This window comes from Aedes aegypti, chromosome 2 (assembly GCF_002204515.2).
Source record: "Aedes aegypti strain LVP_AGWG chromosome 2, AaegL5.0 Primary Assembly, whole genome shotgun sequence".
Taxonomy (NCBI): domain Eukaryota; kingdom Metazoa; phylum Arthropoda; class Insecta; order Diptera; family Culicidae; genus Aedes; species Aedes aegypti.
In genome coordinates, this window is record NC_035108.1 from 403,895,463 (window position 1) to 404,032,518 (window position 137,056).

General features: G+C 37.3%; 1 protein-coding gene across 9 annotated transcripts; it reads left to right on the forward strand.

Moving 5' to 3' along the window:
- Positions 1-403: 403 nt before the first annotated feature.
- LOC5573245 lies at positions 404-96,962 on the forward strand. 9 transcript variants are annotated; one of them, XR_002500872.1, is made up of 8 exons: positions 404-493; positions 840-1,386; positions 60,775-61,037; positions 61,219-61,345; positions 66,119-66,271; positions 70,237-70,410; positions 88,592-88,962; positions 96,261-96,377. XR_002500872.1 is itself a non-coding variant. In XM_021847221.1 (8 exons), the coding sequence occupies exons 4-8, from the start codon at positions 60,834-60,836 to the stop codon at positions 96,434-96,436; spliced, it is 834 nt and encodes a 277-aa protein (XP_021702913.1). In that variant the 5' UTR covers positions 404-493; positions 840-1,213; positions 1,274-1,386; positions 60,775-60,833; the 3' UTR covers positions 96,437-96,962. The 9 variants fall into 9 exon arrangements, 6 of the variants coding, with proteins under 6 accessions (XP_021702913.1, XP_001654454.1, XP_021702914.1 ...); XR_002500874.1 differs by lacking the exon at positions 88,592-88,962 and adding an exon at positions 80,511-80,602 and having other exon boundaries at positions 96,261-96,349; XR_002500873.1 differs by having other exon boundaries at positions 88,592-88,980; positions 96,261-96,341.
- The last annotated feature ends 40,094 nt before the right edge of the window (positions 96,963-137,056 follow it).

A 137,056-nucleotide genomic window follows, 5' to 3' on the forward strand; every position in this document is an offset into this window, starting at 1 on the left:
TGATAAGCTTCGGACAAAGATAGAGAGCAATACACTTGCCCCAAAATTCCGTTATATCAAAGAACAAGTTATCCATAATGCCCCTCAGGATCATTCTGTATTGTTCTCACCTAGAACCAATCGCGTGATTCTGAGTCAAAACCATCGCCAGACGCTTTTGCTTCGATGTTTACGAGCATGAAAAGCAGAGAGGAGAAACACTCTTTTTAGTATGATCCAGCTAGCGTGCCGGCCGCTCTCCCTCTCCGGAAGCTTTCCGACGCTTTTCCTCAGCCGCAAGTAAATGCAGCAGGACGATGAAAGCTCGCTCTCCCTTCGAGGGAAAGATGTTTTCCATCACACCGGTCGGCAAACGAAGCTGCTCTTGCGTAATTTGAACCCGAAGCTGCTTGCTATGGTACTCCCCTAGGCTGGAGCTTGCAGAGACTGTATACTGCGCTTCATTCGTTGTGTTTCGGTCCAGGAAGGAAAACGCGATTATGGGAAAATCTCCGTGAGTTCGACTTTGTTCAGTTTTAATCCAGTGATGTGGTTTGAGAAGTTTTGCTGTAAGACGAGAAAAAAGAAGCATTTTTCCACAGCAGTTGATTCAATGTCGGAAAATTGAAACAAAGAGTGTGACTTTTTACATGGAATGTGATTAAATTCAAAGGAAATCCTTCTGGGGAATTACTGTGAATGCTGTGCGACACAGCAGTAAGGAAAATCGATCCATTCGGATTGTGTATGTGCCTGCCGTAGGGAAGAAAAGTTGATTTTCCAACCGAATGCTTCTCGCGCAGCAAGTGCTGAGAAAATTAGGTTAGCGTGGAAAAAAGCATATTTTCGTTCTTTTTTAGGAAATTTTACAGCTGCTGAGCCTGTGAAACGCATCAAGGAATACACATGAGGCGTCACATGCCTTGAATTATGAGGGAATAGCAAAATGGGAAAAATTTCGCATCAGTAGTCAGTGTTGTGAAATTCGATGGTGAAAAATTCGGCCAAATAAAGAAATATGCTACGTGCGTTTTCAGTGAGCTTCTAGCGTGTTGTGGAAAAATGTGATAAAAAATCGCATATCTCGAGAGAAAAGTGATATTCGTTGTGCTGTTGCTATTAGAGTGAGAAAACCTTATTTCTCAGAAATATTGAAGAAAAAGAAGGGCGAAAAATAGAAGTTCTGAGGAATTCCCTTCGGGGCTTTGACTGCCAACGATAACAACAACAAAAAGTATACTCACAGTGGAACCATTGTTGTTTGCTGCTGATTCATCCATTCTCTCTGCCAAAGGTGATTCGTTTTCGGAGAAATCATTATTCGAAGAGGATACTACGAACGAAAAATACTGTTGATTCGGATTAACAAAACACGCATATAGGCAAACATCGTCTGTACCATTATAGGTAAGTAGACAATCTTTCAACTAAAGAAAACGACAATATGCAAATTCTACAATAGCCGAACGAATCAACGAGGTAATGTGGTCCTTTTTTGTTCATTGGTTGTCCACTTTAGTTTTCGCCAAATCTACCCCGAATGCCATCACCTCGAATATACAATTACCCCGAATTCCATCACCCCGAATGCTATTTCCCCGAATTTACAATTATCTTGACAAGATGGCATTGATGACATTTCCGAATGATATTAGAATTCGGGGTTACGGGTCATTCGGGGTAATGCTGCTTTGATAATCCGATTCTAGAACATTCCATACAGACACCATAGAACTACCAAAAACTTCTATCGGACTCAAAATCGGCTGTAAAAATACAATAATCAATCATAGTTCACTCTGTCTGTACTGGATTTGTTGTCATTTCTGACCACCCCACAAAGGTCGGGCTCCATTTAAAGGTTGCGGCGAAAACTACCAAAAACTTTTTTGAGATTTTTAAGTTTTTGTATAATTTTAAAATATACCTCATTTATTAGAGTTCTGTTTGATCTTTCGACCTTGACGCTTGCTTTTGCCGGAGCGAGCGACGAGGGCAGGATCAAACATATCGCGCGTCGATCTCGTAAGTGAAAAAGTGGCGTGATCGGGGAGTTCGGTTGGAGTAAGTTAAAAAGTGCCACGATCGGTTCGTTCTTTTTGATCTTTCGACGACCTTGACGCTTGCTCCTGGGCAGTGCGTCAAGAAAGCCCGAGCTGTCGTCCGTGTTTTTTTTTCGGGTCGCGCGCCCATTTTTTTTTTCTGAGTGCTAGCCGAGCAAACGAGTGAAGCTGAAAGTGGATTGTGGCTGCTCAGTCAAGGATAACGGATCAATTGGTGAGCTCGTTTCATGCTACTATTTCTAATCTATAAAATATGTATGACTGCACATTTAATCGTTACAATGGTGGGATGTAAATATGATGTTTCAACAAACTATGGATGGTTCGTCACTGTGAGTGTCGACACAAACTCTGATTCATGATTTATTTATGTTTAACATTTTTTTTCAGAACACCCCTTATATACCTTTATTTTTGTAATTAAAAAAAACTTTGAATGGTTCGACACTACAAGTGTAGACTTGCGAAAAGTTCACTTTATTCAACAAACTTTGGATGGTTCACCACTGTAAGTGTCGGCATAAGAATAAGAGTGTTCTATGATGTCCCAACCAATTGAGTCTTTTGTTTCTTTTAAAATGAGTAAAATATAATAACACATGCTTTCGTACTGACAGCTGTAGGAATGTTACATTTAGGTATTTGTTCAACAAACTTTGAATGGTTCGTCACCTCAAGTGTCGGCATAATTTTCCTCTACATAGAAATTATATGAACAATTATATTTACGTATAAGCATGTATATATCTCACAAATCATTGTTTATCATGGTCTAATCGCGTATCAAAGTGAATCCTTTGACCCAACGATCCTCCTCATTAACAAACATCCCTCCCAGTAACCTTTGTGGAGATGCAGAGGCAATAACGGTCTCCAAATAGCAAAGGTTACACACTAACATTCCTTCCCTCAATCCCACCTGACTGCAAGGACGTGGCCGGCGCCGTTATTGACCTTGTATAAATAGAGGTACTGAATTATGCACACTGAAGAAGATTATGGCCAATCCCAGTTGAACTTCTAGTTGATTCTTTGTGCATTTTCACTGACTCCGGTCAATCACGGAATAGCAACCATTGATATGTGTAGTCAGTCTAAGCTAAGCTAAGCTAAGCTAAATTTTAAAATATACCTCATTTATTATATTATATGATCCTTAATTGAAATTGAACTAAAATTCATTTTTTTTCTGACTTTTCTGATGTCAAATTGGCTGAAGTCAAAAAATTGAAAACTGTAACAATAAAATAAGTACAAAATTCATATTTAAGATATGCGATATTTCCCCAAAGTTATGCACAATTCGAAATCTTATGGTTCAACACTTTCATCGAGCATGAGGATAGTAAGAAATATATTTGGTTGAAGTTTTAATACTATTCAGTATTACACTTTAGTATTTTGATGATTTCGAACATGGAAAACATCTTTTGTCTCACCATGTCGCAGCCATTTCTATTATTGCACATCAAGAAGCATCCTGAGATCTTACAAAAAACGTTTATTTTTTTACAGAAATTTGCCGATTTTCAAGTTAGAGCTATTTGAATAATTCAATATTTTACATATATTTTGACGATGTTTGCCATACAAAGCTCAATTAGAATGTATTTAACCACTCTTCATACACATTTTGATCAAACTCGGTGAAATACAAACAAAATTTGTGCTTTCAGCCAAATATGATTGCATTTCTAAAAACATAAAGCTTACGTAATATGTGAATAACCCCTTCTGAAACAATAAAAGCGCCAAATAACATATTCAGATTACACATTTCATCAATTAAGGCGATTAAACTAGTTTAGGCCAAACGTCATTTTTTTTTCGTCCATTGTGCACCCATCTGAATATGTAAATGGTCAAAAATTAAAGTCAAATGCATAGAATAAAGTAATATTTTGGAATATCTATGAATGGATGAGTAAAAAAACATTCGATGTGAAAAAATCACTTGAAATTTTGTTCACAATGAATCCATCGCATTGCAATAATTTTCCAAAAAGTTCCAGAGGGTTGTTCAAGGACAAAAGTTAGTAATCGAGGGATGTTTAACTTGATTCGATAAGTTGTGGATAGTTGGTGTGTTGTGTTAAATTGCGTATTTTATTCTTGCAAAATCTACTTCTAGCTTCCCAACAACCCCGGGATTCCCGGCAAAAACTAAGTCGAGTATCTGTCAAAGGATACAAACTCTAGTGGAATTAAATGGTATAGTACTAAATTCGGTTTTTTCATCTACTTATTATTTGATGAGTTTATATGTAAAAAAAACAACAAATATTCTGAAAAGTGCATCCAAAAAGTAAAAAGGTACATATCCAGTTTTAGTGAAATCTGAAGTGTATGGCATTTCTTTTCAACACTATTGAGTAGAACAATCTTAGTATTAAAAAACACGTTCATGATATTCTTCATAGATTTTACTTGCAAAACTAGTATTTGAATTATTTGGAATATGAAAAAATCTCAAACAAAACAATCTTCAATTTATTATTAGAATGTGTTAATGTGTAAATGTGTGAGTATGGAATTTTTGTTTTGTGGATAGCTAAGTAGCCTGACTACTTAGAAAGATGGCGTCTTCGGCAAAGTTCAGTATCACGAAGGCTAACATTATTTCAGCCGAAAGTTTCAAAATGTTGTCACTAGGCGGCGCTAGTGAGTATGGATTTCTTTATTTTGCGCATTGCTCAGTAGCCTGACCACTTAGAAAGAAGGCGTCTTCGACAAAGTTGTTCAGTGTGGCAAGGGCTATCATTCCACAAACAAGCTCTTGTTGTGTTGTGTTGTGAATGCCGTACCCATTTCAATACAAGTCGTCTTTTGGCGTATTATGTAGATTTGTAAAGTTTAAATTTGCAATAAAATGATCAAATCCCCAAGTTGTAAAAAAGTTGACATCATTCTTAGATTCAGAAGACCCTAATTCAGTAGATAAGGGAATTTTTCATTCTAAAACCTGCTTTGGTACATGGTGATCTGTTTCGCCCTAGTGTGTGATTTTAATTTTTTTATATTAAAACTTATTTTATGCAATGCTCAATGTTATTTCATAAAAAATCAATTGCAAAAACTAAAAAAAAGGTCAATGGAGTACTGATTTTTACAAACATAGTTTGACACTCTTTGAATTCCTAAGGATAACATAACCAAAAGTAATAAAGTAGTGATCAATTTACCCCACGGATAACGGTATAATTGACGAAATTACAAGGAATCACTGTAAGCGTTTGACAAGATTTTTGCATCGAAATCCTTGGGGAAAAAATTCCATTGATAATCTCTTCCATGTTTCCAACGAAAATTTCTTGAGTACATTTATTTTTTTATTCTTCACAGGTTCCTCAAGAACTCTGAAGTTTCAGCAAAATACCTGTTTGCAAAGCAGTTAACTTTGACGATAGGAATTCAGCCAAGCGTCAAAATATAGAAGCCCCACCCAATCCAGACGAAGGCCACCTCCCTTAATGAGCCATTCATAAAACGAAACACAGTCAAATATTTATGCTCACCTTTAAGTTCCCCGTTCCGTGCTGGGTGGAATGGGAAATATTCCCACGATTTTGTTTTTGCCCTTTCCAGTGGTTAAATGCGACGTGCCGTCAGCGACTAAATTAGGTCAATAAACTTGTAGTAGGTAGCTATTACTTATTTATATAGGTTAGAAGCGATCGATTAACGGAGGTTAAATGATTTGAATTATTTCACCCACGTAAAATCTGTGTCAAATCGATTTTTTTCAATTCGTTTTTAAAATCTTTTCGAACATTAAATTTATTTCTGATTTCTAGGTGTTAAATCAATCTATTCTTAACATTTTGTTTACCGTTTTGTTTATTATACTTCATGTACCGCTGCAGCTAACAATTTCACTGATGAATTGGACTTTCATTAGCCAAGTGGTATCGTCAACGGCTACAAAGCTGAAGGCGTCTGGCTTCGATTCCCGATTGGATCAGAATCGTTTCGTAATGATTTTTTTTTACTTATCTGGGCATAGAGTATCATCGTACCTAACACATAATATACGAATGCGAAAATGGCAACTTTGCCAAAGAAAGCTCTCAGTTGATAGTTATGGAAGTGCTCATAAAAACACTAAATTAATAAGCAGGCTCTGTGCCATTGGGGACGTATTTCCAAGAAGTGCGAAGTAAGACTGGTCTTGAAGCTAGCTTGAAAACTAGAAGACGAAATACATCGAAAATCCAATAGAACATCTGTGTATAATTGTATTGAATGTTGGAGAAACTAATTTTCTTCGACGTAAATTGTGTTCTCTTTATCTTCTGTAGGTCAAACTAGTTAACTATAGCAGCAGCAAGAGATGAAAGATCAAAGACAACGGCTGCCTAAGGGTTAGTTTGGCTCCTGTTGCTCCATAGGCGATGGACTATTATCTTTCAAGTTGCCACTGTGGAGTAAAAAATAGTCATGTCGTCGTAACTATAGATGATTTTTCAAGCTGCGCTTCTTTTTTCTACGCGGTTCTCAAAGGTCAGCTGATCAAACTGGAACATAATGAAGTTCAAGTTCACTGAAAACGGTTTCCTTACAAACCATTTTTTATCCAGCGTTGTTGAGAAAATTGCTCTTTTCGTTCTAGTCACCTAAAGGAACACCGTAAAGCTCCGGACCATTCTTATAGTGCTTAGGGGAGAAATAAAGTAGCTGTATTTCTAATTTATTGCATCATTCGCTTTTATTTGACCGATCGTCCGGTCGGGAGTTTCCTATCGAAGAAGAAAATGTCGCTGGACAAAGTTTTCCGATTGCAGCTGTGAGACCACCTGCTTAGGCTATGAATGAAGAAAAATGGAAACAGACAATGACCCATTCCATGATGTACGACCCATATAGCGCCATCTACGGTGTACATTAATTTCACCATTAGTGCATTATTCTACAATGTCTGAAAAGTTAGCGCACAGCCAGCACCTTCCTATACCTGTAACCGAAGCTTGGAAAATTTCTCCACCTTTACGATCGGTCGACGCACAGTGATACCGCCCATAGGCCAAAACTTCGAAAAATGATTAGTCCTGTTTTTCAAATGCAGCTTAAAATGTGGGGTTGATTAAATTATTAGAATCTAAAAGGTAAACAAAACTAATGTTCGTTTGAAAGTGTATATTATTTGTTGCTCATCATTTTAGCAGCGAGTGACGGCAAGTTAAAAAGCCATGTATTGCCGTGGCTGTGGTCTCTGTTGAGTAGCGTCGTAGGTACCTGTTAACAAATTTCTAGACTCTCCGCCACATCCAATTTCCAAGGTAAAAAAAACATTTCGCAAAGTTTTAGTATCCGTCGTAGTAATTGAAAAGAACATGTTCTGCTACCTTAGATTTGAAATCGTGAGCATTGTCTATCGTCTTTTAAGCTTTTCTTATTTCCGCTAAATGTTCCTTGAATCTAACGTCGCGAGATCGCTTTGTTTGACCAACGTAGACCTTGTTGCAGTGAGGGCAACTGATTTTGTAAACCCTTGCCTTGTTCAGTGTGTTTACCGGATCCTTGGTAGAGTACTGCCTGTATGCCGTATTTTACACGCTTGATAATATTCGCATCTTTGTACAATTCTGGACAAACATTTCAAAAGGGCACATCAACATTGGTAAACATTGGCTTTGCAAGACGCTGTTGAGCCCAATTCAACTCAATCACGCTCACCAATACTACTATCAGGAAGAGCTAACACCAATCTTTCTGATAGTGGTGTTAGTTTGCGTGGGCGGGCTGAGAAGGGCTCAAAATCAACGTTTCTAAAAAAAGGCTCAAGACCTCTTGGGCCCTTTTCAAATGTTTGTCCAGAATTGATACAACTCGTGATTCATGCGTCTGCGCCACACACCATTTTCGAGTTTCGCATCGAGTATTGTCCGCAGCGCTTTACGCTCGAAAACACCGAAAGCTTTCCGGTCTGCCTCTTTCAACGTCCACGCTTCGTGCCCGTAGAGAGCCACCGGAAGAATCAATGCTTTATACAGGGCGAATTTTGTTTCCGTTTGCAAGCTACCTAAGTTGGGGACCTAAGTTGGTTACATAGTCCGTAAAAGGCTCTATTCGTAGCCGCAACATGTCTTTTCATTCCGCGGGAAACACATCCCCATCAAACACTACCTCAGCACCTACACCACCATGCCTGACTCTATCTCTACCAGCAACCATGTACTCCGTTTTGGTAGAATTAATGGTCAGGCCTATCCTTGCTGTCTCCCTCTTCAGAGGCATGAAGGCATCTTCAACTGACCTGCGATCGATACCAATGAGGTCTATATCGTCCGCAAAGCCAAGGAGCATTGTTTGCTATGAGAAATGTCACAACATTAGTTTTCTTTGCTGTGAGAGAGAAAATATAAACAGAATTGCTGCCGAGCATTCACTTCCTTGTTGGACTGACGTAGACAGAAAGCTCGTATGACGTCAAACAACCATCGACACGGTTCATTCTGAGGAAATCGATTTGTGTAAGATTGATTGTGTGTTGGTATTCGTGGCAGTTTGCTTGTAGACCTCGATGCGACCTTGTGATAATAGTGCCATTTCTCCGCACGCCAGATCTTCTAATAGCACCCTCGAGTGCAATGTTGAACAGTAAATTCGAAAATGCGTCTCCCTGCTTCAACCCGTCTAACGTCACGAACGAGGTTGACGCCTCGTCTGTGATTCGAACACTTGATTTTGAACCATTCAGCGTAGCACGTACCAGCCTAATTAGTTTCGCCGGAAAACCATGTTCATACATTATCTGCCACAGCTCATTTCTTTTCACTGAGTCGTACGCCGCATTGAAATAAAACAAAAGATGGTGAGTCTGCAAGTTATAGTTCCGGAATTTATCTAGGGTCATTCGTAAGTTAAACATCTTGCCCGTTGTCGAACGGCTCCTCATGAAAACCAGCTTGGTATTCGCCGACGAAGGACTCCTCCAGCGGTCTCAGTCTGTTAAACAGGATGCGTGACAGAATTTTTTACGCCGAATTCAGCAGGGTAATTTCTCTGTAAAGCTGCTCACTTCCGTGCTTCAGAAGCTCGACCAGGATCTCGTCCTTTCCAGCAGCCTTAAAGTTCTTCAGCTCGCTGATAGCCTTTTTAACCTCTCCCATGGTCGGTGGGTCCACAGCTTGATCGTCATCATCTATGTTCATCCTGTTCCTCGCTACATTTCCATTTTCACCGTTCAACAATTGCTGAAAGTGCTCCTTCCACCTGGCAGCCAACGCCGTCTTATCGATCAACAAATTCCCTTCTCGATCATTGCACATGGCGGGCACTGGTACAGTATTGTGCCGCGCACCATTGACCGGGCTGCAAAACGGTGAGTCGACAACTAGGAAGGAGCGTTTAACACAGCTCTGGTCCTCACAAGTTCCTACCTCACGCTTCCACGGGTCAAACGATGACGAAGACCGCCAGCTAAGGATTGCGTACTTAGCTGGTAGTGCAGCCTGGGCACTGTTGTCCTTCTGACATCAGCTAGATTGAGGAGGTACGTCTCGAGCGTCTGTTCACCAGGAGGTGCGGCTCAAACAGCGTCTGTTTTGGTATCCAGCGGTTGAGTAAGAAATGCTGAATCGCGCAGAGCTAAATCCAAGGTGGTATCAGCGCGATCGTCCTAGTGTTAGTTGGGACGTTAAACAGAGCTGGTACGATGGCGCTTCAGCGAGACAGAAGTGTTGACGTAGGCCCAATAAGCCACCCGTAAAAATCTTATTGCGAATAACATAGGAGATAATACGACCCGGAACAATCGGCAAAGACCCAGGCGACGAAATAAGGATTACGATTGGAAACTTGGAACATGGAACTGCAAGTCACTTGGTTTCGCAGGTTGCGACAGGATAATCTATGACGAACTATATCCCCGTAACTTCGATATCGTAGCGCTGCAGGAACTTTGTTGGACTGGACAGAAGGTGTGGAAAAGCGGGCATCGAGCAGCTACCTTCTACCAAAGCTGTGGCACCACAAATGAGCTAGGAACTGGCTTCATAGTATTGGGCAAGATGCAGCAACGCGTTATCTGGTGGCAGCCGATCAAAGCAAGGATATGCAAGATGAGATTAAAAGGCCGTTTCTTCAACTACAGCATCATCAACGTATACTGCCCACACGGAAGGAAACCCGACGACGAGAAGGAGATGTTTTACGCGTAACTGGGCAGATGTATGACGGATGCTCTCAGCGTGACGTGAAAATCGTTGTTGGCGACATGAACGCACAGATAGGACGAGAGGAAATGTACAGACCGGTGATCGGGTGGAATAGCCTGCACGCCGTATCTAACGACAACGGCCAACGATGCGTCAATTTTGCAGCCTCTCGTGGTATGGTAGTCCGAAGCACCTTCTTCCCCCGCAAAGATATCCATAAGGCCACCTGGAGATCCCCCGATAACACAGCGTAACAAAAATGACATTTTTGCGTGTCTCAAGGATCAAATGATGTGTCTCTAGTAGATTTGGGGTTGCTGAATCTGGTGCCATTCTCAGAAATATTCCAGCACGTCACAATTTGTAGCTACAGGTCGCCAAAGTTGTATAAAACACTGGTTTTATTAATGTTTACATGAAATTTAAAGTACAATTTATCATACTTTTTTGTAATCTAATCCACCAAACATGCAAAATAGAACTTGAACTTTCATTTCAGACATAATTTGATTGAAATTGCGCGATTAAATTTCGATTAAACCGATTTTTTCAACATGCTTGCAGTCTCCATATAAAATTTTTCGTTTCTTCTATATGGCAAAATACAACAATTCTCTAAACCATCAAAAAATAACTTTTCCGTATCGAAAGTAATACAAACTTTGATGATAAGTATTGTTATACACATAAAGTTTGAATTCTGTGGCAAATTAAGCCAATATATTACCTTACAAGTTGGCAAACTTGCATGCAAGTTGGCTGAAATAGTCATTTTTTGCATTTTCAACAGTCAATATCTTAAAAACTAGACGTGCTATGATATTTCTGAAAACGGCAATGGATTCAGCAACCCTTAATAGACCATTTCCGTCAAACCTTACCCCCAGTTTTTATATTTTTCTTCTAAAGATGATTGTTTTTAATGATTATTGACGCTTTTAGATTTTATTTATGTGCAGTCTTGATTCGATTACAATTTTTTAAAAACTTGAAAATTCACTACATTTTGAGCTTAAAATCGTCGTGCGGCACAGTTGTTTCAACCCTATGAGCATACAGAGTGGAGATTTTTCCACAATATTTTATAACACCCCTGCAATGAATGTTTGTAGACATAATGAAATGTCAAATTCCAGCACACAACAAAAGTGACTCTCGACATTGAAAAAAAAAAATGAGCAGCAATTATCCTTTTATATCCTCAAACCGTTAACGGAATGATAAGAATATCCCAAAACGGAATACGGACCGCTACCAGAATCATAAGAACATCCCAGTACGGATGGAATCCTATACATCGCCTTCATCCCTTGGCTGAAGCTGCTGTGGTGCTCCGCGAAAGTCCTCGACAAGGGTCCTGTTCTCTTACGGTTATGCGACCGATGGAAACTAGCCACGAAAATTTTACTGCGCTGCAGCATATTGTACTTATTCCTCGGTAATCGGTACCCATGGAAGCTGGACCTAATTCAAATAAAATGATATGACGATCAAGGAGCTCCTGCAACCTCGGTACAGGAAGTCTTCCGGTTTTCCAGTAGAGAGCAAACAGCAAACAATTTGCTCCCACGCAGTGGAATTTTCGTCGTCAGTTTTCCTCTGATAACAAAACCAGGGGAGAGCAGGACCCTTTTTGAGAACCATTCAACCGGAGTACCAGTAGCTTCATGCGAAGGATATGGAGGATCTATATGGTGGTCGTGGATGGTTCTCTTCCCCCTTCAAATTAGCTGGGGGAATATATGTATTCGCCATTCGCACGCAATTAAGGCTAAGTAGCCTGTCATTCGTTTTGACAACAATGATGATTTTTCAGCTTGCATTCCAAAGTGATAAAACTCAGTCTTGATAGTTTGAAAATGTACCACTGTACGCGCTAACATGCATAAAGTATGCTGATACTTTTTCAGCTGTGTCAGTGCAAAACCTACTGATTTTCTTTGATTCGAAATCGTGAGATGAATTGGCAACAATCATCAACGACACGTACAAATTTCAATGATGGCCTACTTCGCCTTAAACTACGGTTCCTAGGGGAACTGGGGGTAAAATGAACACCCTAAGCAATTTTCAAGTTTTCTTGCTTATGAAGCTGTCAGATTCTTTTTCAATTGCTCAGAATTGAAGAAGGATGTTTATGCAATGTAACAAGTTGAAATATTGTGATGGAAATAGAATTTTATCAACATTATTATAATTTTGAAAATTTCGTTCCACAGAGGCAATGTTCCAAACATGTGGATAAAATGAACATGTGACGGGGGTAATATGAACATATACTTGGGGGTAAAATGAACATACAATGGGGGTAATATGAAAATATACTGGGGGTAAAATGAACACATGCTGGGGGTAAAATGAACACCATTCAAATTAAACGGGTTGCGGCATGTTTCTCGGCATCTGGTACATGATCAATGCATATCTCAGAGACATTCCGGAATCGATGGAACGTTTAGCCGCGACTATTTGGATGGCTGTCCATGTCTGTTTTTGTATTTTCTGCGGAAAACTCTCGGCATCTGAAACAAAATCCGGTAGTATTCACCATGCCATGGTGTTCATATTACCCCCATCTCAAGTGGTTCATTTTACCCCCAAAGAATCAACATTTTAAAATAATTTGTTCTAAGAATTTATAAGATAAAAATACTTTCAATTTCCGTCTACTTATCATAAATACTTTAAAGATATGGTGTGCTACGCAGTTCAATAGATTTTTGATGATTTAAGTCATAAAAACCTTAAATTTCACGAGTGAAAATTTACATCATATAAGAAAACGGAGGGGCGTACTTTGTTTTTGTTTACTTATCCAGTTTTTGACAGTTCAAGATCGCTCTAGAGTTGTCAAAATAGGTCCTTAGTCTGAGGATTAGGGATGGTGCAATATTTTGCATAGATTTATTGCATAATTACCGTAAAACACAAACCAGTTCATTTTACCCCCCCTGTTCATTTTACCCACAGTTCCCCTATATGGTGAACCTGTAAATATATACATTTTCACGACCAGCACCAAGGTGGTTTCCTGGGATGAATGTGGGAATTCCTGCCACCGTTAAGACGTGGCATCAAAGGAGGAACCTCAAAATTTCGAATAAAGACAAAGTCAACGATTCCTCCATATAAAAATGTAAACAATTCTTGCAGGGAATGTCAAAGAGCAGGACAGTCAATCGGCCATGATGGAAGAGCAACAGAGATAGCAATTTTTACGTCACCATGCACCATGCCAAAACAGAACAAACACATCCGAATCTAAAGAACAACAAAGTGGAGACCGCGGAGGAACAGCTGATCAAAATTCACCACAACGTGGAGATAAATTCATAGGAGAAAAAGGGGTTCCCAAAAACGTGGGAGAGATATAAATTGTAAGGGACCGTGGGGCGAACTACTGTGCCGCCAGTTTTTCATTGTTTTTCAATAGTTAGAGGCTTCAAAACTTATGGGTTCCTTGGGAAAGTTTGTCAAGTAAATTAATAGAAAGCTCATGATCAAATAATATTTTTTCACGGAAATGGTCTATTAAGTGAATAGCGGTATTTTGGTGCTGGAGACAAAAACGTGTTCCGCAGTGTAATCTAACCGAAATTTTAATCGACGGAAAATTCTCCTCGGACATCACCAATGTTCTTACATACCGCAGTGCGAATATAGATTCCGATCACTACCTAGTTGCTGTATGTATGCGCTCAAAACATTCGACGGTGACCAACTCGCGTCAAAGCCGAACGCCACGGCTTAACATCGAGCGGCTACGGGACTCATAAGTAGCCCAAGAATACGCGCAGCAGTTGGAAGTGGTCCTTCCAACGGAAGAGCAGCTTGGCGCCGCCACTCTTGAAGATAGCTGGAGGCATATAAGATCCGCCAAAGGTAGCACCGCAACAGCAGCACTAGGTCCAGTGGTCCCGAATCGGAGAAACGACTGGTACGACGGCGAATGCGAGCAGTTGAAGAATGAGAAGAATGCAGCATTTGCGAGAATGCTGCAACACCGCACGAGAGCGAACGAGGCACGGTATAAACAGCCACGGAACAGACAAAACACGATCTTCCGAAGAAAGAAGTGCCATCGAGAAGAACGAGATCGCGAAGCGATGGAAGAGCTGTTCTGCGCTAAAGAGACACGGAAGTTCTACGAGAAGCTTAACCGTTCACGCAAAGGCTTTGTGCCACAAGCCGATATGTGGGAGCACGCGCGGATGACGAAAGACTTCCGCCACTGGGAAGAGCGCTGCACTGGGTTATTTCCAAGATTTGGGAGGAGGAAGTATTGCCGGAGGGAGTGGATGGAAGGTGTCGTGTGCCCATCTACAAAAAGGGCGACAAGTTGGATTGCGCCAATTATCGTGCGATCACAATTTTGAGCGCCGCCTACAAGGTACTCTCCCAAATTCTATGCCGCCGTCTATCACCAATTGCTAGAGAATTCGTTGGACAATATCAGGCAGGATTCATGGGCGAACGAGCAACAACGGACCAGATATTACACTGAGGCAAAAAAACTTAATGATCTCTTAAGAAATAATTATGATTTGGCGCCACAACGATTATTGTTGAAATTTTTAAGTTTTACTTATGATTTTGGTTAAGAATTTCATTACTAAATTTCATAAGTCAATCAATGAAAATCGAAAATAAACGCAATGGTAATTGCTCAAGTTAATTTATAAATTGTTGATAATGTTTGCCTTTCATTTCAGGCGTGTCCAAAAATTGACATGTTTTGATAACATGTGATCTGATCTTGATTAACTTGTACCCAACATCGGAAACGAAGCAGTTCTTTTAGCGATTGTTATGAAAATTATTTCAAATAGTGATTCTTAAATTATTCAAAGCTCTCACTTATGAAATTTATGATTCCATTTTCGAATTGGTTAAGCGTTCAATGAAACCATAAATTGGCTGGTTCATAAGTCCTGAATTATGGAAAACCTAAGTGTAGCCATCCGCCAGGTGTTGCAGAAATGCCGCGAATACAATTTACCCACACAACATTTATTCATCGATTTCATTGACCATTGCACGAATTTTTAGATTCTAATGATTGTTATATGCTAGATATTGCTGTTTGCATTTGACGTGCAAATCCAGGCTAACAGGGCTTCAAATGCGGTAACACAAGGTATCCAAAGGATACTTAGCAACGATGATCCATATCACCGCCAACCTAGCAAAGAAAATATGTTTTTGACTTCGCCTTCCTTGTTAAAAATCTTACCGCGTTTGGTGTTCCCGCATTTGATATTTGCATTTCAAACGCACACAGCAATACAATTTGCACACTCGCTAATATCAGCAGGTGTATGCTTTGAAAACTTTTTATGTTGTTTCAAAATAATCCAAGCAGTCAAATAGATTGCATCAAAACTTCTTTATTGTTATGTTTTTTTGAAACCAACCATTTTTGTTGAAAAAAAAAATACCCACCATATTGCCAGCAACACTCCACTAACAGACTTCTTCTCCCGGCAAATGGTTCTTGAAATCGCGAACGGCAACTAAAAGCCAGCAGCCGTAAAGCTCATCGGGAAGTTTTACCTTTGAGGAGATATTGTTTGCTGGATCCAAAATGTTAATGTAAATTTATTAAAAGCGTGTTCGGAATTACATCCTTTTTCAAATGCCAAATTCAAAACGTAATTGATAAGCGCTTCGGCATCTCTAATAGCGTAAAGTGACTAGATGTGATCCGGAAAAATCCGGGCGCTTTGTCAGATCTCAATTCCAATGAGCGCTTCGTTTGGGGCGCTCTTATTAGATGTGTAATTTCCATTCATAATCAATCAGAGATGCATGTCAAATAACAAATTGATTGAAATAATAAGTACTCAGGCTGTACTGTTAACTTAAAAAATGCTCTGACCCGGATAATCCAGGACGTCTGGTTAGTTTATACTAGCGGAACCACTCTCAGCAACTTGATCTTCGTCGTTGCTTATGAAGAGCTCCACGTTGAGGAACGAACTAGACTCGTCATCTATAGGCAGGCTTGATAGAAACTCCTCTGCGAGGCAAAGAGGAGGCGATTTTGCCGTTTTTCTGAGGAGAAAAATAAAACTCAAAATTTTCAACACAGATCCTCAAGCGATTCGAGTGAGAGTGCAGAAAAATGCGAGGATTTTTTCAGACACTCTCTCTCTCTCTCGTTGCGATGCTCACCATCACTCACACTTCAAACGAACTCTCGAGTCTGCCGCCCGAACAGACAGTCCTCGGGGAGTTGTGAGAGCACCCTTTTTTGATGGAATTTAACTCGGTTTTTTTTTGTGCTGCATCTTCCTCGCTCATTTTTCGTTGCCTCGCTGCTTAGCATTTTTTGGCTCCCTCGCAAAGAGGCACTGGCAGCACGCTGCTCTAGAGTATGTCACCGAACTCTGATGATGTTGAGGAGAATTATCAAGCCTGTCTATAGGTACAAATTCTGAACTGGGCATTTGAGCATTCCTCCGGTGACGTTTCTTCACCGGTGGATAAGTCAATTATGTTATGCAAATCGTTCGCTCAAAATCGAAAGAAAGACCGAAAATGTTCGTATCTAAGCATGCTGTTAAACTGTAATGCAAGCTTATGTGTGAGGTGTGCAAATGTTAACTGTGCAAAAATTTTCTGCACAGTTGTCTAATAAGGTGCAAAATGCTCAATAGATCGGCCCATGATACAATCGATCGAGAACAGCTATTGCGGATTATACACGAATACGGTTTCCCGGACAAACTGATAAGATTAATGAAGGCGACGATGGAGCGAGTGATGTGCGTAGTCCGAGTATTTATTATGAACACTCTCGAGTCCCTTCGAATCTCGCAGAGGGTTACGGCAAGGTGATGGCCTTTCGTGTTTACTATTCAACATTGCGTTAGATGATGTGATAAGAAGAGCGGGGATAGACACGAGTGACACGATCTTCATAAAGTCCGTTCGATTACTTGGTTTCGCCGACGACATTGATATTGTTGCACGCAACTTTGAGACGATGGCTGATACGCTGAAGCTAGGCGAATCGGACTGAACATCAATGTGTCGAAGACGAAGTACATGCTAGCGAAGGGCTCAAGAGAAGACACGGCATGCCCCCCACCTCGAGTTCATATTGACGGTGATGAAATCGAGGTTGTCGAAGAATTCGTGTACTTGGGCTCACTGGTGACCGCCGATAACGACACCAGCAGAGAAATCCAGAGACGCATCGTTGCTGGAAATCGTGCCTACTTTGACTCCGCAGAACGCTCCGATCGAGCAAAGTTCGCCGTTAACCATCTACAAGACGCTGATTAAAACGGTACTCCTCTATGGGCACGAAACATGGACCCTACGTGCAGAGGATCAACGCGCCCTTGTTGTTTTCGAACGGAAGGTGTTGCGGACCATCTACGGCGGAGTGCAGATGAAAGACGGAACGTGGAAGAAGGCTAAAAAATTGGGAGGCTGCGATGGACCGGGCATGTCACCAGAATGTCGGATAACAACCCGGTGAAAATGGTTCTTGAAAACAATCCGACTGGTATAAGACGACGTGGTGCGCAGCGAGCAAGATGGGTCGATCAAGTTGAGGACGAGCTGCGGACCTTTCGCAGAATGCGTGGCTGGCGACGGGCAGCCATGGACCGAGTCGAATGGAGACGTCTCCTACGTACAGCAGAGGCCACCCAGACCTTAGCCTGACTGGTAAGGTAAGTACCATTGACCGTTGCATAGAATCTTCGCAAATCATTCCGTTTCATGCTTTCTTGAGCTTCAGCTACTACACTTTCTTCGTGCTGCCTTTTCTTTCTGCGATGGATTCGCTTTTCTTCTCGTTGCCCTCGCTTTCTGTTCTGTCAGGTACTGGCTACAAGCATACGGCTTCTGGCGACATTCTTCATGTCTGTCACTCTTCATCGAACCAGTCGTTTCGTCTTCGTCATTGGCCAGTGCCAATTACTTCCCGCGCCGTTGTTGTCACAGCTTCGTGGATAGTGTTGGAGGCACCACCGCTTCCTCTATCCGAACAAATCGGTCACTTCTGGTTGAAAACCTCGTCGTTTGCTGGGATTCGGAATCCAAACTATCCGCAGAACACACCTTCTTGAGGGGGGTTTTAATTTTAGAATTTTCTCCTGAGCAGCCGGGTGCGAACATACTCACATGTCATGTTGGTTATGTGTTGGTTTACACTTACTTCTACTATTTTAAAGTTTCAAGAAGCTGATATATCGATAGGCAGGGGGGGGGGGCAGTTGTACGGAAAATTCAATGAAAACAACATAAACGGTACTACCGCACCTATAGAAACAACCACTACGATTGGATCATTTATCCTACTTCTAAAAATTAAAAAAAAATCGATCAGTCTAAAGTTAAAAATGTAGTCTTCCAAACGCGAATTTTCAACTAGGTGACTGGATTAGATGTAAGTGAAGGTTTCTCAACTTACATCTGTTTCATAAGACGTTGTAAAAGAACACACTTTTTTTTCAAACCCTAAGAAATTTTAGAATATTGTTCGAGGTATTCAACGCCTTATATGCATTAAGTCATTCGATTTTTTTTTCGAAATTCTTATACGCTTATTCTAGACTTCTAATGGTTTTCTAATTACACAGTTCGACAAAAAAGTCGATATGAATGCACAGAGACCGGACACCCCGGGCTTGAAAGTATAAAAATAAACAAAAATAATGGCGTTTTCAGAATGTTCGTGTCTGCCCCAGGTCATTTGTAAAATATACTTGAACTTTTTGCATTTTTTATTTAAAAATCTAATCTATAAACCCACACTATCCACTTAAGGTCTACAATAGCCCTATTTAGCACGAGACATGAAAAATGAACTGTCGCACGATATGTATTGGAGTTCAATATCAATTGTCCCTAATTACAGGTTCCCTCTGGAACATCCGGTGGTCCCGGAAGTAGTCACTGTAGTCAACTATCCATTTTAAGTCTACAGTTGCCCTATTTACGACAAGACATGAAGAATGAGCCGTCGCATGATATGCTTTGGTGTCAAAATCGAAATGTCCCCTATGCAAGGTTCCCCCGGGGCACTGGGCGGCGCCATGAGTGGCAAATCTGTACAAGACTCATTTTCAACTTATAATAGGGTATTTTATGATAAGCTAGGGAGAAAACAATATTGCGCGACATATTTTGAGTGAATAAATATTTTGATCCCAATTCGGATCCACTACCGGCACTGATTCCGGGGAAATGATCATATATTGGTTGTTTCTGGACCAATATTAATACTTGGCGCACCAATCGCTTCAGAATGAGATCTTCTATCTTCATGTGTAGTAAAATTTTGATTTTTTAGCCGAGACCTTTGCTAAAAACACGTCATAATTTTACTGCATAAGACATGCTTCCGGAAATCCGGATTATCACCGGTATCCGGTGGTCATAGTTCATCTCCGTGGATGCACCTCAAAACTAGATTAGTTGACCCGTCCATTACTTCTTAAAGAATTGAAATCGGTCAATTTTTGTCAAAGTTACAGCATTCCAAAGTTGGCCCAATTTTTGCCTGTCCCAGTTATTTTGACAACCCCCTGTATATCAAATATTCCATCATTTGCGATACTTTAAAAATGGGGAGGGTACAAAAAAGGGGGGAGGGCTCCCTGCAAATCTTATTACAACTCTTCATATTGTATTTAAAGTTGAAAACATTATATGGCACATGAATTACCCTGTCCTGAATATAAAACACTGTGTCGGTTTATTGATTAGATTAGATTTTTAAATAAAAAATGCAAAAAGTTCAAGTATATTTTAAAAATGACCTGGGGCAGACACGAACATTCTGAAAACGCCATTATTTTTGTTTATTTTTATACTTTCAAGCCCGGGGTATCCGGTCTCTGTGCATTCATATCGACTTTTTTTGTCGAACAGTGTTATTCAAATGAAAAATTACAGGTTCATTAAAAATAAATCGTTAGCATAGCATAGCATAGCATTAACGACTGCACAAATCGTGAGTGACTGAACAATGCTCAGCTCTTTCGGGTAAGAGAAATCTATATTAAGTGTAGCAAAAACAAAACTTTTGGGATAAGCATATTTTTCAACATAATAGAAATACACAAAACAAACATCACATCGTACACCTGGCACGTCCTCCAATCGCTATGGGAAGAGAAGGAATGTTAGTTCAGCGTCTACTTAAGAAGATATAGGGAACCCAAACTATTTTCACGTCACGGGATAGGGAGATTGTGTTAGTTGGGTGAGGTTCAATTCGACAATTTAGAGCATTCTTGGGAAAAAAATAGTAATACAATTGATTCTAAATTAAACAGATCACCTCTGAAAGAAAATTTGTTATTAGTACAATAGAAATAAAATACTAAAATCAGTGATGCTCGTCTCTTCAAGACTAAGCTTGCCCAAACAAAGACGCGTAATACAATAGGGTGATGCCTGTTTATTTTGTTCTCAAACGCTAACAGTTGGCGCCAGCGGCAAAAATTACAGACAACAACCTTTCGAACATTCAGTTTCTCTTACCGGCCGCCGAGCGGCGACACTGATGTCTGTATTCCACTCACTGATCGCGCTACGCTAGATTCTCAAATTTCTCAAACTTTCAACACAAGCGCATGGAAGAATGGTAGTCGGAGAACTGTCAAAACGTATGTGAAAATAATGAAAATCGTAAAATACTTGAAATTCGGAAAGTGGGTCAAAAAAGTAGAGATTAGGAATCAAGTGTAAAGTGAATACATAACTTTTTGTGTTTATTTCATCTTCCGTAATGCTTCAGGATTTCGTTTTTACTACCATTGAAAAAGAGCCATCTATTGCCTTTTCAGTTTTGAATATCGCCCTATTGATCATGCATCTTCTGCCCACCCCCGCAAGGGAAAACAACATTACAGAAGGATCATTCACTACTCAGGTTCATTAAAAATAAATCGTTATGCATTTTTCTGCTTCAATCAATTTCGATACCAGACACCAGTGTTTGTTTCAAAGTATAACATAAAAACATTTTGAACACGGAAAGACAAATTTTCGCAACATCACTTTTTGTCGTTATAATTGAAAGATTATGGCCTTTGCTTTATGTGAGCAATCCTTAATTATAATTTTAGATATCAAAGAATAAGTTCGAGTGTTTTTGGTAATCAAATCACAATTGATTTATGATTTATGATTTATAACCGCTTCATAGACCAAATGGAACACTGTGCGACGATGGGTGGTTGCGAGGGGGCCACCTAGTTTAATGGACCGTAAGGTAGAGAAACTACGCAGGGTAATATTTTGCTGACTGGAGCGATGATGATGATGAAATTCTTGGAATGCCCGGCGAGGACACCCATTGGCGTGAAATGTTGCACCTTAGCGAAAGAGGTGGCGAGCTTGGCGTTGAATGACTCTTCAATGGCTGCATCATCATGGCAAGGATTCGGTCAGCTATAGAACTTAGTATAGCAATAATTCAGTGAAGTAGAATTTATCGCATCACTGTGATAGACTCAAGGCCATGACTGGGCAGTTTATGTGGTATGAACATAAGCAGAAATAAATTAAATTATGCTGATCCAGGCTGGTTATTATGGCAAATTACCACGGGGGGGAGGGGGGTCACGTTTTATTTTCTCGGGAAACTAATAACAATGCGGAAGCAAACAAGTGGCACGAAACTCTAAGGAGCTCTGAATGAAGGGACATCGTGAAAGTTTTAGTGTTACTCGTCGATTTATGGAATGGTAAAACGCAGCACACCTGTTTGTCAGTTGTGGTTTGTAAGTACACTGGGCACGCAAAATTGTGCTATTTCACGTGGGCTATGAAGGATTTCTTCCCTAATATTCCACAGTTAGAGAAGTGGAGACCAAAACGCGTTTTAGTGTAGTATGTAGGTTGGGTAAAAATTCCATTTATCGACCTGGAAAACTGATTGCAGTCCCATTCATCAGTGATTTTGCCTTAATCAGAGTTATGCCGTAAGCGCCACTGTATTTCCATGACGTGGTCCTGGCTACGCCCCTGCATTTCATGTTACTAGTTTCCAACAACACATTCATCAAGCCAATAACATCGACGTTAACAAAAAAAAGTTTATTCAAACTGCCCTCTTTTAGAAGGAAGTAGGAATAAGCGCAGCAGAATATTGTACTCCTTCAAGAGCACTTCATACTTTACACATCCTTTGTACTTCGTAGAAAACGCGTTACTTGTCTACATATCAGTATATGTGTCAGCTATCCTTTCTTGAAGAAAGAATTTCTGTGCAGATACTGAATGTCTCATATATAATATCTGTATACATCTGTCCGCCAGCATACCGTGTGCTACTAGGTACCTCTCAGTTGTGGTGTTGATGGTGGTTTTGGCATTTGGTGAACTTCGGTTACTGTTTGCATGCACATCCCGTTATGTGCATCCGTGCACATACTGAAAATGTACAGCTGTCTGGAAGCGCTCGTTAGATTTCTTGTAGAAAAAAAAACGAACAAAAAATCTCGTGTGATAGCCATATTGATGCCTCGTGAAAAATGTATTCAATGCGGAAATGCAGTTTGTATGCGGATAACGAAAACAATCAGTTTGAATAATAGATAAAAATGAAGTGCATAGTACTATTCGCTTGTGGAATAATCATCTACATTTCAAAAAAAAAAGTCTTTACCTCGGAAGTTCTTTTTCTTTCTGGCGTAACGTCCCAACTGGGACAAAGCCTGCTTCTCAGATTAGTGTTCTTATGAGCACTTCCACAGTTATTACCTCGGAAGTATTGTATTTGTTTATCTTCTATCACGTATACCTCTGCACAACGGAGATTCGTGATTTTTGTTCATTTATTCAATGACTTTATCGATGTAGTGGAAGACTTAACAAACACTTCCTTGATAACAATAATAACTTGAACCATCGCAAATTCGACATCTTAGATGAGCTGTGATATAACAACGCGGAGCTGATCACCTGAGCAGCTCGCAAATATTTTTTTTTTTGCCTTTTTTCACCCGATTTTAATAGTTCATAGCTTTTTCAATCACAAATAATGGAGCGTACATGGTTGGTTAGAGATTTCACAGAATTTCCGCCAAAATTTCGCAAATTCTCTTCAAGGAATATAAGATTACGCTTCTAATGACACATTGAATTAAAATTTTAATCGATCCATTTCTGAGGAGATCAGCCGTTTTTTTCAGTGTGTTTTTTGAAAAATGTCTCAACTTTAAGTAAAGATACAAAATTCAAAACATGTTTTTGGAAAAATACCTACGAAGTAAGAATAACTCATTGTCTTTCAAATGCGCCATATGGAGTTTCAAGTGGACGTGTAAGCACAGAGATATGGATAAAACACTTTTGTATGTTTTTAGAGGGTGAACCCAAACTTATGCACGGGAGTGTATGATCAATCAATCTATCCCGCTTTTACGCTAGCATGCCATAACTTTTGAATCACCCCCTTTTGACATTTCTTGTCTACACTATATTTTTTTATAGTTCGATTGTTGTTGACGAAGTAATGTTAGACTTTTTAACCTTTGTTCGGGATTTCGAAATATCAAATATGTTTCTCATTTTTCTAGGGATTTATTAATCGTTTTCTAGGTGCAAGATGAAGTGACTTTATGCTGGGTGATTGATTGTCGTTTGAAGATGCTACATGCGATTTGGACGCTCCTATTCGCATTTTCACAGCTACATTATAATTTGGTAGTAGCTGACTTAGTATAAAGATTTGGAAAATAAAATGACAGAGGCGTTCGTAATCCTTTGAAAAATGCACCTTTTTTCTCAGAGCTAATTAATGTAATAGGGTAGATGTACCAATAGTGGAGGTACTAAGCACGATTAAACTTCATTTAACCGCCTAAATTCAAGAATCGCAATTCATGTACATGTTAATGTTGTAACGCGAAGTAACGACCATTGATTCATTGAGATAAAAAATATTTCATCGCAGTAACCCACGGCATGTCTGTGAAAAATAATACGTCCCCTATGGGGCTCTGCACAAACATCATCCTCTCTCTTTCACTCTGCAATGAAATTAGTAAACAACAAGGCCAGTAAACGTCAAAATTCCATACAAAATCAAAACAGTGCAGAGCCCCATAGGGGACTGCACGCCGCGGTTGCTAAGGTAAAAATTTCTAAGTGTTTGACGTTTCGTGGCCTTGTTGTTTACGGTTCGGACTTAGAAAATTTCTGTCCGCGTTGGTGAAGCAACTTAGCTATGCAACGCTTCCTGAGATGAGATGTTCAAGCGCGTGGGCACATCCACGTGTTCAATGATGTTGATCGGTCTCTATCAGGACAAATGAACATGACATTAATACGGGCAAAGTTCCGCTACTAAGCATTCGAACCACTGGTTGGAATTACCAAAATCTTGGAAGCATCCACGCATTGTGCGTGGATAATTATAGAGAAGTGAGGTGCAATTTACATGTTCACTATCGACAGGGTCAAACACGGTATAAACGGTAAACTATCCACTACGATATCTCAGTTGATAAGTGTTTTAAGAAGACCGATTGTAATTGTATGCAATCATGGCTGAGAACCATCCACAAAATTTGCCCATCTCCCGCTAATTCCGTGTAAGTTAGTTATTATTATTGAAGACGGATTTGACCATCAAGACGGGTAGTGTCTTCGGGAGAGTTGTACAAGACAATGCTCGCTTCCTTTCAGAATATATCGTGGTAAAATAAATCCTTAACTCGTGCACTAGTTTACAATATCATTTCCGGCGTGTTATCATTGAGGGATATTTCGTAATCTAAGCGAGATAGAAAATCTTTGAAAAGTTGTGCAGAGTTAGCAATGCTTTCTCGAAGGGCCCTGCAATGTTTCAAATTCATCCACACCGTAACGTTAGTAAACAAAAACACTTCCAATATAATGTCGTTAATAAATAGCTAGGAATCTAAACGAGATAGAAAATTTCTCACCTAGAGAAGTTTGTTCAAAGAAAGAAGAGCTTAATCAAGGGAATATGCAAAATTCCAAATTCATCCAATACATGGCACTAGTGCATGCTAGTATTTCTGATATGAAGCAACTGAAAAATATCTCAGAATCTCATTTAAATAGAAAATTTCTATCTTAGAGAAACTTGTTCAGAGTAAGAAGAGCTTTTTTGATTGTATTTGCAAAGTTTCAAATTTATCAAATCTTTTTTTTTTTTTTCTCTGTAGATGAGATTCTAGATGAGTCCCAGGACAATGTCGTAAAGGAATCCTTGGAAGTATTTGCAAAGCAATCCATAAAGAAATTCTCTAAGACTTCAAATTTCTAAAGCAATTCCCTAAACAAATTCCTGAAAGATTGCATTGAAGAATTGCTATATATCGCTGGAAGAATTTCTGAAGGTATTTCTTGTAAATTTTCTTAGTGAATACCAGTGAGAAAATCTGTGAAAAACCTTGAAGAAACTCTGTAAAAAATATTGTGAAGAATTTCTGAAGGGATCAATTGAAAACTTGGGCAATTCCTAAAGAAATTCCCAAAGGGGTTTTTTCATAAAATATTTTAGGGAATTCTGTATGAATCCTTCGGAGATGGAATCCTAGTGGGAAATCTTGAAGGAGTTTTAGATGGAATTCTTCCAGGAAACCCTGGGGAGAATTCCTCAAGTAATACCTGCGTAAATTCTTGAATGAATCACTGGAGAAATTCGTGAATTATTCTCTTTGGGATATTCCTGACTGAATCCCTAAGGGAATACGTGAAGGAATCCTTAAGCCAATGGTACTCATCTTGCGCCTCTGGAGCCAAATGTAGCCCTCGAAGCCCATCGATGCGGTCCGCGGAATAAATAAAACATCTAAAGCAGAATAAATTGAAAGTGAACAAAAGTATTGAGAAAACATGTTACGAGTAAGGTTTTATAACAACTATCTAAAAGCTAAACATTACATATAGTTTGCAATTAGATTTGATGGACAAATTGATGTGAAGTTTTGCGAAAAAGTTACACGTCTTTTCAGTGAACCGTCTTCTCAGTGAGAAGACGTGTAACTTTTTCGCAAAACTTCACATCAATTTGTCCATCTAATCCAATTGCAAACTATATGTAATGTTTAGCTTTTAGGTAGTTGTTAAACTTCCACTCGGCTGGTTAGCCGTAAACCACGATTCATAACTAAAAACAAGTAAGGTTATATAAGTCGATCACTTCTCACCACAATTTTCTAAGAAGTATTACAATTCCATTTGCATCTTGAAAAATTCTTAATCAATCAAAAATTTTATAATAGAATTTCCACCTTAAAAAGAAAGTTTATTTTAAATGTGTTATTTAACAATTATCGAAAGTTCTCAAAACAAAAAAAATCGTGTACTCTTCTGAATTCAAATCACTTAAAAAAAAACTCAAAATTTGAGCCAAAAATATTAAGGTTTAGAAGTGGAGCAAGTGGCTTGAAGGAGAATTTTCAAGTTATGATTTTTTTTCCTTTTACTAGAAATTATTTTTGTTTGACCATAACATCATTAATACTCAACCGATTTTACATCTTTTTTATGCCTTAGAAACTAATTAAGTTGCTGTCAAACTTTGTACACAACGCATCAATATATATATCATTTTGACTTAGTTATTCAACAAAAACTAACAATAAAAAATATTTTTTTTTTTTTTTAGAATTGTTCAAGTTTTTTACGGAGATACAATTTCAAATATCCAACTGTAATTTATAATGCATTTTGTTATAAGGACGAATTGAATAGTGGATATATATTTTTTAAAGGGCACTTATATTTATGCCATAAAATTAATAAAACATTATTGGTCAGTTCATTTGAGATGTTTGATAAATGAGAAAACCAAGTTTCAGCTTTAATTTTAACGTTTAACTGACAATATTTTGAAAAATATATCTTTTCATAATCCTTGTTTTTGAGCATTTTTGTTAAATTACTAAGTTAAAACAGATTTTTTGGATGTAAAAGCTTTTACTTTTGAAAAACAATCAAAGATTCTTGAAAAACATGTAAAAATATTGCTAATCGGTAGGGTATTCATGAAGATCATAGCGTTTCAAACAAAGTTGAATGTTTCAGTAAAACAAGAAAAAGATGGAGAAAATTACTTGTAAATCAAGTTTTGATTTAAGATGAAATTTGATGTTCTAAAAACTTTTTGTAAATTTAATAATGAAGAGAATGATGGTAAATTTTTCAAAATTCGTTAGAAAATAAAAATATTATGAAGATTCAATTAAAGGTCATATTCTATAACTTGAAAATTCACCTTCAATCAATTGCGCCATCTGTGCTCGAACTCGGAGCGTAATATCTTTCAAGCCACTCTCGCTCTTAAAGATCGAATAGCAAGCCTACGTCACCACCGGCGCGCCGGTAAGCTCATCAGCTTCGATCTTGAGAACGCTTTCGATCGGGTCCGTCACTCTTTTCTCTTCGAAACCATGCGCTTGCTCGGGTTTAACCAGGAACTCATCGCTCTGCTCTCTCGTATCGCCAGCCGGTCATCCTCTCGGCTGCTCATCAATGGGCATCTCTCTCGCCCGTTTGAGATACAACGTTCGGTCCGGCAAGGGGACCCCTTGTCAATGCACCTCTTCGTGCTGTACCTTCATCCACTGGTGTGTAGGCTCGAGCAAGTGTGTGGCGACGATCTCCTGGTGGCGTATGCGGACGACATCAGCGTCATCGTAACATCGACGGCGCAAATCGAAGCGATGAATGAATTATTCACTCGTTTCGAATTAGTCGCCGGGGCAAAATTAAACCTACGGAAAACGGTGGCCATAAATGTTGGGTTTTGCGGAGGCAACGAAATTGATGCCCATTGGCTGCAAACAGCCAACACTGTGAAAATTTTGGGTGTTGTTTTCGCAAACTCAATACGTCTAAGGGCGCTGCCATAGTAAACGCGTCGAGCGACGCGTCCGCGTGTGCGAGCCCGCAAAGCAGAATATCAACAACAGGAAATCCTTTGATCGCATCGCGTTCGCGGACGCAGACGCGTTACTATGGCCTCACCGTAATGACAACCCTTAACTGGACCGCGATGATGGGAAAATTTTCGCAGCAAATGTGGCTGCAATCCTTGCGCACGCTCACGTTACAGCAGAAGGTCATCATGCTGAACACCTTTGGTACCTCAAAGCTGTGGTACCTTTCGTCGGTGTATTAGGAGTGCACACGGCGAAAATTACCTCCACGATGGGTGCGTTCCTGTGGAGAGGAATAGTCGCCCGCGTCCCGATCATGCAGCTAGCTCGCAGCAAAGAGCACGGTGGACTGAATCTGCATTTGCCAGCCTTGAAGGCGAAATCTCTCGCCATCAACAGACACCATCAAGAGATCGATTCCCTTCCTTACTACAGATCCTTTCTTCTCCACGCTCATCCCCGCCCAGCAATTCCCATAGACCATCCCGACATTAAAATAATCCTTTCAAATTATTCCCAAATTCCACACCTCATTCAACAAAACCCCTCCGCCGATCTCATCCATCGGCATTTCATTCAGCAAACAGAATTGCCCAAGGTGGAACGCAACAATCCAGCATGCAACTGGCCACGCGTGTGGCGAAATATAGCAGACAAGAAGCTAACATCAACGCAGCGCACTCATCTCTATCTGCTAGTAAATGGCAAAACTGAACATCGCAAACTGTTATTCGCGATGCAGCGAGTGGCAGACGAAAATTGCACGCATTGTGGGAACCAGACGACTGAAACTCTCCAACACAAATTCAGTACCTGTGCTCGTGTCGGCCCGGCATGGACGAGTCTGCAGCAGAGGCTTGCGGGACTGATAAATGGATGGAGACGACTCACTTTTGAAGACCTGGCGAGACCTGCTCTGGCAGGATTAGGACGTCCAACGAGAGTGAAAATATTGCGCTCATTTATTAATTACATCTGCTTTGTTAATTCATGTAACGATAGAATTGATGTAAACGCTTTGAATTTTCACCTAGATTTAGAATTTTAAAACTGTATTCCCAATGAATTGACCACAATAAAACCAATTTTTAAACCAAAAAAAAAAAATCTGTAAATCTTAATTTTTTTGGCTTACATTTTGAGGTTTCTCTTTTAATGTGATTTCAATTCAGAAGAGCAAACAAATTTGAGAACCTTCGAAAAATAAGCCGCTCCGTAACGCATATGCATTTTGCAGAATCATTTAAATTTGTTATGGGAGCTTTGATGACGAATCGCAATTTGGCCCGCCGTATGCTGCAACTTGAGAACCACTTTCTATAAAATCCCTAGGAATATTCCTAAAAAACTACCTGGACAAATATTTGAAGGCATCTCAGCAAAATCCATGAAGGGATCCACAGGAGCGTTCTTGAGAGAAACCCTGGAATTATTCTTGATATATCAAAAAAATAACCCCTGAAGTTATACCAAAGACAAATTATACGTAAAAGCATCTCTATAAAACCCTAACATCCGATGGATCCAGAAATAATATCTAAACAAATTTATTGATGTATCCCTGTAGCAATAAAGGCAACTCTAGAGTAATTCCTAAAAAAATCGAGGTTAGGATTGCCTGGAAAAAAAATCCTTGAGCAATTCTGAAAGAGTCCCTGAAGCAACTCCCGATGAATTTCCTGCAGGAATTCCTTGAGAAACCAATGCACAGTGAGAAAATCGGGCTCCAAAACGCGACTAAATGCAATATCTCAGCTGGGTAACGGTTCCAGGAAATGATTTTGGCCATTCTAGATCGGAAAAAGGCTGCTGAATCGATTGGTGGCGGTCCCATTGACCGGAGACTTCGCCCTGGCCACCTAGAGCCCTGGAATCATCCTGAGTTCCTTACAGCAAATAGAATTAATGGAACTGAAATAAACTGTCATGATTACGTTTTGCTGCGAAGCCGCACACAAAAATATTCTTACATGGGGGATTTAGTGAAATGAATGATTGACCGTTATGGCCATTTTATGGTTCCGGAGCAAACCCGGAACATCCGTAAAATTGGCAATATTAAAAAAATATATTCTGATAGTTTCTTTGTCTCTTGTTTGTTAGAAATAGGTATTCCTACAATTTGTGTTTAATAATCTGAATGTTTGCCCATTACGGCCATTTTATGGTTCCGGAACTAACCTGGAACATCCGAAAAAATGGAAATACAGAAAAAAAAAATATTTTCTGATAGTTTCTTGTCTCTTGTTTGTTAAAAAGAAGTACTCTTACAATTCGTATTTAGTAATCTGAATGTTTGACCATTACGGTCATTTTATGGTTCCGGAACTAACCCGGAACATCTGTAAAATTTTCCATATTGAAAAAAAAAAAAAAGATCTGGATCCCTGTAGTAATACAGGGATCCCCTTAAAAATCCTCAGAAAGAATTTCAGTGTGAACATTTTGGCATTTCTGAAAGGATGCAAGAACAGAATCGCTTTTTAGTTTTAGAGATTCTGCAGAAATGCCTTCTGCAAATTATAACTGGAATGCATGATCTAATAACAATTTTTATTGCACTTGAAATTCAAAAATTATGGTTGGCCATAATTTTTATAAAAGTCTGAATCAGAAATTTCTTCCACGGCCACAAATACAAAGAAAGTTATAATCACGTATCGATTGGACATTGGGCGGTATGAATAAAATGTATTACAGTTGAGTTTACTACATTCTCGGTAGTAAACGCTACATGTGGAACACGAGTGGAACATGTTTGTGTCATTTTCCTTTTCGAACATCAATTTTAATAATTTTATGGGAGACCCTCATTGAATTTTTACGACTACCATCGGAGTCACTACAATTCCCAATAAAAATCTCTATATTCTATATTCTATAAATTCCAAGGAAACTATCAGGAACCCCACCGAAATAACGAGAGTATCACAGAAACACTTAGATTTTCCGGAATTCAACATGCTGTGAGAAAACACAAGGCGCCTCTAAATTCTACCGCAATTTTACCAGAATCCCAGTACCGTAATCCGGGGTATCATTGATCAGCGGGGTAACATTGATCGCAATGACTCATCTCGTAATAAGTTGGTATCATCATTAATTGATGAAACATTTCCAAAGCATGAATGTTGCTTCTCTTTCTTATATTTATGAGCTATTGAAAATTAGGAGTATTGCAAATATTGCGTTAACTTTATGCGTAAAATTGTCAAGTTTGCGAAACAATGATTTCAAAGGTTAAGCATGACACTACCGAAGATTCATGTCACACATAAGTTTTGCAAGCAATATGAGCAAGGAAAATGCGATTCTCACTAAAAATGGCATCGCCAAAAACGATTCCGCTGCCAAAACTATTATTAGTATGTTTACTTAGGCAACACTAACGAATTACTGTTAAGAATGTAGAATTCCCTTAGGAAATTTCCTACCTTTAGGCGTATACCGCTGTTGGAGGTGTTTTTAATTTTTAAATAACTCAAAAAGTAAATGAGATGTAAGCGTTTGGACATCATATTCGGCTTCAGGGGCCATCATTTAAGTAAGTAACGACATTTTCAATATTATCGAACGTTGTTTACATGGATGATCAATGTTACCCCATATCAGCTATACGAAAAAATCACATAAAATATTTTGGTAAATATGCTTAAATCTTTCAAAAACCAATATACAGTATATAGTCACGAGCTATGGGTGGCAGTACTTGTTTTAAAAATATAAAACTCAGAACATTTGCATTTTTGAATTAGATATTTATGAAATATCCTAAAAACTGATCAATGTTACCCCGGATTACGGTACTGGTGCAAGGAAATATGTGGTTCCTAGTTTGATACCTGTAATCTCAAGATCTCTTCACGTTAAATTTCGGACACCCAAATAATGGCAGCAAAAAAAAGTTACTCATAATTCAACAAAAACAATTGTTTATTTCAGAATAAAAGAGTTATATCTACAAAATAAACAGTTGACAAGGATGTTAATCCTTCTTTCTGTAAAATTCTCGAACTTTCTGTGGTACACCCGCCATCCGTGTCCGAAATTTATCGTGGACAGGCTTTATGTAGTCTACACATGATTGACGATAAATAAATTAATAAATACTTCTGTTCTTCCCACCTTTAAGATACGAAACATAAGTGTTTTCAAAGCATTTTGAAGCCATGACGCTTATGTACCAAATGATCAAGTTTATATGATTTTGGATAAGTTTTATTTCACTGAGGCCTTAATTGTCCCATGTTACCTTAACATGCAGACGTAGAGTGAAGTGGAGCAAAAGTTCGAAAGGGGCAAGAGATTCTTTTTGAGTTTTTCAGATCAATTCAAAATTAAACTTATAAATGTCATGGTGGTTCGAGTGCTATTGAAGTAAGGGAAGTCCCTACAAAATAAATGTATATTTTGGTCAAACTTTAAATGCATGAAATTAAATAAAGATTAAATCTTATTCGACTTTTTACGCTCGGGCGTTTTTAGGTGTAATAGTTTTTGCCCAAATGCTTGGAAATAATTTTTGGGTTAAAATTGGGCAAAAGTTCGACCCATATATAAACACGCTGAAAAATTTGTAAATTGCCTAAAATCTAAATATTATCAACGAATTTAACGAAATTTGTCTGTTCGTACGAAAAAAAATTACCAATTTCACATTTTCATTTATTTTTGCGAAAAATTGTTTTTATTTTTTGAATATATTTTAATTAACCCTGTTTTACACAATTTTTTTAATAAAAATTCAGTGTTTATTTTTCTGTAAAAATAAGATTACGGCTGGTTTAAACTATGTCTGTCATAAAAGTGTCGATATTTTGTGTTTCGACAAGCAAAATTTGACCCCACACTAGATTCGAACTCTTGCCCCCCGGTGCACTGTGCGTTGAATGTAAGGAGATGCGGGACAAATATCAAAACTGGAAGATCAAGACATTTGAGCACTTGGTATGGAAGGGAAAGTTGTTTCTGGTCAAAAGAGCTACAATTTGCATTAATGATATATGGTCGGTGTTCAGACAGACTGAACCAAAAGTTTTTAATGGTTTCAGTAAAACGTACCCCAGCCATTCGATATTTCAAAATATTCGCATTATTTCCTGTAATAATGGAACTTATCTATTTCACGATACATCTGTAACAAAACAGCATCGGAAAAATCAGAATTTTTAGACCTTGCGATACAATGACGATCGTAACAGAGGGGATGTTTTTCTTTGCTTGCTTTGATCGTTCTTCATACTCAAATGAGAGCGAATTCTGCTATGCCTGATCCTTACACTAAATTTTACCCTTTTCGCATAAACTGATACATAACTGATCAAACTATGATTACTATCCGTTGTCAATATTGCTTGAAATTTTAAGAGAAATCAAAATATTCTACTATTATTAAATTCAACATTTATGATACATCAATATAAATAGTAATTTATCTGTATTGCATACAATCTCGTACCTTAAAAGTGATATTGAAACCTTGAATGGTCTGGTGCATTTATATGCATTTCATGCTGAGACCGACTCAATGTATGTAGCATAATAAAAACAAAGATAAAACATGAAGAATTGAAATTATTTCAAGGCAATAAACTAGAAGAGATTTTCAAATGGTTTGATCGAATTAGCAACAATCTTCTTCTTCTTTCTGGCGTTACGTCCCTACTAGGACAAAGCCTGCTTCTCAGTGTTCTTATGAGCACTTCCACAGTTATTAACTGAGAGCTTACTATGCCAATGACCATTTTTCGCATGTGTATATCGTGTGGCAGGTACAAAGATACTCTATGCCCTGGGAAGTCGAGAAAATTTCCAACCCGAAAAGATCCTCGACCGGTGGGATTCGAACCCACGACCCTCAGCATGGTCTTGCTGAATAGCTGCGCGTTTACCGCTACGGCTATCTGGGCCCCTGCCCGCAACATTTTTTTGATTAAAAACATTTATCTTTTATGAATTGACTATTAACCGGTTAAACAATAAAAAATATCCAATACATTATAACAGCTCTAGAATTAATGTGCAAACAAGATAATTTATACTGAAGCAAATAGATACAAATATTTGAGAACTCTCCTACCAATATTATATAGCCCATTGTTTGACTTTTCACTACTTCATAAGGAAAATCGGGTTCTCATGTCAACATACCTCATGCAAATTTCCAAAAACTTTCAAAAACTTGAAGTGGTAAGATTCTAAAATCTATTCCTTCTGCCTCCATTTCGTCAAAGAAGAGATTTTCAAACAATCTTCACGTGTCATCCGGTATTTAAGATTGAAATCCTATCCACCCTCGATGGATTCCATACCATTGTAAGAAAAGTTGAATCACTGCAAAGCCTTTCCATTTAGCAGCTATTTCCGAGTCGCAAAGTTTGCAAATAAAGTTTCTCCTTCGCCTTGTTCCAATCTAACTACACGCAACGGATTCGGACAAACATATCCACCCATCAACTAACAAATCAACCGTCAGAATAATTTATTACCCTTTATTTGCGTAGAGCTTAACTTCGACCCAAATTTTCCGTTCCCAAGGAAGCTATGAATTAGGTTAGAATAAAATATTCCAAGAGCGTTTCAAGCTGTGACCTATATCAATCGGTAGGTCAATTTTCGCCGTAGAGTTAAAAATCACCTAAGAAATCAACTCACTATAAAAACGAAGAGACACCTAGACCAAGGTGTCTTTGTGGAGTAACTTTATTACAAAAAAATAGGTAAGTCTGAAATTTCGAACTAAAAACAATTAGACTTTGCTCTTTCGTTTGCGACCAAAATCGAAATAATCGGTCGGGGGGTCCAGAACATTTTTTTTTATTTTGTGTGAAGTATTCATGGATATGTGTTTTTGTACCGACAAACATTGCGTTGAACATAGATAACGGAATTTGGGGCAAGTGTGCCATAGGGGCAAGTGTGCCACCCGTTTTTTTTATAAAAACTACAAAATATTTTTTTTTTTTGAAGCTTAACTATATGTTCCCTAATAGTTTATAAAACGATGATCAAAATTTGACGAAAATTGCTCTATTTTTCATATTTTACATCGACTTTTGTAAGAACAATCAGATTTCAATGAATTTTTATAAGATTTCGTTGTTTCTAAATAGCATGGTGAGAGGTAAATTAATGACAGATTTTTCAAACGTATTGTACATCGTGAAGCTATACAAAAGTGTAAGTTATTCTAGCATTTGGACGAAAAAAATATTTAGTTTCACATACGAAATCCATTTTGGTTGAAATTTATACTTTTTGGGGCAAGTGTGCCACCTATTTGGTAAACAAAAATGGTTGGAGTGAAATTCATAAAAATGTAAACATCATCCACATAATCATAATAATGAACCAAAATGAGCCACCAGTAGTGGTTTCTGAAGTGTAGAACGGGAATAGCGAGCATTTTTGGGCCCAAAGTGATTTTTCTCCAAATATTCGATAATAACATTATTTTAGGCGTTTTAAGAACTGATTTACTTATATATATCAATATTTACCGTTTTTTATTGCTGATCTAGTGTAATATTATACAGATCCTCCGTAATAAAAGGTTAATTCATATACCGTATTGAATGAAGACAAAAATAACCATTTGAGTTATTCGAATTGACTAGTGGAGAGTTCCGCATGTAATGACCCTTGTTATAAAGCATCCCCTTATGACGGTAAACTTAAAAATATTTTTTAAATTATCTATAAGTCTCTGCTTTGTAAGTAATATCAATATGAAATAAAGACATTTTTATTACAAGTAGAATTACATTTGATGTTCATTCGGTGGCCGTCTTGCCCCATATGGGTGGCACACTTGCCCCATAGTGTTGAAAATTAGGTAATTTTGGATGATTTTTGAGGAGCTCCAAAACTAATACTTTTTGAAAATATTTTCATTTTAAATGGCATAGTGCTTATGAAAAGATGCGAAACTAACATCGTGAGGCTGAATTGGTGGGTTTTTTGAGCTTTAGACAAAATTAGAGAACAATTTGCTTAAGGTGGCACACTTGCCCCAAATCCCGCTACGGGACAAACTGCAAGATCAAACCATTTGAACACCTTGGTTTAGAAGGTAAAGTTGTTCTTGCTCAAAAGAGCTGTAATAAGCATATATGACATGTGATATACGCATAATTGCAAAACTGTCTCAAACGTCATTTTAGTTATTGTCCACGAAAAACCTTGAAAATCGTACTTAAATTGGTCATAATGATGTAAGAAGTTATTAGGAAATATTTTTAATAGGTAAAGATGCATCGATATCAAACCTCGAATTTTCAAGAGCTTTTTTGTAAATTTGTATCTTGAGAACCTGACAATCTTTTGTGTTGAACATTTTATTGATTAGTCGCCACCAGCGAGTGACCAGTGAGTTACCGGTTGTCTGCTTCTCTAGACTTGTGCTTTTGAAAATTCGAGGTTTGGCTTCTATGTATATTCACCCTTAAAACCATTGATAACCGAGTGTGTAGCTCGTTGTTATTAAGCAGATAAACGGACCAAAATAAAAACTGTCACCGCTGGGAGACAGAGGAGGATCATCTCTTCGTCGTAGCATTGTGAAATAAAGTGTAAATCCATTCGTTTGCTCAGTTATAACAAGCTATGGCTTTTAGGACGAGATCATAAATTATGCGAGATTTCTCTTTTTACTCGTAGGGGATGGTTCACAAATTATGTCACGCTAAATTTCAATTTTTTCGACCCCCTCCCCCCCCTTTGTCACACTTTCTGTATGAGTCCTCCGATAATTTTGTAAGGCTTGTCACGCATGGCTTAACCTCCTCCCCCCCCTTGGAGCGTGACGTAATTTGTGCATGACCCTAGATACAAAAGTGACTTATCCGCCTTCCAAACAACACAATTTCAGTTATGTTATTCGAATTAACTAGTAGAGGGCTTCGCATGTGATAAACCTTGTTATAAGGCATGTAATATACTTGCCCCATGGTGCTGAAAAATACGCTAATTTGGATGGTATTTGAGATGATTCAAATCTTATATTTTTTATGTTATTTTCTTAATGGCACAGTGCTTCTGAAAAGATCAGAAACTAACATCATGAGGCTAAAATGGGTTTGGGATTTTTATACTTGTTTGCAGTAGGGGGAGATCCCCCAGTGCCGGACAGCACCCAATACCGGACAAAGTCGAAACATTGAGAAATCACGGTCCAATCAAGATGGTGTATTAGTAGAAAAGAAAGCTGTTATGTAGACTAATGTTTGCGTAGAATAACACATCCTTGAAATATGCATGCCTTTTTAAAAAAGTAGAAAAGTTTGAAAATCTTTAAAAAATTGACGTATTTTCTTAATTTTGAGCCTATTTAGTAATTATTTTGAATATGAAAAAATACTTTGGATCACGCAAGCATGATCAAACATAATCCTTATTTGATAGCATGAATGTATGTTGTACCATAATTGAACTAAATATGGACAAATTACACCTCCTGTCCCTCAGTTTCGGACAGCTTGATTTGTTATATGATATCTTTGTAATTATTGCACCAGTGTCTCATAATACTTTCATTTTTCATGGGTTCCGTCGATCATGGTATCAAACATGCAATAAAATTAAGAAGAATGAACATTCAGAACAACATCGTAAAATGTGCTATTTTTCATCATATATGGAAGAGGTATTTGATAGGCATCTTTCAAACTAAGAAAAACGCAAATTATTCTTGTAAATGTTGCAAATGCATTGAACTGGTAATTATAAACTATTCCTATAGTGTACACATTCAATGATGTTCATATTTGCAGAATTCGAGGCATTTCCAGATCGTGTCCGGTATTGGGTGCCACCTTTCAAGATCGATCAATTTGATACTAAAATACATCATCAAAATGCATTGTCATAATTAGTATTTATATTTTCAAATTTATTTTTGTACACTATAAAAATGATAATATTTATCATTAATGGGTATCACGAGCCCATAAAATCAATATTTTTCGAATTATGAATTTAGTGGCTTAAGTGTCCGGTACTGGGGGATCTCCCCCTACTATAACCACATATTAACCCTTCTACCGGCAGCTTCATTTTTTCAAAATATTCAAATCGCGTTAACTTTTTTGTTTCTCAATATTTTTGAAAAAAATTTCCACAACTTCTCAAAAAACTCTCTTATTTTCAGAATCTGTATCGGTTTTGAGCATTGGTCATCTATATTCGGAGATATTCCAAAATTCCTTGGGGGACCGACGCATAGCCATAACTCTCGTAATTATCTCTGGCTACAGATTTTTTCTCATATTCGGTTATTCGCTTTTCAAAACTAAACTTTGATGATATTATGAAGAAATTAAACAAATCGGTGTAACTGTTTTTGAGCAATGAGCTTTTATGTTTTTGGTACCACTCTAGCCGTAACGAGATCTTGAAAACTTCTTAAAACATCATATTGAAATTTTATATGGGAAGTGTCGGGCCCCAAGGAACACCGAAATATTTTTAAAACCAGTTGAGCAATGGTCAATACCGACATAGATTCCAAAAGTAGAAGAGTATTTTGAGAAATTGTGAAAAAATGGTGGAAAAATATAGAGAAACAAAAAAGTTAACGCGATTCAAATATATTTTTGTGCTGAAAAAATGAAGCTGCCGGTAGAGGGGTTAAGCTAAATAATAGCAAACAAACTCATGAATATCTCTTCTGCTATCTGTCGAATTGGATTTCTCTCTTCAGCAAATTTCTTTATTATGGTTTGAAGAATGAGCATTTACAATGGGATAATAAGTTTGTACTTACATTACAGTACAAGCGTGTTTTGAACATACCTCAAATTTTCTTCATAGTAATTTCCATATAAACCTACATAGTCTTTGGGACACCTTAAATCACCACCTAGAAAGCTGCGAATTTCACAGACCACTATTTTTATAGTAAGGATGGTAAGGAACATATGTGAGATTGAATTCTCAAACATTTTTTAATTTTGAACCGCCCTAATGTACATAAACACATAGATAGGCAAATTCAAACATATGTGCAAGTCTCTCGAAATCAAACAAAAAAAAATACTCTGGACCCCCCGACTGATTATTTTGGTTTCGGCAGCAAATGAACGCGAGAAACCTAGACTTTATTGTGGAGAAGTTTCAGACTTACCTATTTTTTCGTAATAAACTTGTTCTACGAAACACACCGTGAGACACACAGACAAACAGACGTAATACTTAGAACAAACTTCTTCAAAATCCATCGCCCAGTTAACACCATAATCATCTGGTGAGCATGTTGCACGAAATACTGTTTCGTGCAACAAGACCTGCAGATGGCGGTAGTGTGAATCGTCAAATACGAAGAAAAACGATACGCGCACCTGTGGTTGTGAGATTTGTAACACAGCGAATTTGAAATGATCGTTAAATTAGTGGTCGATGGAAATTTCGTCAGTGTTACATCTGACTGTCTGTGCTAGACATGTTTATCTCGGGGCAATAAGCTTTACTTACTTTCTGGAGGAAAACGTAAATCTCATCTGCAAGGTCATGAGTGAAAATTTTGACGATAGGATTCGATCCCTGGTCCATGAGACACATGCGTTCTCTACTCTACACCAGATCGTTTGTTTTTTAAATGGATATATATTTAATAGTAATCAAGAGTAGTTTTTTTAGTGTCGATAAATTTATCAGAATTTATTGAATATCAAATTTTAATCTCTTATTATTTCAACAGGTACATTATATCCAACTAAGCTGTTTCACCTCCAAACATATTCCGCACCATCGTTTCAACGTTGCTCCTTCGAAGCCAAAAATTTCTGCACCATTTGTACTAGTTTGTCCACTGATTGTTGTTGAACATTTTCCTCGTGTTCCTTCACGTATTCCTCATTCGATTCGTTTTCCACTGATTGCTGCTGAACACTTTCTTCGTTTTCCTTCACGTATTCCTCATTCGATTCGTTTTCCAGTTCATCTAGTGCTTCGAATGGTAACGCAATTGGCTTGAATTCCGGAATCGGCTTCAGGACATCTGGAAGGGGTTTTGGAGGATCCGGATGGGCGTGTATGTCCACCCCAATTTGAGTCAATAGAGCTACCAAAGCGTTCACAATGGTTGTGTTCACTTCGGTTTCAATATTGGCGTTCACGTTCACTCCAATGGTTACGATATCTCCGATATTGTTGTCACTGATCGAAATAGGACCGCAGAAAGCCGTTCCCAATAGTACTAGCAGGGTGATCGTGGTGGTGAAAAATTTCATTTTGATTCTTCGATTGAAATATCAATCTAATGGCTTGGAATTTACTGTTCGTCAATTGGTTTGAGTCGTTTTGATTTGGAATGTCCGAATCTACTGCTATTTAAACAGAATTGAAAAGCGATAACAAATCAATTCAGAAGAGTTTGGACTATTATCTCTTACGTTTGATTTTCGTAACAACGAACGTATGTAGGAGCGTAAGTGACTCAAATCTCATTTGATAGTAAACATCTGTTATCAGTGACAATGGGACCGATTTTGGGGATACACCGGATCAGAGAAATTTACGTGACTCATAATTGCTTGCAAAAAAGTTGCAACTCGCATGTGATTGACAACGAGATTGATGAACCTATGAAAGTAATGTTTATTCAAGCTGATACGTATGCAATGGAATTCGATTATCGAATGATATTGTTTTTTTTTTCAATAATAAGGGAACTTACGTATTCTCGGCAGTCTAAGCCGATACCGCGCTTCTTTTGTATTTTTTTCGAACATCAGCAGACAAATTACGTGTTAGTCTGTTTACATTTATTCGCTGCTCAATCCTCTATCGATTCAGGCCGACAGACTTGTCAAAAGCATTTTGGAAACGTTTTTACAGCGCTGCGAACATCTCTTGTCAGTGTGACTATTGTCAGCAGCCTCATTTTCTTCGGGAACTTTCCCATAAGAGCTGCAGGCGAATCTGTTCGGTAGCTCCAAATCAGTCGAATTTTGAGGCTTGTTCATCTGAATTGATGACATCTCTGCTCTGGTGAAATTGTTTATTCCGTCTCGGAAATCTCGTCAGCGGGAAGCTGACAGAACAAAGAATCATCTGAATGTTTTCATTGGTGTGTTTTGATAGAAAAATACTGTGTATTTGGCGTTTGAAATTTGGTTGCCGATAATAGTCGAATGGTGCCGAAGCTGTAAGTCTCCCTAGTTGTTCGTATTCTGAATATCTTATTATCCATATAAGGATGAGATATTCCTATTTTCTTTGTCTCCTGCCCCAAAATTTGAACGAATTTGATCAGCGGACGATCAAAGTTCAACAAAAGACGGGATAAGTAACTTTGATAGTACGCTTCGTTTAACCCTTTCTTTTTCTCGACTTTAATGGACTATTTCTTCAAGAAAAAAGCATTTTTATCAAAAGTGCTTAGAAATGTTTCAATGTTGCAAATGAGCTATTTTTTCAATAGTAAATGGATTTTTAATAAATAGGTAGTTTTACTATCGAAACGGTTAATTGACTGTTGAGTTAACCTGAATTGGGTTGAGAATTAAATTTAAGTAACTATTGTATAGTATTCATCTGATTCGGTTTGACTCAAGTTCTTCGAAAATGAATGCAGCTCTAGAGCTACCATGGGAAAGAGAGAGTTAACGTTGGTAGTACGAATAAAACACATGGTGGTTCACAACGTAAATACTGGCTGCCATCTTTTAAACATAATTTCTAAAAAATGGGTTGAATTGCTCCTAAAATATCACACATTAGCCCAATTTATCAAAAAAAAAAAAACCTTGGATTTCTATCAATTTTATTCTTCCACAGCTAGCCAGGCCCTTTACCAAGCCGAAACAGAGATCCAGCTCGAAGAGTCTCTTGTTACTGAGCGATTGATTGATTTATATAACAGTTCAGAATTGAACACGCCAACTACGCTTACAAATCTTGAACGCAGGATCGATAATCCTGGGCAGTCGCACAGATGGATCGACAGAAGGCTTGGAATCCACAATTCTACCGTTTCCCGCGTTGTGAAGATGTTCCAGGACACGAAGACCATCGAGCGGCGCGCTGGAAGCGGTCGAAAACCGAAAACAGAATATACAGAGAAGGCGCGAAGATAAGGTAGTACTTTAAGAATAACCCGAACCTGTCCACCCGAGACGTGACCAAAAAGGTAAATTCGTCAAAGTGGTTCGTCCAACAGACCATAAAGCGGGCTGGCTTACGTGTTTTAAGGTCACAAAGCTCCAAACCGGACTGACAAGCAAAACACGGTGGCCAAATTGAGTGCGCGGATGCTGTACCGTGAGTCAAGGCATCGTCCACCAAACAAATCCCCGGTCTAGAGTTTTTTGTCGGTACGTCCCGCATGGAGGTTTCGGAAAAGTTCTGGAAGAGAAAGATGAACAAATTCGCGAAGAAGTACCTGTTGTGGCTGGCGATTTGCGAGTGCGGACGGTACAGCAAGCTATTTGTTACAACCGGCACCATAAACGGGCAGATTTATCGAGAGGAATGCTTGCAGAAGCGCTTGCTGTCCTTCCTCCGCTCTCACGCTATTCTGGCTGGATCTAACTTCGTGAAATTACGCCAACCCAGTAATGGATTGGTTCGAAGCGAATGGTTAATGTTAATGCGTTAATGTGGTCCCGAAGGAGACGAACTCGTCAAAACAACCAGAACAACAGATCGGAAAATGTTTGGCGATAATAGAAAAGCGGAAAAACATTTAAAACCAATGAAGCTTTAGCTTAGCTTAGCTTAGACTGACTACACATATCAATGGTTGCTATTCCGTGATTGACCGAAGTCAGTGAAAATGCACAAAGAATCAACTAGAAGTTCGGCTGGGATTGGCCATAATCTTCTTCAGTGTGCATAATTCAGTGCCTCTATTTATACATGGTCAATAACGGCGCCGGCCACGTCCTTGCAGTCAGGTGGGATTGGGGGAAGGAATGTTAGTGTGTAACCTTTGCTATTTGGAGACCGTGTTTGCCTCTGCATCTCCACAAAGGTTACTGGGAGGGATGTTTGTTAATGGGGAGGATCGTTGGGTCACAGGATTCACTTTGATAAGCGATAAGACCATGATAAATAATTATTTATGAGATATAAACATGTTAATATGTAAGTATAATATTTTCATTTGATATGAACAACAGGGTGGCCACCGAACCGGGAAAAACGGGAAAAGCGGGAAAAAGACGGGAATTTGAATTCATCGGGAAAAAGACGGGAAAACCGGGAATTAGAGATGATCACCGGGAAAATTATTTTGAACGAAAATCTTTAAGCTTGAATCAACAAACCACCAGAAAGTTGATATGATTGATGATATTGTCATTAAGCATCTGTAAACTTGGACACATAACATGTAAACATTAATTATTTAACTTCTTGTAAAGATAGTCTGCCTTGCTACACTATACTTTTTAGAAATGTTTCCCATTTCTCATTGGTTGACAATGTTTTGAAATACGTTATGATTTTTTTTTCTCTTACTATCAGGGCTTCAATTTTTCTCTAAGTTATCTGACTCAATGTTTTGAATCAGAGTTTCAAAACTTCTTGCTGAAGGTTTAAGCACTCATACATATTGAATTCATAATTTTCTTTGGTTAGTTAGTTATAAATCAATAAATCAGAATATTCTTGTCAACAATACTTTATTTAAATGTATTACAAGTTATCTAATCGACTAAAAATTGAATGAGTAAGATGATATACGTGCTTCAACATGTGTGGCTTGCATTCATACCTTAAATCTATTTGCTTCAGTGAACTTTTATTTTTTATGAAGAAAAATATCGATAGATTAGGAACTGAAATACTTTCAAATAACATAGTAAGATACTCAAAAGAAGCATAGGGTGCAGAGCTTCTTGGGCACTTCCATGATTCATTTTGGCATGGGGGGTTTTATAGGCGGAATTGTCTGAAACTTTGCAATTAGAAGCACATCAATACGACGCATATTGGGGCCAAATATTGGCTCAGTCGCTTTCAAAAAACCCCACTGCCGAAGTGGATTAAAAGTACCAAGAATAGGATCCAGCTCTCTATCTATACATATGAATGAAAATGAAATGGTGTTTGTATGTCACGAGTAGTGTTGATAGGCTCACACTCGAATCTCAATCAATACGCTCTCCCGTGAGAGCAAACTCATTAGAGATCTGCTTCGCAAATCTCACGCTTGATCGCCTGATTTTTTTTTTTTTTTTTAACCGTAATAAATGATTCAGTCACAAAATCCATCAAAAACTCGTGAAACCCAAATGTTGTTGTTTACGTTAGAAAGGATTAAGGTACCGCGGGGCAAGTGGCTAAATGGGGTAAGTGAAAACAATTGATATATTTTACTGAATATGTGAATTAACGTTTTAAACTCATGCGTAAACCTTTGAGGTTATTGAGAACATTACGATAGGTAAGAGATTTCTGAGATTTTTCAGCCATTATTGCATAATAGAGTGAAAAATTGTTAACCTGTCAACTGTTACTCCGTAACAAGTTGGCGGTGTACAATCTTATTTTAATATTTTGAGTGGAAAAAAGTGGCGGAAAATATTTTTTTTGTAGTTGTCCTTTGTGACAGTTTCAAACTGCAATAAAAAAAGTTTTAGAATTAATTCGACGTAGACCTAAAAATAACTAAATTTAAACACCGTCAATTTTCTTATCAGGTGGGGCAAGTGAAAAATTTATCATTAGAGATTTAATTTGTGTTTTCTCTTTAAGTAGCCATAAGTAAACATGGTTCGCAATTATCATAGAAAAACATAACGTGCTGATAGTTCAAGAAACACTATACTCAAGCGTTAAAAGCTATTAGAAATCATGGAAATTCTCTAAAAGATGTTGGCAAACATTACAATATCAATATGTCTACTTCGGGCAGCCAATTAAAAGGAAGACGTTGACTGAAAAGTTGCAATATTAGAGAACACACGGAAATCTCGTGCAATGTCAATGTAAAGCTAGTTCAAAACATAAAAATGGGGTATAGGTCTATCCACATAAAAAAGACCCTAAATACGTTATTGAAGGATTTCAATTGATTTCTCCCGAAGAGTTATCCGACGTCATATCCGACTTTCTCAAAAACAAATAACGAGCGGCGGAAATTCTACAGAGCAGAAATGCAATTGCTGTCCTATAATATAAGAACTAACATTGGAAATGTTGCAGTTATAATGTTGTAGAATCATTTCAACTAACATAACTAAACAGAAGAAAATTGAAGTGGAAAGAATAACATTTCCTTTGTTTACATGTTACTTATGTTATTGTTCATTGGGAAGCCTTAAAAAGTGTTAAAGCTAATAGATATCGTGAATATAACTGTTTGTTTTTGAATTTATTGTTCAAAACGGTAAACTTTTCACTTGCCCCACTTTTGGGGCAAGTGAAAAGTAAGGAGACATTTTTCAAAAACTTTTTCTGTATTTTTTTCTTCAATTTTTCATAAAAATCAATTTCAGCATGCTGCTTATATATGGTGGGAGTCAAGCTAAAAAATATACACAACCTCATTTGTTTCAATTTAAAGTCTCTAGAATTGGAAGAATCTCAACTATGCGAATTCCATTACCCACTTGCCCCACGGTACCTTACTATAATTTTACCAGACTAACAAGAAATTATTGCCGTGTGTGAGTAAACTGTGGAAATACAAGACAATGAGTCAAAAAGGCGAGCCAACTCATCCATAATTTTTTAACTGCTGAGTTGCGTGATTGACAACTCACGCATGAAAAATCTCAAACGTGAGTTATGAGAAATTGAGTTTTTCACAACACTGGTCACACGTTATAAAAAACGAAAAAAAAAGAGCGAGACGACCACTTTGAACAATTCTTTCACTTTTGTTTCTCTCAAGGGCTCCGACGTGTTTGTGTGGAATGATATTTTTGAGAATCCTCCGAGAAAGTTAACGTTCAACGCTCCGTCATCGCAATCATCGTCATCATTGAATCTTCAAAAGCAGTTTTCTGTTCAAAGCTGAAAATTATTCGATGAAAATGTGTTCACTGTGTTTCGCTTGGAGAACAGAATACAATGAACATATTTCCGAGTAAAAATTCTTTATTTTGTATGAAAAAACTGCTTTTGAAAATTCCGAAATCAATGACGGATCCTGCCCCCTTAAGAAATCGGAAAAATTCAAATTAGACATATAATTCTGGATTTTTTTTCAAAGCTTCTACGGTAGCTTTAAAAACAAACCCCTGTCGAAGTGCATCAAAAGTGTCATGAATAGAAACCGTCCTATTGACACAATGGATGGTGTTAAAAGTAAAGAAATGTAAGTGACAGAAACTTTAAAGTTTTTTTTCAGCATTTTCAGCAATCGACCAAAGGGTCACTTTTCTGCGTTTGGGGCCCCTCAATGAAAAACCGGGAAAATTTTGAAAAATATACCGGGAAAAAAGCGGGAATTTCAAAATGAATATTTGGTGGCCACCCTGGAACAATTTCTACGTAGAGGAAAATTATGCCGACACTTGAGGTGACGAACCATTCAAAGTTTGTTGAACAAATACCTTAATGTAACATTTCTAACACTCTTATCCTTATGCCGACACTTACATTGGCGAACCATCCAAAGTTTGTTGAATAAAGTGAACATTTCGCAAGTCTACACTTGTAGTGTCGAACCATTCAAAGTTTTTTTTAATTACAAAAATAAAGGTAAAAAGAAAGGAGTGTTTTGAAAAAAAAAATGTTAAACATAAATAATTCATGTATCAGAGTTCATGTCGACACTCACAGTGACGAACCATTCATAGTTTGTTGAAAAATCATATTTACGTCCCACCGTTGTAACGATTAAATGTGCAGTCATACATATTTTATAGATTAAAAATAGTAGCATGAAACGAGCTCACCAATTGATCTGTTATCCTTGACTGAGCAAAAACAATCCAGTTTCAGCTTCCCTCGTTTGCTCGGCTATATAAAAGCACACAGGGAGAATAGGCACGCGACCCGAGAGGGAAAACAACTGACGACTTCTCGGGCTTTCTTGACGCACTGCCCAGGAGCTAGCGTCAAGTCAAGGTCAAAGGATCAAAAATAACTAAGCGAACGTGGCACTTTTTCACTTCTAACCACCGACGCGCGACATTTTTGATCTTGCCCTCCTCACCCGCCCCCGCAGGAGCAAGCGTCAAGGTCAAAAGATCAAACACTACTCCCGGTTGATAAGCTCATCGTTGAACAAAACAAACACTTTTTACACCGCTCCATCACTTTATCCCACCCTCTCACTTCTCACTTCTCTTTATTTCCATATCATCACAACCGCATCTGAGACGATTATGTATATGACCAACACTTTAACTCGTCTCGCTTCACTTGGATGTAGAGATATGGATGGGTTCATGCATGTTTAACGGATGAACCTTCATACAGCTTCGAAGTAGAAGTGGTGCGATGGAGAGGCAGCATAAGCAGTGAAATGTTTCACCCGGCATCCATCTTCTCTTGCCGTGATGCGACACCATAACCACTACCACCACTAACACATGCCGGGGGAAACCCTAACAACGTATAGGGACCACCATCTGGACACTCGCGGTGTAAATAAAAGAAAATCACTTTATTCCCTAAAAAACGGGTTTTTCCGCGGAACCCGATATGATGCGTCATCACCGGTTAATACTTTCACGGTCTAGATATCGAACACTATTTATTGTACATAAATACTGACTAAAACGAGTAGAATTATACGCACGCGAACAGAGGCTTTCTGTTTCATGGCAGTGCTGCCAAAACTCCATTGAGTTACCCAATGGAGTGCGCCAAAAATCAACATTTAAAACCAATGAAGCTTTGAAGAAAAACTGGGAGAAATTGTGTAAGAAAGATGGGCAAAGCCTTGTCCAAGATCTCATGAGCAGTGTTAAAAGAAATGTACAAGCATTCAGCTTGGGGGAGGAAATTCAATACATGAATTATGCCAAAATATAGCATTATATTGTTTTTTAATCCCTGAAAATTTAAAAAGTATCTGATTTAAAATGAATTTTTGGTTTTTCCTAGTCCAGTCGTTATAAGTACAAACTTGATTAGATCTATGGGAGAAGAGATATTGATGAATTTGTTTGCTATTATTTAGCTACATGTACGATTATAGTCCAGCAAACTTCTGGAAAACTCCCAAACATAATTAACTCAAAAAGGATATGTTTCTTCAGGACCTAAATATGAGATAATGAATTTGTATTGAAATTACAGTACTGACGGAATTAGACATTTTTTTTTTCAATTTTTCCCATAGTATTTTCCATATAAACCTACATCCTCTTTGAACCACCATTGAGTCACTTTAAAAAAAAGCTGAAAATTTCACATTACACTATAATATTGTAAGGATGATAAGGAACTCTGTAAAATAAAATTTCTTACACAGTCATATATATTCTAAGATACGTTAAAAATAGTTCAATTATGTTCAATTCAAATCTAAAATTCTCATTTCTCATGCTTGAATTTTTTACGCTTGAGTTGTAACTCACGCAACTCAATAGCCAAAACATCATACATGAGTTGGATCATAAGTTTGACTCATTGGCTTGTATTTCCACAGTTTTTTCATGCAAAGCACTCTTTCTTTTTTTTTTTTTGTATTTTAAAGAATTATTACAGACCTTTTCCCAATAACATTGGGTTTTGACAGATTTTACTTATATTTATTTTATGGTTAAATCATTTTTTTATGGCATGAGCGTGATTTACAATCAAAATCTCATGCGTGAGTATGCAAAGCAAATCTCTGATGAATTTTCTCTCGCGAGAGAGCTCAGTGATTGAGATTCAAGTGTGAGTCTGTCAACACTGCAATTATGAAGCACTGTTTTTTTTACTATTTTGGACACCTTGATACATTTTTGTAATTTCTCATCGTACACACTTAGCTCATTTTACCGGAAATCGGGAAATTTCACCATAATCTCAACAGCTGAACAGTTCGGTGAAATAAAACACCGTAATTTCGTCGGAATTTGACGGATTCCGGTGAATTTTTACCGAATACTGTAAAAATTTACCGTTCTCCGTTAATTTATTTTACCGAACTGTTCAGCTGTTGAGATTTCACAGGAATCCGTAAAATAATTTAAGTGTGTAATAGGCTGTTTTTCATCACACCAATCTGTCATGAAACGGCTTACTTTCCTGCACTGAAGTATGCAATGCGGGAATAGTCATTATGTAACTGAAACCAGTGCTGTAATGATTCATTACGCAACGCTTTCTCATTACGCAACTTTTTTTGAGTTGCGTAATGAATCATAACTCAGCAATTTTTCAGAAATTCTAAAACAATGGTGAATGCATTCCGATATAAACTTTGAGGGTCCAAATAGTAGTTTACGGAACAAGTTACAGAACTCGATTTTTACAGCACTGATGTGACAGTTCCGTCTATGCATTTGTTTACATCGGTGGAGGATCGGTGCAAATAAGGAACAGTCATATCCATAGAAGAACTGTTAAAATGCTTCAAAATCAGCTGATTTGAAACGTCTCGTAAAAAGGCCTTTTGTTCATAAGCAAGAGACTCCTGAACTGTGTCGCTATGTCGAACAGTAGTGTGATCAAGAAAAAATGTTGGCCAACACCTCAAATTCTCTTTCGAATTGCTTAAATTATACGGGGGAGATGTACCAGTATTCTCCACCCTGAGAAAAAATATTGTTTATAACTTCGATTTTTATTTTTTTTTTTATGGAAGGGATTATTAGAGTATGTTTAAGAGAAAAAAAAAACTACTAATTGAACTTTAACACTTCTTAAATAAAGACCTTTGATCATGAGCTCATGAGCTTTTAATGTTTCATGATCGGAGTGAACGTTCGATTACAAAGGAAAATGGTTAGCTCTGATAACACTCGCATGTTTTGTTGCATGCACACTTTTAGCTGTCAGTCCTATTGCGGAAAGTCCTCTTTCTTATTCTTCTTGTTCTGCTTCTTCTTCTTGACATTAACGTCCTCACTGGGATAGAGCATGCTTCTCAGCTCAGTATTCTTATGAGCACTTCTTCAGTTATTAACTGAGAGCTTTCTTTGCCAAAGTTGCCATTTTTCGCATTCGTACATCGAAGTCAAGGAAATTTCCATTACGAAAAGATCCTCGATCGACCGGGAATCGAACCAAAACACCTTCAGCATGGCTTTGCTTTGTAGCCGCGGTCTCTAACCACTCGGCTAAGGAAGGCCTCATGGATACCTTATTATTGCATTCTATTATTTTCTGAGCAAATTTTGAGGTTTATAAGAATAGTTTCATATCATCTTAAAGCAATTTAACGAACACTAAACAATTGCACACCATTTGTGTCGTAAAACGTTATATAATCCGGGGTGGAGAATACCAGTGCACCTTCCCTTTTTGATATATTTGATGCCAGACATTATCGACTTATATTTTCAAATATTTCTTGTTCTTCACTGATAACTAGGATAGGGAGCCGGGTCCTATTTTTGGCACTTTTGATTCAATTTGGCAGTGGGCTTTTCCTAAAGCTACTGAGCTCATATTTGGTCACAAAATGCGTCATATTAAAGGGCTGGTCCAGGAAAATCACCCATGCGTGTGTCATGGAAGTGCCCAAGTAGTTCTTTACAGTATTGGACAATATATTTGCAATTTTTTTCAAATTTGAAAAGTGAGTTTATTCGTTGCGTCGCCGGAGTCAATTTTTTCTCTCGGTTTTCACGTTTGGCAAGCAGAATAGGCCAAGAGAAGTAGTTCACCTAGAATGCAACATAGCAGAGAAAAAGTAGATTTTGTATGAAAATCGACAAATATTGGAAGGACAAATTCATCCGCTTCACCTAGCCTTTAATTTGTGGTCATTTGATTCTTTTGCATGCTCATGTGGGGCAGCAACAGAATCAGAAATAATCGTGTCCAGTGCCCGTTGCGCGAGTGCAAAAAAGACATTCATGTTCATTTGAGGATGGATTGCCAGCTGGTGAGCTCGTTTCAGGCTTATGATATCACATTTTACAACGCTACTTTTATGTAATTTTCAAACAAAAACTAGATAGTTCGTCATTACAAGTCTCGCCAAAACCCTTATTTCTATTTCATTATTTATTTATTTATTTATTTATTTATTTGGTTTTACATCAATTAATAAAACCTCGCCAACAATATTTCGCCAATTCACTCGGTTCATCTCCCTCCATCCTCGATTGCGACCCACGCTCTCCAGGTCCTGGCTCACCTGCTGGCAATCCATCCTCAAATGAACATGAATGTCTTTTGCACTCGCGCAACGGGCACTGGACACGATTATTTCTGATTCTGTTGCTGCCCCACATGACCATGCAACAGAATCAAATGACCACAAATTAAAAGCTAGGTGAAGCGGATGAATTTGTCCTTCCAATATTTGTCGATTTTCATACAAAATCTACTTTTTCTCTGCTATGTTGCATTCTAGGTGAACCACTTCTCTTGGCCTATTCTGCTTGCCAAACGTGAAAACCGAGAGAAAAAATTGACTCCGGCGACGCAACGAATAAACTCACTTTTCAAATTAGGAAACTTCCTTATAGGTCGGAATCAATTTCCAAAATTATTCAATAAATAATTACAAAAGAAAGAATTACTTATTAATACTTAATATTATACTCAATATTATTTTCTTAGATTTCTTTCCTATTTCCATGCTTGTAGAGTTTCCCTAGAGAAACATTCTTGTAATAATTTCTAGAGAAATACAGAAGAATTTTTCGAATGAACTCTTGAAGGAATTTTTCAAGCGATTTTTCGAAGGAAATTTGCTAAAGAATATGAAAACTTCGAACTCATTTACATTTAGTGCTTTTCGTATCGGGAAATTAATTGTTTAAGCTGATATAACGATAAATCTGTGGAAATCATAAAAAACACGATAACTCAAAAATCACTTGGCGTATATTACACCATTGAAACCGGAATATGCTGACCTATTTTCTATTCAGTAGTGAGAATTTCTTCAGTTCAATATGATTTGGACAAATTGACATAAGCTAAGCCTACCTATCAGAGAAAAAAAATGCATATCATTGCCCTCCAACCAGTTATTGCTGGTAATCATTACTATCTCCAGAAGCGTGCGCCATTGTGACTTCCTTTCGCGTAAAACGATTTATTGCTAAATCAAACATCAGTGATTCATCCATATTGTGAATTATATCAGCTGACAGATTTCGTCAAGCAAACTGATAAGCAGATCACAACAATCGTAAAAAGATCGATAAGGCGCCCCCATTGCTCAATCTCAGTGGATGGAACAGACTATAAAACTCGATGATATCCTCTGGAATCATCATTCGAACACAGTCCCCAAAGCCAAAGACACCATCAGAATCATCAGAAGAGATATCCTCCAAGGATCACCAACAAACAAAATCACGAAACCATTTCCTCCGAAAATGAAACTGCCAATCGCATTCACCGTCGTCGCCTTGCTCCTTGTATCCGGTAGCTTAGCCGGTCCGATCTCCGTTAAGGATAACAACATCGGTGACATCGTTACCGTCGGCGTCAACCTGCAAGCGGATATTAAAACCGATATCGACACCACCATTGTGAACGTGCTCGCCGCTTTGCTTACCCAGGTGGGCAATGTGGGGGTGGAGCTACCACAACAAGAGGGGTCATCAGCCGCAGCAGCAGCGGCGGCGCCAGAAACAGCGATAACGATGCCGAAACAGGATTTTATGAAGACTATCCACAGCTTGAAGAGCCTAGCCAAGCTGAGCGGGCAATCCAGCGAGGAGACGAAGAAAATTTTCAACCAACATGCAAAGGAATTCATTGAACGTCTTTTGCAGAAGAATTGAATCGGTTTTAGGTTTGAAATGGGATCAGTACCTGAAAATTTGTTTTTGTAAAATCGACAAAGATGTTGAAAAATAAAGTGATGATAGCATTTCGTTAAACTAATTCAATTTGTTTCACTATAGCTGATTTTGGGGCAAGTGTGCCAACCTTGCTTTTTATAAAAACGACCAAATATGTTTGAGTTCAAAAACATGTTCCTTTATACGTCTGAATACAATGAACAAAATGTGACAAAATTTGCTACATTTTTCAAGGAAGTCGATGTAAAACTTCCGTATAAACGACAAAATTTCTGTGAATTGTGAAAGTCAAATGAAAGTGTTCGAGTAAAAAAAATAATTTCCAATTAAACTCAAAATTTATTTTACACCAATTAAAATACACACAAAAAACGTATTTCCTGAGCTTTTTTTCCGTAACTCTAAATTTGAGGCTATTACATGCAGTTTTATTGGCATGAATTCACTTGTAGAAGTCATCTGAACATGTTTCAGCAGAAGAATTTGAAATGTTTTACTACACTCAAAATTTCTCTTACTTAATATACTAAAAAACCCCTATTTTTTAACCACTTTACCTGTATTAAAAAATGCAATGCTATGATATATAGCTTTTGTCTGTAAATCAAAATTAAAGGCTATAACTTGTAGTTTCTTCGGCATGAGATTCTTGTAGATGATGGCATGATGTACTTGAAGAAGTAAAGTGAATATGTTTGAGCAGATATACACACTTAAACGATTTCGCCGAGAACCCAACAGCTGATATCTCGATAATAATTTGACGATCCTCGGTAAAAAATTTACCGAGATCTCGGTAAACGTTTAAAAATTTCGGATTGCCGAAATCTCGGTAAAATAAGTACCGAGATTCGGCGTAAAAAATTACCGAATTCTCAGCTGTTGGGTTCTCGGCGAAAAATTTTACTGAGGTCGGTGAAATAATTGAAGTGTGTATACATTTTTAACTACACTCAAAACTATTTCTACTTAAAATACTGAGAAATACCCTTTTTTCGGAGCCGTTTTATGTAACTCAAAATTCATAGCGATGACACTTATTTTTTTAGACGTTAAATTGATTGTAAAAGTCAAATGAACTTGTTTGAGTAAAAAAATGATTTTCAATTCCACTTAAAATTTATTCTATCATATTTTACCGGCAAACCACACAGAAAACGTATTCCATGGACTTTTTTTGTCTGCAATTAAAAGTTAAAGGCAACATGTAGATTGTTCGGCATGAATTCACTTGTAAGAGTCAAGTGAGCAATGAGCATGTTTGAGCAGAAAAATATATTTTTGATAACACTATAATTTATTTTACCTACGAAAACCCCCAGTTTGGCTGCAACTCAAAATGCAATGCGATGACATACAGGTTTTTCGACGTAAAATTGATTGTGAAAGTCAAGTGAACATGTTTGTGTAGAAAAATAAATATCCGATTACAACCAAAATTTAATTTATCCAGCAACACAAAAAAACGTATTTCCTGAGCTTGTTGATATGCTTGTAGAAGTGAAGTTGGTATGTTTGATTTTTGACTACACTCATTTTTTTTTAACTGAAAAAAAACGTGTTTTCTGAACTTGTTTTATCAATTTTACTTCTCAAACATTATATGTCATCGCTTCGAATTTTTAATTACATGCAAACTGGTCCAAAAAAGAGTACGTTTTATGAATTTTTTGTGAGTAATTTTTTTTTTGTGTAAATGGATTTTTTTTACTCAAACATTTTTATTTGACTTCATAGTTAATTTTATGTCAAGAAAACTACATGCCATCACTTTGAATTTTGAGTTACAAACAATCGGGTCCAAAACATAGAGTTTTTCGTAATATTTGTAGTTAAAAGAAATTTTGAGTGTAATCATAAATTTCTATTTCTACTCAAACATGTTCACTACACTCAAACAAGCAAATTAATGTCGAAAAAACTATATGTCACCGCTTCAAATTTTGTTTTATTGTTGAATTTGTGAAAAAATGCGGTTTTCAAAAAACTAGGAAGTGTATTTTGCCTAATAACTTTGGGTAGACGCTTTTATTATATATTATTGTTTTACACTTCTCCAAAAAGTGTGTATGAGAAAGTTGTAGATCTAGTTAAATTCTACAACTTTGCTGAAGACAGCACGCCATTAATTTAAAATCTTGTGAGTTACAGGCGAATTTCGAGTTTTTATGTGTATTTTTGAATGACTTTTCTCAATTTACAAACATAACGTTCTCATTAGAATTCCACTAAAAGAAAAATTTTATCAAACCAACTCCATTAGTTATGGGCATCTAAAAATTTCATAGTTTTTCACTTCAATTTTATTTGTCACTAGAAATCACAAGAATTACAAACTTGCGATGTTCAGCAAAAATGTGTATTATTACTTCCTCTGCAACTCTTCTGAAGACCACATTCACGTTAAACTAAAAATATAAAGGATAGACCGAAATTACTGATTTTTGGGTCCATTCTAAGTTAAAACTTTCAAAATCAATTTACTTAGCTCAACTGAAGAGTTAGATCAAAAGTGTCTTCGACAAAGTTGTTCAAAATAACATTTTCTAAAAAATTGCAGCGCAGCCCCAAATTTCACCAAACAAAAAAGTTTGAGTCAAAATTTTAACTTAAATAAGGGCCCCCTATTATTTTTTTTTTTTTTTTTTTTTTTTTTTTTTTTTTTTTTTTTTTTTTTTTTTTTTTTTTTTTTTTTTTTGGGGGGCGTACCTGGTGTAGTGGTTAGAACACTCGCCTCTCACGCCGAGGACCTGGGATCGAATCCCATCCCCAGATGAACTAGCCCAGGGCTAAAACTCTCGTTAATAAAGTCAAATCAATCAATCAATTTTTTTTCTTAAAAGATGCAAAACTCAATTACGAATAACTTCTCCGAAGACATCGAACGTCTAAAATCGACGAGAACAGAGAAAACACTTTTTCCTGCTAAAATGTCGATTCGGACAATTGTGCACTAGTAGCTGAATAACTAAAATTTTGTTTATATAGCCACTTTCAGCTGAACAAACTGTTATTCAGCTACCAATAATTTTGAGGAAGAATGTTTTGGAAAGTTCGAAAACTATCAAGAAAAAAACGAATTGTGTAGATTTTAGTGTAATTTCCGCATGTGGAAATACATATATTGGCTGGATGTCGGTTAAAAGCATATCCAAGTGAAGCATATCATTGGGCAGTTAATGCATTATCAGTGCTATGACTCTGACAGTATCACTTCTGTACAGTACTTCTTTTCCCATAAGATGACAAAACACACAATATGCTATAAACACCAGCAAAGCCAATTCCAAAATCTGCATAAAAGCATAAGCATGCGCTGTTTCGGAGAAAACTTCTTTTATTTCTTTTTGCATCGAACATTCCGTGAAGATGACCTTACCGAAAAGTCAAAGTGCAAGTTTCATCTGTTACGTACTTATACGCTTCAATCGTGGGTACTGAGTGAAGAAAATATCGAGGAAGATTATATTTCGGCAGCGGCCTTGTTGCGTCTCAGCAGAAACACAGGCTGTTTTTCAACTAAGTGTTTCAAAAGCTATTTTACAATTGCTAATGGAGAGTTTTCTATAGCGAAGTAATGAATCTTACAATTGTATACCATAATGCCGCCATAATTCCTAAAATACATCATTCACTGAGATCTGAAGAGTTGAAAAATTGTCTAATTAGAAAAAATGACCTTTTATCGATTTAAGCATTCTTCAGCATGTTCTTAAGGTGTTGCATTACCAATTGAAAAATCGTACGATTTTTTTGCATTATTGCTTTTTAACTATAGTGGTAATAACAGATTCTCCTGCTGAAATTCAGTTAGAATTCTCTTTCATAACGTTCCGTGTATTTATTTTGCATATTTCATTCATTCGTTCATTTCTCATATAGAAGTGTTTGAAGATATTTATATCGTTTTACATTGAAAATATAGTGTGAAATTTTGCCCACATGCCAATAAGTTTAACGTCAAATTAAATACTTAACAGACAACTATGACATAACACTCTTAAAGTTATGAAGTTCCTAAGATTTTTAAAATTTATACCATTTTAACTCTTATCGGAACATTTTTCAGTGTTGAATATTTCATAACACTACATTTGCTAGGACATATTTCATGTTTGCTGAAAATCCACCGTGAACTTGCGAACTTTGCTTTATAATTTTGAAGCTAGTATAGTAGTGTAATAGTAGTAATAAATTACATGAATTTCGAATATTTTGGAGAAAATATACCATCTGAGAACATGTGTAAAATATACAAACCTTGAATTCTAATTACTTTCTGAAGTTATTTTTCGAGAGGATATACAAAATTCTATTTTTTTATTCCTTATGTTTATTTGAAAGGCACTCTGTGCTCATGACCGCCACTGTGCTGGAACCATAGTTCTCCTTTATCGATACAGATTCTATTTTCAACTATTCTATATTTACATCACTCTCTTCTACTCTTTTACTCTTACACTGAGCAGGTAGGATAGTGCTCTGCTGTTGGTGCAATCAATTTCCATATAATCCATAGTCCATTGCTCTTGCGGTGGTTCATTTTGCCGTGTTCCTGAGTCGTTTGAGGCTAGCCGCCTTCGAAGAGGAACAGTTTGTCTCAGTCACCATCTGATACTGACGGAGGATGGTTGTGCTCCCCATTATCCCCACTGCATTACAAGGTCTTAGCCTTTTCTGCACGCATTTTTTAGTAATGGGGCTTGGGATTAGCTTACCATTTTTCAATGTGCACAAATCGAGAGCTCAAATTTTAAAAGTCAATAACGGCGCCGGCCACGTCCTTACGGTCATCGGGGAAGGGAAGGATATTAGTTAGGAAACGTTGTTACTAGAGATAGAGTATACCTCTGCATCTCCACAGTTGTCATGAAAAGGATATTGGTTTAGTGTGATAAGGTTGAGATCTGGGAGTCACCAATGTTTGGTGATGCGATCAATGATATAATCAAACCTAACCGGATTCGCGAAATAATTCGATAATCGCATTGTACGCCGAACAACAAGTTATTTGTTAACAAACCCAAACAAGAGTTGATCCAAAAGAGGAAAACCATTTCTTTGAGACTTCCCTAGATACATCACTTTAACTTAGCCTTAAAGTGCTCGCTGATTCAACGAATTTCGATTCTTTCCGCTTGAGCTACCGCAGCCCAATTTCTGATTATTAAAGTTCCAGCAGAACTCTACTATTACCATACGGTTGTGACGCCCGCCGGCGGCGCCAACATCGTCGCCGAAGACAACTGGTGGACGACAGACGGGCGGCGGTGGCATGCGATTGTCATCTACCATAATTTAGCCGGCGACGTCCAAGGGGAAGGGGGTGTATGTATGGGGGCAAGTCGTACAAAATGCACTGTTGGAAAATTTAAGCTTTAATAGCAACTTCACCACGTGCTTTATCCAGGCGATCATTTCGATAAACAAAAAAGTTTGTATCTCATATTAGTTGGGATCTAGGATTCAAATAAAATTATGATATTAATGCTGTACCTCTTATGTCAATTAAGTCAATATCTCGTTTTGATTGTCAGTATTCCGCTTATGCTAGAGCTCTGACATCTAACTCTCGTGTAGTACGTTTAGGGGGTATATTGCACCACTTCTCCTTACATGGAAAACAGCAAAAACCCATGGGGGAGACATAATTCGGCTTTTCTTTTCGATGGTATCGACATCGCTGCGAAAGCTTTCCATTGTTTCCAAGCGAAAAAGCTGGGCTTAGTGAGGGATAGCGGCATAGATGGGTATAGAATCTATAGATAGGTGTATTTGCAACCGGATGGGTTTCCAAAGCTTCTGTTTACAGTTCATTCGTTTGCCTTTTTTTCCGGGCGATGTGACGCTTATTTTGTTGTTGCCACCGGAGCTGAAATGAAAAGTGCCATGATCCGATTACCACCGTGTATCCAGAGGGGATTCGTAATGCCTTGTGATCACAATAATGGTGCTTGTTTTATTGCGCGTTCTGCATAAATTTGGTCTACATAACGCACGTGTTTTTACGCATATTTAATGCAAGAAAGACATAGTTTACTCACAGACAAACAGACGTGAAACTATGCTCATGGTGGCATCGACCATCTTTTCAACGGTAGATGTAAATATAGGGAAAGTGTTCCAGTTATGGCCATAGTGGTTCCCTATTTGGCCAAATGAGAAATTTTTATAGGTTTCACATTTTTAATATTTTTTAATGTTTTAACATCGAGAAACATTCTTTATCTTACTCCTAAAACGCACATAACTTTTCAAAATGTGAATGAACTAAAGTTATCACGTATGGCGAAATAGGGAACCACTATGGCCATAACTGGTACACCTACCCTATTGTATACATATTTGTGGGTTATTTTTCGAAATTTTCTGAATTTAAGTCACATAAAAAGAGAAACCTCAAAGTTTGATCCAAAATATTAAGATTTAGAGGTGGGTAAGTGACTTGAAGGTGAACTTTCAAGTTATAAAATATTACCTTCAGTGAATTCTTCATCAGCCTTTGTTATTTTATAACCAGTTTGAAGCTTTTAGCATCATTCTCTTCAAGATAGAATTCATGAAAAGTTTGAAAAACATCAAATTTGTCAAAAATAAAAAAAGGCTTAGTTAATAGTTGTTTTTTTTTTTTCAATTTTGTTTTATTTTGAGCTTGAGCTTGGACTTGATTGGCCGCCCGTGGATGCTACTCCAGTATCGCCAGATCAGCTGCAAGGAATCAATCGAATGACTGCTTGGGACTAACAGGCATCCTTTGTGTATAAGTGCTGGTGATCTTCTATTTTTAGGCGTCAATGGTGCCTGCCACGTCAGAATGCAGACCAATGTGGGGAAGGGGTAGGAAATGATGTTGCACTTATACTGGCCTACTGTAGACCGTAGAGTCTGACTGCATCTACGCCAGTTCATGCGGAAGTATACACGCAGCGAACTGGATTATCGAATTTCATACATTTTGCCTTCTGAAAGGTGGAGCGATTATTGCAATACGAACGCTTTATGTATCGTTTTAGCATCACTCCATATCAAGCCGCGAAAACGTTTTTTATTTTCAAATTCTGGTTTCATAAGGCAAGTTTATGAATTTCAATCCGGTTTCTTGTGGCGAATTTTCATAAGGGGTTCCTATGTTTATCGATAGTCCTTTTGCTTGAGTGTATGGATTGGGGGAAAGGCATGGCAGAGAGGTTTGCTTTTGTGGTTAGCGGACTGCCTATGTGTATCAGGCGTAAGGAAAGGCATGCGCGTGGAAGAACGGAAGCGTTAGGGAAACGGTTTCTTGTCCGTCTCTGGTTCTAGCGTTTGCTATGAACGAATTGTTTGAGTGTGATAGATTTAGAATGGAAGATAGAAGCAAGTGAGAGTTCTAGAGATATACAACTACAAAGTACGAGGAAAGGGACGGGCCTGGGATTGAACCCATGACCTTCTGCTTATGAAGCAGAAGCGGTAGCCATCAGACCACCAGCCCCGTCATTTCAATTTTATTTCATTTTACTGAAAAATACATCTTTGTTTGGCCATAACTTCATGAATACTCAGCCGATTTCAAATATTTGTATATGCTTTTGATTTTAGTTGTTTTTAAATTGCGTATACAACACATTCAATTAGAGAAATTCATTGACCGTATTATTTAACAAAAACTACTAAAACATCTCTAATCATATTTGACATGTTAAACCTTTGACTTATTTATCTTGTACGAAATTATGTTGAATTATGCAATGACACGAACGTTTGAAGGATTGATTGACAAGTAAATGATCATTTTTATGTAATTTTGAAGCCCAACTTGACCGCTGTCTCGTAACCTTGAAAAACTAATTCGCAATTTTCTCCTCTTTATTTCTAACCTTTGCAGCCACAGCCGAAATAGGGTAATTTCCGACAGACACACCTAGCCCACAACATTCCGAGACAATGCATGCGGTCGGAATCCACTCGGCGCTGGCCATCAAACGGCAGCGAAAGCGGCGGGACAATCAGCGCAAGGCCCGCGAAAGGCGCTACAGTATACAGAGCTCGGAGAGTGGCGATACGCACTCGCCCCATGGTTCCACCCGTCGGAAGTTTCACCCACATCATGTGCACGCCACCGACAACAACAATTTGCTAGATACAAAAGTGAGTTTTCCCCCCTCGTCAGTCGGTTGATTGATTCGAACGTCACTCATATAACGAGCTTTTCATTCATATGTATCACTATCATCATCACTGTGCGACGTAGACATACGTCTGAAGTTATTGCGACTTATTTGCTACTACAGAGATTGGTTTTCCCATTTCCCTCTTATGCTTTCCGCAGGTAGTCACAAGTATTGGTATGCTGCACATAGGTGTTGTATTCCTAGTGTTCGGAATCTTTTTACTAGGGGCTGGATTTTTTCCAGATAATCTATCAAATCAATCGTCACAATCATGGCACCTGCTGGGTAAGTAACAAATATTGAAAATCATAAAATTAAAGTTATTCTTCATTTTTCTGGCGTTACCTCTCAACTGGAACAGAGCCTGCTTCTCAGCTTTGAATTCTTATAAGCTCTTTCACAGTTACTAATCAAGAGCTTCATTTGCCAATTGACCATGTTTGCATGTGTATATCGGGGGTGACCTATTTCGCATAAAGACGTTTCCCATAAGGACGTTTGGCATAATGCTCGTTTCTGTCTAAGGATACAAACTCTAGTGAAATTAAATGATACATTCGGGTTTCATTTACTTATGAAAAGCAAATTGTATGTTTTTGTTTGAATATACATGGTCAATTGTTAAATGAAATAAAATTTCCCTGGAACTATGGTATTCCCGGGGAATACGAGAATCCTGGGAAACTGGACACTTTTTCCCGGGAAACGAAACTCTAGTGCACATTGATAAAAAAGAGAAGAGCAAAGCACAGAAGGTGCTAATGTTATCGTACAATCATCATTCCTGGAAAGGGGTTGGTTCGTTTTTGCCCCAAAAAGAGATACGTATTGTCGAATCCCATGTGGATATTTGTTGGTTTTTGGTTTGTTACGTCTGTGTATCTGTGGTTAAAGACGCATGAAAATTATTGGGTCGAGTATTTTATCATGAAAATTCTTATTAGGACAATTTGAAAAATATGTGAAGAAGGAAGTTTTTTAGAAATTTAACGCCATTTAAGAAAATATGTTTGTAGTCAATTGGCGATCAAAAGTGAGGTTAGGTAGCGAAAGTTTTTCAAATTGAAATGAATATTTACTGTTTCATGTGCCTGCCTTAAATTGCAAAAATCTTGTCAGCTAATTGATTGTGGTGATTTTTCTTCCAAAGTTATCACTAGAAATTTTGATTAAGATGCACTAATCCCTATTCTAGAAGAGCGTCATCTACGCATTTTACCTTTGCGTTAGATCACCAATATAATAGCTCCAATTGACTTATAACGTGCTTTGCCTAGCAGTTCCACAGTTAAGAATCTCAATCGGCACCATTTTTGCATTTGTATTCGTGAGGCAAGCACGAAGATAGTTTTGCTGTTCCAAAAAAAACATTTTAGAATTTTTCATATTTTTCAGAGATTCGATACATTTATTCAAAACTAGAAAATTATGTTTAAAAACTTTAGGGGGTGGGACATCTAGAAATCGATAAATATTTCTTAATGAATTGATGGAAGAGAAACCAAATTTTTAATAAGTGAATCTGTTGTATCTAATATGAAAACTGATTTTATTGAAAGATGTTGGTGTCGACTGCTAATTCATTTGATCCCATCCCAAACTTCATAAATTTCAATTCAAATATATAGATGCAAAGGATTCGATTAAATCAATAAATAGATTCGACAGTTCAAATGTGAATCGATGCTATGGAGAAATTTGCTCAACGCTTTGTACACTGAATCTTTATACGAGGAAGTGAGGTAATTTCTTTCTTGGTCTCTATTGGATAGTTAACCGAAAAAGCTCAAGAGGATGTAACAAGGATATTAAGAATTGCAGGGAGGATCTCCAGAATTGATATTGACTAAGAATTATTACACTGTTTGTTGGCGACATCAAATCCTGTGATTATATCTATTAGAGCATTTCCGAGAAAAAAATGTTTCCTTATCAGGATGGGAAAATCTTTTGGTTAAAATAGATAACGAACAAACCAGTGATAGCGAAGCTAAAAATAATGATGATAATCTTAAAAATTAATATTTACTGATTTATGGATTGCATATGAATTTTAAAGGAAAAAATAAATGTTTCATAGTTATATTATACATTTTATTTTTTGCTGTGAGCTCCGAAAAATTCTCAAGAAAGGACTGAGATTTCCTGCAGAAAAAATAGCAATAATTGTTTTTCTGCAAAAAACGAACGACGAAAAGTGTGTTGGATATGTTGTCTGTTTGTCTGTGATTAACTTGTCTGAACAGATTATTCCGACCTTTTGTTGATTGATTATATTGTTGACTTTATTGCATAAAATTCGATACAGTGATGCCAGATATTCAAGTAGTAGTGAATAAGTGTAAATTATATCTACATGTAAGTAAACATTTTTTCAGACTTTTTTTTTTGACCGTCAGGCTAAAGCAGGCTAAAAGCGGCTTTCTCTGCATTTCATAGTATTAATTTCATACCATTGGATGAGCATGTTTCAGACTGCGGAAATGTGCGCGACCTAATGATTTTTAGTGTCAAAAAGGTGCAAAATTTTATATAAAACCTTAAATTACTCAAAAAGCATGAGAGATAAAAATATGCTCTTTTGGAGAAAGTTATGCGTTTTTGCAAGTAACAAATAACACTAGAACAATTGAAAATTGTACAAAATCATCCAACCAATTTATGATGAAAAAAGTGATTTTTAGGGGCGTTCCACAAAAAATTCAACAAATGTACATGAAAATCAAAAAATATGCATACGGTGTCTTCAGCAAAGTTGTTTCTTTTAATATTACCTACAACTTTCCCGAATAAAGTTTATTTTTAAATTCATAAATACGAAAAATAAAATTTTGTTCTCACTTTTAGGTGGATTAATCGCCAAATTGACTCTTTCATAAAATAGCGATTATTTTATGGAAAAACTTTCCCGAAGACACTATAGTACTAAAATCCTGTTTTCAAGGTCAAAACAATTTCGATCACGTTTTTTCAGCGACGGCTACAGATCAACGCGTTGATCCACTACTGGAACACGACGGCTACTACTGGTGCAAGGGAGCAATTTTTTTGCATAAACTTAATTATTTATATGACTATTTGATAAAATAAGAAGCTGAAATCTGGCAAATCGACTAAACTAGAGACGATCTATCCACCAAAAATAGCACATTCGTTTTTATCGAAAAATGTTCGTTTAATTCCATAGTCCAATCTACTGGTACATTACAACCATTGGTTCCGGCACCCTACTACTGCATTGCGCTATTGGCAATTTAATCAGCAAATTCTGATAAATTCCTAAAATGATCTTTTTAACAAAATTACGCCTTCACCATTGTTTGGTAGTTATTTTTTATGGTTGTTTAGATTTTAGAACCAGCGCCACGTTGGGGTAGCAATATAGTGCCGCGAGTACCATATTTGCTCTGTTAAAAACTACTGTTCTATAAGGTTGAAATGAACGCTACATTTATCTATATAACTGGATGCTACAGGGGTCTCTATACATTGCCAATTCAGGTTCCCTCCAAAACTGATTTTCCCTAAATGTACACATTGTTAGAAACTTATTTTCTACTGCTATGAGAAATATTCATCAAACACCAATATTTTCATTATTATTTCTAGTTAAATTTGATTTGAATTATTCACTTATTTACATATGGTATTAACGATTCCATATTGCATTTGCTATACAACTAGACCAACATGTGAAACCGTCGGGACAAACCTTCGTTTATTCCGTCTAACTATCCCCTATCTGAAATGAGCCTGTTGACGGCGAAAAAGTTCGAGAATTTTTCGAAACGTGTCTGCAGTAAACGGGAGGAGCATTGGTTTGTAAAGGTTGTTACACCTTTACTTACATTTGAAGTTAGTCTAAACAAAATTTTGTGAGGCAGGGTCCTCTGATGAACATCCCAATATTGTTCTAACCTCGATATTGAAAATGAATTTCGTTCTGTAATTTCAAATATCACCCCTTCATTGAAGTTAAGCTAAGAGAAGTAACCATCATCTGTTTAGATGTTAACAAGAAAAATTATGAAATTATAAACTCATACCCTCAAGCACATATGTTTAAGGCATAAATGTTTCTTCTCAATAGACTTCAGATCTCTGATCACTGTAGGATTCCCATTAGGATAATGTGATTCTGTCGAATACACATTTCTCATGACTTAATTTTCTTGTCCATAAAAACCGACAGGCCGATTGTAATCTTTCAATACTTATTTGGGTCAAACCTAGCCTTGAAACGATTACTGTTGTTCTTAACTGGGTTCAAACAGCCCTACGTATGAATGCGCAGCTGTTTTGCAAGGCAAGACCATGCTAAGCATAATGATTTCGAAAATATCCGGTCGGTTTAGTTGTAAATTTTCTCGACATCCAAGACATAGTGTACTTCATGCATGCCACACGATATATAAATACAAAAATGGTCAATTAGCCACGGAAATTATCGGTTCATAACTGTGGAAGTGTTCATAGAACACTAAGCTGAGAAGCAGGTTTTGTCCCCCTAGGCTCATAACGCTAAAAAGAAAACGATTCTTCACTAAAATTACTCACAGTTTGAGTCTAATGATTAATGTTATTTTGACAATCAACATTATTATAAGGTGCCCAGCATACCGTAGCGTGCACGCACAACTATTCTGCCAAACCAAATTGATGGTCATGGGTTCGAATCGAGAATCTTTTCGTAATGGAAATTTCCTTGATTTGTCACATATACGAATGCAAACATGGTCAATCGAAAAGGAAGCTCTCAGTTAATAACTGTGGAAATTCTTATAAAATCTCTTGGCTGAGAAGCAGGATTTTTCCCAGTAGGGACGTAACGCCAGGAAGAAGAAGGACTAAAATTGTAATGAGTTCACATCAGCTAGAGTAAAGGTTTTCTGAGAAAACAATTTTGCCACTTTTAATCGCAAGAAAGCACCAACCATAATTTAAAACTTATCCTTATCGTACGAACCATAACAATATTTCATCACCCCCCATCATTTTGCTAATCTCATTACATTCTCGTTTTTCTTTCTCCGCCCGCAATTTGCTGCACGTAAACAGGAAAAGGATCCTGGTGGAACGAGCTAATATGCACGGGACTGTTCGCCATCGGTCTCGGCATCTTTCTAATCATATTAAACTGTGTGATAAGCAGTCGGGAGGAACAGGACCTTGAAAGTTACGTCCAGCGGCAGCTAACCCGATCGAGATCCGGTAAGTCAGCTCACTTTATCGCTTCTATATTGAAAAGCTTCTACCCCACAGAGCAGAAGTAGAATCCAAAATCGGTCGGGAAATTGACTAATAATTCTGCTAATGGGATGGACAAGATTTTCGTTTTTCCGAGGCGTAAAAAGAGGCAAAGTTGATGGTAATATGCCTCCCACCATGATTGCCATCTTGTCGGAAAATTGAGACGCAGGAACGTGTGTAACGACCACTTTCAGTCATAAATTGAAGAAGTTGTGACCGTTCCATTTGGGGTCTTTCACTTGTTATCAACTCACCCTTGTGGATATCTTTCGCTTTTACAGTGCTACTGATATACGAGATTGAAATTCAGATTTCTAGGCCAACAATGTCAATTTCGAAGGGTGGCTCAAATCGTCAGATAGATGTACCTAATAGAATACCCGGAAATGTTTGTCCTTTTTGCTTTTCTGTATGTTTGCGTACAGCAAACACTCAAATAGATCGCATCTCCATAAGTGTGTCGAATGCGTTTCTAAGAATTCGTCACTCATCATTCTAATTCAAACTTTGGCCTGAAAATACGCCTCGCCCTTTCAGGGATCTTCAGCAGGGTTCTAATCGAATGGCGAGTTACCGTAAAACGGGTTAGCATTGTTTGGAATGACCCTCTTTGTAAAAAGTAGTTCTAATAAACTTTTTCCATTGAAATAATTTCTATGGATGAATCAAAGTGTTTTAAATTCTAATCATGTTCAATTTTGCAACTGCTTTCGATAACTGGGATTCCAATACGCGTTTTAAAAATATGAATCAAGAAGTTCAAAATGAGGTACAAGCATATTCAATTTTTTTTCCGATAAACTGTCAATGTTATCTCGTTTTGTAGTACGTCATCGACGAACGTTTCTTTACTGAAATCCCAAGTTATCTGTTTCAGCTTCCTGTCCTATCAGTCTCTATCTACAAAGTTCCAAAGTACCACCGACCGTTTTACTGTAGAATTGCATCCCACCCTATCCAGCTCGGATCGATATTATTTTTCATCACATCAATTTTTCATTCACGCTTAAGCTACACTCCAACATATTGCCGCTCTTGGCCATTGGAAACCCAGGCCTCGAGGATAGCCATACTTCAACGAAACTCGTAGCTAACGGACCCTTCTCTGTCGGACAGAATTCTTAACGCAATGGGTCTAGATCTCCCGCAAAAGATATTGGCATATTGAGAACGTTCGGAAAATGATAAGGGAGGTTTCCCGCCAGAAGGAGACTGTGTGGCATATGGCTATATTCATATGAATGTATCCTCTAGATTTTATATTATGAACCATTTCATGTTAATAGAAAAATTTACATTTAACGTTAAAAGAAAGTTGCCAGAGTGCCACCAAATTTAAATTAACGCATTCATCGTGAAATTCAATTCAAAATTTCAATTGTCGAATTTGTACGAATTGATCCACTACACTTTCTGAAAAGCATCGCAATTCAATTGAAATGGATCCCACTGAAATTTAAAAAATTGGTTCTCTATCGCTACCACCTCCGCCATTATAGGAACAGGGCGCTCGTTTTGTTCTATTGCAGACCCAATTGCCAGTAACCGTACTTATTCATTCTATTTCTACCCAGTTATGTCTATTTATTTGCCAAAACTGAAACTGTATAGTGCTATTGAGATAGGCACCATTTCGAATCGCATTTTAATCGATTTCAATGAATTTTCAACACATGTGTTACATTCAATGGGTAGCGCAGGAAGGGAGAGCTAGCTGATCGAGTGATAGCTAGAGGTATCGGTATAATTTTTAATCTCAATTCAAAATTGGTGAAACGTTGTCATTTTTCCTTTTTGAAGCCAACTAAAAACTTTTGTTTAATCAATCATAAGCAACTCTCTGGATGTCTTGATCCAGGTTACAAATAAATTTAAATAATAATGCAGCTTATTAACTGTTGGATAATTAACACTAACACTTGCACCGCTCAGCGAATACTTAACGGATTTAAATTATTTTTTGTCAGTATTCTCGTACCTACACATTTCTAGTTTCTAGAAGTGACCAAACGATCTCGGGAATGTTCCTGTGGCCGGAATTATTCTGGTGAGTCACTGGGTCAGATCGGGTTATAAGGGTGCTGTGCTTTTGTGGTAAGCAAATCTTGACTTGATCACAGATAATTTCTGGAATGGGTTATAATGTGGTCACTATATCGAAGAGTTTGATGCAAAATGCATAATTTCAAAAACGATTCAATTGGATAACCATAATAAATCAGCGAGCAGATAATAAATCTTCGAGCTGGATAACCATGTTTCCTGCTTTTGATTGATCCTACAAATGAACTTTTTTGACTCCCCGGGACGCCTGTGGCCAATTTGAATCTAAACATCTGTTCCAAACTTATACATCTGCATTTCTGTGAACAATTATATTTGATTTGATTGTCATCAGTGCGCATCGTACCTTCGTGCTGTGCATACACGAATTCTCTCTGCTCTTGGAAGTTTTTTAAAAACTACCTTAAGCAATAAAACAGTAATTTTTAGTGCTACAAAAAACAGTACTTTTCAGTGCTAAAATTAAAAACGATACTCTTCAGTGCTACTAAAACAGTACTTTTCAGTACTATTTTTTCTACTATTGATCCCTTTACGATCCTTGTTGGGACCCGTGCCTTCGATTTTTCGTTGGGCTTGTTGGCGAAAGCTAGCGGTGGTAATCCTTCTTGGACACCGTCTTGGGAAAAAAAACCTTTCAGGAGGTCACGTTTTCTTTCGTTTGTTTTTTTCACTAAACATGGTTGCAACTACAAATAATCCTAAATACAAATAATCCTAAATCTGAATCCACAACATCTTTCCAATAAAGTGGGATTTAAAACTGTCACTAAACGTGGCAAGAATGGAAGAAAGGACGTTTCCCCGGAATGCGAACTTTCTTCTAAGGGTGAAATGAAGAATTGTATCGAAATGAGAAATCAGTTCGATGCTCTAGACAAATTTTCCGAACACCAAATCGAAGCAATCTCTAGCCCAGGCTCTTTGATTCAAGTGAGGAAGCAAAGAGTGCCGCCTATCGTGGTCAGTTGTTCCGAATTGATTTCTCGGTGTAGATCTAAGGCTATCCGTAAAAAGAAAATATTGCAATTCACCCTGATGCGTAATGTATAACCGTTAACGCTGCGACAAATATTTAGCTAGGGTTGTGAAGTTTATATGCGGCACTACAAAATTCATTTCATACACATAATAGGTACCGTGGAATAATTTTTTGGATGTCTTGCCTCATGGTTAGATAAAAAACTACAACGGAACTTGAAAAGTCAGAGAAGCAAACGTGATTGGAAAGGTTCAAAGAAAGGTTGACCTCTAGAGTCATGTACGAGTAGTACAATGGAACAAATCTGGCTTGAGAATTTCGTTCGATTAGCTTTTCAAAATTTTCAAATCAATATTTTATTAAAATCGCTTTAGAAGGTTAAACCATACTATCCAAATCATTCCCTATTCGCTTAACTACTTGATATTAGCCAGATAAATCTTGAATTAGCAACAAATATCACATTGTTTAATTTCATGATTTTTACACTCATGAACAGGGACGGTCATATAAATCTAATTAAAAGGTACTACAAGGAAAAAAAATCATCGATAAATTGCCAAACGTGGCGTTTTTACTAACTTAACAAAATTCGGTACGATAATGATAATTTTTAAATTATTAAAAATTCTCGTTATCGAACTTAGTTTATAGAAATTTTATTACATAATCAATTTTTTTCATCTTTAGGCGTAAGAAGAACTATTGCATTTCTTCAGTTTTACCTTATTCTACCAACAAAATAATATATTTTAAGAGTTAGATCCAATTCGATAAATATTATTGAGCCACCTGCATATGCACTCTGTAAATGGAGGCAGCACGGCGACTGGTCACTTGACGGTACTAACACTTCTCAATTATTTCCGATCCCCTATAGGCCATCGACTGGAGCGCGACGTTGAGACGGGTGGTCTTACGACACGTCACCACCGCAAAGCCATGCAGATACAGAAGGGTGCCGCCGAGAGGGGCCTCGACGATCTGTCCAACTCCAATATCCTGCTGACTCCCACTAGCAGCGAAGTGGTGACACCGACCACTCCATCCGGAGGTAAGTTCACGTTCTGTTACGTATTGATTCCCGATTCAGAGAATCTAATTTACTATGAAGTTTATTAGTTTTTCTGTACAATCCATCTGTCAACGCCTGTACTCAATCGCTCGATCCAATAGAAATCACTCATTTCCGTTGAATTCATTCTAATCTTTTCACACTAGTTGCATCTCATTCACGCTTTTTACTATTAGTTTACACGTTCAGTTCAAGTTGTTTACTCTCCTTAACTAAACGTCCTCATGAGAACGACGCTATCAACAGGTTTGAAAGGGTTATCTCTTCTCAGCATATTGACACTTGTCAAGTGATGAATATTTTCCCCAACTATCTATATCTCGACTACTTAAAAGAGCTGTTCTCTATTTTTAACGTAAACTTTATTTTTAAATGAGGTTCATCGCATCTACTTGATTCACATGTCCCCAAAAGCAGACGTTCCAGTATAGACGGAACTTGGTATTCCTTAGCTTTTGCCAATATATATCTAACTACATCTATGCTTGCACATTTAAAAGCACCTTCCATCATCCCAGAGCATCGCTTGACGCCCGTCTATTGCACAGATTGCAACAACTACATTTACATATATGCACTTTATATCGAACTAGTTCCTCTTTTTGTCACGTACTCTTGCTATACCAGCAGTATGTGGTGAACGCCCATTGAATCGCTGATGATCTTGTTAAACGATATAGGGTAATGACTATATCATGGCCCACTGGATTTTTTTGGAGATTTTCATCCAATGAGTCTTGGACAAAGAGAATATTAGAAGTGAAATTAAGCCAATATTAGGGACACGTTTAGTTCCGTGTTAACAAAATTGAATAATGAAAGAGGTGACGAAAATGTGGAAAGGTGACCAATTTAAATCCATTCGACTACAGTATAGTCGAATGTTGGGGATACAATGCCTATTGAAAGGCTTGTCTTTGTATTGCTGGTGTCGTCTGTTTGATATCACTTGAACAAAGTGGACATTCATGTTATCGTGCGAATGTCACGTACTTGTGGGTTAGATTTCTACAGCCATGAGCAGGAGTTCATCGATAATCATAAATATTAGCCTCGATATTAGCCTAGAATGTACCATACTGTTGACCTTATCGTATGCCGTAATGTGAATATCCTACTGAACAAGGATAACTTACAAGAATGTGGAACGTAAAGAAAAGTAGGTCATGCCTGACTCTCGCATGATTTGTAATAAGAGCCTGAATGGTATTGATAACTAAGTGCGTAATTCGATAAACTCCTTGAATAGACCAGATTCAGATCACCCTTTCATAAAATCTCAATGTCTCAGAACCATATTTTGCCAATTTACGACCGATTTTTAGATTTAGGGTCTTCTTTAGAAGTTAGAGCATGAAGTAATCGAAATTAGTGGATACAAACTGAAATATGTTGCCTCTACACACTTAGATTAAATTACTGAGGTCGGTAAAATTTTACTGGGTTTTGGAACTACCGAAAAAGTCAGTAAAATGAAAACTGTCGCCACGCGTAATTGAAAAGTAAATTTTACCATGTTTTATTTTTTATCGATAAATGATATAAAAAGAAAGCTCTCTGCAAAATTTCAGTAAAAAATCTCTGTTTTTCGATTTCTGACATTTTTTTTTAGTTTACTGACCCAGTTATTTTTACCGAACAGATTGAGTGTGTATATGAGTATATTCAAATTAAAACAGAAAAGCAAGGCAAACCTAATATTGTCAAGAGCTCTAGCTTTAGCTTTAGCTTACATCTGACGCACGGTTTGAAAAAAGGTAGTAAACCGACGAAGAATGAATTATTTATCTTGAAAACGTAAAACGTACACACTTAAACGGTTTCGCCGAGAACCCAACAGCTGATATCTCGGTAATAGTTTGACGATGTTAGTGATCTCGGTAAACCTTAACCGAATCTCGGTAACGTTCGCCGAATTTCGGCAAAAATTACCGAACTCTCAGCTGTTGGGTTCTCGGCGAAAAGTTTTACTGAGGTCGGTGAAATAATTTAAGTGTGTAATCCATGAGAAAATATCTGTATCTTATGGGAAATTGTCTAAGGAATTGAGTAAAAGTGGTTCTGATATTGTTATTATTAAATTCTCCATTTTTATTAGGCTTTTAATAGGATTTCTCACATCAGATGTAAGAAAATTGTGTATAAGCTCTTTTTATGCATTTGAACCCTCTGAACAGAATCTCAATAGAGTATCAAAAAGTATATTTGAGTACCTTGTACAATTCTACGCTTTGGTGCTCTGAGTATGAGCTAACCCGAATTCCCTATTTTATCAAGATTTTCATATGATACGCAGGGACACCAGTTAGCTAATGAAATAACGTTTTCTAAGCGACAATAGTCTAAAGAAGGGAGGGCATGAATTAAAACTGACCCCACGGATCGGTAGCATGCTCATTTTATCCAAATTCCCTAAATGATCACTTTTATTAGGGTTTCTGATATTGATTGCAGGGCAACTGTTTATGAACTATTGAAATAACGTTTTCTAATGGATTTCATGCAGTGTGCGAAGGAGTTGCACTCACTTTCTTAGATTGCCTAAAAAGGTAATGTAAACAGCTCATAAACGGTTCCGCCATCATAGAATATGATAAATGACATAAAAACCCTACAAATTGGGGAATATGGCTAAAGTAAACACGATACCGATCCGTATGATCAGTTTAAATTTATGTACTCCCTGACTGTTGTCGCTCAAAAACGATAATTCAGTAGCTCATAATCAACTTCGCTGAATATGATATAATAAGTCCTACCAAAAACCTGATAAAGTGAAGTATTTGGGTAAAATGAGCATGACAACGAACCGTGCGGTAATGCCAGCACTCACTTTCTTATAAAATAAAGATGATAACAATGCGGTAAGTTTTGATTCCTGTACTTACTTACTCAGACTGTTATCGCTTATAAAATGTTATTTCAACAGCTTATAATCAGTTTCCCTTCATAACGTACACTGAAAAAATCCACACGCTTGATCCGTGTGTTTAAAATTATGGATCGATTCATGAACGTTTATGTCGATTTGTTGTGATTTTCTTACAAACTTCGTGTGTATTACACATTCAATTCTTTAGTTTTGCTTCATGGACTGATTCATCAACCGACAACACGAATTCCATAGTTTTCCACATAAGTTCCTAAAGCTTTCCATTTCAAATTCGTATGCGTCAACCTATGGGTGCTATGGATCATCACCCAACACGGATTCAGTGTGTTTAACTTATGATTATCTTGTGTCATGATCATCATGTTCAAGTTGGTCGATTTGAAATCGATGAGCTTGCTGTCGATTTCCGTGTTCCAAATTTCTAAATTATTAGTGATCAACCCATAGCGAACTAAATTGCTGTTGGACCTCGTGTCGAACGACAGTCATCATCATGTAGAGAAAAGGCAAATTCGGAAGCTGAAAATGTTAGAGGAAAATTTGCGGATTCGTTTTTCTTTCTATTAGTGAAGATGTCCGAGTGAATATGAGGTGTTTATTCTAATTTTCTATAAATAAAATGCATAACTTCCAGCGTTGGATACATACATTATTGGCATTAGAGAAAAATCAGATTCCACTAACAGATTTTCCTAGATTTCAGCTTCGAATAAAATGATATATGCTAATCCCGGGCTTCCCAAATTATGGATTTGCGGCGCCCCGCTTGTTGCTGACTCACTTGTTTGAAAAAAAAAAAAAACATTCAAGTGAGCTTGCGACAAGCAGAGGAGCTTCGAATCCATATTTTGGGGATCAAGATTTCTTCTATCAAATTTCTTTTTTCAGTCTCATGACATTCATGTTCTATCACACATGACTATCTAAAGCCACTACATTTCGAATTCAATAAGCAAATCAGTTGGTTTTCATGATTTAATATTTAGACATTCATGTTTGTTTCTCATGACTACCTAATGTTGATACCGTAATCCGGGGTAATATTGATCAGCGGGGTAACATTGATCGGGATGACTCATCTTGTTAAACGTTCAAACAAAGATTTATTGATGAAGCATTTTCGAATGGTGCCTCTCTTTCGTATATTCATAAGCTAATGATAATTAAGGTTTTTGCCAAAATTGCGTTTAGTTCATGCGCAAATTTGTCAACTTTTTGAAACAATGATTTCTATCATTTTCACTGACACTACCGAAAATTCATGTCTCACATGAGTTCTGCAGACGATGTGATCAAGGAAAATGCGGGTGTTACTAAAAATGGCATCGTCGAAAACGATTCCGTTGTCAAATCTTTCACAAGTTTATTCATTTAGGCAACATTAACTAAATACTATTACGAATGTAGAATTTCCTGAGGAAATTGCCTACTTTTAGGCGTATTACGCGGTTCAAGGTGTTTTTAATTTTGAAATAACTCAAAAAGTAAATGACTTGTAAGAGTTTGGTCTTCATATTCGGCTTCAGGGGCCCTGATTATAGTAAGTAACGACATTTCCAATATTAGCGAACGTTGTTTACTTGGGTGATCAATGTTACCCCATATCAGCTGAATCAAAAAATCACCTAAAACATTTATTTAAACATGTTTAAATCTTTCGAAAAACAAAATAAAGTACATAGCTAGGAGCGGTGGGTGCCAGTACTTGTTTTAAAAATATGAAACTTGTAACATTTGTATTGTGAAATGAAAAATTGAAGAAAAACTAAAAAAAATGATCAATGTTACCCCGGATTACGGTACACATGTTATTATACAGTGAAGTCAATGACGAAATCCATAAGGCTACCACACTCAAGCCATGTGGTTTTCCTCATTGCGCAAATCTATAAGTAAAACACACGACCTTGGCGTGTAGATATTTCTCAGTGTATGAGAAATCCAATCAAAAATTTGATAAATTGGGGAATTTTGGTAAAACGAACTTGATACCGATCCATGCGGTTAGCTTTAATTCATGCACTCCACTCGCTTTTTTAGGCTATCCTATCGAAATCTCTAATAAAAATGGAGAATTTGGATGAAATGGGCGTGATAACAATCTATGCAGTCATCAGAAATTTTTTATTTAATTCCTTCTTTACATAAGACACAAACATTTTCTCAAGGATTACGCCTTGCATTCACAAGATACAGAATTTTTCGTCGGTTTACCACATTTTTTCTCACTGTGCGGTGTTTCGGACACATGTATTGTACCTTTTTCAAGGAAACAGCTTTGTTTCACTTTATACTTTGTCCACAGCATAGGCAACATTTGTCCAACTGCATTCAGCTCTGCGACCCAGATCGTTTGCGGATCATACGACCTTAGTGGACTTAGTGGAGGTAGTATGTTTTGACATGTTTAGCGTAAATAAATGACTATGTGACATTTTTCTATGGTGTACGATACGAAAATGATACGAGCAATCGAATAATATTCATTAAATATAAACGTAAAACCGTTTAAACAATTATTTTGCTTGAACTGTTTGCTCCTTTGCGCCTATAGTGGTGCATCAGTACTAGAGATGGGCAAAACGGCTCATTTTAGTGAACGGTTCCGATCCGTATCACTCATTCTAGTGAGCGAGGTTTTCCATAAGTGCGAGTGCTTTGTAAATCTCTTTTTGTTTCGTAGTCGCGAATAGAAGAGCAAACTGAACCGTGCGAACGGAAAAAAATAGCGGTTCACTCGCTGTAGCGCGACATGCTTTGTACCAAGGCTGGTTCATTGTACTCTGTAGTCAGAAGCTGAACCCGCCTTGCTTCGTACTTTTCGTATCTTTCGCTCTCTCATTCTTGCCCAATAACTCACGATATGTCGGCCAATTTCCCCTATCCGAACCAAAAAGAAAAAGCACGATGTGCTTTGCCCGAAGTATATTGACAGCTATAATTTAGCTAGCGTATTAGTAGCTCTCAAAATACGTTGTGCGTTGCCATTCAAGTGAGCTCTTTTTCTCCTTTTCTCTCTATCTTTTATCTGCCTGTATGCAAGTGGGCGAGGCAAAGTCACGAAGCAGCTCACGAGCGTATACCAAGGCAAGAAAAACATGACAGACTCGCGAACTGACTTGGTGTGAGTAAGTCCGCACCTGAGACGAGACTCGCGAAGACGGTCTTCTTTTTCTGTGATTGCTGAGTTTTTTTCTTATTCCACTTTGTGCATACCAATTATGCGCATGCGCATACCAATTATGCGCATGCTGTTCAAATCCTCACATGAACCTCTCAGCAAAAAATGATTAAGTTTGCATCACATCGAATCATAAATAGCCATTTGAGTGAAATTTCATGCCAGCAAACGTAGCAGACATTAGAAATAATTAATCTTCTGCTTAGATTTATCAGCAACTTTGGGAAAAACTGCTCCGCCGACTGAGGTTTTTAATAACAGTTTACTTTGAACACAATACTTTTCACTTTTTCAGCCATAAAAACGGTGGCTGCATTTGACGTTTCGTGAGAGGGGAATCTGGGCTGCATATGACGTTGATATTTTTCCTCTTCGCGAGTCTCTCTCAGGTCCGCACCCGTTTGCTCGGGAGAACATGCCAAAAGAAGTAGCAACAAGCTCGGGAACGATAACTCGCGAGTAACCAAGTAATGTGTGATTTATTATGGTTTTGACTAGAGTAACAGATTTCTCAGGAGCACATAAATGTACTGACGAGCCTCCAACCAAATCGTCTCTCAGCTCATCGGAATCCTAGTGTGCTGCGCTAGCCGGAGGCTCACGAAAATTCTGAAAGCACGCGCTAGGTGATGTGCACCCGGGGAGACTCGTCTCATGCGCTGCTCGGCGCTACGGCGAAACAACTGCTTAGTAACGAAGAGCTTCTACAACTATTTTCGCAACATTATGCAGGTGTCTAGATAGTCTACATGATATGGTTGAAGACTCGCGTTCCGAGAGTTACAATTTCGATCCTCGTTGAAAAATTTTGTCATCACTTCAATTATTGCGCTGAATATTAAACAGCACATGTGACGAAGCACATGAGACCTCATTCAGACACATCTCAAGAATAATGAGGCGCACCAAAAAAGGTCTCACAATGTACAGGGCTCCTGCGCGCTTGCAAGCAATGAGGCTCCTGCACCTAAGGCTACAGCACGTGTACAGTAACTCTAGTTTTGACAGACAAATTCATTGTATAACCACCAAACAGTAAATTACCAGTTTGTAGTCAAAAACCCTTAAAAACCATAAATCTATGAGGGGAAGCAGCTTTTTTTTCCAAAAGCACAATGTGACTCTGAACACGTTCAAAAATCACTTTAGCCTCGGTCACTCGGGAGCACGACAGATGTTAGTAAATCAGCGCTCTAAAGATCTGGAGCGTTTGGTTTTGTTTTTGTTCCAGTTATGCAGAACTGCTCGCCACTATCCATCACTGATAATGACTCCAGGAACCATTTAGTACAAAACTCGCTTTGGGACTCTTCATTACACCTCCTACATCCTCATGAAAATGGATGCACTTATGCTCATGCTCATAGAATTTCAAATCAAGAAAAATGAGTGTCAAACAAATTTGATTTTAATAGAATATGTACCTTTACAGAAGTGGAAAACTCTTTCATCAAAGATTCGATTAGGAAGCTCTTTGGTCCCACGAATCAGAGAGTTGAATTCAGTAGTAATAGACGTCGTATATTGCCATAAAATGTAGATATTCCTACCGAAAAGAGACTTACAGTTCAATTAAATCAGAAGGTATAATAAAATAAATAGAATTTGCACGACACATAGAAAGATTTTTCTTATGAGCATATCTCGATTGCTAGTAGAGTCTATTATAATAACGGCTTTGTTTTAGGTAATGGGTTAAATTGTTCAATAATTTGTACATTTATAAGACTTTCAAAAATTTAATGTTAGGTCGCTTCCATTAGCTGGTAATGTTAAAGTTTCAGATAGGAAAGATAAAAGTTCCATACATAAGTATATCTCGCTTCGCAAATCGAAAATTCAAGTTGATTAAAGATAAAATCATAAACAAAAATCATAAGGTATTTAAGTCTAGTGTAGATTTTAAAAATTTCGTTGAAAAGAAAAAGTAAACTTCATTTCTACTATGTATAATCCTTTCTATATCATAATTAGTTACAATTAAGTTACATAATTTACTAGACGCCAGAGATTCATAATTTAATTGTACCATAATAAGTTATAAATATCACAATATGTTATGATCAAACTATTTTCCTGTTAACATCCTCCAGTTGTGTCGACATGATAGATTCAAATCATTTCATAAAAGATTTTACCTTCTTTTAAAATAGGCTATTCGTTCAATTGACAATGTTGGAATAGGCACCATCCACTCATCTGCATGAAATGGTCGGTAGTAATGTTAATTTGGGCAGGGATGTAATTCTCCTAGAAGAAACACAGTCACATTCTGCACGGTTTCATTCATAACGTGTGGCTTATATCCCTTTCGGGACGGACGATTTTTCATCTTTATGATCAAATTTCTCTTGCTATGTGTTAACGCTTCAAAATGGATGTAACTAATTAACTATTGATCATTGAAGACGAAAAAAAAAGTATATTTGAAACCGGCCCTGAACGAGCCGTTTCAAAAAATCATGTTCAGCAAATTGTGCTGCTTCGACCCGAAAGGGATACATTCCTAGACGAGATAAGAACTCCATATCTTCATTCTGAGATGTTATTTTAATTTCACATTAGTGTAATTTTTAGGCCAATTTACATTCGGTCAATGGCCGAAGTGAGAAAAATACCAACAAGTCTCCTGTTTTAAACTCTAGTTCAAAAATCTTTTTGTTTATAACTCAAATGCATCTTTGAATTTGTTGAAAATACTGAACATTTTTTATACTATAATGAAGTGGCTTTCATATTCGACTTTATTTAATACGTGCTCCATTTCAATCGCTACCAACCACCAATAACCTAAACTCTTCATCATCGATTCGCTTTTCCAATGCATGGAATTTTAAAACTGCAAACAGAGCGAGCAACAACCTTTTCGAGTACCAATTCCCTATCGGACATGATGCCAAATTAATGTCAAAAGCTTTTTAATTCAAATGTGTCTGTCGCGTGTTTTCCATTTCGGTATTCACCGCAGTGCACCTCGTGATGAGATCGTAATTGGCTTATTTTCAATTACACGGATCCACTGAGTATATAAATATTTTTGTTCGTGTTCTCATTATGCTTTGTGTCTCATATGTTCATATGGGGCTTCTCTATGGTCTTCGATTAACATATTTTTATATTTTCATACAGCAATGCATGTTGTGCAGAGCTGGGAAGCAATGGAGGGAAGGCAATCGTTTTTGGTAAAGGGTATTATAAAAGCAAACGATAAGCATTTCAATGCTCTATTCTATCGCCCAAATAGAAAAAAAATGAAAGCTAACATACAACTTAAGCTAGACTGATTTCGCATTTTCAATTAAGACAAAATCTCAAGACCTAGACAATTTATCATTAATTTTCTAGATTCATTGATTTTTTTCATTCATTTATTTAAATTGACCTTTCATTCGTCACGCTCTCAGCCACTGCTCGCTGGTGCTGAAGTAAAATAAGAACGATTTTTCACTTCTGATGTATAAAGTACAACAGTATGACAACTGATTGATTACTACAATTTGACACGGATAGAGCTTTATCGTATTAGTTTATTGTCGATTTTCATTTAAACAGTGTTTCAAGAAGTTGCGTTCATTTTTACCAATCAGCTATTTCCGGCTCGTTCTTTTTTCTCGACACGCTTCACATCACCCACTTCGTCGCATCGTTTCCATCAATATTTCCTATCATTCTTCGAATGCATTCGAATAAAGCGTCCGTTAAAAATAAAATGATAGCACGAAACTGAACAGAAGATAACTTTCACATTAGCTTCTGATTCTAGACGCTTCACGATTGAACGACGCAAAATAAGGCAAATCCCATTCCAACTTCCCATATCTTACTCTCTGAAAGACACCAGCTTATTTTCACTTCGCATTTTTTATTGATGCTTCGATTTTTCTACGACGTTCCTTTTTGCTCTACAATGCAATCTTTGCGTTCGCCATCTCAATGATACTCAACCGATTGAACCTATATCTATGCCGACGAATCCTGCTATCCGAACCCAACCCTCTATCCCAGGATACGCATTGTAAGCCGGTTCAGTAGTAACCTAACACCGCTCGAAAGAGCCTATTTTTGTCAACAAGCTTGGATGGAAGGTGCAGAACAAGGCAAGTTCCATTTGACTCGCATTTGAGTAACCCAGCCTACACGGTGATTTTGTCTGAGATTTTGTTTTGCCGTGATACCGATGTTGTTTTTTGCCTTCTTGCTTTTCTATAAATCTTTATATTGTCAGCTAAAAGACAAGGTTCCCCTATTTATCTCCGCTTCCATTCGTTGTGTTTGTCTGTTTATGTATGTTTGTTCGAGATATGTATACTTTCCGATGTCTATTGTCCCCAAAAGCTAAAGCCATCGATAATAATTCCATCGATTTTGCATCTCATACGTCATCACAATCGCCCATCCTTCTTCGACGGTGAAGAGTATCAAATATCTCTCCAACCGAATAGCTTTTGCCAGTTTGCATCCAAAGCTTCGACGCTTTTGTGTATCAGATTATCTCATACATATACTTAATATTCAGAAACATGATGTGATTCGATATAAAAAGTCATTTTTGATTCATAGATCCACAAAGCTGCTAGCGTCATTTTGGCTGCAATGTTTCAGAAAAAAAAATGTGAAATTAAATTTGGGTATATTGCTTTTGGAGAAAGTCTGCAGTAGCCAACATAAATAGCGCGTACTAAGCAAAATTCGATAAGCACAACCACTCACGTGGTCCTCGATCTCCATACACATTTTAATAGACACCATATCCATTTATGATATGCGTTTTGAACATATTGATTATATTCTTAAAAAGGTGAGTAACCATGCGTCTCCATTAGAGTAATGTAAATTTTGAAATGTTGGCTCCCCTGTGCTTAAACGCTTTTTTATATAGTATTTAGCATTCTTCCAAAGTTTGACATTATTCGTAAGAAATTTGACTGTGCACATGGCATTTGCAGTTTATGTGGAGATTACTATGGAAAGCGCCAACAGTTTGTATGTAGCCCTTTATCTTATCGTCATAATATTTTATGGAAAAGTAAACAAGCTCTTCTCATGTGGAATTCTTCCAGCTACAACTTTGCCAAAGATCAAATTTTGATTGAACGTCAGGATAAATAGAGTTATTCATAATCATAAAGTGGTATTAAATGTATAGGGCTTACGGACAGAAGGTCGAAAGCACAAAAGGTCGAAAATGATTTGCTTGGTGGGAAATTTTTCCTTCTTTGAAAGTTGATTTTTGACCTTTTGTCCTGGCAGGAAGAACAGAGCAAACTAATCCAGGCTACTATTTATGTTCTACTGCTAAAAAGGAGGTGTTGCTCTGAAAGTAAATGAATGAGCGTCTCAGAATTTGATGAACACTTTGTTATCAATGATAACACATAATCCTTACGTCCCATCAAAATGTGGTCTACGGCAAAATTTTAGCTGGGAAAATTTCACATGAGAGGAGTTTGTTCACTTTACCATAGATGATTATGACGAGCAGTTAGAGGACTGAACACAGAAGGTTTGATTTTTCTACAGTAATTTCCATATAAACTTCAAATGGCGTTAATTGACTCCTAAGAAGTCAATTGGACAAATTACAATTTTTTTTGTTCGTGTAAATTTGTTACTCGAGTTAAAAAAAAATACTGTTAGATTTAAAGAATGCAAAAGTGAGAAACGCATAAAGCTTTTCATGTGCAATGTGCAGTTTTTCGAAAGACGTGTTTTGATTAGTAAAACGAGTGCTTCGTTGAAGCCCATATAAAAATGGTAATGGGCACTTATACCAATGATAAAGCAATTTGTAAAGTAACATTAGTGTAGCAGTGCAATTTATAAAGTGATAATAGTGCATTGATACATGTGTAATAGTATGGGACAAAATTTAGATTCTCACTCTAGTCCACTTTTTGGATTGCATTTAGGTCCCATAACAACTGTGCAAAATTTCAGCTCTATCGGAGAAACTATATTTTAGCGCCAGCCGTTTAAAGTTTGTATGGGATTTACTATGGGAAAACTTACTTTTGCAAAGAAAAATCGCCAGAGGTCGCTCATTGACCTCTATAAAAATTCTGAACACAGACCTCGATAGGTGTTTCTACGATGAAGAATATTGCCGAAGACCGCGAAATAATCTGACACTCGTGAAAAAAGTTATTCAATGAAAACCTATTGGCAAGGCGACGTTGATTAACACGTGAAGGAATAACAATAATAACAAAATCGGGCAAAATTTCCGAATAGCCTATGCTTAATAACTTTTTTCACAAGCATCGGATTACTTTGCGGTCTTTTGCAATGTTGTTCATCATAGAAATACCTATCGAGATCTGTGTTCAGAATTTTTATAGAGGAAAATGGGCGACCTCTGGCGATTTTTGTTTGCAAAAGTAAGTTTTCCCATAGTAAATCCCATACAAATTTTGAACGGCTAGCGCTAAAATATAGTTTCACCGATCGAGCTAAAATTTTGCACAGTTGTTATGGGACCTAAATGCAATCCAAAAAGTGGACTGGAGCGAGAATCTAAATTTTTCATATAACCGTGTCCTAGGCTAATGTGTAATGCAGAAATGATGCTTCAATGCCTGACAGCTCTTGAAAATTGTCGAATAAAACTGAGGTTACATGAATCGTATCACTTAATCCTTAAAATCCCGAGACGAACCTTGAGTTTTAAAATGGCCACAATTAGGAGACCAGTAGTTCAATTAATTTGAAATAAATTTTAAAATGAATGCGATAAGTTGGTCTCACAATCCTTGGGTGAGACATCCCCACTGACCCCTCCCTCTTTTCTACACTGTTAATGAAGATTACACTTAATGTAAACCTCATTTATGCGATGTAAACATGATGTCATGTAAATTTAATCCTGAAATCATGTAAAAATGTGTTATATGTCATGTAATCACTCAGGATTCTGCTGGATTACATCACATATAATTGAAGTGTACATGACATATCATTTAAATATCCATGATATTCCACGCTCCAATTATGTGCATTATATGTCTCAGAAATCTACACGTTTCGTTCGAACTGTGTAGGTAACAGAAAAAGCGTGGGCACAAGGGGTCCGAAATTGGCCTCAAACGGAAGTCTCAGCATCCAAATGAGCTAGGAGTTTGGTGTCTTCGGCAAAGTTATTCATCAGCTCAAGGGCCATCTGGCGATGAGAAATCTGATTGATAATTTTCCGCTAGGTGGCACTAGTAATAAATTTTCTTCAATCATCTGTATCTCAAGATTCTAATCAGCTAGAAGGTTGTAAATTCTCAAATAGATTTTTCACCTCCAGATAGCCCTAAATGTGCTGAATATCTCTGCCTAAGAAAGCAACCTAACCCCTTCTGAAACAACAAAAACGCCAAATAACATATTCAGATTTCATATTTCATCTATTAGGGCGATAAAACTAGTTTTGGCCAAACTTTTTTTTCTGACCATTGTGCATTGGTGCGAATTTGATCAGGTCGGTACCAAGAAACATTTCCTCCCAAGGATGCTGAAGGTTTCGTTGACACCACAGACAATCCATGTTTATAGATGTCTAATGATGATTTTGAACTATTTCATTTTATTAGGATCAGTTTTGCATAGAAATATTCACACTTTTTAAAGGTGTAAGCAATACAGTTGGAAAGGTCGGTGCAAAACCAATCTTCTGGTGCTTCTTATTCCGGACACTCTACTTTGTATGGGAAAGGTTTCAATTGAAATGTTTCAAAATTTATCGTTCGAAAGTTCGCATATTTCAGGCGCGTTTTAATAAGAATTTTAAACAGCAATTCATGAAAATTTATAATGCGCTACTAGTTTTGACGTTGCTCTTACGAATGCGGGATTTTAATTATAATTTAAGTATTGAAGTTTTCCTTTTCGTGAGCTGTCCGGGATTCAAAACAAGGTGTCCGCAAAATGAAGCAAGAGTGAGGTTGCGTCTGGAATAAGATACATGGGATAATTATTTTCTATTTATTTTAGGTAATTCATGCTTTGAAATCCAAATTTTCGCCCACAGTTCGGAAGAAGGTGATTTGAAAGTCTGATAACGCACAGATACCAACCAACATGTTTCAATTTTTAATCGGATATACTTCACTGAGGCCTGAAGTGTCCGTAATATGAATCAAAACGGTACTGGACTCATTTTTGATATCATACAGCATATCAAGTATAGTTTTTCGCTCCTAAAACCGTTTATTGTTGAATAATGTGCTTATTTCAAAGGAAATTGCCTACATTTAGGCGTATTAGGCAAAAGTTTCATAGTTCTGTTTTGCAATATAATGATCAAATACTCGAGTTGTAAGAATTTTGATATCATTTTCAGATTCAGGAGATTTTATTTTTAAACCTTATTGTATGGTGATCAATTTTGCCCCAGTGTGTCATTTAATTTGTTTGGTATTAAAACTACTTATATGATATGTTAAATAAGCTAATTTAGATCAATGGAGTACTGATTTTGTCGAAATTTATTTGACAATATTTGAATTCCGAAGGAAAACACAACAAAAAGTTGTAAAATAGTGATTAATATAGTGCCCTTGGATTACGGTACATAAGATTGAAGATTTCATTTCACTATTAATGGAATTTAAAATAATTACTATAGAAGAAAAATTGTCACTTGCGCCAACGAACGAGAAGGTTTTCAATCAGGTCCTTCACTGCCAGATAGCTCTTAATTTGCTTAACTGCTTCGCTCGTAGACACCAACCTTCTAGCTGATAAGGATCTTGAGATACAGACAATTGAAGAATAAGTGTCCCTAGCGCCACATAGCAGGAAAATTCTCAGTCAGGCCTTCCACCGCCAGATAGCCCTTGATCTACTGAACACCAGCATTCTAGCTGATAAGGATTTTGAGATACAGGTGATTGAAGAAAATTTGTCACTAGTGCCACCTAGCGGATGAATTCTCAATCAGAATTTCTTATTGCCAGATAGCCTTTGATCTGCTGAATAACTTTGCCGAAGACACCAAACTTCTAGCTCATTTGGATGTTGAGATGTCCGTTTGAGGCCTATTTTGGATCCCTCGTGTCCACGCTTTTTCTGTTATCTAGAAAAGGGGAGGGGTCTGGGGGATGTCTCACCCAAGGATTGGAAGACCAACTAACCGAATTTACTTCAAAATTTATTTCAAATTAATTGATCTACTGGTCTCCTAATTGAGGCCATTTGAATATTCAAGGTTCGTCTCGGGCTCTTAAGTGTTAAAAATAGTAGGGGAGATTGGGTAGACTTGATCTCCGGAGAGACATGTCCCCTCCGTAAATGTTCTTACGACATCTGAAAGCTATAAATATTGGTATTGTAGGGAAGTATGGAAACTACAAAAAGTTACGCTTATATTATAGCCTTCATGGCATAAATATATTAAGGGTATTTACTTAACAGCGTAAAACGCTGCGTAAATCACGAGTATTTGATTATATTAAATCTTTAACAAAATTGCGTAAACTGCACATGAAACATTTCCAGCTGTCAAAAATCGACACAAAATCGAGCGAAGAATGCGTTCGTCGTCGTAACAACTATTGTCAGAAGATAAATAAACATTCAAACAAATGATTATCCAAAAGTCCGCGAATGCTTCCGCAACAGAAAATCATCTATACTTTGATCGAAATGGGATGACATATATGAGAAATGGGCCAATTAAACATTAGGTGGAAGCGTCTGGATAACAGCTGTTCTAGTCATCTAACCAAGAAGTGGTTCTCAAAACTATGTATCGTCAGTGCAAAAGTTTCTACACATGTTCTATTACGACGCTAATGATGGAAGTAAGTTAACTTGAGCATTTTTTTTAATGGTTGCCCGTTTGCACAAATATGTCAATTTATTAACGCATCTTTGTTGCATGGAACATGAGTGGATCTGATAATGGATCGATAGTGGTGTACTGAAGCTACTTGAAAATATTTTAAACGGGATGTCTCATAATGCGGTATTATCATCGAAAATTTCGTGTTAATGGCGCCATATGATATATCTCTCAGGTTTCGCATGTTCACAAATTGGTGATAAAGTCGATAATTTAAACATTGAACGAAGCCAGATCATTTGATGGAGCATTTTCTCTATATGTTCAAACCTATCGAAAGAGCTGCTGTTGGACAACGATCAGACAAAATTACCTTTTTGTTTTATACGAGCTATAACTTTTGATTTATTAGAACTAACATTGGCTGTACATGTTTTAATAATGCATTTAGAAGCACTGGTTTCACTCTCTAAAAAAGACTGGAATCAACAGCTAAATAAACGGCGGCCCCGAATTCTTCACTAGTAGTAGGTATCTGGTTGGCAGAACGAGAACAGCTTCCGGTAGCGCTTGTGATGGTATCTTTGCACCAGCAGGAAGCGGATCTTGGAATCGTAGAACTGTTTGATGTGAACACGACGGGTCTTGGAGGTTTTCACCGATTCAACCTTGACGATTTTGATGGAGTGGGACACAGTGACGCGAAGGCGTGTCGCTGTAGCACTAAGTAAAAGTACGTTATGCGTAACGCAGTCAGACCATGCCTATGCTCATGAGCCGCAGTGGAGTCTTCTCCAGGATGCGCTTGACCGAAACGATTTCACTGGTCGTCTGCTTGAACTTACGCAGCTGCCGCAGGAAGTACCAGAAACGCCACTTAGCCACGATCGGCGCCGGTGCGAAGGTTTTGATCTTGAATTGCGAAGCGTTCCGATTCCTCACGAGCAGCTTACGTGCAATGACCTGGTATTCCTTCAGCACTTCTTAAGCTTTAATTTTGAGTGCGCTTCTTGAAAGAATTTTAATAGTTTATACGCGAACGAAAATGCTCAAATTCTTGTAAAATGCGAACTGAGTTCAAACAAAAACAAATTTTTGAACGATTTTGGTTGGGTATCTTGATTATAAATTCGTCAACGATGAGTCAAGAAAGGAATTATTTCATTTGAAATATTTCTTATGTCAATATTACGCAGAACCTTAGTTACGCAGCTTTAAGTGAATACCCCTATTATGATAGTTCGTATATATTATAAGGTTCATCACAAAAAGCCTCTAGTGGACAAATTGTAAGCCCACCATATGGTAATGAGAAAACTACATGAGTTAATCAGTGTTTCCATAAGCGGTTAAATGTTTTGTAAATTTATACCGTTTTGATTCATATTACGGACACTTAAGGCCTCAGTGAAGTATAACCCAGCTTGGACCATACAAAATAAATCCTTCTGTATGATTTTATAGCGTTATCGAGCGTCAGAAGCCCTTAACTTTTGGATGGTGGGTAAAGAATACGCGTCCGCAACTTGAATAATTTTAAATGAATCAAAACGTGTGGCCTTTTCATGATTCTTATTCCGGACGCTCCCTCATTTTTGCCTCATATTCCGGACGCTTTGATTCGAATTACGGACAGCTCATGATAATCATTAATGGAACAGTCAAATCATCAATTGAAATCGTTCAACTACTTAAGAGACGTCTAAGGTAGTTGGGCATTATAAATTTGCAATTATATTTATGGAAAAAACCTAATAAAACGAGCCTCGAAAATGAGAACTTTTGGACGGCGAAAATTGAACCATTTCGTGTGAAATGTTTCCCATACAAACGAGAGTGTCCGGAATTTGAAGCTGTCCGTAATATGAATCAAAACGGTAGTCCTATAAGAGTTTCCTACAACCAAACAAAGCATTTAGAAAAATGTTCATGAGATGTATTTTCACAGAATTTGTTTCTTTTATCGGTTTAGGTTTTAGTTGCTAAATCCATAAGCATTCCATCATTAAACACTAAAATCTCACCTGTCGAGAGATTCAGCATACGATAAATCCTTGATTGGCGAAATCATAGGATGCACCTCAACTTTTCGTTAATATCAAATACCAATTTGCCTACGACCCCATCGGACACCAAATCGACCCCCTCCGATCTTGTTTTACGTAACTTTCTCCACTTTTCTCCCACTTCTTTCTCTCTTTCTCTTCCTCTTTTTCTCAGTGTCCACGGTGTCTGTCATACCTCTCATGAACTATAAGCCCCAAGTAGAGATATTGATGTGATATTACCGCCACGTTATCCGTATCGTCTCGTTTTAAAGCGCCCAATCGAGAGCACAGCCAAAGAACTCCACTCGCCACAGCGCCACTTGTCACTGAAACGAACGAACATTGACGAAAGCAATCACTACCAGATAGTACAAAGTAACCATAAGTACTTTTAAACAGCCGTCTAGCTCCAACTGCGCCATCAACGTGTTTATGACTAATCTTTAATGTGTCTCGTCTTGTAAACTAACTGCTATTCCTGGATGTTTATATCTACTATTCCAATCGAAGCCAATCCTGTATTCCATAATCAAACGAACCAAAGAACGACTTAAAGTAGTTTTATTCGGTGTATGTTTGGGTGATTAATATACGAATAGCATCGGTGAACACGTTAAGAAGCGAAACTTGACTGCTCATTATAGTAATTTTGAATTTTAATGTATGAGTTTGGGTATGTGCTATCTTTTCAATAAATGCCGTATTTTGCTCCTCCACAGCTTGTACATTGATGTTCGTTAATTTTCAAACTATTCATTCAGCGAAATAAAAAGAGCACCACCCTGTTTTTCTGCTATCCTATAAACAGTATTGTTTATTAAACACTATATATCTCATTATTCTGTCTACAGTACAAAGAGTGTGCTTTAATGTATCCTAGATTTGAGTGCACTGACTATAAGAGCATAACTGTTCCATGGGCTTTTGAGCCAACACCTTTTACCATTGCAACACTCATATTTATTATGCACTTTACTGCCTATAACTGCATATTTGTTACATTCAACATTTTTGACGAGTTAATACCGTGGAACATAATCAAGTTTATAGTTTCTACTTATCAAAAGGAATCAACATTTCGCACATGACTCATATTACGAACACTTACTTACAATGGTGATTTTTAAATAAAACTATTCAAATTTGTCTATAGGATCAATCCTACTATGATTCAAGTCCTTTATATTTAAAAGTTGTGAAAATATCAATTCTTACTTCTGCCATTGCCATTGTTCAGAATATGAGTCATGCTCGGAATTTGATACAAAATTCTGCATAACTTGTGATTTCGCCCTACAAACCATTGGTAACCGAGTAGAGTTTTCATTCCCGGGAACATTTCCCGGGAATTGAGATTTCCCGGGATTCCCGTTTCCCGGGAAATGATTTTCTGTTTCCCGGGATTCCTGTATCTCCCGGCATTTTCGAATTTCCCGGGTAGCTTTATAAAAAAAAGAAATTACTATCTATTTTCAAACAAATACCATCGCACCATTTACATATCATATAATTCTAACCAATGAACTCACTACATCACTAGTTATATTTCGATGCTGATTTTTTGTTTTTTTTTGTAATGAAATAGTTGTTCATAAAATAGATATCGTTTTTGACGAATTTTGTATTTTTCAAGGCATCTTTTCTATGAATTCAGTAGGCTTATAAAGTTTTCATGGATGTAACAGTCACAATTTTTAATATAAAGACTCTAGTTGGATCAAGAATAAACTCCACGAAGACTTTTGCTTAATGCTATAAACTTTGTTGTTCTGAAACCTAGCGTTCGAAATGAAGCTATCATTTCTTTAGAGAAACAAGAATATATGAGATGAACCAGCCTAGGGCTGAAAGTCTCAATAATAAAGAAAGAAAAAAAAAAGAATAAATTACTCACAAATAAGAGAAATAACCAACAAATTTACTAATATAAAACACATATAGGGTCGATGAAGTCGCATGACTAAGAACAAATATTCGAATAAAATCGAAGAATAAAACCAGTGGCATTGTTTTTACGTCTGAAAGCTTTTTATCACGGTTTTGTAAAAGAAAATACACAAAAAATACGAAAACATTTTTTTTTTTGTTTATTGTCGCTACTTTAGCCTATAATACAAAGCAAAATACAAATCAAAACCGTGTTTATACGAAACTTTTACATTTTTGTTTTAGAAAGTGGATCAAAAGCTTTTGATTGATATAGAAATTACTATAGGAACAAAAGGTTTCCTATAGATGCAAAGGAGCTTAAATTATAAGCAACATTTCGATCATTTTTTAAACAATTCTGAGTTGTGTATCAATGGTGCATAGGTAAATGGTTCCTGTTAAAAATGTTTTGCAACGATTTGTAGCAAAACGGCCGTAAAAAGCTACTAGTGCGACTATAGAGGACTGTCTACTAAGGGAACACCGACCCTACACGAAATACGAATAATTTAAAAAATAAAATTCCACCAAATTTGCTTTATTTTCACGTTTTTCAGAATTCCCCGGGATCCCGGGATTCCCGGGAAATGGTAATTTTATTTCCCGTTTCCCGGGAAATTTGAAAACTCTATAACCGAGTGTGTAGCTCCTAGTTTCTAAGCGAAGGCTGAAAACTATCACCACTGGGAGATAGAGGATGATCTTCTCCACATCGTAGCATTATTCAATAGCGTGTAGATCCATTCGTTTGCTCGGTAACAACAAGCTACACAATGGCTTACCAATGGCTTTTAGGGTGAGATCACAGGTTATGCGAGAAACGGACTAGAAAATATAATGCTGATAATCCTCTATGCATACTTTTTTCATATGGGATTGATTTTAAGGACCATGTAGCTTTCAGTACAGATTGGGTGTGAAATCAAATTATCATCACTCATATTTCAGTTCAAAATTAATTGAATTCTTTACAATTTATCACAATATGTCTATATTTATAGGTTAAATATGTTGGAATTCACAACTGCAGTTAAACATGATTCCCTGGAGAATTTCACATAAATGCATAAATGACATATTTACAACGTAAAACTGAAACATAATTTTCGCGATTCCGTTGCAAATCAATCAACTTTTCATTGATAAGATGCACTATATAATGGCCTGCTTTTCCTACCAAAAAACAATGCATAAAAACGGTACTTTTCATCACTGTTTTCGGTGCTAAAAAGTAGTACTTTTCGGTACTGTTTGGAAGGCGTCAGCTAAATATCCCAGTCTATTCTGCCATTGCATCTGATTTTATATGTGATGTGTGATCCAGATACAAGACTGGTGATATTGTCGGCGTTATAAAAAGTTAGAATAAGTTTCTCGCCGAAGTTAGATTTTTCTCAGAATCTATGCGAGATACCTAACTTCGCAAGCGGTGCATTCGATTCGCATGCGGATGCGCTCTAATACGCTCTACGTCTGAAACAGGGTATCTTGCATGGATACCAAGAAAAATTCATTTTAGGCAAATTGCATTTTCAGACCGATCTGATATTTCTTGTTTGGGGACGGATCGCCCAGCATTCGTAAAAGTGACAGCAGAGCCCACTACCGTACGCATTTGTTCTGTTCTCCAATAGGGAATATTGATCTGTATGATATGAACGATAAAATTTGTGACATTCGTAGATACTACTATGTCGCAGCCTACGCAATTGAAAATACTGAATGATACTACACATGGATGTACGCCCACGTGGTTTCTGTTGAAATGTTGGTTTGTTTTCGAAATGATCCAGCTTAAACGAATTTTTCGTAATAGCAAAAATGTATGCAACAAGTTTCAAAATGATGATTTTTTCAGCACCAGTTGTACATTTATAATAAATGTACAACTCGTGCTGAAAAAATCATCATTTTGCAACTTGTTGCATAAATAACTATTGTGTAGCAAAAAAGGATCTAAAATGTAGAAAACTTGCATTAATCATCAGTATCATGTGAAATAAAAAAAATCGTTTTTAATTGGTTTATTGCCCTAAACATCTATCAAAACTTGAAACTGTGTTTTTTTGGGTTTCGCAATCTGGGGAAATCTTTCGTTATTAAATTTCCGGTCGTCGAGCGGTTAGCCTCCCTCAGAAGCACCGCGCTGTACAAGAAGCGAGAAATTTTCACATATGTTGTACAGAATACAACAGCGTGACTACATGAGTGTTATACTTTTTACCGTTATGCTTAAGAAGCTCCCCTTTATGCATTAGGCAATAGGTTTAACCTATCCGTACCCAACGTCTGTTTTTAAAGATTCATGATTTATCAAAAAATGAATGTTAAAGGACCTAACGTGAAGGAAGTTGAGTTCCGGATGTCCTGGTGGGAGTGGCCAATTCCACTATGTAATATAAACCGTTCATGCGGCATACCAAACTTCATGATTTAGGAAATAATGAGTGGAAATGGTCATTAGAGAGTTCAACGACCGTTCAGGACCAAGTCATTCCTGAATTGTCGTTAAACTCTGTAATGACAATTTCCACTCATTATTCGATAAATCATGAAGTTTGATATACTTCATGAACGCATACTGGAATTGGTCACTTCCACCAGCCCATCGGGAACATGTCAGGTGTGACCAGGTCAACCTTGAAAGATCGGTAAACTTTCTAATGACCATTACCATTTTTTATTTGACGAATCATAACGATTGATGAGCCGAACGAATGGTTGTGATATCATTTCGGGAATGACCGCCTCCCTCCCTTATTTTAATATTGAATCACCCCCAAAAAGTTTAGCATCACCTCAATACAGGTAAATTTTCATTGCAATATCACGAGATTCATATGATTTGCAAAGAAGTGATCTTCAGCAAAGTTGTTCAGCGGATCAAAGACACTCGGAAGGCAAACATTTTAGTTCGCAATTTTGTCGCAAGGTGGCACTAGTGAGCATGTAAAATTGAGCATTTCAAGCATGTTCTATCTTGTGATTCACATGAGATAAAAAGTTTGAGTCTTCGGAAAAGTTGTTGAGAAAGTTAAAGACATACGGAAGGTAAATAATTTGATTCTAAATTTTGCAGCTAGGTGGCATTAGTGAGCATATAAAAGCATTTATCTCATGATCCAGGTAAGATAGAAAGTTAAAGTCTTCGACTAAGTTTTAATCTCTGGCATATGAATTGAATCAGACCTGAAACTCTGGTATATGATGTCAGACCTGAATCACTAAATTATTAGAGGAATAAGACATAATTTGCCAATAACTAAGTAGACCAATCCAGAGTCTCTTGAAAATGAATAACTGAAAAATGCAGGTCAACAAAAATGAATAACTTAAACTAGAAATGAATCAGATTTAAATTACTTGAATATGAAGTAATTCAGACCTGAATCACGTCAACATGAAGTAATTTAGACCTGTATTACTTGAATATATAGTGAATCAGACTTGAATCACTTGTATATTAAGTGAATCTTAATCACTTAAATATAAAGTATAACAGACCTAAAACACTTGAATATAAAGCAAATCAGTGTTGATTATGAAGATATTTCAATCTAAATCTTCTGAATATTAAAAGCATTAGACCTGAGTCACTTGAACAAATATTAAAACATAACTTAGGTACTTAAAAATGAAGTAATTCAGTCCTGAATGCCTTAAATATGAAGCTATTCAGACCCAAATAACTAAAAAATGAATTGGAAAGTTGGAACACTTGAATATGCAATAAATCAGATATGAATCGCTTGTAAATGAAAAGAATCAGACCTGAATCACTCAAAGATTAAGTGATTTAGTAATGAATTCCGCAAATATCAAGTAAATCAGCCCTCTATCTCTAAAAAAGTAAGTCAATCGTATCTGGAACACTTGAACAGCGAAATCATACCTGAACAACTGGAGAATGCTGTGAAACAAAACTGAATAACCTAAATTCTAATCAAACCTGAACCACCTGTTTATTATGTAATTCATACTTGAAACAGGTGAACATGAAGTAATTCAGACCTGCATCACTCGAATATAAAGTGAATCAGACCTGAGTCACTTGAATATGCAGTGAATCACTCGGATATAAAGCGAACCTAACATTAATCACTTGGATATGGAGTGAATCAAATATGAATCACTGGAATATGAAGTGAATCACATGAAAATTAAGTGAATCTGATGTGAAGCACTTGGATATGGAGCAAACCAAACCAAATATTAAATGAATCAGTCGTAAGTCACATGAGCATGAAGTGAATCTGACTTTTTTATAGGAGAGCATCAAACCTGAATTACTTCAATATCAAGTATATGAAGTAAATCAAACATGAAGCACATGCATATAAAGGAAGCAGGCATTAATCACTTGGGTATGAAGTGAATCAACATTAATCACATGAATATAAAATCAATCAATCCTGAATTATTTGGATATTAAGAGGTTCTGACTTGAATTAACAACTTTGCCGAATACACGAACTTCAGGATCACAATACAGAACTAGCTTAAAATTCTCAATTCAACACTACCGCCATCTAGTGGCGAAATTACGAAATAAACTGTTTGTCCTTTAGATTTCGTTCGCCTTCTGAACAACTTTGCCCAAAACTTGAACATGCTTCATAGCAAAATTATGAGATAGAATTAATATAAAATACTCATTTAAATATGATCTACAGTGCCATCATTATAAATCAAACTGTTTTCCGGATGCCCTTGACTTTCTGAACAACTTTGCCAAATTTCAATACATTTATTGGAACAAATTTGACTGGAAAAACTGACTTCTCTTGTTAATATGTTTGAATGATTACTATTTGTTTAAATTTTGTTTGATTGTAAAAATTTGTTGAATACTTTTTGTACAAGTAGAAATTTTGACAAGAAAAACACATTTGCGTAAAATTTGTCCTAAAACTTATATTTGTGGAAATAGTCCAGTCCATCTTGTCAGTGTAATTTTTATTTCGCACTAACTTGTTCATGAATTCACGCTGAATTGTGAATGATCTTCACATACAATCCACTATTGCTTGCTATATGTGAAACTACAGCGAACTCAATTCACACTGTGCCTCAAAATGATATGTTTAATATTTCTTACATAGCAGTAGAAAAACAGGGAGGTGCTATTTTAATTTCAATGGGTGTAGTTTCATCGCAGACAACGTTTATATGAATCATTTCCCCAGAGTAATGTTTTGTTAGGATGAACATACAAAATACAAATACATAATACAAATTATTCTATTGTAATCGAAAAAACAACACAACAACACATTATTTTGCCTTTTGTATTAAATTAAAAATCAAAATACGTTTTAAGTGTTTTTTATCTCTTGATTACGCCCTAACTGCAAATCTTTTGAATGCAAGTAACTGACACTGAGGAAGACTATCTGCTTTTCATTCTATTTGTCATCATTTTAGTAAGATCGAGTTTACATGGGCATCTATAAAATTTTGTCTCAGAAAAAAAGAACAAAATGTGAATGGATGCATGCAGAATTGATTTCAGTGAAATGATTCAAATGAACTGTTTCAAAATGAATATCGTACATAACTTATTTTATTGTAATTTTGGTTCTTTTCGTTTTGCTGTCACTGTATGTCTTTTTCAATCGTTGGTACATTAAACTATTAAACCTTTTTGAATACTGTTTCTATACTGCTTTGAAAAGCTCAATTATCAATTGCTGCGTAAATCCGTAATTCGTTTTGATACGAGCTTATTTTCTATCCGAATATGGAACATGAATATTATTTGTTTTTTGTACATCTTTTTTACCCCTTATTTGCACTGCACTATGTCATAACGGATGATTTCATCTCGCTCTTCGAAACTTTGTCGTATTGCCTTGCAATATACAAGTGAAGATTTTGTTCGGTGTGTTTGAATTTCGTTTGGACGGGTGTTTTACTTGTTGGATGTTAATACTTATTACAAGGCCTTCGCTAAAACCCACAACAATCACTAATTACAATCCTCCGTTTGTTTGCTTTTCATCCCCACCGCAGTACTCGGAGCATCGGGAGAAATTTTATTGGAGAAAATACTCGAGGAGGACAGTAGCTACGGTGATCCGGATTACTACACCCGTAACGTTGGTCAATCTCCGCCCGGTTTGGACAACGACAAGAAGCTGCTGCTGGGTAATGGTCACACCGGCGCCATACATATGACCGATATTTAAATCCTCGGTGTACCGCCCCTCATTAATAAACCTATCGCCAACGCCATCATCGCCATTATCGTCACCGGGGCAGCAGTTTCCAATGATGTCATCATCATCAACGTCGTCGTCGTCGTCGCCAACGGTAAAATGGAGACCGACCATTACCGCAAAGCATCGTAAGTAGGAAACAGCGGCAGAAGAGCTGGGCACCACGAGAAATGTGTGCTACATGATTGCTCTCTTTTTCCAATCTTCTACACTAAGTAGATTTTTTCTATATTGACATAGATATTGATAGGTAAGATTCATATAGTTCAAGTACGTGAAGGTATATAAAATTAAATAAAAATGACAAAAAACAGAAACTTATAAATCAATCCATAAGCTATCCATAATCATGCACGGATGAAAGGATGAAGAAGATAAGAACATTTAACATTAATAGGGAGGTCCTTTCGAGGACGGCTATCTACGGTCACGGTGGGTTTGTTATCGTCGTCTGGCTTCTATGCCATTTAGATAATGAGGTGAATCTTCTATCAAGCATAACTAATCTGAGAAAAAAATCTTCAATTTCAATCAATCAGTTTTATCAATTTTCTGTTTGACCTATTGGCATTTCAGATGCGTAATTGCTTAAGGCCCAAACGCAATGATAGCGGAACGGCAACGGAAAGCGGAACCAGTTCGCCAGCATGATAACATGCTAGTCGACTCAGTGTTGGTTCACTCTAATTCGTTGACAGCTCAATCGAGATGGTGTGATTCATGCTGGCGAACCGGTTCCGCTTTCCGTTGCCGTTCCCCTTTCATTGCGTTTGGGCCTTTAATCTGAGAGCCTACCGCAATTGCAGTGCATTCTAACTTGCTTAAAAATATATGTAACATATTTTGAAGACTACTGCATTATCGACAGCAATATACTTCTCTCGAAAAGCTCAAACTCCTAGTAAATTCCTAAACCCTTAAAAGCCCGAATTGAACCGTGAATTTTTAAACGGCCACAATTCGGAGACCAGTAATCTATATAAAGAGAGTTTGACCAGTAACCTATATAAATAAAAATGGAGTTATGTTTGTATGTCACGAAATAGCTTCCTAACGGGTCAACCGATTTGAATGATTACTTTTCTGTTTTGTTTGTCAAGTGTTCCGACGTGTTTGTGAGTATAAAAATCGGAAAAAAAACGAGCGTGAACGGAACTGTCATTTTGTATGGGACGATCCATGGCGTTTTTCAACAGCCTACTTGATGGCAAGACGAAGTTTGCCGGGCCCACTAGTTTGAAATAAACTTCAATTGAATGCATTTAGTTGATTTTACAATACTTGTGACATCCCCCTGACCCGTCCCCCTTTTCTAGGTAACGGAAAAAGTGTGGAGACGAGGGGTGCAAAATTGGTTCCCAACGGATATCTCAACATCTCTGAGTCTGAAAGAAAATTTATCCGCTAGACGGCGCTAGTAACAATTTTCATTCAATTGTCTGTATCAGCTAGAAGGTTGGTGTCTTCGGAAAAGCTGTTTAACTTTTCAAGAGCTATCTAGTGGTGAAAAGTCTGATTAAAAACTCATCCTCTAGGTGGCGCTAATAAAAAGCAACCTTCAAACCTTCGGCAAAGGTATTCAGCAGATTGAAGGCTATGTGGAGGTGTAAAATATTGGCCCTAATGTATTGCGTACCAAAAATTATTACCAAAGCGATTAAAACAATTTTGAAGTGTACCAAAGCCTAAAGATGACTACCTAAAAACGCTGATCAGATTTCAAATGGCTGCTCAAGACCTGTTTGTATACATGACTGCAGCAAATCAGTAACAATATCCAGTAGTGTTACTCAAGATTCTTATCAGAATCTTGAAAATTGAAGTCTTCGGCAAAAAATGTCCACCTATCTGGTAGTGTAGAGTCTGACTTATCTCCTCATGCTAGTAAGTTGATATCTTCAATATTCTCTGTCACGAGATCTTTATCTTCGGCCAAGCCGTTTTTACAGATCAAGAACTATCTTGTCGTAAAAAATCTGACTAGAAGCGCATCCACTAGGTGGCGCTTGTAACATTTTTTTTCAATCTTCTTCAAGATCCTTATCATATGATCAAGGGCTATCTGGCAATGAATAGTCTGATAAAAAGTTGATTCAACCGCTAGGTAGCGGCAATAACTTTTTTTTTTCAATCTCCAGTCTCGGAATACTGGTCAAAACAAAGGATCGTGTTCATCGGTGGAACCTAATTGTTGAATAATCCGATAGATGGCGCTACAGTCATTTCTCCAAAATTTTATATTCAGAATATTGAGTTATAGAATAATATTGGAAGTTTTCATGGCTTCCCTAATAGTCCTTTAAAGCGAAGTTGCATTGATTTTGTGTTGTTTTTTATAAGTAAGTGTCACATTTCATAACTGATTAACTGATTGAGTAACGCATAGGTATGGTCGGCTATACATTAGTGCCGCTATATTTGACATCAAGACAGCCCTCAGGCTGCTGAATATGTTTGCCGAAGACACCAACCTTCTTGCTAATAAGGATCTGGAAGTAGAGTACATTAAAGATTTCTTTCAACTAGGGCCACGTAGCGCATGTATATTCATAACAAGATTCTTAATCGCCAGATAGTCCTTGAACAGCTGAGCAGCTTTGCCAAAGATACCAATCTTTTACAGTCGACTCTCCACATCCCGATGTTCTACATCTCGATATCTCTCCCTATGTCGATGATTTGTTCTGTCCCTTCATTCTGCATACATTTTCACTCTCCTTATCTCGATATCCTCCTTATCTCGATATCTCCCTATCTCGATGTGATTTTCGTTCCCGATTTACTCCCCTTCTTATATCGATATGCCCATTATCAAAGGTTACTAGACTAGATTTTACGGATACAAAACAATTTGCAAAAACGAAATGACGTCTTTTTGTTTTCACTTTTCCTAGTAACGGATTGATTATCAATCTAGTAATCATTAAAAATTAAATTTTGTTCTATGTCTCGATCTCTCCCTATCTCGATGGTTCCTTCGATATCGAGATGTGGAGAGGCGACTGTATTTGATAAGGATCTTAAGATATGGATAATAAAAAATATTACTAGCGCCATCTAGCGGACATATTCTCATGCAGACTCTTCACCGAAAGATGGCCCTTATTATGCTGAACAGCTCTGCCAAAGACACCAACCAACCTTCTAAGGGATTGTTCAAATATTACGAAACGCAACAGGGGGTCTTACATAGTGTTGCGGCCCATGCAAAAATTTAAAATTCTCCCTAGCTGTTACGTGGGGGAGGAATGGGGTCCACAGTTGACAGATTTTGTGTTACGTAATGTTTTAATGAACCCTAGCTAATAAGGATCTTGAGAAACAGACAATTAAAGGAAATTTCCTACTAGCGCCACCTAACGGATACATTCTAAATTAGATTTTTCACCTCCAGAGAGCCCTCAATCGAAGACACCAATCTTCTTGCTGATAAGGATCTTTAGGTAGAGAAGTTTAAAGATTTCTTTTCACTTGAGCCACCTAACGGATGAATTTCCAATCAGACTCTTTGCCGCCAGATAGCCCTTGAACTGTTGAACAACTTTGCCGAAGACACCAACCTTTCAGCTCATTTGAGTGTTTTGAGATATTTTGCACCCCTCGCATCCACGCTATTTCCGTCCCCTTGAAAAGGGGGAAGGGTCAGGGGGATGTCTGATCCAAGTATTGAAAGACCAACTTACCGAATTTACTTCAAAATTTATTTCAAATTCATTGAATTTCTGGTCTCCGAATCGTAGAAATTTAAAAAATCAAGGTTCGTCTCGGGCTTTTGAGGGTTAAATGATCCTTGTCATAGGCTAATCGAAACTTTAGTGGAATTATAGGCGTATTTCCAGTGATATATTGGACGGACTGATGTGAATAACTTAAAAAAAATATCCGATGTCTAAACTGCCCATATTCGCATAACAGTCCCATGTTTAAAAGAAATCCCAAAGAAAATAGAACTGCTATGCGAATACGAGTAGTAAACAGGTTCATGTGAATATCATGATGAAAATCTTGATAGATTGGTTTGTCTTGAAAATACCTTGCCAGATTACTACCAACATAGATTTGTTGTATATTTGTTAGTGATTTCTGTCGAGTAAGAGATTCTCATGTGTTAATCCTAAAAAAAATCCAGGGATTTTTGATGATTTTTCTTGGATTTTTTTTTGTTTGACTAATTGCTTTTAATGATTTTGGTGGAACTCTATCTATGATCCATAGCCGAATGCTTGCGAGATCTTTTAAAACTTTTTCCTGAGCTTCTATCCGCCTCCTTGCTAAAATGATCATGGAGCAATTTCCAAAGAAAACCTGTTTCTTTCTTAGTAATTTATGCCGAAATAACTGAAAGCTTTTTTTAATACCTGTGGTAATTAAAAATGCATGAAGTTTTCTTTTGTTGGTTTTGATCGAAATTCTTGATAAATGCTATGAAATTAACCCTGAATGAATCTTTAGAATTATGTCTCAAATAATCTCTTATGACGAAGTTCTAGGACTAATTTCTGAATGAATCCAGAAAAATCCATCGTCATTATCCTGGATGTGTCAAAATTATTGAAAATTCTGGACAAACATTTGAAAAGGGCCCAAGAGGTCTTGAGCCTTTTTTTTTTGCAAACTTTGCTGTTGAGCCCCTCTTAGCCCGCCCACGCAAACTAACACCATTATCAGAAAGATTGCTGTTAGCTCTTCATGATAGTGGTATTGGTGAGCGTAATCGAGTTGAATTGGGCTCAACAGCGACTTGCAAAGCCAATGTTTACCAATGTCGATGTGCCCTTTTGAAATGTTTGTCCAGAATTGTGCCCAATAATCTACGATTTGGGTTTAATTTTAAACATGTTTTCAGCATGGTAGAAAAGATGCTTTCCACCGATAAAACAATCAAGAATAATTATTGAAAATAACATATAAGTTTATGCGTGCAATTTGAAAAATTCTAACTTAGAAACTCTTGATTATTGAGATAAACGTTCTGCAGAGATGTTATAGCAAACCGTTTGGACTACAAGAAGAATATGAACACTGAAAAAATATTTATAAAGTTTTTCTAAGAACGACTATTGGACGAATATCAAAATTTCGGTTGTTTGTCGAATAAATTCGTTTTTGAGAATCATCAAATGATTCAGAATCATATCATGATCACTTCTCTAGAAGCAGCCATTCTCGAGTTATTTCAAATTTCAAGCAAAAATGTATTAATTATATAATTTCATAAACCATTTTCATTAATGATTGGCGGTTTTTCATCAAGAACAATCGGTTTTCAAGAGTATAGGTAATATTTTCGTCTACTGGTTTATTATTTTTGGTGAAGAATCACGAATAACTAATGAAAATGGACTATTTTGCTATGTAAATAATATTTTAGCATTAAACTTAATATAACTTGAAAATTATTACTTCTAGAGAAATGTTTTTATTAGAAAACCTGTGTTATTAAACATTTCTTCATCATAAAATTTGCTCAAAATCTCTGTTTTTATCAAGATTCTTTGATGATAATATAAAAATAATAATAATGGGATTATCGTGTCTAAATACTTAAAAAATAAGTTGAATGTTTCATGTTAAAAAAAATTCAGTGTATATATTTTTCTTGTAGCTCAAACGGTTCACTAGAGCTTCTCTATACGATGTTTTCATCTAAAATCAAAAGATTTGGAGCTAGAGCTTTTTAATAGATTGCATGCTAAAACACATAGGCAATTTTCAGAAATTATTCTTGAATCAAAAAGATCTATTTGTCTATGGAAAACACTTATTCTACCATAATGAAAACTGGTGCAAAATTTACAACGAATCTAAGATGGTCGAGTTCTGTGATTGACCTATTTGACATGGAATTCGTCTGTTGTAAAAAAAAAATTCGAATAAATTATGCTCGGCGGTACTATTTAAAACACATGAAAATTCCTTCAAAGCCATCGTGTAGGTGGACGATCTCCTAAAGGAATCACCATAAATCCCTGAACATTTCTGATTGAATCACTAGGCTACTTCCTGAAATCACTGATGGAAAAAGATGAGCATGTCTGTTGAACCAGATCAAAAACAAAACGCTCTCAAGCATCAGATTCGCATCTGTCGTGCTCGCGAGTAAACAAAGCTAAAGTTATTCGTGAAAGTGTTCGGAGCTGTTTAGAGTGAATTACGCTTTTGACCACAAACTGGTTTACTGTCTATTTGATGGATGTACAATTGATTTATCTGTCAAAAGTATAATAAATCACACCTTGTTCGGTTACTCGCGAGTAAAGGTTCGTGAACTTTTTTTCGCGAACGCTATTTCTTACTCACTCCAAGGCTGTTCACGAGTCTGTCATGTTTGTTTTGCGTTGGTTTACACTCGTGAGCAGCTTCGTGATGTTAACATTACTACCACTGCCTGAAACAACCACTAAAGTAAATCATAATATTTTCTTTTTAGAGCTATTAATCTTTACGTTACCGGCCTCCGATAAGCCATTTTCAAACAGCTGCCATTTCGTCAATTTCCAATCGATTTTTTTTAAACTACCCTCAGTTTACTTTAAAAAAGTTTCAGTTATTTGTCATATATGGACAATTCTGTATTCGGAACCATGCCGGAGAGATTCCGGGTTGTACTGGGGTCACGAGGGTGTCAAATTCGGGAAATATGATAATTTTTTCAGCTACACGACTAAAGTTTTTTTTGTAAAACATGAGATAATGTTCGATTGTTATCAATTAAACATAATTTGAATAAGTGGACCATTCCGAAACATCGTAGACGGTTCCGCCAGGGCCAGTTTGGGGACATTTCCGTTTCATGTCCAAAACATACCTTGCGACGTCTCAATCTTCTTTAATTCGGGAGAACATATCAATGAAGCAAAAATAAACTAAATATATAAATAGATGTGGCAACTCCAGAGCACCTGACACAGGTTCTGCCAGGGCCTCTTTGAGGACATTTCCGTTTATTGTCGAAAACATACCGTGTGACGTATCAATCTTCTTGCATGCGGGAGAACATGTCAATAAAGGAAGAATAAACTAAATATCCATAGATGTGGCTACTCCACAGCACCTGACACAGGTTCCGCTAGGGCCTCTTTGAGGACATTTCCGTTTTTTGTCGGAAACATACCGTGTAACCTATCAATCTTTGTGAATTCGAGAGAACTTATCAATAAAAGAAGAAAAAGCTCGGTACGAATAGATATGGTCACACCAGATCTCCAGGCGCAGGTTCCACGAGGGCTTCTTGGGGAACATTTCCATTTTATGTCCAAAAACATACCGTGTGACATCTCAATCTTAATGAATTTTAAATAACTTGTCAATAAATGGAAAATAACACGGTAATAAAAGATTTGGCCACTCCAGAGCTTCTGGCACAGGTTCCATAAGGGGGATATTTCTGCTTTTGTCTCAATCTTTGTGAATTGTAAAAAAACATGTCAATAAAAGAAGAATCAACTTATTAACATGTGATGTGGCCACTCCATAGCTCCAAGTACAGGTTCCACCAGGGCTTCCTTGGAGATATTTCAGTTTTATATCCATAACAAACCGTGTGACGTGTCAATCTTCGTGGATTCGAAAGAACATGTCAATTCATGAAGTTCCGCCAAGGCCTCTCAGGGAACATTTCAGTTTCATGTCCAAAACCTATTGTGCAACGTGAATTCGACAGAACATATCAATTAATGAGGAATAGACCCTGTGTTTCCACTCCTGAGCATCACGTACAGGTTCCAGAATGGCCTATTTTATGACATTACCGTTATTTGAAGGAAAAAATATGTCAATAAATGAAGAATGACCTCGATACCAACAGATCTAGCTACTCCAGAGCACAAAGAATAGGTTTCACCGAAAACCTTTTTTGAAAATTTTCCGTTATTTGAACAAAACATGATGTGCCACGGATAAAGCATAATGAAAATTCTGAAAAGTATTCAAATAAATCTAGGATAAAAAACATACACACTGATGTGGCTCCTCTTCACTGATGAGTCTTAGGCAGGATCTTTCTAAACAGATGTTTTCCACGATTTTTTGGAAAATCTGTTTTGCAGATCTTCATGAATACGTCAGGAATGCACTGTGCAACTAGTTAAAACTCAGCAAAAAGCTGAGAAGAAAACTAACAAGGAATTCACCAGTTTGTTTCGAACATCATCAGAAATCCAATAAGAATCCTTAAAAGGTTTTGGCTAGAATGTTACCAAGAATCTATTGTAAACTTCGAAGAAAATTTTCTATTTATTACTCAGAGTTCTCAATAAATTTGTTGATAAAAACTTAAAAGGAATTCGTTTTGGAACTCCTCATAAAAACAGTCTTATGATTTATGAAATCCCTTTGGCTTACTGACCTTTGGCATATTTACTGCCAATAATTGTTTTAACAGTATAAAAAAGAAGAATCTATTGCCCGTTTAAAGAAGAGTAAATTCGACCAAACGTCGGTTCCGTCAATCGTACCGCTTATTCATGAATGGAGGAAATCCACGTGCAACAGAATAAGAATTTTGCTTAGAATATGTTAAGGATTTCATCAGAATTTAAACAATAAGCTAACCAGCAATTATCTAATTTGGAACCCATTCGAGATTTCATCTATTATCCGCAAAGGGTTTTCCTACAGATTAGTGTCCGGTCCATCGATTGTGTCGGGAGAGCGATGCAATAGAAATCAGACGTGTCCGGTTCGCGCAGTGCGAAGAAAAAGTGGTGTAATCCAGCCATAAATGTTTGGTCCATCGATTGTATTGCTTGCTCCAGCAAGAGCGAGCGATGGGACCGGAAACACCCACTAACCCAATGTACTTTCCAAGACAATTGTGGAGATGCAGAGGTTTATTCAGCCTTTGAGCTCTCGATTCGTGCTCTTTGAGAATGGTTCGCTAATCCCGAGCCCCATTCATTAAATCTCTGTGCATCTTCGACTGCTCCGGTCGATCACGGAGTGCAACTACGAAGCGGTCATCTATGCTTGAGCTCATGCTCATTATCCGCAAGGGTTTTACTTACAAATTCTTCATGCATTTTTTATTTTATTTTTTTTTTTAAATAAGCCAGTTCATTTGCCCTAATTCAAATAGTATTGCTCTGGAGTGGCCAAATCTTCATTTATTGACAAGTTCCCTTGAATTCATGAAGATTGAGACGTCGCACGGTATGTTTCCGACAAGACACGGAAATGTCCTCAAAGAGGCCTTGGCGCAATCTATGTCAGGCGCTCTGGAGTGACCAATTCTATGAATATTTAGTTTATTCTTCCTTTATCGACATGTTCTTATGAATTCAAGAAGATTGAGACGTCGCACGGTATGTTTTGGACATGAAACGGAAATGTCCCCAAATTGGCCCTGGCGGAACTACCATGTTTCGGAACGGTTCACTTATTCAAATTATGTTGAAATAATGACAATAGACCATTATCTTATGTTTTACATGAAAACTTCAGTGTTGAAACTGCAATAAATAAAAAAAAACACATTTCCCAAATTTGGCACCCTCGTGACCCCAGTACAATCCGAAATATCTCCGGCATGGTTCCGAATTCAGCATTCTCCATTTATGACAAATAACTGAAACCTTTTTAAAGTAAACTGATGGTGGTTTCAAAAAAATCGATTGGAAATTGCCGAAATGGCAGCTATTTGAAAATGCCTTGTCGGAGGTCGGTAACGTAAAGGTTAAAGAACTACTGGAAAAATCGCTGAAGGGTTATTTGGAGCTATAACTTGAATAACCCTAAGATAGTTTCCTTTCAATCTTCTGGGTGAAATAGTTGTTAAAATAATGATGAATTTCTGATAAGGCCTTTGTAAGAATCTATCATGGAATGTACGCTTAATTTTCCTCGAATGTTTTTAGCGAAACGGTCACGAATCAATCATAAGAATATTGACAATTTCATGGCATCGACAAGATGTCCAGTGAATTTGTAATAAAATTCATATTGTATTTCTCTCGAGCTATTCTTAGCGCATCCACCATTTTATTTGAATGTAGCATTTAATATATTCTAGATTAAAGATGCGAGGAGTGAGTTGAACAGGTACACGAAAATACGTGGGTTAGAAAGTCAAATAATTTTAAATTCATGATTCTACATGAACAAAGCCATAAGGAACTATATACTACATGTATTCTTAAAGAAATGTTCTGTGGAATCATTGGATGAAAGTCAAGGAAGCTTACATCTAAATGTGTTCACTGTATTCTATTCTCCAACCGAAACAAAGTGAACACATTTTAATCAAATAAATTTCAGTTTTGAACTGAAAAAATGCTTTCAACGACGACGACGACGATTACGATGGTGCATTCTTGAACGATAATCTTTCAGTTCATCTTAAAGTAGTCTCTAGGGACTCGCACAACTAACCCTGTCGATCTTATCCTTGATAGATTCCTGCAAAATTCATGGAGATACCAAAGAACTCTTGTGGAATCATTAGACAATTTAATGGAGTAATTCCTTAAAGAATTTTCCACATACCACGTGGTCATTTGGGAGTCTTTTGAAGTTTTGTATGAATAAAAGACCACGAAGGGAAGCGGGTGGAGAAAAAATAACTTAAAATGGAAACTGAAATAATTGAATAGCTAAGCATCTGCTAAAATGTTGTATATGAGGGTTATTTATTTTTCCGTTCGTGCTAATCTTCATCATTTTAGCATATAAAAGCTAACTGTCCATACTCATAATTAGTAAATCCTTTTTTAATACAATATTTATTTAACCAGAAGTCCTGAATCAAAGACAAACTAGCCTGAACTATATCCACCGTCTCAAACCCACCGTGCCGACTGAAATATGTGTATGTACCAGACATTGCAAGACTTCAACAAGTTAATCGTGATATAAACATTCGCAACAATGCAGAAATGATAAGATGTAGGACTTTTCATAATAAAAGTTTTGTTTTAAGCCAATCCAAAAATGAATACAGCTACTATGTGTATTGAACTCCTAATTTTTATATGTGGCAAACCAAGATGACAAAAGTGTAAGTATGAATTGATTCTGATTGAGTTTTCCAATTTGCCATCATCGCCAGGTCCAATTATAGCTACACAAATTGATGGTGCTCATAAAATATTCCATTGAAACAACGTAACAGCAGAACATATGCAACTAATAACAACAACTAAACACTCTACTAGCTGTGGATATTAGAATTCCGTTTTGATACTCACTTTAGTCGATATTTTTGTTACTGTGTAATGAAACATTCGCTATTTAGACAACTCGTCGAAAACATCATACATAAAAAAACATATTTAGCTGTGTATAGTGCGCTAAGAACAAAAAATCAAGTGAAAAGTAAAGAAATTTTTAAAAAATTGTTGAAAAAGATACAAAAAATATGCTGAAAACAGAATCTCAAATCTGTAGGTAAATGTATTTAATTTGAAATTTTTGATGTTCGTGACCAGATGTCGTATATATTATTATTAATAAAAAATGCATTGAGAAAAATTTGATCACATGTTGAACAGTACTTACATATTTCAGAGCTATTTAAACAAACAATGAGAAAAAAGGAACGAGCCATACATACAGTCAAAAAAAAAATCACCGTGCATTCAACTAGATAAACGTTTATTAAACAATTCAATATTTAATAGCGCAAAATATAACAGTTCCAAACTAAATAGAAGGGAACGCAACCACATTTTTAAGTGTAAAATCAAATAGAAATCATCACAAGTGAAAGTCGTACCCAACGTGGTAAGCTTATTCGTCATCATATGCAGTGAATCGCCGCACACTCGGTAGGAGTATTACATTCATCGCACAATTTATAATCAAGACTTCATTAACCGCTCTCAGCATATCTTCCATGGATTACACATTCAAAACACACATACACACACAAACATACACACACGCACATACATGAACGAGCAAACGAACCGGTAACACCGACGAGTTTTCCCACGAATATTCATTTTCTAATAATGTGCGAAATAAAAGCGCCAGAAGCGTGTGAAAGGAAAAAGGAACTTCACCCCCCTTCGCTCCATCATCACCATCATCGTTCGACGGAAGTTTCGAATGCCATAAGGGGGTGAAGGTATGTTCTCTCGTCAAAAGGTATGTTCTCTCGTCAAAACTGAAATTAATTAAGCTTTTGAGCGGGAATTTTTCGCAACAACTGTTGGAATTGGAGTGGAGGAGAACTTTTTATTTTCCTGGAACGACGAAGCATCAACCTCGGATGAGGATATTTTTTAATGGCATTAGGTGATTGAAGTCTGAACAAATGTGAGCCACTTTGCTTTATCTCTTGAGTTAGGTTCGTAAGCATAATTGACAGTATATTTAATGCGTAAATAAAGAGCATTTATTGCTTCAATTTCAACAATAAACAGTGCGTTTCTGTTAACTCTCCGAAGACCATTTGTACAGTTCCTACTTCATAGTTTCCCAAACCGTGAGTTGGGACCCCCAGGGGGGTCATGAGCCCATCTCTGGTGGGTCGCAAAAAAATCTATTTTTTATAACATTCTTGGTTTTGAATGTAGCGTCGAACTATTTCTTAACTGTTCTTTATGTCAATAAATTATTGCAGTAACAAGATATTTTGTCAATAGAGTCCTAAAGCCATGTCCCAATGTTAGTACCGAACGTTTCAGTTTAGGCCAGAAATACATGTGTACTCAATTTTCAAATGGTTTTCTTTGGTTTACGGCGAAAAAACATTGTTTTTCTGATTTTTGAAATTTGAAGCACCCTATAGTTTAAGCAAAAATTTTGGGTGTATTTTGTTTTCCGTGTCCCTTCCGAAATATCAAATAGGTACAACCCCAGTGTTAAATGAGCCCCTGTGGCATTTTTGTCGACAAAGTAAACGTCAAACATGATCAATAGTGTCACGTTACAAATTTGAACACATTTTTATAATAAAAGTTTGAATATTATATAGTCGTTATTTGAACGCCAAAGTAGTAGCAACAACACGCTCTGTCGTGATATTTAATCAACCTTTTTCATTCATGAAGTTGCAGTATGCTATGAGTCGCAGTAGTAGGAAATCTGCCGGCCCTGATGACGTGGGTTACCCATTGAAAATCTTGAAGACATGGTAAGCTAATCCTACTTGAGAGTTGAGCTGATAAATCAGCTGTGGACTGGTAACTCCTACCCACCGGAATGATAAGAGAGCTTCGTTGTTCCAATCGTGAAACCCGACAATCAAGCTAGAGAACCAGCAAACTACCGAACTAGAGCGAATGGTAAACCGTCGGCTTACACAACATCTCTAGCAACGCGGCTTGCTGAATCGCCGACAGCACGCTTTTCGGCCGAAATCGTATACATGGGGACGAGGAGTTGGTGTAGTGGTTAGAACACACGCCTCTCACGATGAGATTAATATGATTCGTTGGAAATCTTCCAAAAAATGGCCACTTCCACAGTTATTAGCCGAGAGCTTTTTTAGCCAAAGTTTCCATTTTTGCATTCGTATATCGTGTGGCAAGTACCATCGTACTCTGTGCCTTGGGAAGTCAAGAAAAACCCCATTAGGGTTCATGCACAAATTACGTCACGCTCTAAGGAGGGGAGGGGGTAATGGAAAGTGTGACAAGCCTTACACAATTTTTAGAGTACTGTAATCCGGGGTAACATTGATCATTTTTTTTAGTTTTTCTTAAATTTTTCATTTCACAATACAAATGTTACAAGTTTCATATTTTTAAAACAAGTACGGGCACCCACCGCTCCTAACTATGTACTTTATTTTGCTTTTCGAAAGATTTAAACATGTTTAAATAAATATTTTAAGTGATTTTTTGATTTAGCTGATATGGGGTAACATTGATCACCCAAGTAAACAACGTTCGCTAATATTGGAAATGTCGTTACTTACTAAAATCAGGGCCCCTGAACTGCCCATAACTGCATATTTGTAACATCCGACAAAAGTAGGCATTGAGTAAATGGAACATTAAATGTGCATTTTATGGCAGTATGGGAGGAAACTAAAATTTCTAAAAATTACCAGGAGCTCAAAAGTGCTTATTTGAGGTTGATATTTTGTACAACTGATATCACATACTAGGTGAATAGTCAGAAAATAATTCTGATAGAAATTTTGTTGCTATTGCATTACGAGGCTCATTTGTAATCTCAGTGTGACTGTTATGCGGTTATAATTACCAATGTGACAAAACAACTTGGTATTTTTTTCGAATTTTCTAGAACAATCTCACAGATTTCAATAAGTTGATCGAAAGTGTTTATCATTTGATGACTCTCCTAGGTATTAACTCCAATTTGTCAAAAATGTCGAATGTGACTGTTATGCAGTTATGGGCAGTGAAGCCGTATATGAAGACCAAACTCTTACAAGTCATTTACTTTTTGAGTTATTTCAAAATTAAAAACACCGTGAACCGCGGAATACGCCTAAAAGTAGGCAATTTCCTCAGGAAATTCTACATTCGTAATAGTAATAAGTCAATGTTGTCTAATTGAATAAACTTTTGAAAGATTTGACAACGGAATCGTTTTCGGCGATGCCATTTTTAGTAACACCCGCATTTTCCTTGATCACATCGTCTGCAGAACTCATGTGAGACATGAATTTTCGGTATTGTCAGTGAAAATGATAGAAATCATTGTTTCAAAAAGTTGACAAATTTGCGCCTGAACTAAACGCAATTTTGGCAAAAACCTTAATTATCATTAGCTTATGAATATACGAAAGAGAGGCACAATTCATGGTTCGAAAATGTTTCATCAATAAATCTTTATTTGAACGTTTAACAAGATGAGTCATCCCGATCAATGTTACCCCGGATTACGGTACCCATATAAAAAGCGTGACAAAGGAGGAGGAGGGGTCGAAAATGTCAAATTTCAGCCTAAAATCATTTGTGTTTCACCCCTTACGAAAAAATCCTGGACCGACCGGGAGTCGAACCCAGACACCTCCTTCATAGCTTTGCTTTGTAGCCGCAGACTCTAACCATTCGACTAAGGTAGGCCCCGATGTTACCTACATCATGAATTGAACCAAATATCAACTATACGATATTGTTGTTCCCGTCTATGAATGTTTTAAGTTCATATCTATGGCAGTACTCAAAAACACTAAGCTGAAACGAAGAAGATTGAAGCTTATGCACAATACAGTTGATTCAATGTTCACTCAATGAATTTAATACGAAAAATTCCCATTCAGCCGCACCGCAATCGACGATGGTCACGGTTAGCTCCTTCCCCTATAGGCAATGACGGTATTCAACATAGACATGAAATGACACCGCAATAATCGGTCATAGCTCGTAAACACCGTTGTTGTCATGAATGCAATGTGAATAGTTCTTCAAGTTTCCATTCCATGCATTTCCATCTATAAGTACATAAGAGACTGATATCGTATTGAGATATCTCAAGGAGGGTAACTATTTTCCTGTGAAAAAAATGCGGTTCTCACTACACAATGACATCATTGCATCGGCCTTCGAAGATAGGTTACATACAGTGATGGCCAATACATTTGCAACTTGTTCGATTTTCCATACAAAATGGAAAAGTTTAGAAGGTAAGATCTGAGTAATTAATGAAACTTTCCCAGCACGTCAGATATACCTTGAATTACAACATGAATGTTTAAATGGTTTTTTCCCATACGATTTCAAAAGTAATAACAGTAATAGAAGAAAAAACTTCGTGACAGAGTCCGCGGCTACAAAGCAAAGCCATGCTGAAGGTGTCTGGGTTCAAATCTCAGTCGGTCCAGGATCTTTTCGTAATGGAAATTTCCTTGACTTCCCTGGGCATAGAGTATCATCGTACATCGTACACGATATACGAATGCTGAAAATGGCAACTTTGGCAAAGAAAGCTCTCAGTTAATAACTGTGGAAGTGCTCATAAGAACACTAAGCTGAGAAGCAGGCTCTGTCCCAGTGAGGACGTAATGCCAATAAGAAGAAGAAGAAGAAGAAGAAGAAGCTTCGTGACATCCTTAGCAAACTTGTAGGTTTAGGCGAGATAAAAAAAAATGTTCAAGACATTTATTGGGTAGGGCTTTCATATTTTTCTTAGATAATTTGTCTATAAATTCGAATTTGGTTCGAATCGGTCCATAAATAATTGAGATCTGGCCTACCAAAGTTTATAATTTTCAATGGAAATTCAAAAATGTATACAAACATTTGTATTGTCCAATACTGTATAGGCGCGAGGAGAGGACACAGCAATAAGAGCTCTACATAAGTAAGCAGCTTTGTTTTCGAACGAGTGTCCGCTGGAAAGGGAATCCGTTCGATTACATTCCACTTCCATAACAGACACCACCTTTGAAAGCGTCTTTGGAGCGTTTCCAAAGAAATGACATTATCAGCCAGCAGAAACGCATTCAGAGGCAGAAGCTTCGTTAATTGTTAAGACTGTTGGTTGTGGAGACGCACGGTCTGCCACGCTTACGGTAAAATCGATTGCCAAGTAGGGGGAGTGCCGGACAGCACCCAATACCGGACAAAGTCGAAACATTGAGAAATCATGGTCCAATTAAGATGGTGTATTAGTAGAAAAGAAAGCTATTATGTAGACTTATGTTTGCGTAGAATAACACATCCTTGAAATATGCATGCCTTTTTAAAAAAGTAGAAAAGTTTGAAAATCTTTAAAAAATTGACGTATTCTCTTAATTTTGAGCATATTTAGTAATTATTTTGAATGACAAAAAAATACTTTGGATCACGCAAGCATGATCGAACATAATCCTAATTTGGTTGTATGAATGTATTTTGTACCATAATTGAACTAAATATGGACAAATTACAATTTTCGTTAAGCACCTCCTGTCCCTCAGTTTCGGACAGCTTGATTTGTTATATGATATCTTTGTAATTATTGCGTCAGTGTCTCAAAATACTTTCATTTTTCATGGGTTCCGTCGATCATGGTATCAAACATGCAATAAAATTAAGAAGAATGTGTTACCGTTGGGGCATAAAATCCAAAATCATGCCGAATAAAAAGAAAAAGTCAGTAAGGTTAAAATGTTAGTCGCTTAAATCTATATTAAACTTAAAGTATATATGTACTAAAAAGTAATTAAAACTTAAAAGAAACCTTTACAATATGCATGCACACTTAAAATGTTAGTAGAAATAAGTTATTAAATTATTAAAAATAAGTCATGATTGTTAAACAGAACAAAATTTGTAAAACACATTTAGAACATTGCACACAACACACTAAAAACTGCTGCAGGGGAAACTCTCGAGGAGTTGTCGCGAGTTGAGGAAAGGACTGTAAGAAAAAGAGATGAAAAAGGGAATTTGGTACGGAAAGGGTAGGCTACTAGGGAAATTAAAAAGCTGGCTCGGTCTCTTTCTATAGTGATCTCCAAGCTTGTAAGACGCTAGAGTTCAGCTAAAGCCAATTCAAAAGCTGAAGTGAAACTTTCTAGAAATACCGCCAGTGGCAGTGAAATCAAGATACCGCATTCACACGGTTAATTGAGTAAATCAGGTATGCCATTCCTCTAGAAGTAATTACCCAGCAATAAACCCAGTAGCCCATCACCTAACCCTAAACCTACCCTAACCTTTAATGCCCTTAGGACCCAATAGCGCTTAGCTTATTTCCATTTTGGAAGCGCCCAACTGAAATTAGGACCAGCTACCGCCGAAGAAGTCCCCCATTGTCGGTCGAAGGCCATTCCCGACTGGAGTTTAACCCTCGAGGACCCGACGTCTCGTAAGAGTGGAGAAACCACGTGCCGTCTCCTCGCCTCCATTCTGCCTACCAAAAACGACCCACCGACCCCAACAGCAGCAGCAGTAAGCGCCGGCCGGCCATCCCACCGAATAACACCCACACAGCCCACACAGATTTGTGAGTAATAAAATAGTAAAATTCATTTAGAGTGTTTCCTTTTATTGAGCCCTTGGTTAGCCTCTCGAAAAGCCGATCCTGAGAGCAAAAAGCTCACTCTCTAGCTCGCCAGTACTCAGGTCTTGCTGAGGGGTCATCCGACTCCCAAGTAACAATTGGCGACCAACTAAAATCGAAGCTAATCAAGAGTTCAAAAAGGTGCTACATTGTTCTATCAAGTGTGCATGGTAGGTTAGCTAGGTTACGGCAAGTGATAAGGTTTGAGTGTTTCAATGGTAAAGCTTTAGCTTTTGGGGATCGTTTCGGAGTTCATTAAGCCATCTTACTAGTGCGCGTACACTCACAAAAGTTGATATTCTTTGCAATTTTTTTACCAACCAGTAGGAGTAATTTTGCGTTTAATTGAAAGATAATAATGGTTATTGGGTCTTGATTCTTCTAAATGACCTGAGCAACGAATGTTTCGGATCAAAACGACTGAAATTGTTTGGTTTGATGAATGATTTTGTCGACACTCTCAATTTTGAGTGATTATTAGCAATTTTCAAATAGCTTCTTCGTGATAGCTCATCTAGGTATTTTTTTAAATTGCTTCTTCGTGATAGCACAATTAGTTTTTTTTTCAATAGCTTCTTCGCGATAGCTCATCTAGGTATTTTTTTTAAATTGCTTCTTCGTGATAGCTGTATTAGGTAGTTTTTCAAATAGTATCTTCGTGATTACTCAATTAGGTATTTTATTGTAATTAATCGGTATTTGATATGGATTTACAAAAGCTCTATAAAAAGATGGACGTGTCTCATCTTTCCATGGATGAGGTTGAACATGAATTACATGTGAGAAACATGGTATTCGGACCGGATGAACATGAAAGCATTAAACGGAGAAAGTTGAAAGATAGAATGAAGTACGAACGCGAAAAGAATATTTTTGTTGCCGCTCCTATTTGGAGAACGGTACCTGAAGAGATTGAGATAGTTAAGGCTAAGCTTCTGGTCATCGGAGGATTGTTGGACAATCCAAAAACCGATGCTCGCCAGAGAGAAAAGCTGTGTACTCGACTGGTGCATTATAGAGTGCGAATATACATGATCTATAAATCGCCTGGATCGGATAAACTCACGAAAGAGATAACCGATCTTGGTAAACTAGCTAGTCATATTTTTCGAAAACATTTTCCCGAGATGGAATCTAGCTCTGAAGCCCAACCCGAACCCAAACGTTTAGAATCAGAAATTGATCAAGTTCTAGAGGAAGTCAGAAGCGAAATAGAAGTTTTAAATGTAACAGCTACAGGTAATGACTTGGAAGAGCCGGTCGTGGAAGAGGGAGCAAGTGGGGGTGTAAAGATTAAGTCAATTGAGTCTAAAAAGCAGGAGCTAGAGGCATCAATGATTCGATGTGATGAAATTTTGGGAGTGTTAACAGGATATGAGGAAGGAAAGCAGGAAAGCTTAAAAGATGTAATCCAACATTTCAAAAATTTTGTGTTACACACCACGAAGCAACAGAAAGAAATGAGAGAAAGAGAAATCGCTTTAGAAGAGAAACGTATGAAAGAAGCTGAGGAGAATATAGAGCGGAAAAAAAGATTAGAAAAGCTTCTTATCAACCTAAATGATCAGATAAAGTTTAATCAGGAGAGAATCGATAGAGAGTCAGAAATAAACCCTGAGAAGGTAGATACGGGAAAGGGGTCATTCGAACCGAATGGCAAAAATGACCAAGTATTAAAATCGAGTAAAGAAGAAGATATAACGATCGCTGAACAGCAATCGTTTAAAGAGAGTAGTTCTGAAAGTCCGGTTGAAGTTTTTCGGAAACATAAATCAGTAGAAAGCAAGGGAAGGAGAAAAAAGAAGGAGGGGAAAAATGAGAAAAGTAACAGGAGATCATTATCCACAAAGTCTAACAAAAAGCGCCATCGAAAGGTGAGCTTTTCCTCAATTTCGACAAGCAGTGGTACAACTAGTAGCTCACAAACTACTAGTAGCTCAGAAGATTCAAGCGAGGATACTTCAGAAAGCTCGTCGAGTACTAGTAGATCAGCAGAACGTAGACGGAAAAGGCATAAGAAGGAACGAAAAGCTAGGCAGAGTTTGAAGCGAATTCCAGTTTCCGAATGGAAACTAAAATATGACGGAAGGGATCAGGGACGAAAGTTGGCAGAATTTCTGAAGGAAGTTAAGATGCGGTGTAAATCGGAAGACGTATCCGACAAAGAACTTTTTCGTAGCGCAATCCACTTATTTACAGGACGAGCTAAGGACTGGTTCATGGAAGCATACGAAAATCATGACTTTCATAGCTGGTCAGGGTTGAAAAGGGAGCTCAAACGAGAATTCCTACCGCCCGATTTAGATTTTCAAATCGAAATTCAAGCCACTGGTCGTCGACAGGCTCGCGGTGAAAGATTCGTCGATTATATGCATGACATGCAAAAGCTTTTTCAGTCGATGACAAAGCCGATTTCAGAGTGCCGTAAATTTGAAATCATCTGGCGAAATATGAGATTCGACTATAAAAATGCTTTAACTGGAGCAGGGGTTAAATCTCTATCCAAATTAAAGAAATATGGGCGAATCATAGATGAGAACAATTGGAATATGTTCCAGAAACCGAGCGAAAACTCAAATCGGCCCAAAACTCACCAGTTAAATGAGATCTCAGCCTCAAACAACTCGAAATCTAAACCAACTTTTAGTCAACCCGAAAACACGCGAACTTTTTTCAAGAGTAAACCAAAAAGTAAGACCGATAATGAGCATAGCAAGCAAGAGGAGCAAAAGAATGAGAGAGGGGAGAGGAATGAGAGGAAAGAAAATCCGATTGAGGGGTCGTCTAAGGGAACGTTGAAAGCTTTAGCTGAAAAATATGTGCGCCCACCGATAGGCACTTGTTACAACTGCAGGAAACATGGGCACCATTACGGCGATTGCTCAGAAAAGAGACACAAATTTTGTAGGCTATGTGGTTTCTTGGACGTCATTACGCCGGAATGCCCTTTCTGCCAAAAAAACGAGCAGAATTCAGCTTGAGAAGGCAAGCTGAAGCTTCGACTCTAAATCCTTCAAAAGACGATCGGCTATACAAAGACCTATTGCAAAACGGTTATAAACCATTTTCGGATGACGATTATGTCCCCGAAGTGGAAGTTAACGAGCTTTTTGTCAAAGTAGATGGAGACAACCGTCCGTTTGCAAAAGTTCATTTGATGGGAAGAGAAATGATCGGGTTACTGGACAGTGGTGCTCAGCGCTCCATACTAGGAATAGGATGCAAGAAACTGATAAAATCTCTGAATTTAAAAATCTTTCCTACGGATGTATCTTTGAAAACTGTTTCTGGAACTCCAGTAAAAGTAGAAGGCTACGTACACCTACCAGTGACTTTCAATGATGAGACAAAAATCATTAAGGCTCTGATCACTCCAAATCTCCAACGTAGATTAATACTCGGGTATGATTTTTGGAGAGTATTCAATCTTCACCCCACGGTGCAGTTCGAACACTGCGAGTTGAGGGAAGAAATGGAGAGAGAAGGATTTGGGAATGAGGAAACTAGAGAAGAGGAAGGAGGAAATGAGCAGGAACTTCTAACAGAAGAACAAAAATTAAGACTTGAGCAAGTAAAACAACTTTTCAAAGTTGCAATTGAAGGAGAAGTTCTCGGAGTAACTCCACTCATCTCTCACAAAATAGAACTCAAAGAAGAGTTCGAAAAAGCGCCACCGGTGAGAATCAACCCCTATCCCACGTCCCCCGCTATGCAACAGAAGATAAACCACGAACTAGACAATATGCTCAGGCAAAAAGTTATAGAACCAAGCAAGAGCGATTGGGCTCTTAGTACGGTTCCTGTGCTTAAACCTTCGGGCGATGTTCGCCTGTGTCTGGACGCACGACGGTTAAATGATCGGACTAGGAGGGACGCTTATCCTCTACCACACCAAGATCGAATATTGAGTAGGCTAGGGTCAAGTCGATATTTAACAACAATCGATTTAACCAAAGCTTTTTTGCAGATCCCACTTGACCCTAGCTCACGAAAATATACGGCGTTCTCGGTGTTGGGCAGAGGATTGTTCCAGTTCACCCGATTGCCCTTTGGCCTAGTCAACAGTCCTGCCACCCTGGCAAGACTAATGGACGAAGTTTTAGGGTACGGTGAACTGGAACCGAGAGTGTTCGTTTACCTCGACGACATCGTCGTGGTAAGCAGCACATTCGAAGCACACATCCAATCTCTGACCGAGGTGGCCCGTCGATTACGACTGGCCAACCTTTCCATCAACCTCGACAAATCAAAATTTTGTCTGAGAGAGTTACCCTACCTCGGGTACATAATCTCATCCGACGGTTTGCGACCAAACCCCGATCGCGTATCGGCAATAATTAATTATGAGCGCCCAACATCACTTCGTGCTTTACGTCGATTTTTGGGAATGTCGAATTATTATCGACGCTTTATTCCCCGATTCAGCGAGATTTCGGCACCTCTTACCAATCTCCTGAGAAAAAAGCCTCAAACGATCGTATGGAATACGACCGCAGAGAAAGCTTTCCTTGAACTAAAGGAGAATTTAATTGCAGCACCAGTGCTCGCAAATCCAAACTTCCAGCTGCCCTTCCAAGTTCAGACCGATGCGAGTGACAGTGCTATTGCTGCGATCCTCACACAACAGCACGACAGTGGCGAGAAAGTGGTGGCATACTTCTCGCAAAAACTCTCTCCGGCACAGCAAGCATATGCAGCCTCCGAGAAGGAAGGTCTAGCGGTGCTATCTGCAATCAACAAATTCCGACCGTATATTGAAAGCACTCGATTTGTCGTTATTACCGACGCTTCCGCACTCACCCATATCATGAATGGGAAGTGGCGCACGTCGTCACGCCTCATCCGATGGAGCATCGAGCTGCAGGGTTTTGATTTTGAAATTCGGCATAGAAGAGGGAAGGACAATGTTATCCCGGACGCTCTCTCGCGTTCGATGGAGATCGCCACGCTGAGCGAAGGGGACGCATGGTACTCCTCTCTATATGACAAGGTTCGCTCTGCACCGGATGAGAACGTTGATTTTAAGATTGAAGAGGGGAAGTTGTACAAATTTGTACCGAGCAAGACCGAAGTCCTCGATTTTCGTTTCGAATGGAAGCTTTGTGTTCCGGAGAAATCACGAGATGAGATTCTCCGAAAAGAGCACGATGAAGCGTTCCATATTGGTTACGAAAAACTGCTAGACAAAATTCGCACGAGATATTTCTGGCCGAAGATGGCCACCACGATTCGCAGATACGTTGAGCGATGCCGAACTTGTAAAGAGTGCAAACCCACTACAATCTCTCAGTATCCAGTCATGGAAAACCCACGACTAGCTAGAAAACCGTTTCAAATGTTGGCGATTGATTTTATTCAATCATTGCCGCGATCTAAAGCTGGCCATACCCACCTTCTGGTGTTGTTAGATGTCTTTTCGAAGTGGACTGTTTTGGTACCTGTGAGAAAAATTGCGACAGATCTTATTATTAAGATTATCGAGGAACAGTGGTTCCGCCGCTTCTCTGTTCCTGAAATCCTGATAAGCGATAACGCAACAAGCTTCCTCAGTAATGCTTTCAAGGACTTTCTGTCTCGCTATCAGGTGAAGCACTGGGCCAACTCCCGGCATCACAGCCAGGCCAACCCGGTCGAACGTTTGAACCGGAGTATAAACGCTTGTATCCGAACATACGTTAAAACCGACCAGCGTTTGTGGGATACGAGAATTTCCGAGGTAGAACACACACTGAACAATACGTCGCATTCGTCTACGGGTCTCACCCCGTATATGATTGTTTTCGGACATGAGATCGTTTCCGAGGGTACGGAACATCTTCGTGATCCCGATACTTCCGATGTGTCTGAATCTGAAAGAGCAGAGAGGAAATTAAAAGTTGATGATCAAATCCAGAGAATAGTACGCCAAAACTTAGCCAAAGCTCATGATAAGAGTACCAGAGCTTATAATCTTCGGTTCCGGAAACCTGCTCCAGTATATCAGGTGGGACAGAATGTTTATAAGCGAAACTTTTCGCAGTCGGTGGCTGGAGAAGCCTATAATGCAAAATTAGGTCCAGCTTATACTCCATGCACTGTTGTGTCTCGCCGAGGCACAAGCTCATATGAGCTTATTGACAATCAAGGTAAGAATCTTGGGATATTTTCGTCGGCGGATTTGAAACCCGGTGTCCCCGATGAAGAGTAATGTTTGTCCAATTCCACTGTCAATTTAGAGTCTATACGTCCAGAAATTCCAATGTTGTGTCCAGAATTGTGTAGAGCCTTCGTAAGTCAACGTACGTAAATGAGATGATCGTCGGTTATTGTGAGTTGTACAGCAAATATTGTGTACGTGAAATAGCGAATCTGTTGGTTTAGAATGTCTGGCCGTTCCGAAAACAATATATGTATTGCTGTCCCGTTTCGTCTAAAATAGAATAAAAGTCCATCATTATTGGTTGAAGCAGAAGCGACAGGGAAATTTAACCGATCAAGGATAAAAACAATAACAAATGAAAAATTTCTAGATCGCGATGTGCAGTAGCTATGGATCCGGTGATCTGCCCTGCTTTTTCAAGTTATGATAAAACACTCCTAGTCAATTACCTCAATTTATCACACCACACCTAAAATTATGGTTCTCAGATCGGCAAGAATATCATTCGTAAATCAAACCATCAGAAGATTTCGTTTTGGTAGAAAGAGAAAATTTACCTCTTCCTCGGAACAAGCAAATGTTTCGGCCATTGGGAGATGAATAGATTGAATAACCGTTCCGCGAATATGAAATTGCATTAACAAAAGTCCTTTTTTTTTAATAAGGCAACTGTTTGTTGAAAAGATGCGATTTATATCGATTTTTGGGAATTCTCGAGAGCATTAAAGTTGCGACTCAACCCTGAGATGACTATAAATGAATCCAACATATGAAAAATTAATCCAAAACTTTGTTTTGATTAATTTTGAGGGGGGAGATGAGGTAGTGTTACCGTTGGGGCATAAAATCCAAAATCATGCCGAATAAAAAGAAAAAGTCAGTAAGGTTAAAATGTTAGTCGCTTAAATCTATATTAAACTTAAAGTATATATGTACTAAAAAGTAATTAAAACTTAAAAGAAACCTTTACAATATGCATGCACACTTAAAATGTTAGTAGAAATAAGTTATTAAATTATTAAAAAGAAGTCATGATTGTTAAACAGAACAAAATTTGTAAAACACATTTAGAACATTGCACACAACACACTAAAAACTGCTGCAGGGGAAACTTTCGAGGAGTTGTCGCGAGTTGAGGAAAGGACTGTAAGAAAAAGAGATGAAAAAGGGAATTTGGTACGGAAAGGGTAGGCTACTAGGGAAATTAAAAAGCTGGCTCGGTCTCTTTCTATAGTGATCTCCAAGCTTGTAAGACGCTAGAGTTCAGCTAAAGCCAATTCAAAAGCTGAAGTGAAACTTTCTAGAAATACCGCCAGTGGCAGTGAAATCAAGATACCGCATTCACACGGTTAATTGAGTAAATCAGGTATGCCATTCCTCTAGAAGTAATTACCCAGCAATAAACCCAGTAGCCCATCACCTAACCCTAAACCTACCCTAACCTTTAATGCCCTTAGGACCCAATAGCGCTTAGCTTATTTCCATTTTGGAAGCGCCCAACTGAAATTAGGACCAGCTACCGCCGAAGAAGTCCCCCATTGTCGGTCGAAGGCCATTCCCGACTGGAGTTTAACCCTCGAGGACCCGACGTCTCGTAAGAGTGGAGAAACCACGTGCCGTCTCCTCGCCTCCATTCTGCCTACCAAAAACGACCCACCGACCCCAACAGCAGCAGCAGTAAGCGCCGGCCGGCCATCCCACCGAATAACACCCACACAGCCCACACAGATTTGTGAGTAATAAAATAGTAAAATTCATTTAGAGTGTTTCCTTTTATTGAGCCCTTGGTTAGCCTCTCGAAAAGCCGATCCTGAGAGCAAAAAGCTCACTCTCTAGCTCGCCGGTACTCAGGTCTTGCTGAGGGGTCATCCGACTCCCAAGTAACAAATGAACATTCAGAACAATATCTTAAAATGTGCTATTTTTCACCATGAATGGAAGAGGTTTTTGATAGGCATCTTGCAAACTAAGAAAAACTCAAATTATTCTTGTAAATGTTGCCAATGCATTGAATTGGTAATTATAAACTTTTCCTATAGTGTACACATTCAATGATGTTCAAATTTGCAGAATTCAAGGCATTTCCAGATCGTGTCCGGTATTGGGTGCCACCTTTCAAGATCGATCAATTTGGTACTAAAATACATCATCAAAATGCATGGTCAAAATTCATATTTATATTTACAAATTTAATTTTGTACGCTATAAAAATGATTATATTTATCATAAATGGGTAACACGAATCAATAGTTTTCGAATTATTAATTTAGTGGCTTAAGTGTCCGGTACTGGGGGATCTCCCCCTATACGATGAAATCCGGTAGCTATAAGATGAAGGTAAATCGAAGCCGAACCGCAAATTTCCAAGAGCACAAATCTGAAGAACTATGCAGCCGTTCATACTGAAAAATTGATCGATTGATCACTAACAGCAGATGACTAATCGATCAAGTTTTCAGCGTGAACTGTTCGTGACAATCTGATTCTTCAGATTGGTGTTCTTGACAATTTGAGGTGCGGCTTCCATTCATCTTCACTTTGAAACGTAAATAGGCATCTCTATTAAATGTCCAAAGCATGCAGTTATGAACCAAGACCATTCTCAATGCGGCTTGCTTAACTCCTGTTTTCACGACTTCCCAGGGCATAGAGTAGTAACGACCCGCACCCTATTCTTGGCACTTTAGGTTCACTTAAGCCTGGGGATTTTCTCAAAGCTATTGGACTAATATTTGGACACAATAAGCATCGTATTTAAAAGCTTCTTAACGCAAAGTTTCAGCTAATTCGGCCTAGAAAAAGCCATTGCCAAAATGGATCATGAAGTTTCCCAACCTATTTTTAACCCACTCTGGAATTCCAGAGCTCCATTGATTTTCGACAAATTTGGAACAAAACGAATGAGACTGTCCATTAGTACCGAGAATATGATTCTATACTAATCAGATTTAACCACCGTTTAATTAACTGCTAGAATAGTAAAACTATCTTAACTATTGATAAACTACTTCATGAATTATTTCTAAATTTCTTTCCTGAATAATTTTTCCAATAAAAAAATATGAAATGCAATCATCTATAAATTTCTTCATAAATTCTTCTGAGCTGAGAAACCTTGAGCAAGAGCATAAGCATAATTGACCGCATGAAGTTACGTACTACTACTCCTTTATTGCAAGAACAGATGTACCTACACAGCGAACCAACATACGCTACTCGGGATTAGTAGCATTCTCAATATAAAGGTACTGGTGCGCTAATTAGTAAAATAAACAATAATGGCGCCGGATGCGTCTGAATGCAGGTCAATTTGGGGATGGGAAGGAAATGTTGACGTGTTATTTCCTTTATGGAAGCCGATGCGTCTTCAATAAAAAAAAGTAAATGAAAGTCCTCAGCATTTCAATAATAAAACACTGGAAGTTTGGACATGGGAAAGGATTCGTTTTGGAAAACAATAAATATATATTTTGAAATGAATATGTGAGCACAAACATAGATGACCTATACTCTTATCGTAACCGCAATACGCGAACCGGACACGATCCTGATTTCGTCACTCGCACTACAGGAGCATGCAACAGATTCAACGGATTAAACACTACTCACCTTTGACCGGAGAAATTATAGAAGAAGTATTTTAGTGAGTATTTTGAAAATTTTACTTTTTTGTACTTTTGGAATACTTTCAGTGTTTTTAGTAATATCACCAGGGAGTTCAACAAGGATTCATACAAGATATTCTTCTGTAAGGTAACGAAAAACTAATAAATTCCTCTTATGATAACTCTTGAATTTATGTTCTGCGACAAAATCCTATAGACATTCCGGACACATGTTTATAAATTCCATTAGCATTCTCTCAAAGTTCTTTAACAGCAATATTTCAGATCATAAGAATGACGTCACTCTTCCTACTTCTATGAGAGAGGAGAAATTTTACGATGAGAAGTTCTAATACATTACCAGTGGATAGCCAATGTGGTTGGGCTTACTCGCAAACACGAATCTAAGGTAAAAAATTTAAAAAAAATCAGGTGATTTTCCAAGTATTTCTTCTTGAATTTATAGAAGAGTTATACTCGTATTCTTTGGAGAAATTACTTAGAATACCTTGTGTTATTGGTCTGATAATTTCTTCAGAACTGCTTTCCAGCATTCTCTCCATATTTTGCAGGCGTACCGTATTCTGCTGGTATATTCAAGAACTCCCATTGCTCTAGATATTTCTGCAGGAAAAACTCAATGATCAATGTTTTTTCCGAAAGTTTTTTTGCGAATTTTACCTGAAGTTCTGCTGATGAATCCTTTAGATGTACCGTCGATGGGGGTGACAATGGGTCTAGGGGGTGAGATTGGGTCAAAACGGAAAAATATGTTTTGTGAAATATTTCAGCTAATAACGCTGATATCATTAAAATTAATAATTCATATGATAGGGAACATATTATTGCACATAAATAATAACAATATACATTTTTAGAAATAGTAGTTTTTGTTTACTACATCAATAAACTTGCATGTTGAAACTAGATAAAATTTACAACATAAAATTTCTCCTGTACAAAGTATCACGCATGTACTCTAGCCTGTATCGTTGTTTTAGTAGAATGTTGAAAGTCTTTTCATTACACATCATAGGTATTTTCCGGAATCTGTTTGATTTTCCCACAAAAAAATAATTTTTTTCGGTACGATGTCTAAAACATTGAAAATGGGGGTGAGATTGGGTCAAGCAAGAACGATAGCAAATGAAATTCCAAGTCCACTTTTTTGACATTTTACGGTGCCGGGTGCTCTCTTTTTTCATTAAGATGTGTTTATTCTTTCTATATACAGCATCTCTGAAACATCAAACAAGTCTACTTGAGTATTCCGTGCATTGAATAACAATATAACGCATTTTGATAACTTCTCAAACCAGCAGCTGTGTTTCGTGCGCAGCAACATCGTAAATTTTTATCAAAAGGGTGTTTTTTTCCTAAATTTGATTATTTATTAGTGTTTTCATATTATAGAAACATCTCACGGAAATACAAATGAGTTGGATCGCTGAAATACTGGGATTATGACGTCAACTTCCGCCTGAAATTTATTGATCGTGGAATGTCGCACCGAAATTTAACTATTTGCGAAGGTTTAAAATAATCACTGTTTCAGAACACCTTTGGGGAAACTGAATGGGCTTTATAGCAATGGGGATAAGACTTTGAAGACAATTTGAGGGAAAAACCAAGAAAATTTATATAAACTTGACGATAAATGTTGGGTTTACATATTTTTTCTCATAGCTCTTCAATTTTCTGTATAATCTTTCTCTTAAGTGGGTTTATCATACTTGTGAAACATCTTAGATATTTGTCTGTCTTGTTTGCATCGTTTTTCATCAATATTTTTCAGTTGTGAATGGTTTTGAAATCATATTCTCAAAAACAAGTTATTTTAATTACAGTGACCCAATGTCACCCCCTCTATGGGGTGAGATTGGGTCGATTTTCATTCACTTGTGGTGCCGCTGTGAATAAATATTTGTCTTCAATTTTTTGAACAGTTGTTAATGTACCATCAAAGTACATACACACCAAATTTGAAGTTTATTGGAGTTAAATTGCGATAGTTATTCAAAAAATAATTCGCACATATCCCTTTTTGACCCATTGTCACCCCCAACGACGGTACTTACATTTTTCCGACATTTGATACGAGGATTTCCTTAGCAATTAATTCAGCGATTTCCGTAACACATTTTTGCTATTTTAGTTCTCTACTGATTGGGAATTATGGGAAATATTTCTTCTCGGGCCCCATTAAGAGTTATTTCAGAAATTTTCATGAAGTATCATACGAAATTTCCTTAAATTACTGGAAATTTTTCGAAGAGTTTTTTTAGAAAATCAATGCAATAATTACCGAATGGCAATTCTGGAGGCACTCTTGAACAAATTTTGGCCCATTTGCCAAAATGGACCATTCCCCAGAAAACATTCTACTTCTTGACTTCTACTAAATCCTTCAGTATACGATATTTAGCTATGTAATATAAAATTTTCTCAAGACTTTAACATTTTTGGACTATTAAAGGTTTTCAACTAATTATTGTATTATAGGCTTCCGAGCATTTCATAATTCCTGAAAAAACACTATTTTTTTTTTCAATGCGAAGATTATACAACAAGCCATTAGAGGGAACTTTATTTAGAATGTTTTAATAATATTTTTCTCTTCTTTTAATATTGAGCTGTTTTTAGAGCTAACTATTATCAGGACCTCTATGCTTCATAGGAGATTTACCATTCTTTATATCATTGGCTGTTCTTCTTAATTTAATCTGTAAAAGATGTCCTGAAAAGAAGCCTAGAGCAAATAGAAGCAATCAAAGTTATATGTACAATATTGTGTCATTAAATTTTCCAATAATTCCAGTGCTAAAAAAAATCAAAGAAAGGCAGCTGGAAATAAAAATGTCTGCCAAGAGTGAAACAATAAATGCAAAAATCGTAAATTAGATAGAAAATGCCTGGATGTAAGTCGATCATGAAATTCTAACCACGACGTTCATCTGATTTATGATCTTCAAAAGCCCGAGTGATTCCAAAAACATAAATTCCTATTACCCACTTGTTTCGCATAGCTGAATATGCGAAAAAATATCTGCGGCCAGTAGTTTCCACCGTGGATCATGGCCACGTAACAGCCCTCCAAGGGATTTCTAAATTACTTCGGCACCAGTTAACTAAAACTAAAAAAAAAATTGAGGAGTTTTTCCGCAAATGGCTTAAAACTACCTTAAAACAAAAAATACGTGGTTTAAATATTTTCAAGTACTGAATAATGTAATCAGATATATGACCGAAAGGACGTTTGGCATATTTTTACCTTCTTAAAGTAATAGGCTATTCATTTAAGTTGTACACACTCCGAAAAAATCATGTGATTTTACGTCTTTTGGATGCACATAAAAGAAGCGAGCCGTATGACGTGAACTTATGTCACATTTCAAATACCATAGCGCCTAATTCGGGAAATGCCGATCATAGTGACATCGTTTTCGTGTCCATCAATGTGTAAAATTACATTTTTTGTTCAATATATCTTCAAGGACACATTTTGGTGTCGTTTTATCTTTACATCATGTGTTATTCAGTCATACTATGAATTACGTCCAGTAATTTCCATTATTTTTAAGAGTGTACTGTTATATTATTGGCGCTAAACTGGTTATTGTCCTTCTGTTATTGGCTGTTCTTTTTAGTTATTTTGCAATATTTCGCATTTGACATTTGTCAAAAAAACATTTGCCAGAATGGACCATTCCCCAGAAAAAGATAAAACTTCATTGCTTTTTTTTTGTTTAGCAATAGTTAGGTTTGTAAAATCCTTTGATTTTTTATATTATTATTATTATTATTATCTTTATTAACGAGATTTGCAGCCCGAGGCTGGCTCATCACGTGATTTTTTATACATTGCAGCGTACGATACGTAAGATTTTAATATATTTGTTTGTATTTTAATTGTTTTATGGCTTTAGCGGTCATGCGACTCAAAGCTAAAGGGAGTCAATAGAAGCAAATGATGGAAATGAATAGGTGGATAGGCGTCGCAAGGGTGCGACAAGATTGAATTTTTTTAATTTGGTGGTGAATGTTGAGCAAGCCATTTTAAAGTCAGTAAGCATCGAAGCGTCCTGTATTTTGCCTAGCTTCTCTACTGGAAAAGGGTTGGCTCAAAGCTTTGAGCTTTGCTACCAACACAGGCAAAATACAGGAGGCTTCAATGTGCTCTTATACTGACGGCAATCAACCGAGCGGTTCTATCGATCGATGACTGATATTGGGAATTAACACGCAGTCAAAGATGGTTGGTCTTTGTGTGTGCTCTTCCCGCCAGTCACCACATGATCCAGTTAGAACTGCATTTCTTATTAGCCAAATTTTTCATACATAGGAGAAGGTATCGACCGTGATTGTTTTTATTTTAATTAAAAGCTCAAAGCTCAAAGCTTTGAGCCAACCCTTTTCCAGTAGAGAAGCTAGGCAAAATACAGGACGCTTCGATGCTTACTGACTTTAAAATGGCTTGCTCAACTTTCGCCACCTAATTAAAAAATTTCAATCTTGTCGCACCCTTGCGACGCCTATTCACCTATTCATTTCCATCATTTGCTTCTATTGACTCCCTTTAGCTTTGAGTCGCATGACCGCTAAAGCCATACAACAATTAAAATGAAAACAATCACGGTCGATACCTTCTCCTATGTATATTTGTTTGATAAAATGTTTAAACTAATTATGGTATTCTAGACTTATGGGGCAGATAGCTATAGGGGTAAACGTGCAACTATTCAGTAAGACCTAGGTGAAGTTAAAATCCCACAGCGTGGGTAAAAATCCCACATGCCGAGGATTTTTTAAAATTCATGCAGAAATGGTCAATTGGCTATTAAAGCCTTCAGATAATAATTGTGGAAGTGCTCGTAATTACAGAAGCAGACTCTGTCCCAGTTGGGACGTTACGCCAAATAAGAAAGAGAAGGTAGTATAGACTTCCGAAGTTTTATAGTTTCTAAGAAAAAACTATTTTTTTTAATGTTATTGTGATCATCTCTCAGCGTGATTTAGTAGCAACTGTATTTTCAACATTCTATCAATGATATTCCCTTCTTTGAATAATAAGCTGTTCATTAGGGCTAACTAATACAAGGACTTATTAATATTATTATTTATTTATTTTTACCTAATAATTTTGAAAGAGGGAAAAGCCCCTTTGTGTGATTTTTAGTGAAAATCTTTTCAAAAAGGCACAAAAAATACAAGGACTTATATGCTTCATAGGAAATATGCCCTTCTTTAGATCATTGGCTGTTCTTTATAATTAAACTGAAAATGTGTTTTGCAGCCTGCAGCTAACAGAAGCAATAGAATAACCAATGCTGTATCAAATTTATTTTCAATAACTACTATTTAAAAAATCTAAAAGAGGTTGGTGACAGTAAAAATATCCGCAAAGAGGATTAAAGTGAACTTACAATGCATAATCGGTAAATAGACAGTCAACACCAATGGATAGGCTATCTGGGGCCCAGATAGCCCTAGCGGTAAACGCGCTGCTATTCAGCAAGACCAAGCTGAGGGTCGTGGGTTCGAATCCCACCGGTCAAGGAACTTTTCGGGTTGGAAATTTTCTCGACATCCCAGGGCATAGAGTATCTTCGTACCTGCCACACGATATACACATGCGAAAATGGTCAATTGGCATAGAAAGCTCTCAGTTAATAACTGTGGAACTGCGCATAAAAACATTCTGAGGAGCAGGCTTTGTCTCAGTTGGGACGTAACGCCAGAAAGAAGAAGATAGTCAACACCTGTCCCTAAATAAAGAAGATATGCTGAAAGTGAGTTGATCATGGAATGTTAAGGCGAAGTAGGCCGTCATTGAAATTTGTACGCGTAGTTGATGATTGTTGCTAATTCATCTAACGATTTCGAATTAAAGAAAATCAGTTGGTTTTACACTGACACACCTGAAAAAGTATCAGCATACTTTATGCATGTTAGCGCGTACAGTGATACTTTTTCAAGTCAATATAAACTATCAAGGCTGAGTTTTATCACTTTGAAATGCAAGCAGAAAAGTCATCATTGTTGTCAAAACGAATGACGGGCTACTTAGCCTTAACCATGACTTTTATCTAATTTGTAATCTTCAATGATTCGACTGATTCCAAAAACATAAATCCTCATAACCGAATTGTTCGGTATAGAAAATGAGAAACAAATATCTGTAAGTTTTTCGGTTTACACTGGTAACCGATTTCGAAATATCTCCGGTTCCAGGCAACTGAAACTAACAATCAGGTTAAATACTGAAGATTGAAAAGTTTTTCGGCAGCCTGTCGCAAATAGTTTGAAACTTTTTCAAAACAAAAAAAACGTGGTTCAAATTATTTTAAAGATGAAGATAAAACGAAGCCAAACCTCGAATTTTCAAGAACACAAATCTGGAGAATCAAACAACTGTTTAAGCTGAAAACTTGAACGATTTGCCACAAACTGGAGGTGATCAATCGATCAAGTTTTCAGCTCAAACGGGTGTTCGGTTCTTCAGAATTGTTATACACATATTCGACCAAAAGAACGTTGGGCTGAGTCGTTAGAGTTATACTGTTAAAATGTTAAAATCATAATTGATATCAAGGTTGAAAATGAATTTCAAAAAATAATTCTGGGGAATGGCTTTCTGGCAAAAATCATTCTGGCGAATTGATTCTGGCAAATGTCATACAACTATCATACAATCGCCTATGATTAAAGAAGGAAAACCCTTTTATAAAAATGTAAGCAAGTGTAAAAATAGTACAAAGAGTTGCAAACAATTCGAAGAAGGTAATATTAGCAATTGAAATATAAGCGAATTTTTACCAACGGTAATAACATCAATGAAACTCGAAAGAATAGCTTATGTTTGAAAGAAGAAAAAATTTCCGATAAAAATATGATAAGCAAATATGTTGGTAACCTTAAAAGGAAAAAGCTTGCAGCCATGAGTCTTGATGCGATGGGCGGAATTCACAACTTCGTACTTAATCAACAAATCGATTTTACCTTTCTTTTGGTGTTCTATATACTGACACTAGGGGTGGGACAGCTTTTGCTTTTGAGCAAGCTCTTGAGCGCGATACAGAGTAACTCTGAGTAGCTCTCGTTGCTCGATATCGAGCGCACATAGCAACCCGTGTTATAACTGTCGTTAGTATGTTAGAAACAATGGCGTCAATGAGGTGCTTTCATGAATGCAGTTTTGTTTTCTAAGTTACGACACTGCTTTTGATCCGGATATCGCTTTTCTTTCGAACACAATTAACGTAGGAGTTTACATATACGCACGAGTTGTTAGTTTGCATTTAACGATCACTTATGAACTGGCTAAATTAAATCGAGCACCAAGATCTTCCCTGAAATGGCAGGCTTTTCTTTAAACAAACTGTTCGTTAAACAATTCCTTGAATCTTTTCTCCGTTGTTACACGGTATTACGTCGCAAAGTGTGATTTTCATAAAAGGTGAAATAAAAGACCATCCAAGTTTCAGAATTCTTTCACAATTTATCATTTTATTATCATGACCATACATTGAACATTTTATTGATATTAAAGAAGTGTTTTTTCCTCCCAGAAGGATTTCCGATGTTGTAAACCATCATTTTGTATACGGAGAGATCAGTAAATTCTCATACACAAGAACCTAAGCTGCTATTTACTTGAAGGTGGTCTTTTGCATATGGGACAGGATGTGAGTCAGTTCCTGGCTCTAGGTGCGGATGTCCGAAGGACCGCTCAGGAACCTTAGAGCAAGCTTATCTTAGAACACTTTTAGCAATTCCATGTCTTGCTTTTCGTACCGGGCATGTACGACGACCTCATGGACTAGATCGCGCATGAGCTTGGTGTGTTTATTTTGAATTTCATTGGCATGAGACAGGTGATCTTCGCGATACTGCATCTGCTCAGCTTAGAGCTCATGTTGCCTTTGTTAAGACCGACACAGATTTCATATCAGTATGAAATTGAAACCGCTAAAAATAAGAGACCAGTAAATATTGATCAGTTTTGGTATCAAATAAGGTTTCGGCTTACTTACATTGGCTGGGGTGAAGAATATTACCTTCACGAGATATTCAATATCAATCGACGTGTCGCAATACTGGCACATGGCCACTTTAACTGGAACACCTGAATTAGGAACATCGCATTTAGAACTAATAAACATTGTCGAAAAAACGATTTGACATATGAACTACTGCGCGTTATTGATGTTGGTTGCTATTGAGATCCAAGTAATCGCACATAATTTTGAGCAAAATGTGAGTTACTCAAGCTTGCTCAATGTTCAAAGTGTTGCTCTGTGCAAAGCTGTCCCGCCCCTTGTACTGACAAACGTGACTTCCAACAACATCATAACAACGATCAACTATTGTTGATTAGTCATTGGACCATTTTTTGTTCCTTCTCATCACCGTTGTTGCAAGGTGGTTAATTTTAAGTACGCGAATCGGCCGACCGATATTGGGCCAAACGACATTTTATGTCAAACGGCATTCAGCTCAATGGCTGGACATCTCCATAGGATATCAATAATTGGATTGGAGAAATTCTTTAAGTAGTGTTTAGAGGAATTATTGGATCAACTTATAAACCTATTCCTAGTATTTCTTTAAGCAATGCTTGTAAAATATCTTGAGAATCATATATTTTAGGAGTCTGAAGTTTTTGAAGATACTTCTGAAGGAATTTCTGGAGAAACTTCTAAAGGAATCCCGAAAAAAAACTCTGACAAATTTCTGAAATTAGATTTTAAATTCAAATATCTTCTTTGAATAAATTTTCACTATGGGGTTGACTTCTTTGAATTAATATAGAGAACATTAAACCATACATGCTTGATCTAAAGTTTTGTGGCCATGCGTTTAGTGTTAAAGCATGATCCGTAACGGTCCAAGGAGTGTGGTTTAGATTCCCAAAGCAATCCGGAAAACTTCGTCAGGAACGTATTTCGACTGTGCCACAGAGCGTTACATGCTAGTCCGTTGTCTAATGTGGTGCTTCCTTCAAAGGACAATTTATTTCACTGGAAGCATTAACGTGTAGGTGTGTTTAAGTAATTAGGACGGTCGAACAAATTTAAAAGGACATTTGCTCTTAAAATCTGGAAAACTGTATACACTTGTATGAAGTATATTTTCCCAAGCCAAACGACTTTGAAGATGAAATTCCAATTTTTAAAAACTACGGAAGGAGCAGAAGGTGATGAATGAAACTAAAAATTAAAGCAAAAAATAGTGTTTATGTTTTGTACATGTTCTGGATAAGATAATGCTGTACAGTTTCACCACAAGGTGTACATTTTTGAACGCTAACAACCTCGGAGAGCACCGCATTGAGGAAAATGGGAGACATTCATCCCACTACATGAATAACTTATACCCGTAGATTTGGGAAGGCGGTTTTGTCACGACCCGAGTCCCACGTGAGGCACCGAACCGGTTAATGAGATTCTGATTTACGGTCTTTACCCGTAAAATCATAAACCGCCAAGGCTCAACAGACGTCAAGTTAGAATGTACGAGTTTCACTTCGTAGAAGAAAGCTGATATCGACATGCTTGAAGATTTACACCTTCTTCTTCATCTTCTTGGTATTACGTTCCCACGGAGACAGGACCTGCTTCTCAGGTTAGTGTTCAATGAGCACTTCCACAGTTATTAACTAAGAGCTTTCTTTGCCAAACTTGTCTTTTTGTGCATTCGTAAACCACGTTGTTCTCAGTCGCAGACGATACCACAAGGCCAAGGAAGGCCCCAAGATTTGCACCTGCGAGGCGCAAATTCGGTGTGAAAAACGTGACACTGCCAAACTTCTTACCGTTAATTGGGAAACTGGATCGTAAATCGTGTGCGTCGTAAACTTTTTCCGAAGTAAATTAGGTAGATGAAATTTCCGAGAAAAACCTGCGGCCGTTGAGTCTGAGTCTAAGTTTAAAAGCTATTTATGGAAAGATAAGTTTCAATTTCTGAGTGATTACCCACCACTCTGGAAGTGTAATATAATATGAAATTGAGCATGAGTATGTAATATGGCGCCAATTGATTTGATTGAAGTTGTAGACATGACTTATAAATAAGTGTCGTTCATCTTAATTGATTTTGTTTGACGTTAACTACGTCTTACGGCAATATGGGTGCCAATTTAAAATCTAAAATAATGCGACCGTCACGAAATTATGTAAGATTTTGAATATTATTAACTCAGCCTTTATCGGTAGGTTTTCAATATTTTCCCACCAATTGGGTCCTAAAATGTTTAATGAATTCTTTTTATTTAATAATACGAAAGAGCATGTTACTGCAACTACTTTAGCAAGTTTTCCAGCTTTTAACGGCTATAATATTTTTAAACTTCAATTTTAAAAATGGTTCCAAATATGAACCTTGACACTTGTGATCTTGTTTGACATTCACTTTTTCGACAAAAATGCCACAGGGCATATAGTTTTAACACTGGGGTTGTTCCTATCTGACATTTCGGCAGGGACACGGAAAACAAAATATACCCAACATTTGAGTTTAAACCAAAGGGTGTGACAAAATCTCAAAAATCATAAAAAAATGTTTTTTGTACTCAAACCAATGAAAATCATTTAAAAATTGAGTAAACATGTGTTTCTGCCCTAAACTTGAGCGTTCGGTACTAAAATTGCGACAGGGCTTTAAGACCCTATTGGTTGGAAATTTATACAACATTTTACTCAAATGGAGAAATTTTTTTATTTTTGACGATAGACTATCGAAAATTGGGAAAATGTCGACCCCTTTCTTACGCAACCAAACCCACGATTCTTTTGGGTTGGCAAGTGCACTATAAAAGCAGACCGATTCCTGCTTCTTTGCGCATTCTTCTTTTGAAGTTAACTTTTTCTTACGGCAATATGAGCCTCTGTACGTGCCATACATTCTTTTGTTCTCATGACTTTTACTGTGCGCCGTGTGTTGGTGCTGTCTCGCTCTCTCTCACGAACAACATGAAAACAGAGCGCACAGTAAAAGTCAAAAGTTTTATAGCATGCAGAGGCTCATACTGGGGCGATATTCAAAACTGAAAAGGCAATAGATGGCTCTTTTTCAATGGTAGTATAAAAGAAATCCTGAAGCAAATAAAGCACCACGGAAGATGAACTAAACACAAAAAGTTATGTATTCACTTTACACTTGATTTCTTATCACTACTTTTTTGATCCAGTTTCCTAATTGCAAGCAATTTACGTTTTTCAGTATTTTCCATACGTTTTGACAGTTCTCCGACTACCATTCTTCCATGCGCTTGTGTTGAAAGTTTAAGAAATTTGAGAATCCAGCGTAGCGCGATCAGTTAGTGGAATACAAACATCAGTGTCGCCGCTCGGCGGCCGGTAAGAGAAACTGAATGTTCGAAAGGTTGTTGTCTGTAATTTTTGCCGCTGGCGCCAACTGTTAGCGTTTGAGAACAAAATAAACAGTCATTACCCTATTGAAAATCTAAAATGTTGCGACCGTCATGACATGATGTTAGTTTTCGAACTATAGGAAGGCTGCAATTATGATAATCGACAAAAATCCAAATGTAGAAAATCGCTTGGCGTAATTAACGTCATGCGGTCGTGTCTTGTACACAACCCCCTCTGATTTTTTGAATTGAGCCACTATAAATAAGTGTCGTTTTTCTTCAATGATGAATACATTCATCCACCACCTCAAACTCATTAAAAAGGCTGATGAATGGTACCCTGGATTACGGCACCTTCATTTGACCTGTATCAATGTATTAGGATTGTATATTGTTTCATTGTTATTGATGGTACTCTACACTGCCCATATTCGCATAACAGTCCCATTTTATAGGAAAGCCTATATAACATGGGAGCGTTATGCGAATACGGGCAGTACAATACCCATGAAAATGAAACGTTGTATCAGAAAACTAATAACATTTTGGCTTTCTTCTGACCGCAATGCGCGATAAAAACCTGTTTCGACAAGAAAAGTGAATGAATGATTTTAATTCAATTTGCAAAGTACTCTAAAACACCTGTTGTACGCAAAGTACCTTAATACACCGGATTCCCGCAAATTTGCATATATTACTAAGATTTGAAAGAACTGGTAATGGTGTGCTTCATATTGCAATATTACTCCCATGCAAATTCTTTTTCAATCAATTTTCAAGGAATTTGGACTTTAAACATGTATTTTAACATAGTTATAATATAATTACATTATTTTCTTCAAAATCCATACTATAAAACTGGATAAAAATATGTTTATTATTATTTTCACGTGAGCTGTTATTTGATTCAAACTGGTTCAAACGCAAGATTATCATTTTCCATGTGTAAAAAATAACTGAACTGAAAAAATGTTGCTGAAAATCGGACTACAGAAATAAAAATATTTCATTGCTAACGCGGAAGTGTGGGTGAGTCAATTTTTGAGAATCCAGTACCTGTGTATTAAAGTACTTTGGTCCACACGTGTAATAAGAATGTATAATGATTTCCCATGACATCATCTGCCAACGACATTTCCATTGTTAATCATATCTTCAAACTTTTCGTTGCTCCCTGTCTCCGGGCCCAATTAATCCGCGATTCAATCCCAATTTGTTAGGGGCACGTTACACATCATTTCTTCAGACATTTTCATTATCACATGTCAACAACCATTCCGTAACCATTTAAGAGCTCGTGTGAAATAATGTAGAAAATTTCCTCCCATTATTTGCCCCATCAGTCGACGACCGATGTAAGCCTAGGCTGTAGAGAGGATGTACCCCAGTTCTGGTTCATTGCACACAACTATCACCATCGTGTGGGGCCATGCATGTTTGTAGACTAGTGTGGTTCAAAATTTAAAAAAAAATCGTATCTTCCTTACCATCCTAACAATTAATGTCGAATTCGTTTTTGAACCCAGGTTGGAACTGGCGCAACCCGTTCTGAATCACAGTTTCAACCCCAA

Excerpts from the sequence above, each read along its gene's own strand:
- LOC5573245 (XM_001654404.2), top strand. The coding sequence starts at position 60,834 with ATGCATGCGGTCGGAATCCACTCGGCGCTGGCCATCAAACGGCAGCGA. Across the intron at positions 61,038-61,218 it reads ACAATTTGCTAGATACAAAA|GTAGTCACAAGTATTGGTAT; the intron begins GTGAGTTTTCCC and ends TGCTTTCCGCAG. Across the intron at positions 61,346-66,118 it reads ACAATCATGGCACCTGCTGG|GAAAAGGATCCTGGTGGAAC; the intron begins GTAAGTAACAAA and ends GCACGTAAACAG.